Here is a 144,179-nt window from a genome sequence, read left to right as displayed (position 1 = left end):
TATGATAAACTCCCTGCTATGGACTGAATAGTTGTGTCCTCCCAAAATCCATATGCTGAAGCCCTAACTCCCAAGTAGGGTTATATTTGGAGATGGGGCTTCTAAGGAAGTAATGAAGGTTAAACAAAGTCATAAGGTAGGGCCATGATTCAATAGGATTGGTGTCCTTAGAAGAAGAGAGACTAAGGAGCTTGTTCTCCCCTGAGCACAAAAGCAGAGGTCATGTGAGCACACAGCCAGAAGGTAGCTGTCAACCCCAGGGCAGAGCCTTCCCAGGCACCAACCCTGCTGGTAACTTGACCTTGGACTTCTGGTCTCTAAAACTGTAAGTAAATAAATTTCTGTTGCTTGAGCCACCCAGGCTGTGGTATTTTGTTTATGGTAGCCCTAGAAAACTAATACACTCCCAAAATAAAGAAATTTGGTTTATCCTTCTTTGCATCTCCAAGAGTATTTAAAGTATTCAATAACTGCTAGTTGAATTAAATTAAAGGCTGAGTTAGTCCTTCCCCTCCTCTCTTTGTGTTTCCATTACACCACATTTCAACTATTATCAATCTATCAATATTATTACATCTTTTCATAATAATTTCCTTCCATGTCTTTCTCCCTTATTAGACTGTTGAAAAGGAAGAATATTTGTTGTCCCAGTGTTAAGCACAACATAGGTATGACAAATATAACCCCAAATCCATTTTTCTGGGGTTTGTTCCTGCTTAAATAGTCACTTTCTTAGGCTGCCTTGCAGGTAAAGGGGCAATGTGACTCGGACTCGGTTCTGAACACTATATCTAAAAATAACTTCTATTGTCCTCGTTTAATGCTGCCCATTATTTTTCTCCTTATTTATTGCACTTCACCTGCAATTTGCATGTGAGGCTAGAGTAGTGCTATATCTTGCTATCATGAGATGACAGGCATGAAGAAAAGACCACATGTTATGAAGTGTGAAATAGAAAGAGTATAAAGCTGGGAAACTGATGAAATGGAGGCACCACATTAGTCCTGGCATGCTTCTCTCTGGACTTCTTGTTTTGAAGGGCAGGAGGGGGAGGGGGTAAAATAAAACCTATTTCATCAAGTACAATATTGAGGTATTTGTTACCTGCAGGTGAATGAAATACAAAATGATACAGTAGGGGATCAATAATTGTTTTTTAATTGAACTGAGAAGATATGGACAGTATTGTCAAAGTTGATGGGGAAACTATCCAAATTAAGTAAGTCCACCATATGCAAAATTTTCAGCTCCAAGTGGGTCATGCTATAGAGCTCAGAATAAAAAGCAGATGACTTATGGACCACTTAAGATTAGATATATTGAGGAGAAACTAAGATGGCGGCATAGGTAAACACCAGGAAATTGCTGCCTCCCACAACAACTTCAAAAATACAATGAAAAGACAAAACGGACATCATCCAGAACTACAGGAAGGCTGGCTGAGTGGAAATTCTACAACTAGAAGGAAAGAGAAAAGCACACTGAGAGCCAGAGGAGCTGCGGAAGTAAAGTGCAGAGGTATGGAGGCTTGCGCGCGCAGAAAGGGGCTGGTACCTGAGGACACGGCTGTCTTTTTGAGTCGGGAGGGAGTCACAAGCTCCCGACTGCTCTGAACTCTGGTTCCGGGAAGTCTCTGGGGACCCAGGACTCATACGGGGAGAAACTGGACTGTCTGGCAGCAGGCAGAACTCTGAACTTGAGGGCGGCTTTCCCTCAGAGGTGCTTGCAGCAATTATCGGGACACTGAGACTCACGGCCCCTTAGGGCAGGGCTGAGGATCCATCATAGCTGCTTGCTCCGCCTTTTGATTCCCTGAGACCCCGCCCCACCCAGGCTGTGGCAGAGGCTTTTGCATATGAATGCCCCGGCCCTTTGCAACCTGAAAATTACCTAAAATATTGCAGCTGGGCCAGACAGACCCAGAACTTCCAAGAGAAGGCCCAAGGCCCCACAGCAGCTTGCATTGCTTCACAGCTGGGCCTCATCAGCAAACCTCCAAACTCCAAAAAAGGAAGGGGAATCTGCAGTTCTCTTCATAGCTCCTGCCAGGCAACCTCAGGCAGAGGCTAAATTAGCACCTCCTTAGATCCAAGAGCCAGTGTACCCAGTGGTCAGAGTGGACCATCCAGATTACAACTCCTCAGATCCATAAGGGACACACTCAGGGGGCAGACTCAGTGAGCACCAAAGTTGCACTGAAGCAAGTCTTGCCCCAGAGGGGTGTCTTCAGCACAGAAGTTCTCCCACTGCAGACACAGCTGATTTTCACTGCCAATTGGCCTGGAGGTCAATTCCTCCCAGTGAACCTACAACAATCAAGGCATAACTACAACAAGACTGTGCACAAAGCCCACAAGGGGGTGCACCAAGAGTGTCCACCTCAGGTAACGGGGGAGGCTGAGCCACTGGGCCCTACAGGACACCTAGCACACAAAACCACTCTACCAACACGGAAGCATAAAAAATGTGGAGACAAATAAACAGGTCACAAATGGCAGAAACGGAGGAAAGCAAACGACTGGATATAGAGTTCAAAACCACGTTTATAAGGTTTTTCAAGAATTTTATGGAAACCGCTGATAAATTTAGTGAGACCCTGGAGGATATGAAAAAAGACCAACTAGAAATTAAGCATACACTGACGGAAATAAAGAATAATATACAGAGATCCAACAGCAGACAAGAGGATCCCAAGAATCAAGTCAAAGATTTGAAATACAAAGAAACAAAAAATACCCAACCGAAAAAGAAAAAAGAAAAAAGATTCCAAAAACATGAAGATAGTGTAAGGAGCCTCTGGGACAACTTCAAGTGTACCAACATCAGAATTATAGGGGTACCAGAAGAAGAGAGAGGGCAAGATATTGAAAACCTATTTGAAGAAATAATGACAGAAAACTTCCCCTACGCAGTGAAAGAAATAGACTTGCCCTGACCGGTTCAGCTCAGTGGATAAAGTGTCGGCCTGCAGACTGAAAGAAATAGACTTACAAGTCCAGGAAGTGCAGAGAACCCCAAACAAAAGGAACCCAAAGAGGACCACACCAAGACACATCATAATTAAAATGCCAAGAGCAAAAGACAAAGAGAGAATCTTAAGAGCAGCAAGAGAAAGAAACTCAGTTACCTACAAGGGAGTACCCATACGACTGTCAGCTGATTTCTCAACAGAAACCATGCAGGCCAGAAGAGAGTGGCAAGAAATATTCAAAGTGATGAATAGCAAGAACCTACAACCAAGATTACTTTATCCAGCAAAGCTATCATTCAGAATTGAGGGTCAGATAAAGAGCTTCACAGATAAGAAAAAGCTAAAGGAGTTCATTACCACCAAACCAGCATTATATGAAATGCTGAAAGGTATTCTTCAAGAAGAGGAAGAAGAAAAAAGAACTCTTACCATTTGCCACAGCATGGATGGAACTGGAGAGCGGATAAATACCACATGATCTCACTCATTTGTGGAATATAATGAACAACATAAACTGATGAACAAGGACTGATCCAGAGACAGAGAGGCATTGATTGGACTGTTGGGCCTTGGAGGGAAGGTAGGGGAGGGTGGGGGTACGGGGGAAAAATCAACCAAAGGACTTATATGCAAGCATATAGGCCTAACCAACGGGGGGGTGAGGGCATGAGCGGGGGGTGGGGGGGTGCGTAGGGGGTAACGTGGGGATAAGGACACATATGTAATATCTTAATCAATAAAAAATATATTTAAAAAAAGATTAGATATATTATTTGTTTCAGGAACCTCATACTACATTAATCAATCAATAACTGCAAACAGATAAAAGTAAATAAATAAAAATTCAGTCAGGGGAAAAGTAGTCAATACTGCGTTTTTCTTGAATATCCCTCAGAATTTTGAAGCGTTAACAGATAATGTCTATGGAAATAGAAAGAATCAGTGGATACACAGTATATTAATATACCATGCAAGGTTAAGGAGCGATAAAAGGAAAATAGAAATGAGTAATGTGTGGGGCAGATCAAATAGACACATATATATATACATACATATACATATATACATATATATGCATATATATATACAGAGAGAGAGAGAGAGAGAGAGAGAGAGAGAGAGAGAGAGAGACCCAGATATTGGTATTGAGTGCATGAGAGAAACAGCACCAGGATGACAATGGAGAGAACTTGAGCACATAATAATAGCAGGTACAATTATCTTCTTGGTACTTACTCTAAGGCAAGCACCATACTATGTATTTAATATACCATCTTATTCAATTCTCACAATAAACTTTTGAGATTTTAGAGTTTAGATTTGTACCTAAAGGAAACTGAGTCTCAGAGAAGTGGACAAAATAGCTTATTAAAGAATTCTATGTCCGGCTGGCATGGCTCAGTAGTTGAGCGTAGACCTATAACCAGGAGGTCACAGTTCAATTCACATGCCCTTGTTAGGGCATATGCCCCAGTTGTGGGCTCAATGCCCAGTGTGGGTCATGCAGGAGGCAGATGATCAGTGATTCTCTCTCATCATTGATGTTTCTATCTCTCTCTTCCTCTTCCTTCCTCTCTGAAATAAATAACATATTTTTAAAAGAATTCGAAGAATAGAATTCAAACCTCTGTCCTCTGCTATATCATCACCCTGAGTATGTCACAGCTCTCTGTGCCAATACAAAGCACTTAGTCTTAGACGCTGATGCAACTACCACTGCTACAACAGGCTGAGAGGCAGAATTGTTTAGCTGAATAAGCTATAGACTCAATTTAAATCCTGGCATCGCCGCTTACTACTTCTGTGAGCTAGGGCAAGTTATTTATTCTTATCTCAGATCTTTCTTAGTAAAATAATGATTAATAATGCCTTCCCTGACTACCTTGTGCAATTGTGAAATATTCGGACATGCTAAGCAATTTTTTTAAAAGGTAAAGGATTATTATCAGGAGGTCACAAAACCAGAGTGATAATTTGCAGTTCTTGCAGCATTTGCACAATAAAGTTCCTCTGGATGAAAAAAAGATTTGTTCTGCTGAATATCTAAAAATTAATCTCAATGAGTCATAATATTGTGGTAAGCTCATAAGCATAAAAGGGTAACTCTCCCTCAATCCCAAAAAGTGATTTACACTGGCACCAAGATACAGCAACCAGTATTCATTGTAGCATTTCTGTGACACCGAAAAAGCAAAGCAAAGCATGTCACATCCATCCATTGCTTCATTCCTACAGTCATCATTCACTTAAAATACATACACACATATACATCATACATACACACATATACATCGTACATACACACATATACATCATATATACAGAGAGAGAGAGAGTGACAGATACAGGCAGACAGAGAGACAGAGATAGGCTGCATTATGTACAGTGGTGAACAAAACGGTCTCTGCCTTCCTAGAGCTTATATTGAGTTATTAAAAGCATATTGATGGTACAAGATCTTGTGTTCATGCACATTCTTTTAAAACCTTAGATTCACTTTTCTCTCATTACTTCACCCAACACACATTTACTGAGTGTACATACGCATCCCACATCAATTCTTCCAGTTGGGAACAACAAGAACCATGAAATCATTATAACTCTTCTCTTTTTCTCATGTTCAATCCATCAGCAAATACTATCAGCTCATCCTTCAAAATATAGCTCAAGTCTGATTGCTTCTTACCACCTCTGCCCCACCATCTTGGTCAAAGAAGCCATCGTCTCTCACTTGGGTAATTTCAATAGCTACGTTATTGGTCTCCCTGATCCTACCCATACGCCACCCCTATGCTACCCTCCAGCCCCTTGTCATGAAAACAAGAGCAAATAATCAGACACCGGGCCTTCTGGAACAGGTTTTATTCAGGGAATTCTATAGTGAAAAGAGTGTGTGTGAGAGTTCCCGTTTGCTCAATTAAATCCTGAGATAATGAACAAGGATCTAAAGGGACTGGACATCAAACTCCAGCCACTGGGTTATAGGGCTTTTAAGCTACCTAACTAGGGAAGCACCAATCTCTATCTTGGTATGATCACAGAGGGATCAAATGATAGCAATTATGTCGTGGCAGAAACTTGGCTGTCACTCCTCCGCCACCACATTGGTATTCTTCAGTTAGGAGCACATCAGCCTCTCCCCCAGGACTTGGGGATATAAGGCTTCTAGTTGTTATTATTTAATGTGGCAGACGAGTGATCTATTCTACCAGAGCTGATTGCCTTAAGTATTTGGTTTCCATGGAGCTGTAAAAAAAGTCATTCATCTTCTCTCTGGGAGGCCAGGTTGAAGGGAGTTTTGAATTAAATCTTGAATTGAACATGATAATCCGACCAGTTATCCATCTATACAACCCATTCTTAATACAACAGTGAAAAGGACCCATTTAAATCAAATGTCAGATCATGCCCCTCCTCTATAACAAGCTCCCCAAGGGTTTCCATATCACTTGGAGTGAAACCCAAAGCCTTTACTGTAGCCTATGAAGCTCCACAGGGTGTGCCTACCCTCCCACTACCTCTCTAAGGTCATGCTTGCCATCCTGCCCATCACTTGCTCCCCCTCTAGCCACACTGTCACTCTAATATTCTCATCAAGTTTTGCATTTACTATTCCTTCTGCTCAAAATGTTTTCTCCCACAAGGTAACAAAAGTGTCTTCGATGAGAAATCATAAAGGTATGAAAAATATATATACTACCTGTTTTTTTATAGAAATCCCCAATCTAATAATTTAACATAAAAAAAATATTCTTTGCCCAGTAATATCCCTGAGGCACTTGGAAGAAGCAAAAGCAAAACAATTTCAGGTAAAAATTCTTACAAGCGAGGCCACATGGGCTTCCCACGGGAGGAGGGGAGAAAAAGTTCCACTGAAGATGTTACCATCAGGAAATGAGTACTTTCATGTTTCTGCCTGGTTAGGGCTTTCTAAACAAATTTTACTGAACACCGAGATGACATGCTGCCTTAGAAGTTAAATGATGACTGAATAGATAATGAGAGAACTCCTGAGAGATTTACCTTTCTAAAAGTATATGTTTAGATTTCAAAGGTGGATGAGACACGGAGGCATTCCAAGCATTGTAAACCCGGGGACAGTAAGCAGTCTTATCTTCTCCCTGCAGGCATGTTATTTACATTCCAAAGGGTAAGAACCCAGAAGCTTTCCCATTCTCTTCCCTTTCTTCTGGTTTACACTAGAGAGATTAGGCTTCTCTCCCTCTCTGGAGGGGAGGGTGACAGCTCTTTAAACCATTCTAGGGCTTCCGGTCAAGATGGTGGTGTAGGTAAATGCATTACTCACATCCTCTCACAACCACATTAAAATTACAACTACTACAGAACCATCAATCAGAACTGCCTGAAATCTAGCTGAACAGACGTCCTATATTAAAGATATAAAGAAGAAGCCAGCTGGAAGACTAGTAGGAAGGGTGAGAGAGAAACAAGCATGCGTATCAGATAAAAATCAGTAGGGAAATCTCAGCTGCAGGGGTCCCCCTGAGAAGAAGGGGATCACAGCCCCACACCAGCCCACCCACCTCAGTGTTTCAATGCCAGGAAGAGAAGTCCACATAACATCTGGCTGTGAAAACCAGCAGGGAGTGCGGCTCAGTGAGATGGGAGGCAGCTGAAGTCCCAGGTGTTGCTATTAAAGGGCACGCACACAGACTGACACAGTCTCACTCACTATGACGTCCAGTGCTAGAGTAGCAGTTTGAAAGGCACCAGGGACATATGGGGAGGAAATGAATTGTCTGGCATCAGAGCACAAGCTGTAGAGGCAGCTTTTTCCCAGACAGAAGTACTGGCAGAGGCCACTGATCCTTTTCTAAGGCCTCCACCTCACAGAGCCAGCAGGCAGTGGTCATATATGAATCTCCATTAACCTATCTATCACTGTTTCCCCTGCCCTGGTTACTCCAACCAACTTGTGGGCCCACTCAACAGTTTCCAGTGGCTTTTCCATAAAAACAGCTTGTCTTGGCTCATGCTTCAGACTTCCCTAAAATTTCTCAAACAAGCAACATCTGGCCTCAGTGTGCCCCAAACCTCTCACTATGTGGTTTAGACCCAACACTAGCAACAGTTGACTTTGATTTGCAGCTTGGCCTCTCCTGAGCACCCTCAAGCCAAGCACAAGCAGCAGCCATCTGAAGATCACGTTGTAGCTCAGTGGTTCTCAACCTTGGCTGCACATTAGAATCACCTGGGAATCTTTTTAAATTCCTGATTTCTGGGCCTCATCCTCTGGAAATTCTGTTTCTTTGTTATGGGGTGGGGCCACAACATTAGTAACAAAGAAACAGAATTTCTGGAGGATGAGGCCCAGAAATCGGGATTTTTAAAAAATATATATTTTATTGATTTTTTACAGAGAGGAAGGAAGAGAGATAGAGAGTTAGAAACATCGATGGGAGAGAAACATCGATCAGCTGCCTCCTGCACATCTCCCACTGGGGATGTGCCCGCAACGCAGGCACATGCCCTTGACCGGAATCGAACCTGGGACCTTTCAGTCCGCAGGCCGATGCTCCATCCACTGAGCCAAACCGGTTTCAGCCAGAAATCAGGATTTTAAAAAGATTCCCAGATGATTCTAATGTGCAGCCAAGGTTGAGAACCGCTGTTGTAGCTCATGTTGGGTGGCTGTGAGCATAACACCAGTGGAAGGTGACCTTGGCCGGCACCTCCCAAGAGGCTCCAGAGCCAGTGCACCCAGTGGACAGCTTTATACCACACTGAAGTGTAACTGGACAAATAATGGATCTGTGTTGCCTGTCTCTACTTGAGCCAATTAAGCAGAGACAGGGGTGAATCATATATGAGCATTTATTCCAATACTGCCGGCAGTATGGGACAGAAGCAGGTTATGCACAAAAATCTGCACTCCACCATAAACCAGTTGCTTATATTGGGTAGAAGAACAAAGATTATGTGGGAAAGTAGGCAAAAGGGCAAATGGGCAGTTTATAGATATGCAAAAGGGCTGGGGTCTTCAAAGGGCTTAGTGATATGCAAGCACTGGGGTCTTCAAAGGGCTTGTGGCTCTGGTTTCTGCAACAAAGTTGCAAATCTTTCCATGATAATAGGCAGCTCCAAATGGGGAGGATGCACTACAGTTCCCAGGTCCCACAGGCAACTGCCAGCAAGGTTAGAATGTGGCTTCTTTAATCAGAATAAAACAATCACAGTTAACAGAGCATGATTAATATTTCTTACAGTTCTAGCTGATTCCCCAACATTCTATTTCTGCCCCTATCAAAGGCACCACCCACCCACTTCCACAAGCAACATACTCAAGGGGTGGACTCAGCGGACACCAGAGCCTCACTGAAGTAAGTTCTGCTCTGTTCCATGGTGGTTGCAGACAATCCTTGCAGCATATCAACCTGGGAGTCAATCCCTTCCAATCAAGGTTTCACTGCAACTGGGGAGTATACACAGCCCACATGGGGTGGGGGGGAGGACCTTCAGTGCCCACCTTGGAAGATCAGGGAAGCTGTGCCAATGGACCCTTCAGGATACCTACTACATTAGGCCACTCTACCAAGCCTGGGAGACATAGCATCTCTACCTAATACATAGAAGCAAACACAGGAAGGCTGAAAAAATGAGGAGACAAAGAAACATGTCCCAAACGAAAGAACAAAACTCCAGAAAAAGAACTAAACAAGATGGAGACAGCTATCTACTCTATGCAGAGTTCAAAATACTGGTTATAAGGATGCTCAATGAACTTAGGGGAAAAATAGATTAACTTAGTGATAACTTCAACAAAAAGATAGGAAACATGAAAATGGAGATAGAAAATATGTTTTCAAAAACTCTCAGAAATGAAAAATACATGAACTGAAATGAAAAATACATTATAGGGAATCAACAGTGGAGTAAATGAAGCATAGGGTCAAATCAGAGATTTGGTAGATACAGAAGCAGAAAACACCCAATCAGAACGGCAAAAAAGAAAAAAAAAATCCAAAAAATAAGGATAGTATAAGGAACTCTGGGACAATTTCCAGTATAATAACATTCACATCATGGGGGTGCCAGAAGGAGAAAAGCCGAGAGCAAGAAATTGAAAACCTGTGTAAAAAATAATGACAAAAAATGTCCCTATTCTGCTTAAGAAAATAGACATATAAGCCCAGGAAGCATAGAGAGTCCCCAATTAAGATGAACCCAAAGAGTTCCACACTAAGACATATCATAATTAAAATGCTAAAGGTTAAAGACATAGAGATAATCTTAAAAGCAGCAAGAAAAAAGCAGTTACCAAAAAGGGAGCTCTCATGACTGTCAACTGATTTCTCAAACGAAATATTGCAGGTCAGAAGGAATTGGTAAGAAATATTGAAAGTATTAAAAAGCAAGGACCTATAAAACCAAGACTACTGTACCCACCAAGGCTCTCATTTAAAATTAAAGGAGATCCAACAGACTGTCCAATCTCAGAGGGAAGGCAGGGTGGATGGGTGCATGGGAAGAGATTAACCAAAAAACTTTTATGCACATATGCATAACCCATGGACACAGACAATAGGGTGGTGAAGGCCTGGGGTTGGGGCGGGGGGAGGCGGAGGAGGGCGTGTAGGCTAGAAGGGGTCAAATGCGAAAAAAGGGGACATCTGTAATACTTTAAACAATAAAGATTTAAAAAGAAATTGAAGGAGAAATCAAGACCTTCCCAGGCAAGGAAAAACTAAAGGAGTTTATAAACACCAAACCAGTAGTACAAGAAATGTTAAAGGGGCTTCATGAAGAAGAAAAAGAAAAAGATTAAAAATATGAATACTAAATGGAAATAAATACATACCTATTAACAATTGCATTTAAAAAACAAACAAGCAGAACAGAAACGGACTAAAGAAAACGTAGCTATTCTTTTCAAATGCACATAGGAATAAAAACATAATTTGTAAGCTATAGTAAAGAATGCCACATGCATACTTAAGTTAAACTTCTTTGAAACAGGTAAAACAGGATGAGATAGTAGAAAGAGACTTTAAATTTACTCCGATCTCCACTAAAATCTGGACTTTACCTCACTGGCTGTGTGGGCCTTTGCACATCATTCAGCCTATCTGAACCTCATTGTCTTCGTCTGAAAAATCCTATAAATTCATTTCCTCATTTATACAATTCCTACTGAGTCATATTCTTAAAGGTTTGTGTTTGTGTTTGATGTGTGACATAGTAGGTGCTCAATAAATAGTAGCTGTATCAGTCAAGTGGTGTCTGATCAACACAGTAGAAATTAAGGTGAAAAATGCTGAGTAAGCTATTGATTAGGTGGCTTAACTACATTTTTATAACTACTAAACCATCTAAATAGGTGAATATGTCTAGACAAACTGTGGTGTTATGAACGTACTGTAGTGTAGACTTTTATGTTCAAATCAGGTAGTCAGACTGAAGTAACCCTCACTCATTAGTATTCCCATTTTCCTTTAATATTGATATTCTATTTATGATTTTTAATTTTGTTCTGATTTTCATTATCTCAACTTCCTTTTAGAAAAGTATTGGAAATAAATATATAAGTAAAATTAAGTTTCTGTTTGCTTTTTTTCCATGTCATGGAAAAGCAGTTGATATATTTTTACCAAATTTGAAGGATATGTTTGGGATTCTTCTACTTGGCACACTAGAAATCAGTGAGTGGCCCTGAGGAGGTACCTCACAAAAATAAATAGTCACTTTCTTTTAACAGCTGGGCCTGAGGTACAATAAGTGGCTCAAACAATGGTTGGTAGGAAGTAACATGCAGTACTGTTAAGGTGTAGAAAGAAAAAACAAGTGGCTCCAAATATGTGTCCAAAATTAAACGTCTCGAGGTCAGGTATTCCAAACTGAAGATGTGGATTTTTGATGCAGTGGCTCCTCAAGGAGAAGACTCTAAGTATCATACCCCAGTTCGACAACGACAGGGATTAATTTCATTCATCATGGCGAATGATTTCCATAGTCACACTGACAGGCCAACTATAAATAAAGGCAGCAATAAATAATCTAAACAAGTAGTAAACAGGAGGCTTATGAACAGGCGACTGATGAGTTGGTAAAAGTCCTTGAGAAAGATTACATGGGCAGCAATATATAAGGTGCATCATACTGAATTAAAACCAGCAGATACAGAACTGGCTTTGAAAACATTTTCAGTTATAACTAGAACCTGAATAAATTCACAACTGCACTCCACTCCATCCACATTACCTTTGCTCATTTCTATCTTAAGACATTTGAAGTTGCTGCTCCCTCTGCTTCGAATTCCCTTCTCCATGATCTTCTCAGGCCTCACTCCTCATTTCATTCAGTTTCTGCTTAAATGTCACCTCCTCAAAGTCGCCTTCTTTAACCTCATCCAAAGTAATCCTATCAGCCTCTTGTATCTTACCCTGATTTATTTTCCTTTATAACATTTATGATTTTTTGATATATTATCCATACTTCAAATGAGAGGAAATACAAACATTTTTAAGAAGTCATTTTTCTTGAAATAATAACTTTCAAAGCAAAACAGCTCACTCTGTGTGGTTATGCCATAAATTTACAGTCCACCAAAGTCTAAGTTGATGTGGGCACTGAACACAACCGAAACACAATTTTTTATTTCACTCACTCATTGCTTTAGGTTAAAAAGCATATGCAAGCAAGAATAAAAAATAAAAGTAAGCAGAGCTTGAATTTAGAAGTTTTGTGTGGTTTGGTTTTTTTTTTGTAATTTTAAAAATGAGACAATGTCCTGGATTAGACTGCTGACATATTTTTTCTATATTACATAACCTTATAACAAACTCTTAGAAAATACCTTCAATGTATTTTATCTTTAGAGAGTCCAAAGATTAATGAACCTCATAAAAATGATAAATTAGGTATTTCAGAAGCACATTTTCAAAATAAACCATTAAAGAGTTTGAGCATAAGAAAAAGTCAAGGCTAAATGTAAAAGAACATTATGAAGCTCTCAATGATATATAGGAGAATATATTTATGACCTTAGGTTGTAAAAGACCTTTTTTTTTTTTTTAACAAAACACAAAAAACACCAACCATAAAGTAAAAGTGATACCATAAAAAGTAAAAAATATGCCAAAGAATAGGATACCTATATTGTGTATAAATAACAACAAAGAGCTTACTTGTGGATTTAAATAACCAACTTCAACAAAAAAAATAAGAAAAATACAGCTCTGTACAAAATAATCAAGATGCTTAAACAGGCATTTTACCCTCCCCCAAAAAAATAAACAACAACCATGAATATACAAATCAAATCTTATACTCATTAGTAATCAAAGCAGTGCAAATTAAAACTATAATGAACAAACGAAATTGAAACAGACTCATAGACACAGAGAGAGAAAGGGTGGTTGCCAGAGAGGAAGGGGTTGGGGGATGGTAAAAGAGGTGAAGGGATTAAGAAGTACATATTAGTAGTTACAAAATAATCATGGGGACATAAATAAAGCATAGGAAATATAGTCAACTAGAGGCCTGGTGCACAAAATTCATGCAGGCCTGGCTGGTGATCAGGGACAATCTGTGGGGCGACTGGCAGAGTGATTGGGGGGCACATGCCTTGGCCGGCCTGGCACCACCCAATCGCCAGCCCTGCCCCCCCCCACCACCACCAGTTGCCTCCCTCTGCAGGGCAACTGGCAGGGTGATCAGAGGACCCCCACTGGCACCCGCCTTGGCTGGCCTGGGATCTGCAAGCTGGGGGCAGCTCCTATGTTGAACGTCTGCCCTCTGGTGGTCAGTGTGCATCATAGCGAACAGTCATTCCACCGTTTGGTCGATTTGCATATTAGGCTTTTATTATATAGAACTAGAGGCCCATTGCACGAAGAGATTCGTGCAATAGGCCTTCCCTTCCCCTGGCTGCCAGCACCAGTTTTCCTCCGGCACCCAGGACCCAGGCCTTTGCTCCGGCCAGAGCCTTCAGTCTTCACTCCACCACTTCACCCCTATGTATGCAAATTAACCGCCATCTTTGTTGGATTAATTTGCATACTCTCCTGATTGGCCAGTGAGCATAGCGGAGGGATGGTCAATTTACATGTTTGTCTATTATTAGGTAAGATAATATTGTAATAAGTATGTACAGTGTAAGTTCGGGTGCTGGAAATATCAAGGGAAACACTATGTGAAGTATATGATTGTTTAACCACTAAAGTGTACATCTGAAACCAGGCGTACAAAATAAAATTAAAAGAAAAACAAAAGAGAAATGAGACTTTAGGCGGAATATTACTCTTCCATTTCTTAATCTCCATTGAGCGTCTGACCTCTGGTGGTCAGTGCGCGTCATAGCAACCTGTCGTTCCGCCAGTCGTTCTGAAGTTTGGTCGATTTGCATATTAGGTTTTCATTATATAGGATATGCCATTCATACTCCTGTCTTGGGGCCTTTCCATTTGCTATTCTGTCTGCATGATCCATTCTAGAACTAGGTATTTGCTCTGATTCTTTTAGCTCTCTGCTCCAATGCCACTTTTCATTCAGAAACATCTTCTCTTTCCACCCTATATAACACTCTTTATCTCCCTACTCTGCTTTATATATTTACTAGTGGCCCGGTGCACAAAATTCATGCGGGGGGGGGGGGGGGGTCCCTCAGCCTGGCCTGCACCCTCTCCAATCTGGGACCCTTCAAGGGATGTCCTACTGCTGGTTTACAGGGATCGGGCCTAAACCAGCAGTCGGACATCCCTCTTACAATCCGGGACTGCTGGCTCCTAACCACTCACCTGCCTACCTGTCTGCCTGATTGCCCCTAACCACTATGCCTGCCAGCCAGCTCACCCCCAAATGCCCCCCCCACCAGCCTGATCACCCACAACTGCCCTCCCCTCCTGGCCTCTAACTGCCTCTACCTCGGCCCCGCCACCATGGCTTTGTCCAGAAGAACGTCTGGAAGGTCTCCTGGAAGGTCTCCCAGTCTAATTAGCATATTACCCTTTTATTAGTATAGATGGTACATCAGTTGACATTTAATATTTTATTTGTTTATTTTATATCTCCCCTTACTAGGTTATAAACTCTATGAGAATAAAAATGTCATCTGTTTTGTGAACTAATCTATCTTCTGTCTTCTAGAATAATAAATAGCAAATAGTATGCACTCAGTGTTTACTGAATTAATTAAGAATGAACACAAATGTACGAAGGCTTTAACAGCAGTTGTATCTGGGTAGAGGATAAACATCTTTGTGTTTTCTGTATTTCCCAAATTTCTACTTTCTATTTGTAATGACTTTATAATCATAAAAATGAGTTATTGTTCTCAGACAGAAAAACTTAATAAACATTTAATTAACACTTAATTAACTTAATAATTAATCTGGAAAAAAAGAAAGTTAACAATAACTTACTAACTTTGTTGATGGTGAAACATACAAAAAGCATTATAGTTTATTTAAGGTCTTTGATTTGTATTTCCAATTATTTGCATTGTTTTCTCCTAAAACACCAAAAGGGGTGAAAGTGAGTTTTTATTGTAAAACGCTGCCCAGGAAATGTTTCCTCCATATCATGATTTTGAAGCTCCTGGTTTCACTTACACACATACAAAAAAAAACTCACATGATTTACAGAGATTACAGAGGTGGATTTCTTACACTTATGGTTCAAGGAATCCAATGCCAACCTGCACCTGAGTCCTGGGAAGAAACAAGTCTGACAGAAACCAAGAACTACAGCGTTTCTTCAAAAGACAACCTATATGGAAATTAAACCAGCACATGTAAAGTGAACCAAAATCTAAAATATCACATTCAGAGACCAATTCATCTCACAAAAGCTATTTCTAATTCTAATATGAATTTCTAAAACCTAAAGGCATTCTCACAATTTGGAAGCACTATTTTCAGAACTAGCTGCCTCAGTGCACAAAGCACCTGCTATGGACCAATCTGAATGCATGCAGAAGACAGAAGGCAACCAGGATGGTGACAGGCTCTGATTTGTCATAGGAAAGACACATTTAAGGACAGTTTATGTGTAACCTTTTCTTCAAAGACAAACATTCCAAAATTTCTTGCTTAGAAGTGAAATGTTCCCATGTATCTAAAAGGCAGACCTATAATCATTTCATTCATTTCCTTCACCAAATATTTACTACACACCCACCATGTGTCAGGCTCTGTGTTAAGTGCTAATAATGATCATGAACAAAATCACTGGGGGGAGGGGTTAAAAAGACATTCATCTACTAATCATTGATTAGTTTAAACCATAATTGTGATAGAAGCTACAAAGATGAGAGTCAGAGCACATGAGTGCATATAACAGGAGAATTTGACCTAAATCAGGCAGGTCATGAAGAATTAATTTAAGAAATGATCATGCTGAAATCTAAAAGATAAAGGTTAATTTGGTGAAAGATGAGAAGGGCTTGGAAGGAGAGTGTTCTAGGCTGAAGGGACAAATGGCATACGCAAACTCCCTCTGGAAAAATGAAACATGAAAAGAGAAAAATGAAAAGGTCAGTGTGGCTGGAACTAATTGGTTAAGGAAAAAAATCATACAATATGAAGCTTAAGATGCAGGCAGGGGCCAGACATGAAGAGCTGGTAGGCCATGATAAGGAACTTGTCTTTATCCTAAGAACAATAAGAAGCCAAGAGGTTGGAGTTACTAACTTCAATAATTCAAAGACACCTATTCTAAAAAAGATTATAAGAATTTTGTTGGGAAGCATGAGACTTGGTTGGAAAGTTTGTAAGGACATTCTAATAAAAGGGAAGTGTGTGGAATGCTGCCTGCCCTGTTTATTGGAATTCTGACTTAGGGGAGACTTAGGGGAGTGTCAAAGGCGGCGTCCCTAATAATGAAGGGGAAATAAGATATTTTGGGGGCTAGCTATCTGAACCTGTGCCAGTGACCTGCCTTCTGCCTTCTAATGCACACTCTTGCTTGCCAATAAACTCCATTCTTATCTGTGATGCCTGTCCTGCCTGTTTCCCAGAATACTCCCATTTTACAGAGGCTATAAACCATGAACCATATACAATTCCAGGAAGGGCTGGCCCCAGTGCTGGCAGGCCTCTGGGTCTGGTCTCACTTCCCCCATCCCAACTCACAGGGGGCTGCAAAGCCCATGAAGGGCCTGGAGCCTGATCCATATTTGGGGAACAAAGGAACTAAAGGGTAAAAAGGGAAAGTGTCGTCCATATTCATCACTCAGGATTTAGAGACTGACTCCCCTGAGTCATGGCACTAGTGCAATCTGCAATAAAGGCAACTTTTCTGAATATTCTCTGAGTGCCTAGCTGATTAATTCTTCCACACCGCCTGGCAGCTTATCTGCAACAATTATTCCTTGACCTTTCCAAACAAGTCTGTGCATGTACAGACCCCTGGGTGTTTACTGGAATCCTTATGCTTAATCCCTGGATGCCTTTGCCTAGAGTAGAATGTAAACATGTGTCCTCCCAGGATTACTCACCCTACTGATTGTACCTAAAGATAAAAATTCCAATAAAAGCCTAACAAGGCAGGCAAAGATGCTGCTCGGGCTACTAAAGCCAGGGGCCCCTTAGCCCTCTCTTGCACAGTCAAACTGTGTCTGAGTAATCTGTTCGTTCATTGCTCAGGGGCTGCTGGCCAGGCCCAGCAGAATTTAACCACTAAAGCCGTCCAACAATAAAATGAGCTGCCTCCAAGACTGAACATATCATTATAGCCAGTAATCAAGTAAAACCTACATGACCATTTTTCAAGAATGCCATGTAAGGGATTGTGCACATCTTGAAAAGTTATCCCTAAGGTTTCCTCCCTAAGATTCAATGATTCAATCATTTAAACACCAAACAAGGATTTTGTAAAAACACTCTTTAAGTTGAAGTTGCAAAATGGAGTATCTATTGTTCATACCAACATGCAGAATTCAAATATGCAACTGATGTTTCCTGGTATTTTCTCAAAAAAGAGTATAACGTTATGCAATGGGTGATCCCCTTTCACTTTAGTTGCAGTCAGGGAATGGCTCTGTCCATGGCCAATGCGCAGACAGAGTAAGTCAGAGGGAAAAGTGCTCAAGTGAAAGAAAGGGATCAGAGAAACAGAGATAACGAAGAACTCCATCCTGGAGCATAACAAAGATTATTTTCTGGTGAAGGGTTCTCGTCCTTAGTAAAGTAAACAGGATGCACTGGGTAGGGATTTTACTAGTAGTTGAAGTGATATGTATGATGAAATCAAATATAAAATAAAATACATAGAGTTCTTATTCTATAGCACAGGTTGAGATATTAAAAACGAATATTCTATTAACTTCAAGTACAGAGTTAAATGTCTATAGATAGTGTATCTATAAACAATATAATCTGGACTATTTTCTATAGGTAACATAGAAATATCTATAGACAACATACCTTAAATTAAACAGTGCCTGCTTTACTATCATCTTCAAAAGTGGAAAAAATTATCACTTAATAAAGCACTATCTTCGCTAGGCTCATTTTTGCTGAATGCTAGTATCAACTTCTCCATAGCATACTCTTCAAGTAGGCACATGACCATTGGTATGCTTTGCTAGTGGTTCTCCAATTGGAATATTGCCATCTCCCAGTCCCTTAGCCCTCAGCCTCTTTCCATTTCAATGTCTAAGTTTTTTTTTTATCATATAGCATAAAGAATCAGACATATTCCATCAAAATTTGAATTTGTTCCTTTTTGGACTCTCTTTTCCATTTCGCCAGAATCACTTTGAATTCTAACTTGGTGTTTAAAATGACAACCTAGTGCCATCTATAAGTTTGATTTTCATGATCTCTGTTCCATCATATAATTCACTGAGGAAAATTACAAAGAATCAGGCTTAGCAACAGCTTCTTGCTGTAGAAGGCCATGTATGAAAGATTGAATCACTCACAAACCTGAATCGATGCAATATCAGTGCCGTGAATATAATACATATGAGTCAGAAGTATTTGTTCTGCACATGCAGAGAGGTAACAGAAATGTGGCAGGAAATAAACACTCACCAGCTCAATTATAGGTCTTGTTCAGGAATAAGCTCATTTTTGTTATTGGTTATTCATGTGGATAATGTTAGAAATACTTTTGTTCTAAAACACCCACACACTACAACCACAGTGAACCTCTTGGCTTGTAGATTTAACATGTCTATAGAAAACAGTATTCAAATGCAATGTCTTCTTCCTCTTACGTGAATCTAACATTTTATAGGAGCACTAGTGGCCCAGTGCACAAAATTTGTGCATGGGGGTTGTCCCTCAGCCCGGCCTGCAACTTCTCCAATCTGGGATCCCTTGGGGGATGTCCTAAACTGGTAGTTGGACATCCCTCTTGCAATCCAGACCCACTGGCTCCTAACCACTCGCCTGCCAGCCTGCCTGATCTCTCCTAACCACTCTGCCTGCTGGCCTGATCACCCCCAGCTGCCCCCACCCTGTCGGCCTGCGCGCCCAAAACTGCCCCCCCTGCTGGCCTGCTCACCCCCAACTGCTCTCCCCTCCTGCCCTGATCACCCCTAACTGCCTCTGCCTCAGCCCCACCACCATGGCTTTGTCCGGAAGGACGTCCGGAAGGTCTCCCGGTCTAATTAGCATATTAGCCTTTTATTAGTATAGATAACTAAAGAGAGTAGCAGTGACATAGGTCAATGGTCCTTGAAGTTAACAGGAAATAACTTTAAAAGAGTAAAGTCTAAAACTTGCTGTGGGTAAAATGAAAATTATTGTTTTATCACTAACTATAGCACAACGTGACCCCAAACCTCACATTGGTTAAGAAATAATAATGACTTGCTTACACAGTTCTTTCTTCTTTCCCAATTTCCATTTCCATTTCCATTTCCTTCCTCTTTGTCTATCCCAGAAGGAAAAATCCCATAAGGAGAAACAGTGGCCAAAGATGAAGAGCTGAACTTGATGCAACACTAGGCTGAGCTAGAATCAATTTTGGGTAAAAATCTATCCATCCACCAAGGCCTGCCCTTTTCAAAGCTCTAAAATATACATTTCTTTTCTTCCCATCTCCCTCAACTCCTCACACATCCTCACATCAAACATATCCCATTGACAGAGCAATTTCAGTAAGGAATCCTCAACCTGTCCACTTCTCTGCACAACCACCAACTTAGAAAAAAAACACACCTCACCATTAATTCTTCTTTGCGCTACTCCATAGCCTCATACTGGTTTCCATAATTCCTTTTAATCTTAGCTCACTGAAATTCATTGTACATATTCCGGCCAAACTAACTTTTTAAAAAATATACATTGATGACATCTCTCTCTTGCTTTAAACCTAACAATTTTTTAATGTATTTAGAATAAAATTTAAACTACTTAACATCATAAGCAAAATCCTGCATGATCCTTCACTTGCATCCTTCTCCAACCACATTCTAGGCCACTGTCCTTCATCATTTCCCTCTACTCTGGCCTTTAGTCACTTCCTAGAAAATTCACTGTAAGCCTTCCAACTGCAGAACCTGTGTATTTACTGTTCCCTCTGCCTGAAGCATATTTACTCCCCTTCACCTGGCTGCTTTTATGTTTTCCTTTTAATAGACCCAAAGTGGATTCATTATCATTTGTGGCCCATGTCATATTCTCATTATTGGTCCATACAAAGCCATCTTGACTCACTTGATTTTTAGTTTATTTGTCTATAATACAACAAATACCCATGAAAGCATCATTTAAAATGAAAACTAGAGAACTGACAGTAACTCCCATAGGCCTGAATCTTGCCCCATTCTATTCCCTGCTTGCTCCACTGAGAGATGACCATTCTCCTAAATCTCTTTTCGTCGTCTCTTGCTTTTCTGTGTGTGTGTGTGTGTGTGTGTGTGTGTGTGTGTGTGGTGTCTGAGTATGTGTATGTATTATTACAAAGTATATTTTGACTTTAAATATACTTTTATTTAAAATTAGAGGCCGAAATTCATGCAAGAGTAGGCCTTCGCAGCCCCAGCTCCTTTGCAGCCCTGTGGCCCTGCCCCCCACATGCTGGTCATTCTGGAAGGTCATTCCACTATCCGGTCTAATTAGCATATTAGCTCTTTATTATATAGGATATACTCTTATTTATCATGCTGTATTTTTAAAACTTTTTTAATTCAAAGTTATATTGCATTGATTCACCCATATTCACACATATATATAAACACTAACATATAATTTTGTAGTTATAAATAAAATATTTTGAGTCCTGAATAATATTGCACTGTGTGATTTGAACAAATTGTCCTTTTCTTATCAATATGTAAGAATTCTTTATATATTATTGACACTCATTATTAGTTATATGTATCATAAATAACTTCTCCAAATTTATAACTTACATTTTCACTTTAAGATTTATTTTGATAAAAGGAAGGTCATAATTCAAAACATTTTATTTTTAACTAGAGGCCCGGTGCACAAAAATTTGTGTACTCGGAGGGGGTCCCTCAGCTCAGCCTATGCCCTCTTGCAGTCTGGGACCCCTTGGAGGATGTCCACCTGCTGGCTTAGGCCTACTCCCTGGGGGATCGGGCCCAAGCTGGCAGTCAGACATCCCTCTGGCAGCCCGGTAGCCCTCGGGGGATGTCCACTTACCATCAGGGAGCAGACCTAAGCTGCAGTTGGACATCCTTAGTGCTGCTGAGGAAGCAGGAGAGGCTCCCACCACCACTGCTGTACTGGCAGCCATCATCCTGTCTTGTGGCTGAGCAGAGCTCCCCCTGTGGGAGTGCACTGACCACCAGGGGACAGCTCCTGCATTGAGCATCTGCCCCCTGGTGGTAAGTGTGTGTCATAGTAACCAGTCATTCCCAGTTGTTCTGCTGTTAGGGTCAATTTGCATATTACCCTTTTATTATATAGGATAGAGGCCTGGTGCATGGGTGGGGGCCAGCTGTTTTGCCCTGAAGGGTGTCACGGATCAGGATGGGGTCCCGCTTGGGTGCCTGGCCAGCCTGGGTGAGGGGCTGATGGCTGTTTGCAGGTTGGTCACACCCCCTTCAGGGTGGGGGTCCCCACTGGGGTGCCTAGCCAGCTTGGGTGAGGGGCTGATGGCTGTTTACAGGCTGGTCAAGCCCTCACCAGTGGGGACCCTCACCCCATGGAGGTTTGGCCATCCTGGGTGAGGTGCTGATGGCTGTTTCCAGGCTGACCACACCCCCTTTAGGGTGGGGGGTCCCCACTGGGGTGCCTCGCCAGTCTGGGTGAGGGGCTGAGGGCAGTTTTCAGGCTGGCCAAGCCCCCGGCGACGGAAGCGCCCAGCCTCTCCTTTTTTTCTTTTTGTTTTTATTCTGGGATTTATTTACCCTATAATTGAAACTTTGTTGCCTTGAGTGGAGCTCAGAGCCTGCCGTGGCAGGCGGGAAGCTTGGCTTCCTCCATCAGTGGGGCAACCAAGCCTCCTGCTTGCTCCAGCTCCGTGGCTGCCAGCCGCCATCTTGGTTGGGTTAATTTGCATATAGTTGCTCTGATTGGCTGGTGGGTGTGGCTTAAGGCATAGCGAAGGTACGGTCAATTTGCATTTTTGTCTTTTATTAGTGTAGATAAGCATTCCTTATACTTTGCTTAAGATAGCCTCTTATATTCTAAGCTTTAAACATCCCCCAGTATTGTATACTAAATATTTTAAATGTTGAGCTTGACATTTCAATCCTTGACAAAGCTGAAGTTTATTTGTGTTATAAGGTAAATATTCAATTTTTTCCAGTTTTTTTCTTAGTTAGATTTATTGAATAGTCCTTTTTTCCCCCATTAATTTGCCATACTATTTCTGTTACACAGGTGGATGAATTTGTTCTGGGGTCTCTATCTCATTGGTCACTTTGTCTATCTCTCCATTAGCACCACACTACCTTAGTTATTTATACTGGCTTCATAATAAATTATTATATATATGAGAAAGAAGCAAATCTTCTTTCCTTACTCTTCTTCTTCAGCAGTGACTTAGCTGTTCTTAGCCCTATAATTTCCCATATATATTTTAAAGTAAGCTAATCAAATTCAAATGAAAAAATCTTTAAAATTTTCATTGGAAATATGTTGAATCCATAGATAAATTTGGAATAACTGATGTTTTTAAGTTGACTCTGTACACATTAAAGCAATACATATCTCCACTTAGTTTTTCTTTAATGACATTTATTTTAATTTTTATGATTTTTCCTGTAAAACTGTTACACACATTTTCTTACACTTACGCCCAGATTCTTAATATCCTCTGGTACTACACAACATAAAACCTAACCCTAAAAAAGTTAGTAAAATAGATAATATGAGTATAATGAAGAATGCAATTCCAAGGTAAAGGGTATAGAAAATATAAAAGCAGAGTTATGAGTTATGAAAAATAAAAGGAGAAACCTAACATGTCTAATTGGAGTTCAAAAAAAAATGAGAGAAAAGTAATACTTGAAGAATAGAAGGTGCTAACTTTCCAAAATTGATTACAGACATGAACTGATACATTAAAACTGCAAAGAATACATATGTTAATAATAATCAAAGAAAAAAATCACCTATCTTCTCAACAAGTAAAAAAAAATTTAAATAGTTTTTAAAGTACTAAGAGAAAATAGATGCCAAGCTAGAATTATACACTTAGTTAAACTGTCATTCAAGATAGAGCAAAACAAAGAAATTTTCAGACAGCAAAATTTGAGATAACTTATGAAAGTTAGTCCCTCAATGAAAAAAAAAGTTAGAATTCCTCAAAAAGGAATAAACACAAAAAGAAGGCCTAAGATACAAGAAAAAAATATATAAGGAAAGATTGCACTCTGTGGATAAATCTAAACAAACACTAGTTGTATAAAATAACAACAATAATATTGATCACTTTGGTTCAAGATGGCAACACAGGAGGCTCCTGAACACACCCCTCCCATAGACACACCAAATCTATAGCTACACAAAGAACAGTTCCCTCTGAATGCAATCCAGAGACTGAGCAACTCCTGCCCATCAGGAAAAGAAGAAAACACAGAGATGCCCATCTCTATCTCCCATCTTCCATTCTGTTAGGTCGGAGAGAGCCCAGGATCAGAGACATGTGATGAGACAATGGACTTCCCCTGGGATTTCTCACAGATCAACATGCCAGACACAGATACCGGCTTCTTCTCCCTGAATCCACATACCCCCACACAGATAGGGACTTCTTCTGAATACCCCCGCCCATCCCCTGTGGCAGAGAATTCCTCAGCTCATGTCCCCGCCCCTCACCCAACTGCAGTATAAAAAAAGCGCCCCCCTCCCTGTTGGCGTGAATCCACGTGCCCTGTCCTGGGGGTACGTGGGTCTCCCGGGGACGGGGACGCAGAATAAACCTTTTCCTTTCCTTTCTTTTCTGATTCACTGGACTCTATTTCTTGCGCCGCCTCCTGAGCCACCTAACCTAACACATTCTTTCCCTGAAAGGACTCTGTGTATATCTTAAAGCTGCAGTCTGAGGGGTCAGGCTCTGATTTAGCACACAACTAAATTCAGAGCCTGTGACCTGCCCCAGAGACTGAGGAGACAGGCAGGAAATATCCCCTCCTCCCAACTGCCTCCCTCTGCCCAACTTCAGGTTGCCACTATCTCCCAGAAAGCAGTTTGTGCACTTACTTGTCTGAAGCCCCATCTTTTGCAACTGTGGCACAGAGGATACACCCCTCGATTGCTTGGCTCTGGTGGCCAGTGGATCTTGCACTTGCAGGTTCAACATGAGTCTACCAAATAAAGAAATAGTTCCTAACTGGCTATCCTCCTACTCTTGGAGCAGACACAAATGAGGAAAAATGACCTTCCAGTCTTCCCCAGAAATAGGGCAATTTGCATATCTTAAAAGCTTCAGCCTGAGGTAATTCTTCTCATTAACATCTAGGGGCCAAGGGCTATGCTCTCCAGAGTCCCAGGAGGCCTGCAGTAATATCATCTCCTTGTTCTCCAGGCCACCTCCAGGTTTCCAGGGTCTCCCCAGAGTAAGTGATACACATGTCTGGTGCCCCAGGCTTTGTGGTTGCCACCTACAACATGCACACCTTGATGGCCTGGCTCTGATGGCCAGTGGGGCTTTTGCTTGCAGGTCCCGGCGGACAGTAGCAAACAAAAGAACACTTCTCAACCTGCCACTACTCTGAGGCTCAGCAAAGAGGGAGCAAACAGAAATACCCAGCTCCCAGTCTTTCCCTGAAAGGGATCTACTTCTGTATTTTAAAAACTGTTGCCTAAGGGCATGGCTTCTAATGAGCCTGCATCTAGGTGCTGACTGAGACCCACCCCTTTGAAACACCCACAGGTGAGGCACCCCAACTACTTCAAAGCCACTAAGAACAAAGCAGGCAGCTTGGACATTCATAAAGGTTTGAGAGACAACAAAGAATTAGGGCCAGGATAAATGATAAGGTTCATTTCCTACTGGAGACCACTCCATCAAGACTGGGAGAGGTGGCTCTTTTAATCTAATGCACCTAAAACTACAGAGAGAGTCCCCCCAAAAAAATGAAAAAAAGAGAGAAATATGATCCAAACAAAAGAACAGGATAAAACTCCATTAACAGAACTTAATGAAAGGAAGATAAGTGATATACCTAAAAAAGAGTTCAAATAAACCACTATAAAGATGCTCACCACAGTCAGGAAAACAAGTTATGAACAAAGTGAGAATTTAAACAAAAGGATAGAAAATATTTGAGAAGTACCAAACAGAAATCACAGAGCTGAACACATAACAGAAATGAAAATTTCAATAGAACGATTCAACCTCAGACTCGATAAGGCATAAGAAAGAAAGAGCAAACTCAAAGAAAAGGGAATAGAATTCATCCAATCATAAGAGAAAAAAGAATGAAAAGGAATGAAGATAGCTTAAACAGATTGATTTTTGCATTATAGAGGTCCCAGAAAAAGAAGCGAAAGGAGGCAGAAAGCTTATTCAGAATTAATAGATGAAAATTTTCTTATCCTACTCAAAGAAACAGACATCCAGACCAAGAAGCTCAGAGAGTTACAAATAAGATGAATGCAAAGAAACCTCCACAGAAACACAATATAATTAATTTGTCAGAAGTTAGAGACAAAGAGAGAATCTTAAAGATTCTTCTCAGCCAAAGAAAAACAACTTGATACATACAAAGGAACTCCCACAAGACTATTAGTACGTTTTTTCAGCAGAAACTTTGCAAGCCAAATGGGAGAGGCATAATATATTCAAAGTGCTGAAAGAATACCCAGCAAAATGTCCTTCAGAATTAAAGAAAAAAATAGGATTTTCCAGACAAGCAAAGCTGATGGAGTCGTTTGCCATTAGATTGGTATTATAATAAATTTAAAGGGAGTTCTTTAGGCTGAAAAACAAGGACATTAATTGGTATCAGGAAAACATATGAAAGCATAAATTAGACTGGTAAATGCAAGTATATAATTAAATTCAGAATACTCTAAAGCTCTAATGGTGGTGGGTATATGACAAATTGAACACAACGGTTAAAAACAAATGCATTAAAAATAAATATAAATAATGCACAGCCCAAAGACACGGGCTATAGGGTAGTGAAGACTTGGGGAGAGGGGGCGTGGAGGAGGAGAGTAAAGAGGGGAGAAATGGGAGATATCTGTAATACTATCAACAGTAAAAAATATATATTTAACAAAATAAATATCAACATAATATTTCTCAATGGTTCCAAAGGTAAAAAGATATAAATTATGACATTAAAAATATAAAAACTAGAGTATAGAGTTTTAGTATGCATTTAAATATGGAATATAGAGCTTTAGTATGCATTTAGATATAAGACATTATTAGCTTTCAATAAGACTGCTATAAATATAAGGTGTTGTATATAAGCCTCATGGTAACCACAAAGCAAAAACCTATAATAGATACACAAAAGACAAAGAGAAAGGAATCTAAGCATACCCCTACAGAAAATCATCCAATCACAAAGAAAGAGATAAAGAGCAAAACAGCCAGAAAAAAAAATTAACAACAAGGCAACAGTAAGCCCATGAAAAGGGTAATATGCAAATTAACTGTCACTCCGCCACAAAGTTGGCAGTGCCTGTGGTGGCCAGGGCGGGACCCCGGTGATGAGGCCAGTGTCCTGCACCCTGGCCAAGGAGGGAAGGCGCCTGGGCAGACAGCATGCCCCCAGCCCAGCGGACACAACACAGGGGGGCCTCTGCGTATGAGCTGCAGAGGAAACACCTTTTCTGACCGCTCATTGGCTAAGCTCCCTGTACGCCACCACTAGCAGAGTTCTTGGTAACTTGGGTAATAAAAATCCATGAAGGTGATCTAGGGTTTTTCCACCACACTCCTGGAGGAAAAAACTAAGGTCCGCTGCTGGAGGGGCTAAGAAATTTCATATCCTGCCTTGCCAGTTTGGCTCAGTGGATAGAGTCTCGGCCTGCCGACCACAGGATCCAGGTTCAATTCTGATCAACGGTATGTACCTAGGTTGCAGGCTCCTCCCTGGCCAGAGGAGGCAACCAATCAAAGTGTCCCTCTCACATTGATGTTTCACTCTGTCTTTCCCTCTCTCTTCCAAGCTCTCTAAAAATCAATGGAAACATATCCTCAGGTGAGGATTAAAAAAAAAAAAAGAAAGAACTGTTATATCCTATGAAAGACACATCTTGAAAATGCCTAAAGAAAGTTGTCATTTTTTCATGGTAAAGAACTGGAGTCCGTGTTGATGAAAACACCTTGGCAGCTGCAGCGGCCGGCATGGCAGCAGCAGTGGGGTGATGGGGCTGGCACCTTCCCCTGATCAGCCCGGTCACCTCCTGCAGAGGGAGGCCAGACTACAGCTTAGGCCCACTCCCTAAGTCGTCCGTAGGACATCCCCGGAGGGCTCCCAGTCTGTGAGAGGGGGCAGGCTGGGCTGAGGGACACCTGCCCCCAGTGCACAAATTTCATGCACCAGGCCTCTAGTATATTAATAAAAAGGTCAATCCAACAAGAGTACATAACATTTGTAAATAATTATACAAGCAACCTAGAAGGCACCTAAAAATACCAGGTATAAAGTAAATATTAAGACATCTAAAGGAAGAAATAGACAGCAATACAATAATTGTAGGGGATTTCAATACCCCACTTTAAACAATGGTTAGATAATTCCAGAAATAAAGTCAACAAGGAAAAACTGGACTTAAACTACACATTAGACCAGATGGACTTAAAGATTTACACAGAACATTCATCCAAAAGCATCATACATATTCTTCTCAACTGCACATGGAACATTCTACAGAACAGATCATGTGTTAGGCTACAATTCTAGTCTTGATAAATTTAAGAAGACTCTACTTATATTAATCATCTTTGCTGACCACAATGGTATGAAAATAGAAATTAATTACAAGAAGAAAACTGAAGAATACACAAAAATGTGGAGATTAACCAATATGGTATGGAATAGCCAATAGGTTAAAGAAGAAAATATCATACTACACAGAGGAAAGCTGAATTTTCTTCTTCTAAATCATGAACAAAAAACAAAAAAAAATGCCCATTCTAACCATTTTTATTCAGCATCGTACTGGAATTCTTATCAGAGCAATTAGACAATCCCATATAATAAAGAGCTAATATGCTAATTAGACCAGACAGCAGAACAATCTCCTGGGATGACCTTCTGGGATGACCAGTGGGCGGGGGCAGGGCTGCTATGAGGGCCAAGACGGCAGTTGGGGCTGTGAGGGCCGAGCTCCTTGCACAACTTTTGTGCATCGGGCCTCTAGCAAAAAAATAAAGCACATCCATATCAGAAAGAAAAAAGTAAAACTGTAGCCATTTGCAAATTAAGTATTTTTAATTGTATATTTTAATTAAATTTTACATTCAATATTATTTTGTATTAGTTTCAGGTATACACAATAGTAGTTAAATAATCATATACTTTACAAAGTGAGACGACCATCTGGCACTATTCATAGTAATTACAATATTATTGACTATATTCCCTATGCTGTACCATACAAACCCATGACTATTTTGCAACTACCAAACTGTACTTCTCAATCCCTTTACCTTTTTCACCTAACCCCCCAACCCACATCCCCTCTGGCAATCATCAGTCTGTCCTTTGTATCTATGAGTCTGCTTCAATTTTGTTTGTTCATTATTTTTGTTCTTTAGATTCCACATGTAAGTGAAACCATGTGGTATTAGCCTTTCTCTGATTTATTTCACCGAGCATAATACTCTTTAGGTCTATCCACACTGTTGCAAATGGCAAGATTTCATTCTTTTTTATGGACAAGTACTATTCCACTGCATATATGTACCAATCATCTATTCATGGGCACTTGGTTGCTTCCAAATCTTGGCTATTGTAAATAATGCTGCAATGAACATAGGGGTCCATATATTCTTTCAAATTAGTACTTTGTGTTTCTTCAGCTATATACCCAGAGTTGAAATTGTTGGGTCATAAGGCAGTTCCATTTTTAATTTTTTGAGGAACCCCCATTCTGTTTTCCATAGTGGCTGCATCAATCTACATTCCCACCAACAGTGCACAAGGGTTCCCTTTGCTCCACATTCTCACCAACACTGTAATTTGTGGATTTCCTGATGACAGCCATTCTGGCATTGTGGTTTTAATTTGCATCTCTTTGATGATTAGTGACATTGAGCAAGCAGATGACAAGATTTTATATATAGAAAATGATAAAGACTCACCAAAAAAGAAAATGATAAAGTTGAGTTGCTGGCTACAAAATCAATATGCAAAAAAATCTGTTGCATTCCTATATGCTAGTAACAAACTATCAGAAAGAGAACATAATAAAACAATCCCATTTACAGCAGCATCAAAAACAATAAAATACCTAAGAATAAATTTAACCAAGGAGGTGAAAGACCTCTAGATTAAAAACTGTAAGACAATGATGATAGAAACTGAAAACATAAATAAAAAGAAGATAGTCTATACTTATGGATTGGGAGAAACAATATTTGTTAAAATTTCCATACTATCTAAAGCCATCTTCAGATTCAATACAATCCCTATCAAAATTCCAATGGTACTTTTCACAAAAATACAGCAAACAATCCTAAAATTTGTATGGAGCCACAAAAGACCCCAAATAGCCAAAGAACTTTTGAGAAGAAAGAACAAAGCTGGAGGCAAAATGCTCCTTGATCACAAACTATATTACAAAGCTATAATCATCAAAACAGTATGTTATTGGCATAAAAACAAATGCATCCTATGTAATAAAAGCCTATTATGCTAAGTGTCCAGTCGTCTGGTCATCTGTTCAACCAATCAAAGCATAATATGCTAATGATATGCTAAGGCCACTCAACAACTCGCTATGATGTGCACTAACCACCAGGGGGCAGACGCTCAATGCAGGAGCTGCCCCCTGGTGGTCAGTGCCCTCCCACTGAGGGAGCACCGCTCAGCCAGAAGCCAGGCTCATGGCTGATGAGAGCTACAGTGGTGACGGGAACCTCTCCTGCCTCTGCAGCAGTGTTAAGGATGTCCAACTGACGGCTTAGGCCTACTCTGGGGAGTGGGCCTAAGCCGTCAGTTGGACATCCTCCAAGGGCTCCCAGATTGCGAGAGGGCACAGGCCGGGCTGAGGGGCACCCCCCCCCCAAGTGCACAAAGTTTGTGCACTTGGGCCTCTAGTTGACCAATAAAACAGAATAGAGACTCTAGGAATAGATCCACTCATATATGGTCAATTAATTTATGACAAAGGAACCAAGATTATACACCAAGGAAAGAACAGTCTCTTCAATAAATGTTGTTGGGGAAAACTGAAACTCGATCACTATCTTACCCATATACAGTTACCAACTCAAAATGGATTAAAGACTTGAATGCAAGATCTGAAAGCATAAAACTCCTAAAAGAAAACATGTGGTAAGTTCCTTGACATCAGTCTTGGCAATATATTTTTTTCATTTGATACCTAAAATAAGGGTAAGAAAAGTTAAAATAAGCAGGTGGGATTATATCAAACTAAAAAGCTTCTGCATAGCAAAGAAAACCATCAACAAAATGAAGAAAAAAACTACAAAATAGGAAAAGTCATATGTTTGATAAGGGGTTGACATTCAAAATATATAAAGAATTCATACAATTCAACAACCAAGAAAACCCAATTTTAAAATGGGCAGAGAAACTGAATTGACATTTTTCCAAAGAAGACAGGTACATAAGAAGGTGCTCACCATCACTAATCACCAGGGAAATGCAAATCAAAACCACAATGATATACCACCTCACACCTGCTAAAATGGCTATCATAAAAAAGACAAAAAATAACAAGTGTTGGTGAGGATGTAGAAAAAAGTGCACCCTTGTTGGTGAGAGTGAAAATTGGTATACCACTCTGGAGAACAGCATTGAAGATTCCTCAAAAAATTAAAAACAGGACTACCATATGATCCAGCAAACCCATTTCTAGGTATATGGCTGAAGGAAATGAAAACAGAATATCAAAGAGATATCTGCACTCTCATGATCATAGTAGGATTATTCAAAATAGCCAAGACATAGAAAACAAACTAAGTATCATCAATGGGTGATTGGATAAAGAAGATGTGGTATACCTATACAATAGAATATTATTCAGCCATAAAAAAGAAATCAGCCCTGGCCAGTGTGACTCAGTTGGTTGGAGCATCATCCTGTACACCAAAAGGTGGAGGGCTCAAATCCCAGTCAGGACACATACCCAGGTTGCAGGTTCAAACCTCATTTGGGTGGCATGTGTGGGAGACAACCAATTGATGTTTCTCTTTCATATTGATGTCACTCTCTCTCCCTTCCTCTCTCTAAAACCAATTTTTTAAAATATATTTTTATTGATTTCAGAAAGGAAGGGGGAGAAGAGAGAGAGAGATAGAAATGGCAACGAGAGAGAATAATTATTGGCTGCCTCCTGCACGCATCCAAAGGGGGATGGAGCCAGCAATTCAGTCATGTGTCCTGACCAAAATCAAACCTTGATCTCCAACCATTGAGCCACACCAGCCAAACTAAAATCAAATTTTTTAAAAAAGAAAAAAATCATGTCATTTTCAACAACATGAATGGACCATGAGTGCCTTACACTAAGTGAAATATTCCAGACAAAGAAAGAAAAATAGTGCATGTTGTCATTTATATGTGCAATCTAACTTTTTAAAAAAAAACCTCAAATTCACAGAAACTAAGAATTAAAAAGTGGTTGCCAGGGGCTGGGAGGTAGGGGAACTAGGGAGAGGTTGGTAAAAGGTCTAAACTTTCAGCTATAAGATGACTATAGTTGATAACTCTACTATAATTAAAATTTGCTTAGTAAAATATAAATGTTCTCACACAAAAATTTAAAAATCAGTCAACCAATATATAATGATGATATGCTCACTAACTGGATGAGATCAATCTTCTCACAGGGTATACGAATAGCAAATCATCACAATGTACACTTTAAATATCTTTCTTTTAATTTTATTTTCAATGACAGTTTACATTCAATATTATCTTGTATTAATTTCAGGTGTACAGCATAGTGGTTAGACCAGTGGTTCTCAACCTTGGCTGCACATTAGAATCACCTGGGAATCTTGTAAAAATCCTGATTTCTGGGCCTCATCATCCGGAAATTCTGTTTCTTTGTTTCTAATGGTGAGGCCCAGAAATCAGGATTTTAACAAGATTCCCAGGTGATTCTAATGTGCAGCCAAGGTTGAGAACCACTGGGTTAGACAATGATATGCTTTATAAAGTGATTCCCCCCAATATTTCCAGTACCTAACTGACACCATACATAGTTATTATATTATTGGCTATCTTCCCTCTGCCATGCTTCACATCCTTATAACTATTTTGTAACTACCAATATGTTCTCCTTAATCCTTTCACTTTTTTTCCCCTTTCCCTCTTCCTTCTGGCAATTTTTCAATTATCCTATATAATAAAAGCCTAATATGCTAAGTGACTGGTCTTCTGGTCGTCCATTCAACCAATCAAAGCATAATATGCTAACGATATGCTAAGGCCACTCAACCGCTCGCTATGATGTGCACTGACCACCAGGGGGCAGATGCTCCAACCAGTAGATTAACTTGCTGCTGGGGTCCGGCTGATCGGGACTGAGTGAGACAGGCCGGACACTCCCTGGAGCCCTCCCGTGGCCCCTCCCGCAGTCCTCTCTGGCTGGCCAACCTCCCACGTCCCTCCCCAGCCCCGATCATGCACCAGTGGGGTCCCTCAGCCTAGCCTGTGCCCTCTCACAATCCAGGACCCCTCGGGGGATGTCGGAGAGTGGGTTTCGGCCTGATCTTGCAGGCCAGGCCAAGGAACCTCACTGGCACACAAATTCGTGCACCAGACCTCTAGTACCTTAGTAAAGCTGAAAAGAAAATAGAAGAAGTTACAAAAAATTGTCTCATATATGTGGGTCTGGGATAAAAAGAGACAGTATAAGATGAAACCAAAACTCAACAAAGTCCAAGAGATAAGGTGCCCAATGCTGGTAATGTATTTTGGTGTTTTCTCAAAGCATAATTGGAAGACATTGGCTGTTGTTTTCACTTTGCTCTGATTTTTTAAGTATGCATATATGGAAATACAGCAGGAAAGAAATGAGAGTCAGATTTGCATTAAAAAGATACTTCTGACTGCACTCGTGAAAGATGGATTAGAAGAGCTCATGCCAAGAACTATTTATAAAATTTAAGAAAAAGATGGTAATGTATGTGAAAATAGCCAGTAAATTGCCTTACATACAGTTTTTTCTTAGTTATAAAGTATACATGATTACCAAATCAACTCATCCGAAACAAAAGTATTGGGATAATACATTGAACCATTTTTGTGTCTTACATAAAATGCAATGTCACAGAAAGAAAAATAGCCAATATCTGTCATCTACCGATAAAATAAGACAGACATTAAGCCATGCATGTAAACCCTATTTAAGTGTCTACATTCATCTAACCCTGTTTTGCTATTGCTCGGTGATAACATTCTATATGAATCATCAATGTTATATCTATCATATGTCCTCTTAAGCAGGAGTTTTAAGACCAATAATTATGATAAATATGAATTTACCTTCTGCATACACTAGTTAGGAGCACATTTTCTTTAGTTCATCTCCTCTCCACCCTCCACTTCCATATGCACACCTGCCAAAAACTACATTCAATGTATATACACCAGGGGTGGGCAAACTTTTTGACTCGAGGGCCACAATGGGTTCTTAAACTGGACCGGAGGGCCGGAACAAAAGCATGGATGGAGTGTTTGTGTGAACTAATACATGTTAACACTGCTGCTGGTGAAGGAGCGGAGGGGAGAGCAAGAGAACCCTCAGCTCTTTCGGATAGAACAGCCGAATGGACCGGATCCGGCCCGCAGGCCGTAGTTTGCCCACGGCTGGTATACACCATTCACTCTATTATTATAAATGTGAATAACCTAAAATTCTGGATTGTAAGGTGCTTACAATGCTTAAGGTGCTTACAACTTTTGTTCAATTAAAATTTATTTTAAATTCACAATAATACAAAAAACTATACAGTGTAATCTAGATCTATAATATTCAAGAAATATAAAAGGAGAACACTAAGTTTGGATAGGAGTAGGAAATCTGTGAGTGAATAAATTAACATTCTTCCCATGCCAGAACAGAAAGGAAGAATAACATATTTAGGCTTTCTTCCTTGATTAAGTAGCTTTTTTTTCCTTTTTAATGTTCTCTAAAAGCCCAAATTATATTAAGATTTAGTAGGGAGAGTCAATGTATTTGATTAGGATAACTAAATGGAAAATAGATTTCAATCAGTAAAATTATTGGGATTTCACCCTACAAATTACAGAAAATTTAATGCTATTTTTAAACAAATTACATAACCTTATTCTGCAATCAAGCTGAGTTGATTCCATTTCTTTTTTGTCATCTTCTGTTAGACTGGACTATATCTAGACTATGATACTAATTTATTATCATGCTTTAATTTGTCACTAACCAGATTTCCCAAACCTAAATTCTTATTACCATTTGTGGACAGAAAACCCACAAAACCTCACGAACTTCCATATGAGTAGCAGCTTAACAAATAGGGGAGCTGAGTTATCATCACACAAAAACAAAAGTAACAACATTATAAAGCAGGAGCGGCAAACTTAAATATTCCATGTTCCTTTTTCTTTTTCTTCAGGTATTCCTCTTACCTTATTTCATTAACAAAATGTACACCAAGTCCTAGGTGGTTCTAGTAATACCATGTTTCTCTATCTCACTGAGGAGTCCACACATACCTGATACACAGTTCATTAATCATCATTATCATTTTCAGCACTTATATACTGAGGCACCATGAATCAAACATTAACATAGTACTGTTACTATCCCCACTTTACAGATGAGGAAACCAAGTCCTAGAGGCTAAGAAGTTCACAAAACTGAGGTGATGGTTTAGGGATTGCTGAAACTTACACGGGTAGTAAGTGGTAGAACTGGTGTTCAATTGGGCCTAACTCCAGAGCCCAAGTTCTTTTCTTTTTTTAAAATATATTTTTATTGATTTCAGAGAGGAAGGGAGAGGAAGAGAGAGACAGAAACATCAATGAACAGAATCATTGATCGGTTGCCTCCAGCATGCCCCCTACTGGGGGATCAAGCCCACAACCCCGGCATGTGCCCTTGACCGGAATCGAACCCGGGACCCTTCAGTCCACAGGCTGATGCTCTATCCACAGAGCCAAACCAGCTAGGGCAGAACCCAAGTTCTTTTTTTTTTATTATTGTTTAAAGTTTTACATATGTCTCCTTTTTCCCCAATTGACCCCACCCTCCCAGCCATTCCCACCCCGGGCAAGCCCCCACTGCCTCAGTGTCTGTATCCATTGGTTATGCTAATATGCATGCATACAAGTCCTTTAGTTGCTCTCTAACCCCCCCTCCCCTACCATTTGTCTCTAGATCGATCTATTCTTGTTCATCAAATTATGTTGGTTATTATATCCCACATATGAGTGAAATCATGTGATATTTATCTTTCTCCGACTGGCTTATTTCGCTTAGCATAATGCTCTCCAGCTCTATCCATGTTGTTGCAAATGGTAAAAGTTCCTTCCTTTTTATAGTGGCATAGTATTCCATTGTGTAGATGTACCAAAGATTTTTAATCCACTCATCTGCTGATGGGCACTTAGGCTGTTTCCAAATCTTAGCTACTATAAATTGTGCTGCTATGAAAAGAGGGGTACATATATCCTTTCTGATTGGTGTTTCTGGTTTCTTGGGATATAGTCCTAGGAGTGGGATTACTGGGTCAAATGGGAGCTCCATTTTTAACTCTTTGAGGAAACTCCATACTGTTTTTCCACAGTGGCTGTACCAGTCTGCATTCCCACCAGCAGTGAACGAGTGTTCCTTTTTCTCCGCCTCCTCTCCAGCACTTGTCGTTTGTGGATTTCTTGATGATAGCCATGCTGACAGGTCTGAGGTGGTACCTCATTGTTGTTTTAATTTGCATCTCTTGGATGATTAGTGACTGTGAGCATGTTTTCATATGTCTCTCGGCCTTCTGTCAGAGCCCAAGCACTTGACCATGTATTAATCATACCTGCCAGGTTCTTGTCACCATAAAATGTCTTGCTTCTCTGCCTAAAGAATTCATATTTTGTTAATTGACCACTTTTTTAAAGGATGTTGCTTTATATCAGAATTATCTAGGCGTACCTATAGAGAGAGTGACTCCTACCCAAAACTCAGGTACACTAAAACTAAGACAGGTGAAAATAAAGCTGAGCAACAAAAGAGACACTACCAAAGCTTTACACGTATTTGACAGCTCTATTTAAAATAAAATAACTAATACACAGGAAAAAAACTAATGCATAGCTCTATAAGAGATAAAGAAAAAATAACCATCCACTGCGAAAAGTGCTATAAGAAGAATATGTAAAGCATCTATATCCAAAGGTAAAAAGTACTTTCACAAGTAAATAAGGAAATGGCTTCAAAATATGAAAATGGAATTGTCTTGAAAAACAAGTAAAAGAATTCTGGGCATTCATAAGGGAGAAAGAGCAACCAGATGGATTTTTAAAAAAATACATGCCAAGGGAAAGGTCAAAATTAATGGATCTCTTAAAAAACTATAGGGCAACACAACCTATGAATAAAGAACACCGGTAAAATCAAGCTGGAAAGGCAGGTGCAGACCACATCACAGAAACTCAAAATACCACACTAAAAATTCTGCACTTATTTTTCAATTGTATTTATTGAAGTGACATTGGTCAATAAGACTGTTTAAGTTTCAGGTTTCATCTGTATATTGCATTGTGTGGCCACCACCTAAAGTCAAATCTTTCATCACCATATACTTGACCCCCTTTACCCTTTACTATCCCCTACCTACCTCCCCTCATAACTACCATACTGTTGTCTATGTCTATGAGTTTTTGTTTGTTCATTTGTTGCTTTCAGTTTTATATCTCACATATCAGTGAAATAACATGGTTCTTAACTTTGTATGTCTAACTTATCTCGCTTAGAAAAATATTCTCAAGATCCATCCATATTGTCATAAATGACAGTATTTCATTTTTTTATGGCTGTGTAGAATATATTCCATTGTATATATGTACCACACCTTCTTTATCCAGCAAAGGATACTTTTTTCCATGTCTTGCAACCGTGTATAATGCTGCAATGAACAGAGGGGTTTTATATCTTTGTGAATAAATGTTTTCAAACTTTTCAGGTAAATATCCAGAAGAAAGGTTGCTGGGTCATATTCTTAATTTTTTGAGGAGGCACCATACTGTTTCCATAGTGGCTGTGCATCTTTTCATATACCATATCTGTTGGCCATTTGTATGTCTTCTTGGGAGAAGTGTCTGTTCAGGTCCTCTGCCCATTTCTTAATTAGACTGTTCAGTGTTGAGTTGTTTGAGTTCTTTATATAGTTTCCATTTTTATCCCCTTGTTGGAGCTATTGTTTGCAAATATCTTCTCACATTTGGTTGGTTGCACTTTTGTCTTATAGGCAGTTTCTTTTGCTGTGCAGAAGCTTTTCAGTTTAATGAACTTACTATAGACCTTGGTCTTAGAGAGTATTTTATGAACTTGACCCCAAAGCCAAGGGAATGGAAGGCAAAAATAAACAGGACCAACATATATACTTTAATATATGTTAAAGTATATATTAAAGCATTCTGGCAAGGTTCTATTGGTACAGGGGATTTTTAAAATAAAGATTTTCCTTAAAATGATGAAAGGAGGAGGATGGTAAAGTTAATTTTTTTTTCATAAATTAAAATTTGGGCTGGAATGAGGTTGAGGTGGCTATAATTGTATTCAATGCATATGAAACATTAAAAACTAAATGAGACTAATGTGTTTGCAAATCCAGTATGACACTCATTTTCCGTAGCAATTTAGAATTACATACTAATTTAGACTCCACACTGAATACTTCAAAAATATGCTATTGAGATAATGCTTCACTGGACAAGCCTACATATTTTTTAAAATGAACGTCTAAAATTACTTTATATTCCATATGACACCGAAATTACAAAATAGTTCTTAAAACATGTACTCAGTGTTACAAATGACAAGGTTGTCTCTAAGTCTCCTGTCCTATTTGCATTATGGATGAACTATTTTGTAATACTTGCAGCGATGTTTTTATACAAAAATCCCCCCATGTAAATTTTCTTCATGGACTATTGCCAGTTGACATATTCCATAACTCTTTACCCGTTTCCTATTGCTCACAGAAATAGTTAAGAAAATAATAATAGCTCACAGTTTCTGCACATCAATTATGTGCCGAACAATGTGCTAAGCATTTTACATGCACTATCTTTTAGTCCTCAGAGCAACACCATAAAATAACTATTATTATTCTCCATTTTCTATTAAAGCTTAGAAGGATAAGTGACTTGCAGACGGCAAGTAGTAAAGCCAGAATCAGAACCCCCAAAGAGTAAATCCAGAGCCCATAATCTTAACCACTTGTTCCATGGATTTAAATAATTTCATCTACAAAACAGACTCTAAAGTACATCTCTATCAAACAGTCAATATGTAGACCCCAAGAGATCTTTAAAACACCCATGCGCATCACTTGACACCATCCATTCAACAATCATTTATTCAATAAGTATTTTGTGTATATCTATTCTATGTTAGACAGTATTCTAGGTACTAGAGAAACAGCAATGAACAAAACAGGCAAAACACTCACAGACAACATTCTAGTGGGAAATAAAAAAATGTACAATACAAAACCAAATATGTCATGAATGTTTGAGCAAAATAAAGTATGCTCAGGACTGTCATGCAAGTATTTTTCTCACCAGAACACACACCACTATCAGAATGGTAAGTGTCAATCATACATATTCTTATAATTGTAGGTACTATACTATGTTGTATTTATTGACTCACATCTCTTTCCTCTACTAGGCTGTCAGCTTATTCATCTTGTTACTCCGAGCACCCAAAACAATCCCTGGCCCTATTTCTAAGATGCACTCAGTAAAGTTTTAAAAAATGACATGCTTAATATTGCTGTGTGTGGCACAATAAAGAAAGTAGCAGAATTAGCAGAAGAGGCTGACAAGGTAGATAGGAATTTAATCATTAAACTCCTCATATGCTCAATCAAGGAGTAAATATTATTATCCTGTAGGTAATGAACTGCATGGACAGAAGAAAGTTTTAGATCCAGGGATACCTGAGGCCTATTTCACATCCACCAATCAGATGTACAAATTTGGAAAGCTTATTTTACCACCAGAGCCCTTCAATTTCTTCCTCTGGTAACAGGGACAATAGTAACTATCTTATAGATTTGGTACGAGAATTAAAGACGATGCTTATAATGCATGTAGAACAGTGCCTGACACACACAAAAAGACCCCTAATAAATGGTCTTTTTATCATTCCTATAACTGATAGAAGGACAGGAAGAACATGAACAAATCTGTTTTAAACATATTCCCCTGTGAGGGTATTAAGGATATATTTCCAAGAAAAAGAAAGAAAGGGAGAGGGAAAGAGAGGTACAAAGATCAATGATGAGAGAGAATCATTGATTGGCTGCCTCCTACACGGGCCCCACCAGGCAACCTGGGCATGTTCCCTTGACCGGAATTGAACCAAGGACCCTCCAGTCCACAGGTTGATGCTCTATCCACTGAGCCAAACCAGCTAGGCGCAAGCATGTCAAACTCACAGCCGGTGGGCTGCATGCCTTGTTTAAATAAACATGCTGCCAGCCACCAGTTTGACATGCTTGAATTGCTAAGGCAACAACGGGCTATTTTTAACTTCTCCAGAAGAAAATGGAGGAATCACCTCAACTAAGGAAGGAACAATGAGGATGGGGACCTGGGGATAAACATGAAGGTATTTAGAAAAATAATTGATAGGGCTTGGTAACTAATCCCATATGGGAGATTGTTAAATAACAATGAAGAGTAGTTAGAAATATAAATAGGTTAAAGATCAGATGTGTCAAATAAATGGTGGATTTTTTTAATAATAAAAAGATACTTCTAAGAGCATGACAGCAAGATCAGTAGGTTGAGAAAGGTGAATGGGATGAGCCCGGACCAAGGTGTGACAGATCTAGTTAGACAGCAAACCATGGAAAGAGATATTGCAAAGCAGGAGTTTGTACCTTATAGGAAATTAGATGAAAAGGCAAAAAGACTTACTCATGAAAGATATGTGCTCATTGAAGGCATTTCCAGTAATAAAGAGCTTGGAGAACCAATCAGCTCAGAAATTCCAATTAAGTTTATGTGAAATACTATTGATTTGATCAAGTTTTGAGGTCTCAAACTTGACTTCTCAAGTAAAAAATATGGTCTGATTTTTTTTTAATCCATGTTTATCTTCTTTTACTTTGGGTTCATATTCAAGACAACATTTCACACAATTCAAGCCACTTGGGTTTTATGTGGCATAGAAAGTAGATACACAAATAACAAAGAAAGGGATAAATCTAAGTCATGAGTGAATTTTTTTGTTTAAATTTTATTAGTTCAAGCGATTGCCTACATTAAGAGTTGAAATAACTTACTTTCTGTTTAGGAATCAATGTTTTTTACAAGAAAAAGATAAAGGTCAAATAGAACTTGTAAAGAAATATGTAAAGGTATACAAATGTATTTCACTCATTATTATTGGTCAAAAATTGGGGATCTATCCAAGGACTTAAAACTGTCTGTGCCTTAATAAAATTGAAAAACCATTATTATTATGTCTAACAATAGCTTTAATTACATTGTTAGCTGCTTCAGAATTAATGGTTACTGATGTTCACTTCAAATTTTCAAAGAATAAAAGTGATGACTTCAATAAACCATTAAACAACCTTATAGTTTATCAACAAACAATAGAAAAACTATTTCATAGTGTATGACCTTGAACAAGTTATTTGACCTCTCTGTGCCTCAGTTTCCTCACCTGAAATTAAGGGAATTAATACTGTAGACCTTTAAGATTCCTTATAGCACTAACATTCTATGAATCTATAAAATAATAAATGATGACACTATAAGTACTTTCTGAACACATAGTTTTTTCTTACACAGAAACTATTCTCTTATTAAAGTGATAGAAGGGTGCTCAGATCATTGTGTAATAAAAGCTATAACTGAATACAAATTATTATGGAAGCACATCAGGTTCCATGGGTGGGCAAACTTTTTGACTCGAGGGCCACAATGGGTTCTTAAACTGGACCGGAGGGCCGGAACAAAAGCATGGATGGAGTGTTTGTGTGAACTAATATAAATTCAAAGTAAACATCATTACATAAAAGGGTACGGTCTTTTTTTTTTTTTTTTTTTTTTTTTATTCATTTCAAACGGGCCGGATCCTGCCCACGGACCGTAGTTTGCCCACGGCTGGTTAGCCCTACAGGACAGGAACTAGGCTTCAGTGAGTTTATGGGTCTCCTCATCAATTGGGAAAACACTTCTATCTAAGACACAAAACACCTTCCACTCTTTGTTGACATGGGAATTTTAGAAGCCCTTTTCTAAACCACTTAAAACTGGCTTCTTCAGGGTCACACATACAACTATGCATTTTATACTATACACAAAGGCATCAAGACAAGGAGATAGGTTGGTCTTTGTCTATTAGTCAAGTCATGCATCCTCCCATGAGGCTCTGGTAGGAGGATTTTGATCTATTTTCTTTACACAAAGTTACCACTTCTCTTCAAGACAACTACCCTTAGGGATAGATCTGCCCAGAAAGGGTATTCTCCTCATGAATGCACTTATGCTAGCAGAGTGCTTGAGTTTTCCTCTTTAAAGGTATTATATACATCCAGTACTAATATACCAAAGTTTGCTTTGGTTCTGCTTTGCTTCAGCAACCATTCTTATACTTCTTTCGGGAGCCCTGATAGTTCACCACCAAGATCACTTTCCTAAGTCAATTTGCCCGAGGCTGTATATTAGAAGCCAACTTGGACTATTTTGTCCCTATGTGCATTACTGCCACTCTCACACACTACTACTTTTTTAAAAAATTAAATCTTTATTGTTGAAAGACTTACACATGTCCCCTTTTTTCCCCCATTGACCCCTTGTAGCCTGCCCCTGTCCCCCACCCCAGATCTTCACCACCCTAAAGTCTATGTCCATGGGTTATGCATATATGCATACAAGTTCTTTGGTTGATCTCTTCCCACCCACCCACCTCCGCCTTCCTCTGAGATTCCTCAGTCTCTTCTATGCTTCTTTGTCTCTGGATCTATTTTGTTCATTATTTTGTGCATTTGTCTCCACATGAGTGAGATCATGTGATACTTGTCTTTCTCTGACAGGCTTATTTTGCTTAGCATAATACTCTTCAGGTCCCTCCATGCTGTCTCAAAGGGTAAGAGATCCTTCTTTTGTATGCTGCATAGTATTCCATGGTGTAAATGTACCACACTACTACTTTTACTGGTAAAGCCATTCACTTAGACTTACTTGTATTATAATTTCCTGAATTTGATCCCTTGAGTGGGAAAGGGTAGTAGACAACTCAGGACTTCTTTATTTTCAGAGACTTCCTGCCCTTCCCTTACTCCACTCATATATAGAATGAACTTTAGAAATTAGACTGAGATTTTCAAAAAAAGTGAAATCATAAAAATAAAAACTCTTAAAATAAGGTGTTCTCTCCTTACTACTCATTAAAATCATTTATAAAAACTAATGCTGAGAATGTCTACATCCAAATCCTGATCCCACCATATGTAGTGACATGGACTTGGAGAAATTAACCTCTCAGCCAGTTTCTGTATTTGTAAAATCAGGTAATAATTCCTCCTTGGAGGGACAGTTGTGAAGGTTAAGAGCAGCTGGCACACAGTAAACATTAGCTCAATGGCCACTCTTCTCCTTATTAAGAAAGATATCAAAATAACTGGCTGTGTGGTCTTGCCAATAAACTATATATGAAAATAAAATTTCCTTGGGGCATTACTTATATTTGGATTTTAGTTTTTTATTGTTATTATTTTATTTTTATCAATTAATATAAATGAAAATCCTCCCCATCATTTCATGTCATGTAAATGAAATATCTGTTTAAAAAAAAAAGTCTGTGTCTCTTAAAAACAACACTAATGCAATTATTTTTAAATGCCAAGAATATAACTCATATGGCTGTTATAAATATAAGAAGTAATCCCAACGTTTGGCCCAAATTTTAAAACAAGAATTATAAAATGATGATGATGCTATTACTCCATTATCCTGGGCTCCAAAATAGGCAGCACACTGCTGACCTGCTGGTGGAGAGTTTCTCCGAAGTGTTGTAGCAAGCAAGTCATCAGCAGACTCCTAGCCCAGGAGCACAAGGCAATGCTACATCAAACAAGGTGAACTGAGAACAATAGGAACTGTCGCCCCTGATTTCTATAACCCAAGCCAGTACTTGACTTTTTATTTTTAATATCTGCCTTGTGCCAGCACTTCAGGGCATTCAAAAATGAATCACACCTGAAAAATTAGTCTCTCACCCAAGAGCTCACAATTCAATAGAGCAAAGAAAGTAGACTGTATTGCTGTTACACACAAGGGGCTTTTAAAGAGCAATGAAAATACATGAGAAGGCTAGAACACAAAGATCTGATGGGCGGAGGCAGCATGCTATGAGATTGTCTTTGATGAGGAGAAGTGGGAGTGGGCATCTGTGAAGGTTTGGAAGTACAATGAAGTCAGCCTGTGACTAAGTCAGGTCTCATGGAGGCAGAGCGGTGGGGTGAGATGCTTAGTGAGAGATAAAATGGAAGAGGAAGACTTTTTAGCTCACCCTGGAGTAGATAACAATGACATACTAAACAATTCATGAATGGGTTTTGTTAAATCTCACGACACCCCCCCCCATTTTTTTTAATTGATTTCAGAGAGGAAGGGAGAGGGAGAGAGAGATAGAAACATCAGTGATGCGAGAAAATCATTGATTGGCTGCCTCCTGCACGCCCCACACTGGGGATTGAGCCCGCAACCCGGGCACGTGCCCTTGACTGGAATCAAACGCGAGACCCTTCAGTCCACAGGCCAACGCTCTATCCACTGAGCCAAATCATCTAGGGCTCACAACAACGCTTTGAGGAAGATGCTAATATAGTACCTCTTTTATAGATGAATAAACTAAAAACAGAAATGTTAATCAACTTTTTCCAAAGCCATGTAGGTAGGATTCTGAAAACCTGGGATAACCAACTTGGGGCATCTGACTGTAGAATCTGGGTATTTAACCACAGTATTCCACGCACTGCTATCCAAATAGAGATCAATATAAAGGAAGAAAAAAATTGTTTTTAATGTATTGATAAAATTTATACAAATAAGAGAAGACTTTAATAATCCCTACCTATTCTAGCTTCTCACTTACATGGTCCTCTACATTATACAGTATAGGAAAGAAAATATGCTTTTAAGTATGAAATAAAAGCATAACTAATGTTTAGTATATCTTTTCATTATTATTCATTTAGAGATTAAAACTCCCAGAAAAGAAGACAGCAGAGGGATAGAAGGGGTCAATGGGAGGGAAAGGGGGACATATGTGATACTTTCAACAATAAAGATTTAAAGAAAAATAAATAAAATCAATAAATACATATTAAAAAAAAACTAAAAGAGAAGAAGAAGAAAAAGGAGGGGGAGGAGAAGAGAGCAGAAAGTTAGAAGGAGCTAGCTTTACAGAGCTTCCTGGAAGATTTTCCAAGACTAGTTTTTCTGCTCTTTCTTTCCCATTGGAAGCAGGCTAGATTTAGGCCTAATGATTCAGCCACAGATCACATGCTGCTATTCTCTGTACCTCCTTGTAGAAATTCTCTCTCAGAAATACTATGCATTCATTTGCCTTTAAATCCCTTTCCTCCACCTTTGAGCAGAAACAGTTATAGGCTTAATTTACGAGAGTGTCACAGAGAACACTAGCCATCAATACCTATAAGGAATGCTCTCCAAATAGAACAGAAGAAAATTTTCAGGGCAGTGGTATTCATATAGGCATTGCTACCATACCTCCACCCTTTTCTTCTTAACCTGGTCTGTCAATACCACTTTTGGAAGAGAACACTCTCCTAACTTAGAGAGCACAAACATAAGTATTCTTTTATTTACCAACAGCCTTATTAAGGAGGCCCTATATAGATAACTGGCCCCAGTTATTAATTTCTGTCAGAAAAGATTACAAATTATCCTGAAATCAAAGTCATCATCTTAATGTCCCACTCCTCTCCCCAACTTTATCTTATGCTAAAAGTTCCATGAAACAAAAACAAATTCTTTTTTATTTATAATATACACTAGAGGCCTGGTGCATGAATTCATGCACGGGTGGGGTCATGAGGGGGCAGGGGGAGGGCGCAATCAGCACTCCAGGTGGGCAGTGGGACGCCTTTGCGGCCCGGGATCCGGATCTGTGCCGCTGACATTCACGCCGGTTGTTGGGAGCCACCGGGTGGCCGCTTTTATATCCTTTCTTCCTTGCCGAGCATCTAGGGAGAGGAGTGGCCACAGTGCCCAAGACTGACTTCCAGGAGGCCGGCAGCACTGTCCAGATTGTGCTGGCGATGCTGGTCTGTCAATGCCTCACCCATTCTCTGGAGATTAGACCTGCAGGACTACTGAAGGAGGAAATGGCTGCCGCTGGGCTGGTGGGCTGCTGGGACTGGTCAATGAGCTGAGCAGTGCTCCCACTGTGGGAGCACACTGACCACCAGGGGGCAGCTCCTGTGTTGAGCGTCTGCCCCATGGTGGTCAGTGCACGTCATAGCGACTGGTCAACCAGTCGTTCTGATCATTCCAGGCATTCAGTCGTAATGGTCACTTAGGCTTTTATATATATAGACTAGAGGCCCGGTGCAAAAAATTTGTGCACTGGGAGGGGGATGTCCCTCAGCCCGGAACCCTTCGGGTAGGGTCCCTAGGCCTGGCTGTCAATCAGGGCCTATAAGGGCTTTCCTTCCCACGGCTGCCGGCAGCTGCGCCCCCCCACCCCCGTACCCTGCTGCTGCCACTGCTTGCCATCTGTGCAGTGCTGCCCCCCCGACCCCCGCCATCAGTCACCTCTCTCTGTGGACAACAGGCATGGGGTGCAATCACTTGGCTTGTCTGGGCTTCCCTCTGTGGGTGATTGCTGGCCGGCCCCACACACCTGCCACAGAGTCACTGGCCAGTGGCCTGGGCCTCCCTCTGTGAGGCAATCAATCGTGGGACGCCACGATCAAGCGCCCAGCAGAGGGAGGCCCCACCCATCTAGCCAGGGCTCTGCAATGAATTGCCCTGCAGGCCGGTGGCCTGGGTCTCCCTCTTTGGGACAATTGTGGGGCCATGGTGGAACCCCCCCCCCCCCAGTCAATTACATCGCACCTTCCTTGGCTGGCCTGGCGCCAATGCATGTCATAGCGTGGTCATCAGACGGTCGTTCTGCTGTTCAGTGATTTGGTCAATTTGCATATTATGCTTTTATTATTATAGATTGGGTTATTTCACTCATTTTTAGTGACCTCGTGGGGTTTAGAACTAAAAAGTGTATTAAAAGTAATTTAGGCCAATTTCCTCATTCAACAGGTAAGGAAACTAGCCTAGAAAAGTAACTTACTTGCCCAGTATCATACAGATAATGGGCATCAGTGTTTATAAATATCTGTATTATCTTTAATGAATATCTATTATTATAATACTAGAGGCCCAGTGCACGAAATTCATGCAAAGGGAGGGTCCCTAACGGCTGCCAGCTGCCGATTGGGGCCTCCCTTCCCCCAGCTGTCTACCACTGCCATTGGCCAGGGCCTCCCTTCACACCTGCCTTGGCCTGGCACCGCCCACTCACCTGCTCCACCATCCCACCATGGTCCCGCTCTCGTCAGGGCCCATCAGGGCTGGCAGCGCCTCCACTGCCACCCGCTGCCAGCACCATGTTGCCGACACCCGCCACGTTCCACGCCACCCATGGTGGTCAGTGCACGTCTAACTCCCAGTTGGTAAAACTCCTGCCTGTGGGGGCAATTTGCATATTAGCCTTTTATTATATAGGATACACTAATGGGCTATATAAAAATTGGATCAGTAAATGACTTAGAAAATGTCTCTCAAATCCCTTGAGATGGCTGACAAAACTACTACTGATTTGACATTTGCAAAGGAACAATTAGTAGAGTAAGTGTAAAAAAAAATATTTGATGCCATGGAAAATTACTTTGAAAGATTAAAATTTGATCCACTGCCCTCTAATCACACAAAAAAATTTACCACTTGGGCCAAATTTTGCATTATGAATTCAGTGCTCCTTTACTTCTATCACTCCTATTCTGTAATTATTTCACATCTTGAGATTCTAGGCTTCTTGTTGAATTGCTAATAAAATCCAGGAAATGCTCAAGGAATTTAATTCAGATATAAATGGAATTATTTGGGTTGTTTCTGTCTGTGCTTTTAAAAAATCATAATATGAAACAGTGAGCTGTTACCTAAAGCCCCACAGACTTCTCAGCTTGACACCCGAAGTAATTTAGAGGACTAAGAAAAAAAAAATCTATGGCTGCCTTACAGCTAATTTATTGACAACAATTTCAGAAGCAAGAAAATCCACCCACACATGTATACAGCATACAGCAGCTTTTGTTTTTTGTTGTTGTTTTTTTTTGTTTGTTTTGTTTTTGTCCAGCTGGTGCTGTCTTCTCATTTCTTTTTTCTTGCTGTCCTCCTCACTTTAGGTTTTCAACAAGATTTTATTTACAACTAGAGGCCTGGTGCACGGGATTCGTGCACTGGTGGGGGGCGTGACCTGCGGCGATCGGCCTGCTGGGGGAGCACTGCTCATCCAGGGAGCGGCTGCTCCCTGGTCCAGCATCTTCCGTGGAGCTGGAGCACTCGCCAATCCAAGGGACCTGGTCGAGGCTGGGCCCAGGGACAATAGTACTGAGAGGAGGCAGAGTAGGCCTCAGTCCCGCAGCAGCCACGAACTCGCCCCCAGCCTCTGGGGTCAGCTCTGTGAGCCCAGTGGCGGCACTGCGCAGACTGTAGGAGTCCAGAGGAGGCAGCAGGGAGCAAGGAGATGGAGCCTTGGATGAGGAGGCGAAGATCGCAGTCCAGGTTCCTGCCTGTAGGCCTGGGGTTTGCAGCGGGAGCAGCCACTCATCCCAGTCAGCCAAGCAGCGTTCCCACTGTGGTAGCGCACCGACCACCAGGGGACAGCTCCTGAGTTGAGCATCGTTCTGGTTGTTCCGCCATTCGGTTGCTGGGCTTTTATTATATAGGATTCTAAATTTACTTCTGAATTCAACCTAACTAGGAATTACACCAAAAGAAATGGGAGACTGCCTCCATTGCTAAGCCATCTCCTGGAAATACATTATGTTAAAAAAACACCTCACATCCCTGGCCAGTGTTGTCAGTGGTTGGAACATCAGCCCACACACCGAAGGGTCACGGGTTCACTTCTCAGTCAAGGGCAAGTACTGGCTTGCAGGTTCAAACCCTGGCCCCAGTGGGGGTGCATGTGGGAGGCAACCAATTGATGGTTCTCACATTGATATTTCTCTCTCTCTCTTTCTCTCCCCTTCCCTTCCTTACTCCCTCCCTTCCACTCTCTCTAAAAAATCAATGGAAGAAATATCCTCAACTGAGAATTAACAAACAAACATACAAAAAGAACACCCCCCACAGACCTGAACAAAATTATATACAAATTGACTTGCAAACAAATGGAATGATACCTATGTATTTAACTAGTAGATGAACTGTGCAAGGCCCTTTAAAGCTAAAATTGAATAAAATGAGAAATTTTAGTTTATGTGTAAAGGATATTTATGAGTGAAGCTTAATCTTTCAAAGTAAATACTCATATCTTCAGTATCAGCTTTATTTTTTCTTTGTAAAAACTTGCATAACATATAATAACATGGACAGTGAAAGGAAAGCTGACTTGTCAGCTCTGGGTTTCAGAGTAGGATTTAAATTTCTCAGTGGTCTCTTTTAAATCTTAAATTCCATAATTCTATTATTCATTAGTTTTCCTTTTTGTGTCATAGCACAAATCATTTGGCATGACATTTCATAGCCAAAAATGTCAAAGTAAACAATTTCAACACTGAATTAATGTTTTAAAGACTGAAAGTCAGTCCCAGCCTAAGGACATTTACAAAGTAATGAAAATAGTCAAATATATCAATCAGATACATATAATTTATATGTGTACATATATGTTTGTGCAAGTATAAATTTAAATGTTTGGAAGAATATCCATCAAAACATTACTATCTCTAGGTGATATTATTATTAGGTGTAGCTATAGGTGATTAACTCCTATGCTTTTCTATGTTTGAATATCTCATAATAAAAATATCCCATCTAATAATAGGCAAACATGGTAATTGACCGTACCTTCGCTATGCCTCCCATTGGCTAATCAGCACGATATGCAAATTAACCACCAACAAAGATGGCGGCTAATTTGCATACTGCAGGAAGATCCCGCTGCACCGCCCCAGCGCGAGATCTTGGCCTACCATTTGCAGGGCGGGGCAGGCGGCAGCGCGATCCCGAGCCGCCACCTGCCCCACAACAGGGAGAGGCTGGCAGCCCCTCCCCCCCATGGGGGTAGGATCCCTGGGCGCAGGCAGCTCCTCAGAAGTGACACCGGAGCTGCAAGCCCCAGGTGCACAGCCAGGAGACCTGAACCTGCCTACTCCAGCATCAGACTTATGCTTATTGGAACTAGGCACCAATACATTAGAGAAGTTATTTTAAAACAAACAACAAAGAAGAAAATAGGTGTCGACCCCAGAACTATGTCCCCACAGGGAGTGGGTGACAGCAAAGAAGAGTGTAGGGTTGACTCGCTGCGGGCGGCAAGGACGAACACAGAGCAGCAGCCGGTGCAAAGGCCCCAGCTGTCTGACTCCATTTACCTGAAATGCCGGGAGCAGGAAGCGCACGGGCACAGGAAGCGACCAGTGCTTTCCAGGGGGGTTTGAGGGGCTGGGGCCTAAGGGAGAAATGATTTTAGAGGAAGCGCAGCAGCTTGCAGGTGCAAGAGGCCTGGTTCCCAGGTCCAAAATCAGAAAAACAGCTCAGAAAGGAAACCTGAAGAAAGCCCCGGAAGTACCCAAAGGAAAGAAAGGTCTGGGCGTCTCCACGGAAGAGCGGAAGAGCGGAACGGAGCAGGACACAGCAAGACGGGCAGCTCTGGAAGCAAAAAGGAGCATCAGGAAAGCAGCGAGCACAGGGGAGGGCGGGAGACTCTGCTGTGAGGCAGCCGGTGCGGGGGGGGGGGGGGGGGTCTGAGGAAGGGGAGGCCCAGGGCCAGGACCAGGATGGCTCCTCAGGAAGAAACACGCCTCCCCCCCCCCCCCCCACACACACACACACATCGGCCAGAGGCGGACAGAGACCAGGAGTGACCGGCAAGTCCGGGACGAAAAGTGAAGGAGGACAGCGGGGCACCTGGCAGCAGCTGTGCATGCGGTTTGCGGGAAGGAGACAGAGCCGTGCCAGGGTCCCATCTCCCGGGGGCACTCCAGCGCTGCGAGCTTAGACTCGGGCAACACAAGGAAGCACCCCAGGCTTTAAGGCCTCACTGGGCGCTTGAGCTATTCTTTTAAAAAAATATTTTTAACACATTTCAATTTCAAGAAGTAAAAACAAAACCAAGAAAGAAAAACTACGCTTTCGGAGCCTGAACATCCACAGGGACCTCAGCGCGATCCTGAGCCACTGCCCGACCCTGCACAGGATCCGGGCCTGCCATCTGCGAACGGGGGAGACGGGGCAGACACCGTGGGATTGGGCGTGCCATCTGCCACCAGGGGAGCGGGCCTAAGCCAGCAGGTGGTTATCTCCCAAGGGGTCCCAGACTGTGAGAGGGCACAGGTTGGGCTGAGGGATCCCTCCCCCCGCCCCACCAGTGTACAAATTTTTGTGCACGGGGCTTCTAGTAAATTTTATAAGTATGGAGAAAAAGCATTTCCATTCTAAAATATAAAAAGACATAAAGAAGGTGGTACAGGGGGAAAGGGTGTGTCTTTGATGAGCATGTCCACCACCACCAAGATGCATCTTTATCATGAGACAGAGATGATGGATGAGGTTAATCTTGACAGAGTCTCATGGGTACTGGACAGGTTGGAGGTAGAGGGCGAAAGCAATTGAGTTTTCCCTTTGACTTTCTAGGCACTGCCATGTTGTCTGGCATGCTGCCAAATGCAGGAACAACAGAAACCCCTGACAGTCATGTCTTGGGAGGATCCACTCAATGGTTTATAGAGGTGGCATTGAATCAGAGCTGAAATATTTGCATGGAGATTTTCCAGAAAAAGTAGCAACTGGCTCATTTGAGTAAGATAATTCTCATCCCTGCTATTCTGCATCATAACAGGCCTCCTCTGGGTAATTATCAAGTTCAAGGTTGGTTCCTCTTTATTAAACCACTAAAAAACCCTTTCCTTAGGCCCTACCTCCCTGTTATATTTAAGACTGTAGCCTCTGACATGGTGGACATTAGGTTCTTGAAGGGCACGTATATAAACTGAGAAGAAACACATTAAATTGCCTGTATCCTGAGAAAAAACTTTTCAGAGATAATTGTGTCTTATAGTCATGGAAGAAAAAAAAATACAGAAATACAATTGGTACACAATATTGCTTAAAGCCTTCAGTAGCTCCTCATTAGTTTCATGATAAAATTCTAAGAGCATTATCAGAATATCTGGGGGAGGTAAACTATAACTGTGTTTTAAAAAACTTTGTCAAATGATTCCAATATATCAGTGCCCATTCCCTGTGGAGAATCACTGAAGTGGATAATATTTGTACATACTAGGTATACTATAAATACCAGAGACTGTATACCTTAACAATGTATTTGCTTTAGGTGTAGAAATATGAAGAGTATTGAACAATAATAGATACAGAGGCAGAGCTGCCTCAAACAGATTGTCAAACTGCAGCAGGAAGGCCGGGGAGGGTTGGGGGGCAGGAGGTAGGGAGGTAAGAGATCAACTAAAGGACTTGTATGCATGCATATAAGCATAACCAATGGACATAAGACACTGGGGAATAGGGGAGGCTAGGGGACTGTCTAGGGCGGGGGGATAAAATGGACACATATGTAATACCCTTTGTAATACTTTAAGCAATAAAAAATAAAAAAATTAAAAAAAAATTTTAAAAAAAATTTAAAAAAAAAAGAAATATGAAGAGTAATGATGAAGCCATTATGTTACCCAAAAAGATGAACAAATATCTATAATAATACAAGTGTAATATGCAAATCGACCAAATGGCCTAACAGCGGAATGACTGTCCAGACAACCTTCTGGACAACCTTCCAGACAAAGCCAGGGCTGCGAGGGCCTACCCTTGCATGAATTTCATGCATCAGGCCTCTAATGAATACATAAGCAGCAGGAAATATTAGGAGAAAAACCTAAGTTTAATGTAGTACAATCACTCTAAATATAATTCTTTCTAGTCATGATTAGGTCAGTGTATCTCAGAGTTGAGCTCATTTAATGAAAAATAATTATAATGGACCCCCAATGTTGCTTTAAATATTCATATTATAACTCAGTCTAAATACCAAAAGAATTGGATATAAAATATTATGCATAGTTTCTTTATATAGGGGGTATTGGACCCAGTTATATGGAATCCTAATGCCTTGGGATCACAATTATAGTGCCTAGACAAGGACTAAAGGAGGATCTAGAAATAAAACTCTCTTTACTAGAAACTGAAAGTTTCCTATTCATGAAATGGGGCTTTAAAAAAAAAAAAAAAAAGCCTCCACCTTCTAGAACAAGGTAATGCCAAGAACAAGAATGTTCATCACTGCTGAGTGCTGTCAGTGGAGGGGGAAAGTGGGACTCCTAAAATGCACAACAAAAGTAAATGCAAAACTAACCCATGGACACAGACAATAGTGCAGCGAAGGCCAAAGAGGGGGTGTGAGTGGGGGATGTGTCAAAGGGGCACATCGGTAATACTTTCAACAATAAAGATAAATTTTTTAAAACGTAAACGCAAAACTCTTCTTTAGGGATGCTTCTACAACATATATGAGTCTTGTGGGGAAAAAAACAATCTGAGATTTTAAAAATAAATGTCCTTGGAATTATTCTAAAGGTAAAAGAAGAATTAGAAACATTTAAGAAACATCATGGAAGTGATTTTTGTAAAATAGAACTTATAGAAATAAAAAATATTAACGGCCCTGGCCTGTTTGGCTCAGTTGGTTGAGCATGGTCCCATGCACTGAAGGTCGCCAGTTTGATTCCTGGTCCGGCACAGGCCTGGGTTGCAGGCTCGCTCCCCAATAGGGGGCATGCAGGAGGCAGCTGATAGTAGTTTCTCTTTCTCCTTCTCCCTCCCCCTCTATCTAAAAATCAATAAAAACATATTAAAATATATTATCAAAAATTTTAATCGCAATGTATGTATTAACAGATTAGGAATAGTTTAAGAAAAAATATTATATGGGAAGATGAACTTGAGAAAATTCTCCAGAATGCAACATAACAAAGAAATAGAAAATACAAATAAAAAGAGGAGAGGCATGAAAAATAGCATAAGAAAGGCATTAGTGTCTATTTAAATAGGTGTTCCAAGAAAGAAAGAAAAAATATTGAAAAAGCTAACAGCTAAGAATTTGCCATAATTCATTTAAAACAAAAAAAGATCAGATTCAGGAAGCAAATGAATCCCATGAAAAAATTTATAAAACAGAAATTGAGAAACTGCAGATATCAAAGACAGAAAGAAAATGCTAAAAGCAACTTCAGAGAAAAGACACATTGAATGCAACATAAAAACAATTAGATGGAGAGTAGCCTAACTATTACCTTATTTATTCACAAATATTTACTGAATGCCAGGCACTGTTCCAGGCTTTGGTGATATAGCAGTGAACAAAACCAACAAAATATTCTTGCCTTTTTGGAGCTTACATCCTGGTGATAAGAATAGAATAATGTCTACAATGTACAAACAAAGTAAATATAAACCTAGAATTCTAAACTTACTTTTTCTTTTATTCATTAAACTAATGGCTCGGTGCACAAATTCATGCATATTGAAAGGAAATTAATTAGAAGAAATATTTTAATGTCGCTATTCACCCTTTCTCTACAATAGAAGTGTCAGATGAAAGAAAATTAGTAAAATGGCCCTAACTGCTTTGGCTCAGTGGATAGAGCATCAGCCTGCGGACTAAAGGATCCCAGGTTCGATTCCAGTCAAGGGCATATACTTTGGTTGTGGGGACATCCCCAGTAGGGGGTGTGCAGGAAGCAGCTGATTGAGGTTTCTCTCTCTTTGATGTTTCTAATTCTCTATCCCTCTTCCTTCCACTCTGTAAAAAAATCACTAAAATATATTTTTTTTAAAAAAGAAAATTAATAAAATGTACATAAAAATAATATATAAATTGCTTAATAAAAAACAATAACAACATGATATAACAATGAATATTTTACATGAAATTTTTACTGTCAGAATCTTCGTTTACCATTAATTTTTTTAAATATGCTGGGTATTCTGGAAAATTTATATCATTTGGACAAACTTTGCCTTTGCTACATCAAGTAAATTTTCCATCAGATGGTTTTTCATCGGAGAACTTTAGGGATAGGCAAAATTGACAAGTAACAGTCATTCCACCATTTTCGCTATGAAGGCAGATCCCACCAGTATTGGTAGTACTTGTCAATGACTGTTCTTCAGACATATTCTGTCAATGATGCCACTTTCTTTCAGCTTAAGAGGTACATTGTGCCAATAGTTGGTCTTCAGATACATTCTGTTGACAATTTCAACTTCAGAATGTCAACAAAAACGTGACGTCATTACCCGGCACCCACAGCCACCATTTGTGGGCTGAGCTGGGCTGTGGGCCACATTTTGTGCCAGTGCAGCGCTGGCTGCAATATGGTGGGCTGTTGCTCCAGGGTGGTGGTGGGGCCTGTGTCCCACTTGGGGGAAACCGAGTGTTGCTTTGTTGGCACCAGGACCATGGTGCCATTTCTCTGTGTGCGTCACATGAAGTGCATTTTCGACTTAAGATGGATTTATCAGGATGTAACCCCACCATAAGTCAAGGAGCATCTATACCAGTGATGGTGAACCTTTTGAGCTCGGTGTGTCAGCATTTTGAAAAACCCTAACTTAACTCTGGTGCCGTGTCACATATAGAAATTTTTTGATATTTGCAACCATAGTAAAACAAAGATTTATATTTTTGATATTTATTTTATATATTAAATGCCATTTAACAAAGAAAAATCAACCAAAAAAATGAGTTCGCGTGTCACCTCTGACACGCGTGTCATAGGTTCACCATCACTGATCTATACTCTTAAATGTACAGATCAATGGTATTAATAACTTCACCTTTTTCCTGTTACTTATTTGTGTACTTTAATAATAATATCCAGCAAGCAATTCTTTAAACGATGAGTTGTCACATAGTAATTTTGTAAAAACTTTGTTGATCACTTATGTGAAATGGACATTCTATGGATACCTAATGCAATGTTCTAGGAATCAAATACAAAAGTCTCTCCACTATGTGCTTACTATTTATTGCATTTACATGCAATCTCATCATGTAAAATCTTGCAGATCTATTCCAGCTGAAACTCAGATGGAGAACCAAGCACCTCACTGGTTTAGATCCTCCCCACCTTCTGTCCACTCTCACGCACTGATTCCAGGACTCTGCAAAATTCACTTTGAAAGCCACTGTAATTGATAAAAATTACTTTTAAACAAGATTATATCATGGTTTCTTCATAATTTATAACTTCCCCTCAAATAACCAGGACTATCATAAAAGCATATTATATCAGTTATCGTTCTTTACAAAGTCAGGTTGGTTATTATTTTGCATGTGTTTGCAAATTAATTTTATTTAATTTTATAAATTTATCATAAAGCCATTTGATCTTAACGCATTTCTTCAGACTAATAGGCATTTGCTACTTTTTGTATAACTGATGTTCTTACTAAGATAGAATCGTTTCTCTAAAATCCAAAAGCCTAAGGGAATCTGGAGCACAGATGTGATAGCAGATGTGATGAGTTAGACAACTGATCAGATTTAGCAACTCAGGAAATATAAACTCACCCATGTGCACCAGGTAATCAGAATGACGGCAAAATAGCAGAACAACCCTCACAATATCACAGTAAAACCTTCAGACTGTTTCTTAAATGACTAACTTCAATCAAAACTTCACTGAAAAGTTCATTCTCTCTTGTAATCTCAACATGGACAGTCTAGTAAAGAAAATTCATTTTATCAGATGATTAAATTTGTGTGGTGCCTGACCTCTGGAAAGGAAGTTTGATATGATTGAAATTCAAAACTTGGGCAAACTGTTTAAAATAGTTAAATAACATGTGAAATGTTTCTTACTCACTGAAGTTTCTGTTTGTGTAGAAAACCAACATGAATTTAAAAAAAAGAAGAAAGAAAAGAAAAGAGCTAGCTTTCTCAAATTTCAAAATCTCAAATCTTCCAAAAAATGTGTGCTGTGGTTGTGAGGAGAAGTAATTTTTCAATCATCCCAAATACCTGGTATTAAAAATAGAATGAACCAGAACATGTTTAAGAAACAAAAGAATGTCGAAACCGGTTTGGCTCAGTTGATAGAGCGTCGGCCTGTGGACTGAAAGGTCCCAGGTTCGATTCCGGTCAAGGACATGTACCTGGGTTGCGGGCACATCCCCAGTGGGGGATGTGCAGGAGGCGGCTGATCGATGTTTCTCTCTCATCGATGTTTCTGACTCTCTATCTCTCTCCCTTCCTCTCTGTAAAAAATCAATAAAATATATTTTAAAAAAAAAAAGAAACAAAAGAATAAAATTATAGATAAGGTACTACAAGTGAGTAGTAACATAAGCAATGAAAGAACCAATGTATAAGAAATAAATAGTGATGAAAGGAGACTTGGCTTTGGGTGGTGAAAACACAATACAATATACAGATGATATATATAGAATTGTACACCTGAAACCTTTATAATTTTATTGACCAAGGTCACCCCAATAAATGCAATAAAAATAAAAAGTAATTTTTTAAAAAATGTAAAGAAAAAAATGGAGCTGTTCTCATAAATGTAGCACATAGTGTCTCAAGTTTACAGATCAGAAACTGAATCTTAAAAAGTACACATAGAAGTTATTGTCTACCTGAAAGGCAAACAGCCATGTCAAGTGGGTGCATATATATTCATGCAGTAGTACTACTCCCAACCGCGATTGAATTATTCCTTTGAGTAAATATGGTTAGGTTTGCTTTGCTTTTAAACAATATCTTTTTAATACAGGGTTTTTAGAGCCTAGATTCTTGTTACTAAGTCAAAAAATAGAACTATTATTTCCAAATAGTTAACAAGTTCATTTAAATACTCATGTGATTGCTATTTTCTGCAGTGTATTTCCTAGAGACACCATAATTTGGATTGTGAAAGATTGATTTTCTTGGAAATGGAAATGCTTTTGAAATTTAAATTGCAGAATTATTTGTCAAGGTCTAGAAAAGACTATAAAATATTCTTATTCTTCAAGGTATTAAAATAGTTGTCTAGTCCACAAGATGCCAAGACAATTGAATATGGAAAGGATAGTCCTTTTAACAGATGGGCTGTGACTATTGGAAATCCATAGCAAAAAAAAAAGGCCTTATCTCCTTACTTCACACAATACACAAAACTTAACTCAAAATCGATCTAAATGTAAAAGCTAAAAAGTAAGTATAAAATGTCTCAAACAAAGCAGGTTACCATATAGCCTATCAAGTCCACATCTAGGAATCTACCCAAGAGAAATTAATACTTATGTCTACATCAAGACATTTATACAAATGTTCACAGCAACATGATTTATAATAGCCAAAACTCAAAATTCTCCAAATGTCCATTTAGTAGTGAATGAATTTTTAAAAATGTAATATATCCATATTGGGGAATATAGGCTGCTGATACAACATGGTTGAATCTCAAAAAATACGCTACATGAGACACTACATGTGGAAGATTACATGTTGTAAGATTGAATTTATATGAAATGTGCAGAAAAGGCTAATTTATAAGAGACAGAAAGCAGACCACTTGTACCCTGTGGTTGGGAGTAAGCAACTTTTTATGGTGACAGAACTGTTCTAAAACTGGATTGTGGTAATGGTTTCACAACTCTATAAATGTACTAAAAACTGAATTGTATAATTATGATGAGTAAATTGAAGGTATATAAATTAAATCTCCATAAAGCTGCTTTTTAAAAAATCTGTGCAAGTTTCTAACTTTTCCTTTCCTTTTTCTGACAGTGAGTAACCAAAACCCTGAAATTCCTGTCAATATTACAATAGCGAAACTACACATATGATTTTCAAATTCAGGCTTAAGCCACTGTTCACCACTTTCCAACATTTCCCTTGCATTTGGCAGTCAGAAATCTAAAGGAATAGCATAATGAAGGCAAGAAGTATATCTGGCAGTAAATAATTATTTGAATGGATAGAGCTCAGAAGACTTGTCAAATCAACTCTATAAGAAATGGTACTATTAGGGGGACGGGAGCAACCGCCGCTCCGGCGGCGCCCGGCCCACACCCGGAAAAAAAAAAAAGAAATGTTACTACCTGTGGTTCTACACTGGTAGACAAAATTACCTACTAACCTTGCTATACTGTTAACCTTGTAAATGTCCCAGTCTCTGGTGCAGCTATCTTAGGTCTGTAAATTATCTAATTGAGATTTCTTTCCTAAATAATTTAATAATGATGTTTATAGCAACTGTTTTATTAAGCACTTAGCATATGCGAGTTACTATGCTAGGTATTTCACATTTAAAAATCTCATTTAATCTTTACAACAATCTTGTTATGTATTAGCTTCCTTTTACAGAAACAGAAATTGAAGCTCAAAGAGACTGAGTAAAGGCTCAAGGTTTCACAGTTAGTGACTTATTTCCAAGTCGATTCAGTAAGCCCTTTGCTTAAGCACAAAACTATGCTTTTTGCTCTTCCAAAAAGCAAAACCACACCTTTTTTAAAAATATATATTTTATTGATTTTTTACAGAGAGGAAGGGAGAAGGATAGAGAGTCAGAAATATCGATGAGAGAGAAACATCGATCAGCTGCTTCCTGCACACCCCCAACTGGGGATGTGCCCGCAACCAAGGTACATGCCCTTGACCAGAACCGAACCCGGGACCCTTCAGTCCGCAGGCCGACACTCCATCCACTGAGCCAAACTGGCCAGGCCAAAACCATACCTTTGCTTTAAAGAACTATACTACCAGAACATGTCACTGTAGGATCCTACTTACAAGCTAGAATGGCCACTGTTGTTGACATCATTCTACCATGAATTTTGGAAATATAAAAGACAGTCATTGGTGGTGTGTAAAAAAGTTGATCCAGGCAATTTTAAATGACTTTGAACTATTTATAGCCTAGAGTCCCTGTAACCTGAAAAGACCAGGTTTAAGACTGATGTCCAATTTAGAGCTAAGAATTCCTGAATACTAATGAGAAGAGAAAAATGAGAAAAATAACCGTTTACCATTTATATTGACCATCTGGTTTTTGCCAAAGAATATGCTACATTTTTTATATACCTTATTTCACATATCCTTAAACCAACTCCATAAGTATTATTATCTTCAATTTGCAGATTAAAACTATAGAACTCTGAGAGGTTAAGTAACTTGCCCCTAAATCACACAATAAGTGGCAAAGCCAGGATCTAATCTGAAAGTCTGTTTTATTTTCACTATGTCCCGCTCAAAGCCTTCGCCTCCCCCCTCCCCCCCCCCCCCACCCCTTGTTGGCCCACCTGCATTTGTTGTAGCTTGGCTTTTCATTGCAGTAGTGGCTGGTTGGTATAATGTTCATTCCAAGGCAAGTACAGATCTTCTATGACCTTTCGGTCCTCATTCTCACTATCTTCTTCCCATGGGTTCCAGGTGTTGGCATTCCATTCTGGCTTCATGACTACTGCCCTTAACCTGCGCAGCTGTAGCTTTTCCCTCCAAATTTTACAAAGCGGCAAGCTATGGTTTCTATTTTGGTATGATGTTCCTCAACCTTCTAGGCCAGTGGTCGGCAAACTCATTAGTCAACAGAGCCAAATATCAACAGTACAACGATTGAAATTTCTTTTGAGAGCCAATTTTTTTAAACTTAAACTATATAGGTAGGTACATTGTTAGTAATTTAATTAGGGTACTCCTAAGGCTTAGGAAGAGCCACACTCGCGAGCTGCAGTTTGCCGACCACAGTGAATCTAGGCTAAGTCAGTAGCCAAGAGGGAGATGGATAGACTTCTTTTCCAGTTGGAATTCCCCTTCTACTTCCAAACTTTTGCCATAGCCTTTAAAAGGGTGTCAGTAGCCAGCTAAACTGCCCATAAAAGTGGCCAGTCCACTGTAGCAGCCATTAACCACCCTTCCTTACCACCCATGTGGGCAAGATGACACTGAGCAAACAAATGCTCCAGTCCACCAGTATTTCAGGGTATCCTGTACTCACGAGGTGGGCTACAAGCATCCAACTTTCAGACCGCCTCATCTCACAGAGCGGTTGATGGCCCACCTAGGACTTCCCCAAGAAGCTTCCCGCCCGCCCCCCCCCCGCCCCCCCGCCCCCCCCCCCCCCGGGCCATTTCTCCCGCCTGTGAAAACTTCCTGGGGCCAAGAGACCAAAGAAAGAGGCTGACAACTCCAGAATTACATCAGAATTGCATCTCGGACAGTAAAGACAATGGAGTTCCACACCCCAAAGGGGATGGGGTTTGTTACATATAGCCAAGTGGGAAGTGCTTGTTAAAAGCTGTAAAATCTAAAGCAGCAAACAACTCAATGGGCCCACTTACCTCACAAGAATATTTCTTTCAGGTGACAGACATTCCGGGGGTGAACCGGAGGTCAGCCTGCTTCATCACATGATATTGGTCACGTTAAGTCCCAGGAAGCATAGCACCTAACCATCTACCTGTGAGACAGGGGACGTGGCACAACAGCTGCAATCGATCAAAGATGCAGGCGCTGTCAACAAGAAGGAAGACCGCCCGCCCTGGCGCCCTGGGTCTGGCAGGGTCAGTCCGTGAGCGGTGGAGCGCTCATGCTGGACCAGGAGGGCTTCAAAGGGCTGCCCCTATCAGAGTTCCTGCGAGCGGCTGAGGCCACCTGGCTGGTGCTGTACGGGTCATCCCGCCACGGGACAAGCTGCTGGGGTCATGAAGATTGTCCGCTCGGTCATTGCACCGCTGGCCGAGCACCACGTGTCTGTGCTGATGCTGTCCACTTACCAGACGGACTTCATCCTGGTGCGGAGCGGGACCTGTCCATGTGATCCGCACTCTGGCCCAGGTGTTCGACATTTATCGAGAGGTGGGCGGGGAGCCCCTGCCTGTTGCTGGGGATGATTCCTGCAATGGCTTTCCCCGTGCTCAGCATGGGCCCAACCCCACGGTGCATCCTCTCCAGAGTCCTGACGCTGGACCCTGAGACACTGCCAGCCATCGCCACCACCCTCAATGACGTCCTCTTCCACTCCCACGGTGTCCCCAAAGAGCCGCTCCTGGCCATCCTGGGCCCGGCTCCGTCGCGTTCTTTGCCTTCTCCCTCATCGAGGGCTACGTGTCCATCGTCATGGATGCGGAGGCTCAGAAGTTCCCCAGGGACCTCCTGCTGACCAGCTGCTCGAGAGAGCTGCGGAGGGTGGTGCGCATCGGAGGACAGCCCTCCGGTTTTGATGAATGCGGGATCGTGGCCCAAATCGCTGGTCCCCTGGCTGCTGCCGATGTTTCTGCCTACTGCATCAGCACCTTCAACTTTGCCCACGCCCTGGTGCCTGAGGACGGCATTGGCATTGGCAGCTTCATCGAAGTCTTCCAGCGGCCGCAGGAGGACCTGGGCTCCAGAGGCCAGCGGGTAGCATCAGCCTCTGTGCTCGCCCCTCACTCCCAGAGACTTCTCTAAGCTATTTCCTCAACTCAGGATGAGCCCACTTCCCTCTCCTTCCCTCCCTTACCCCCATTCGTGCAGGGGGACACCCCTCTCTATGTAAGCTGAGTGCAGGAACCAGCTCTGAGGTGGACGGGCCCTGTCTGCCCACACAGGGGAACAAGTGCTCTGGGCTTCCACAAGGAAACCCTCAATCCGTCACTCCCTGCCCAGCCTTGGCATTTGCACATCCCCTGCCTGAGGCCAAGCCATCCTGGTCTCTGCACCCAGGCTGCTCCCTGGGCTGGCCCTAAGCTCTGTTCTGCCTCTGGTTGGGTTGCCTTCCCTGATCAGGTGAGTTCTGACAGGGCCCACCCCTCATGGGGCCTCCAAGAACAGTACTTTTACATCTCTCTGGTATTTTTTTTTTAATCAACTTGTTAATAAAGGGCTTGTAGTAACAATAAATAATAAGAAGGAAGATCATCCCTTCACAGGCAGAGAACAGCTCCATTCAACATGGCAACTAATTTCACCTAAAGGCAATAACCCCTAGCCTCATTAAACACTCATTGAAACACATTAGCATACTAAACAACACACCCGGAGCTGCCATGATTGGAAAGGGAAGCATATAAAAGGTCACAAAATGGTGACTGGTGACAGGGGCTCTACTGAGAAGTCTCCACTCCTTTCCCTGGAAAAATCCTCTGCCCGGGTTCTTGTCCCAGCATCTAGAAGGGTTCAGGAATCTGGAGAAGCCTGTGCGTAGATGTTAAATAAGAATCCAGAGACTAATAAAGAGTCCGGAGACGAAATATAATTTTGAAAGGCATTGGGGGTCAGAGGAGCTTAGCTAAAGGAGTTAAGATCTAAAGTCTTAAGTCTAAGGCCTTAGGTTCTCCTCGTCCCAGGACCCCATGCTTTTTATTAACACAACTTGTCCTGAGGGGAGGCAGAGATATACACTTCAAAGGGTATACAGAAACATTGTCAGAATGGGGGAATTAGCCTACGGCTGTTTAGGTGTTTGGCCAGTAGGAGGCAATAACATGTAGATTAAGATGCCTTTTAGCTGTCTGGCAGCCAAGAAATCAATTTAATGTATCCTATTCAGGTTTGGGGAAATGCCTTCAGCCATTCCCAGATGCAGCCCTGCTGTCATGCTGGAACTGGTCTCCAGCAATGCTCCCCCTTATTGAATGCCCTACCCCTCAAATGAGCCTGAATAAAAGAAATAAACCCCACAGGGAGGGGCTTCTCTGTTTCCCTGCTTCACTAATACTAGTAAACTCACTTTCACTTCAAACTCTAATCTGGCTGGCATTTGAATTCTTTCCTGGGCAAAGCCAAGAATCTACAGTGGGTCACGAACCCTCAGGTCCCCAGATACCCCCAACCCATGCATCACCTGGAGTTAGCATCAGAACCCACAGGTTAAGGGCTCAGTCCCACAATACTGCCCATCACCCACTCCAGGTGTCAATCACAAATCTAGGCTGTCACCTGTGCTTCTGACCAATCAGTTATTAATTGGAGGTTCTAAAACCCGCTCCTCAGGTTCAATAACTTGACTATGATAGAATCATGAGTGAAGACACAGTGAAAAGTGTTAAGGACCCAGAGTCTAGCAGTGTGGTGACTAATAGCTAGTGGTAATGGCAAAACAGCCAGTCTCCTTAGAACACTCTTTCTGTGGGAAATCTTGACTGTGCTTTGTCTTTCTTGGTTCTTGACTATTTTTTGAGTCCAGTCTAGCCTTCCTGCAGTTCCTGTAAGGTATCTTATATCCTTCCAATAAATTCCTTTCCTACTTAAATCATACCCTACTGTTCTGTTCTTTTCAATCAAGAACTCTAAGAGTCATCTGTTTCTGTCACATTAGAAGTGATCTTGATTAATCAATTCCAGAAGGTTTAAAAGTTAAATTTATGTATTTAATAAATCAGGTAGATTCTTAAAATGCTTAAATAAGTATGACCTCTTTTTTTTTTTTTTTTTTTTGTATAACAATGAACATTTACTTTTGTCCATGAATTTAGGATTGGCTGGGTGGTTTTGCTGGTCTGGGCTGGGCTCACTCATGCATTTGCAGCCAGTTGGGGGGTCAGATGAGGGCTCACTGGTTAAAGATATCTTTAGCTGAGGTGATGGTTCTCTGCTCCACATGGCCTTTCATTCTCCAGCAAGCTTGGCTTCTCATGGCAAAGACAAAGTTCATAGAATGAAAGCACAAAACCTCTTGAGGCCTGGGCTCAGAAGTGACTCACTGTAACCTTCATTATATGCTATTGGCCAAAGCAAGTTACAAGGCCAGCCCTGTTTTAAGTACGGGGGGTGGGTACCACATTTGGAGGGAGGACCTGCAAAGTCATATTGCAAAGGCTGTAGAGGGAGGTCATTACTTGGGGTCCACAACACAGTCTACCACAGTACTCATGCCGTAATCTGCTGGGGTCCAAACCCAGCAGGTCCAGGGGTCCCCAAAGGTGTGGACGGAGTCGGTGAAGAAGGAATGACACGGAGACAGCGTTTAGTTGATCAGCAGCCTAGCCAGGTTCTGTAGCCACAATCTCCAGCCAGGTTCTGGTCTGGATCTCCAGAGAGGTTCTGCTTCGGATCTCCAGCCAGGTTCAGTAGCCATGTTCCCTCGCTAGGTTCTCCAGCCAGGTTCTGTCCAGGATCTCCAGCCAAGTTCTGGTCTGGATCTCCAGAGAGGTTCTGCTCAGGTTCTCCAGTCAGGTTCAGTCACCAGGTTCTAGTCAGGCTCTCCTGCCAATCTCCGCAGTCAGGTTCAGTCCAGGATCCCCTGCCATGCTCTCTCGCCAGGCTCCACCTCCAGGCTCCGAGGCCAGTCCCTGTCCAGGATCCTCCGGCATGCTCTCGCCAGCGAAGTTCTTCTGTCTCTAGAGAACGTTCTGTGTAGATTCTGTGCCTAGGCTCTGTCTCTCTTGGTCCTGTCTTCCAAGCCCTGTGTTCTAAGTTCTGTGTTCTGAATTCTGTCTTGTTACATCTGTATTTATACCAGTTGATTCAATCCTATCAATCTCTATTACAAAGGTTAGGGCGTTTCTTATCTCCATTCCAGGGAGTAAAGATTATGTAGCTTAAGCATGATTGTTTGTAGTGATTAACTACCCGCCTGGCACTTAGTTAAGGAGTTTCATCCCCTTCCTGACTTCAGGGAAAAATTCCTACCTGGGGAAACAACCTTTCTAGGAGAGGCATCCCCTCCCTGACTTCAGGGAAAAATTCCTACCTGGGGAAACAACCTTTCTCGGAGAGGTGACCTTGGTTAAAACACACAGCGCTAAGGGGAGCAAACATATTAAGAACCGTATGCTATATATGCCAGGTCCCTTGAAACAGCAAGGATGGACCGGCTCCCGGCAAATTCCCCCTTTTTTATTTTTTAAAGGCAGGCATTAAAAAGAAAAACCTCAAATGCTCTCTTATATCCATTTTAAGAGTAGGATTGGCGCTTTCCGCTATTACCTGAGTCCTGATCTATCATCCCAGGGAGAGCTTGCCAATCCTGCACTTTCCCAGGGTAGAAAGGCTGCAGTGGGGTTAAGGATAAGGCTCCTTGGGCCTACCTTCTCCCATGCCATTACATTTACCTTTCCTTCCTCAGAAAAGCATGGACATATTTGTTGTACAAAACGTTCTGTCTGACTGGGAGTAACCTTAATTCCTCTGCTAGCAAGCATATGTGTTAAAAGATCAATACAGAGTCTTTTTTCTTTAGACTCAGTATGGCACATCTTCTTAATCTAAAGATCAATACAGAGTCTTTTTTCTTTAGACTCAGTATGGCACATCTTCTTAATCTAAGGATCAATACAGAGTCTTCTTTCTTTGGACTCAGTATGGCACATCTTCTCAATCTAAGTTCTGTACTATCCACCTTCTTACCCTACTTATCCTTTATAGGGGGGTCTGTAGCACCCTGGTGGAGTCCTATCCGTCCCGAGTGTGGGGGTTCTCAATGGGGAGGGGGCTTACCTAGGGGAATCCTATACCAGGGGTTCCTAAAGGTGTGGACGGAGTCAGCGAAGACTATCCACCCTCTTCCTACGGTGGAGTCCGATCCGTCCCAAGTGTGGGGTGCTTACCTAGGGGCCCCTGTTCGGGCGCCATATGCCGGGGTCCAACCCCAGCGGGTCCAGGGGTCCCCAAAGGTGTGGACGGAGTCGGCGAAGAAGGAATGACACGGAGACAGCGTTTAGTTGATCAGCAGCCTAGCCAGGTTCTGTAGCCACAATCTCCAGCCAGGTTCTGGTCTGGATCTCCAGAGAGGTTCTGCTTCGGATCTCCAGCCAGGTTCAGTAGCCATGTTCCCTCGCTAGGTTCTCCAGCCAGGTTCTGTCCAGGATCTCCAGCCAAGTTCTGGTCTGGATCTCCAGAGAGGTTCTGCTCAGGTTCTCCAGTCAGGTTCAGTCACCAGGTTCTAGTCAGGCTCTCCTGCCAATCTCCGCAGTCAGGTTCAGTCCAGGATCCCCTGCCATGCTCTCTCGCCAGGCTCCACCTCCAGGCTCCGAGGCCAGTCCCTGTCCAGGATCCTCCGGCATGCTCTCGCCAGCGAAGTTCTTCTGTCTCTAGAGAACGTTCTGTGTAGATTCTGTGCCTAGGCTCTGTCTCTCTTGGTCCTGTCTTCCAAGCCCTGTGTTCTAAGTTCTGTGTTCTCAGTATGACCTCTTTTAAATTTGAAATTGAACCCCATAATGCTACTATTTATGCAAATTAGAACTCAGGTTGGTTAGAATAAATTTTTTATCTAGTAATCAACACTTTCCAGAAGTTAAGAGATAATATTTTTTTAAAATATATTTTATTGATTTTTTACAGAGCGGAAGGGAGAGAGATAGAGAGTTAGAAACATCGATGAGAGAGAAACATTGATCAGCCGCCTCCTGCACATCTCCCACTAGGGATGTGCCCGCAACCCAGGTACATGCCCTTGACCAGAATCAAACCTGGGACCTTTCAGTCTGCAGGCCGATGCTCTATCCACTGAGCCAAACCGGTTTTGGCAAGAGATAATATTTTTAATCTAAAAAGGGTAAAAGCTAACAAAAAGCTGTGCCATATGCAGCTAACTAACTAGTTTCTATATAAAAATTTAATGAATATTTTGCATAAAATTTGGCAAGAAAATTTAACACCTCAATTATGAACATTATCTGCTTCAGAGAATTTAATAAAATTTTTCATAATATTGTACATGTCATGACCTCTCACTTCTCCCTTCAGTCACATGGTTTTATAAAAAACACTAATGCCTTGGTGCAGGGATTCCTGCACATTGAAAGGAAATTAATTAGGAGGTGGCTGGCGGTGCAGGACTGGGCGAGATGGACCAGACTCACCCTGGAGCCAACCTGAGGTGCGCCACGGCTTGAAGGGCGTCTGCAGAGAGAGCAGGGTCCCTCTAGCAGGTGGCGTCCCTCAGCCTGGCCTGCAGGGATGGGGCAGGAACCAGCTCTCCAACATCCCCTGAGGGGTCCTAGATTGAGAGAGGGCGGTTCTCTGGTGATGCACCCCAGAATCAGGCTCCCTCCTCTCTGGTTCTGGGTCACGTCACCCAAGAACCACCCACTGCCAAGTCACCACAGCTTGGCAGCTCCTGCGTTGAGCATCTGCCCACTGGTGGTCAGTGCGTGTCATACCTACCGGCCAGTCGAATGGTCAGTCACTTAGCCTTTTATATATATAGATTAATATTCTGACCTCCCAAATTTAAATTTCAATCCTGATATCTTCCTGGTACCCTAGATTTCTGTAGCCAATTGTATACTTAACATATCTACATGGGTGCCTCAAACTTCACACCTCCAAAACCAAACTCCTGATCTTCCACTCCACCCCCTAAATATTCTGCCTTCCTAGACTTCTCCAGCTTTGAAAATGGGAATGCCATACTTCCAGAGCCTCAGGCAAAAAAAAAAAAAAAAGAGTCTGCCTTAACTCTTCTAGTTTTCCCATCCCTAACAAAAAATCTATTAACACATTGTTTGCGTGTAGTTTTTATCGCGCGCTAACAGGTGGCACGGGCCATTTTTGCTAATTTTTTGCACAAATGGCAACGTTCAGTAAAATTATGATAACTTTAATTTACGTATTTATACGTTACCCGCATTCTACCGCTAGTCTATAAAAAACGTATTAATACGTGTCCCGCGCTCTACTACACTGGTAGAACGTATAAATACGTAAAACGTATAAATACGTTTCCCGCATACAATGTGTTAACAAAACCCAGGACTCTACCTTCAAAATCTAGACTCTGCCACTTCTCACCACTCTCACTGCTACCACACCCTAATCTAAGGCACAATCATGTCTACATACTTGGAATCATAAAATAAACTCCTAACTCATCTCCATTTCTTTCCTTGCTTCCTTTCAGTATATTCTCAACATGCAACACAGAGTTGATCATTTTAAACATATGGCAGATCAGATCACTCTTCTCAAAACCTTTCAAAAGATTCCTAGCTCATTCACAATAAAAATCAAAATCTTTATAATAGCTAAAAATTCTATGTAACCTGTTGTCCTACCACAACCAAACTCATTTCCTACTATCTCTCAATCAAGAGTGACTAAGTCTATAACAAACCTACTATTCCTGGAATCTCCAGCTATGCTTCTATCTCAGAGCCTTTCCTTGAAAGTCAAGTGCTTTTCCCCTTGCAAATAGCCATATGACCCAGTCCCTCAGCTCCAAGGGTTTACTCAAATATTTCCTTAGATAGGTCTTTAATAACTACTTTATTTAAAACTACCGGCCTGGTACACAGATTCATGCACTGGTGGGGTCCCTCGGCCTGGCCTGCAGGGATGGGGCTGAAACTGATCTCTGGGTCAGGGGTGCAGGAGAAGCACATTCGGGGCCGACAGTGCCCCAGCAGCAACCCAACCCATAGCAGATTCTGCCAGGAATTGGGCTCCCTCCTCTACTGGTTGGAGCGTCTGCCCCCTTGTGGTCATTGGGCATCATAGCTACTGAGCAAATGGGCAAACGGGCAGATGATCGCTTAGGCTTTTATATATATAAAGACTAGAGGCCCAGTGCACAAAATTCGTGCACGGGGGGAAGGGATCCCTCAGCCCGGCCTGCACCCTCACACAATCCAGGACCCCTCGGGGGATGTCCAACTGCCAGTTTAAGCCCAATCCCGCAGAGATCAGGCCTAAACCGGCAGTCGAACATCCCTCTCACAATCCAGGACCGCTGGCTCCTAACCGCTGGCCTGCCTGCCCCCCTGATCGCCGCTAACCACTCTGCCTGCCTGTCTGATGCCCCCAACCACTTGCCTGCCTGCCTCATCGCCCCTAACCACTTACTCACCTGCCTGCCTGATTGCCCCTAACTGCTCGCCTGCCTGCCTGATCACCCCTAATGACTCTGCCTGCCTTTCTGATGCCCCTACCCACTCACTTGCCTGCCTGATCACCCCTAACCGCTTGCCTGCCTGCCTGATTGCCCCTAAATGCTCACCTGCCTGCCTGATTACCCCTAACCACCTCTGCCTTGGCCCCCGCTGCTGCGGCTTCGTCCAGAAGGATGTCCAGAATGATGTCTGGAAGGTCGTTTGGCTATCTGGTCTAATTAGCATATTACGCTTTGATTATTATAGATAGCAGACTTGCCCTAGCTGGTTTGGCTCAGTGGATAGAGTGTCAGCCTGAAGACAAAAGGGTCCCAGGTTCGATTCTGGTCAAGGGCACATACCTCAGTTACAGGCTCCTCCTGGGCCCGGGCCTGGGCCCCAGGAGGCAACCAGTCAATGTATCTCTCTCACATTGATATTTCTGTCTTTTCTTCTCTCTTCCACTCTCTCTAAAAGTCAATGGAAAAATATCCTCAGGTGAAGATTAAAAAATAAAATAAAATAGCAGCCTTTCTCCCTGCTCCATAGTACTGCCTGTTCTCTTTCCCTGCCCCATACTCTAAGTATGAATATTGCTGATATCCACCAATTAACTATGAATTCCATGAGCTCAGGATTATCTGTCTTGTTCACTGATATATACATCTATATCAGCTTTTGACACATGGGAACTCCATAAATATTTGTTCAGATAACAGATTAATTAATGAAAAGCTTAGGTAAATACATCATAAGGAATAACTGTATCAACATGAATATATTTTTAAGTGGTTGTTTTAAATTTCTCAAAACAGCTGAGATGCAATGAAGAATTCTAAGAGAAAAGTTCAACTATGTAAAAGAAGAAAGGTATCTGAGAAGTCCTCTACATGAAATACTAGAAGCTAAGTCATATTATTAATAGAGATTCACATTTTTAACCTGTTAATTTTTCATAGTGTTGCAAATATCATAAATTTCTGTCATATTATCAGTAGTAACCTCCAAAAGGAGCAGGACATGTAAACAAGTAGAATTTGCATGTTTTAATAGTTCTAGCAATTTTAAATGCTGCTGTTTTGATTGCTGCATACCAGCAAACTCCAAGAAAGTGCCTGGCAATGCAGTAGCATAATTAACCTAATGTACTTTCCTGACCTCATAAATCACATACTTCGATGCCCTGAGTTCTTGGCACAGAGACCCTGAAAACAAACACAAAATTCCCACTGTACTGACAATAAAATATTGCAAAGACAGAAATCCTTTTTAAATGAATATTTTTTCAACACAGTACTTTTCATCTAAAAATCTAATTCAAATGTTTAAGAAAAAGAAAATGTTAATGCAGTTATACTGCCAAAATTTTAAAGTTAACCATCAATAGTAAATTTGCTTTTCCCTCATTCACCAAGTTATATAAACTTCTATTATATTCAGTGGGCTCTACTAAACATTAGGATTAGAGGAGTAAACAGGGCAACCAAGTCCCTTCCCTCAAGATTACATTATAGTTGGGAGGAAAAGACCACAGATACATATATGTTGATAAGTACAATAAAGAAAAATAGAGTAAGGGGGGGAAAAAGAGTAATGGGAGAAGGGTGACTATTTTAGACCGAGTGGTCAGAAAGGCATGAAAAGATGGCAACTGAAGGAGTGAGAAAGTGGGCAAACATCTGCAGGCAGAGGAAACAGCAAGCACAAATTACTGCCCTGAAGTAGAAAGCTCGTCCAGGAAAGCTCAAGGCCAGCATGATTGGAGGGGAACTGGCAGTGCTGAGAATGTTACAGAAGGGGTGGGAGAAGTAGCCAGGGGTCAGATTATATAAGGCCTTACACTCAGGACAAAGGCTTTGAATTTTGTTTGGATAGTGACAGAAAGCCAATGGAAAGTGTTTTAAATGGTGAGATAAATTATCTTTTTATTCAAAAGATCACTCTGGATGCTGTCCAGAGAATAGATTAGGGCAAGATTGAAAACAAAGGGTTATCAATTAGGAAGCCATTGCAGTAGACCAGATAAGAGACTATGGTGACTTAGAACAGGATGATATGATATAGATGGTAAGAAGTAGTAGAATTCTGAACTTAGACAATTTGGCAACAGGACTCGAAAAAGGATTGGATTAGGATGTGAAAGAGAAGAATCAATGATGACTTCTGGCCTAGGTAAATGATGATAGCATTTACTGAGATGGTGAAGACTCAGAGAGGGACAAGGGATGGAGGAGTCAAAACTCCATTCCATGTAAAGTTTTAAAATGCTTGATAGATATCCATGTGAAAGATACTTACATAGGTGATAGGATAGTAGGATAGAAGTTAGACATAAATTTGGGAGTCATCAGCCTGTAGATAATATTTAAAACCATGGGATTGAATAAGTCTATCTAGGTATCAAGTATAGGTAGAAAATAGAAATTTAAAAAAAAAAAAGAGGCCTGAGGACTTCACTAGGGTACTTCAACATTTAAGTCAGAAAAGGTTAAAAAAAAATGCAGTACAAGAAGACAGAAGTGACTGTGTCAAATGTTGCTGAGAAGGGATAAATCCTGGTAATTAACCAATGAAATTGCCAACATGGCAGTTTCTTTAACTATTTGGGGTTCTTGGGGGTAGGGGGTTTCTCATGCAATACCAAGCAACTCTTGGACACCCCAGGGTGTTGGAGAATCTATTTTAATCCTTACACTATCTACCAAGAGATAGTGTCAGAATCCACAGGTTGAGGGCTCACTCTTATTAACACTGCACACCCCCAGCCCCAACTTAGAGGCCAGTAGCAAGCCCAGGCTGTTGTCTGTGCTTCTGATCAACTAGCTACAAATTGGAGGTTCCATCAACCCCCTCCAACTCAGGATGTCAATTTCAAGGCCAGATATTACCTGTACTTCTGGCTATAAATGAGAGGTTCCCTGTCCTCCTCCTCAGATTTGATTAATTTGCTAGAGAGTCTTATAGAACACAGAGAAACATTTTATTCATGGGAATACTAGTTTAATAAAACAGGACATAATGCAGGAAACACCATATAGAAGAGATGCTCAGGGCAAGATATGGGGGAAGGGTGTGGAGCTCCCATGCCCTCTCTAGGAGCACTTCTCTCCTCAAATCTCAGCGTGTTTGCCAACCAAAGCTCTCCAAACCCCATCCTTTAGGGTTGTTATGGAGGCTTCATTACATAGACATGATTGATTAAAACACTGGCCATTGGCAAGTGAACTCAATCTCCAACCCCTCTGCCCTCCTCAAGTTTCTACCTCTAATTACGAGGTTAGTTGCCCTAACAACAAGCCCCTCATGTGTAGGTTACCTAAAGGTTTTCCAAAAGTTACCTCATTAACATAACAAAAGAATCTATTGCTCTTATCCAGTGGTTCTCAACCTTCCTAATGCCTCGACCCTTTAATACAGTTCCTCATGTTGTGGTGACCCCCAAACATAAAATTATTTTCGTTGCTACTTCATAACTGTAATTTTGCTATTGCTATGAATCGTAATGTAAATATCTGATATGCAGGATGTATTTTCATTGTTACAAGTTGAACATAATTAAAGCATAGTGATTAATCACAAAAACAATATGTAATTATATATGTGTTTTCCGATGGTCTTAGGCGACCCCTGTGAAAGGGTCATTTGACCCCCAAAGGGGTTGCAACCCACAGGTTGAAAACCGCTGCTCTTATCACAAGAAATCCCAAGGGTTTTAGGAACTGTAAGTCAGGAACAGGAACAAAACCAAATATATATGAAAAATATATTTTCATCATCTGAATAACCAAATGTATATTTCTTACAAATCACAATATCACAATAAACTTGACAAGTACAATCTCATTAGGATGGAGAAGACAAGAGTCTAATTTGGAGTCGCTTCAAGAGAAAAATGGGAGATGAAGAAGCATAAACTGGGAGTATAAACAACTCGTGATAATTTTTGCTCTAAAGGAAATTAGAGGAATGGAAGTGGGGCTACAGGGCAGGAACTGTGGCCTTAAGTAGAAGACACAGGCATTGCTAAATCATGGACTAGAACAGCGGTTCTCAACCTGTGGGTCGCGACCCCTTTGGGGGTCAAACGACCCTTTCACAGGGTTTGCCTAAGACCATCGGAAAACACATATATAATTACATATTGTTTTTGTGATTAATCACTATGCTTTAATTATGTTCAATTTGTAACAACGAAATTGGAGGTCACCACAACATGAGGAACTGCATTAGGAAGATTGAGAACCACTGGACTAGAAGAAAGGGGGCCAGAAGAATAAATGTCCCAACCTCTCTTTCCTCCTCATCTTCTGATCTGTTAATACCTTCCATTGGCCAACTCAGACAGAAGCCAGAAGACAAGGGCAGACAAAGTAAAGGGAGATAATAGATTAAGAGATGTTTGTGTGATAATAAGACTAATTGAATACAAAGGTAAATAAACTCCAAAGAGAAAAAGAATAATTATAGACTATTCTTTGAGTAAATGAGGAAGGATCGGGACATAACCCGTCATGGATCTTCTACATATGCCCTTCCAGATCATCTTTCTTTGATTATCACCCTGCTCTGTGCCCTGGGAAGACTATGTCACCTCAATAGACTATGTCACCCAGCTCTCTTGTCCTCTGGTTTTCAATTGGGGTCCACTATTGGGAAGCACCAGCAGAAGATCAGGGAAGGGAGGAAAGAGAGGTTGGGATGTTTATTCCCCCAGCTCTCTCCTTTCTGGGCCATGGTTTGGCAGTGACTGTGTGCCTCTTCCTAAAGCCATAGTTTCTGTCAGGCAGCCCCTCCAAGGGTTATAGCTCTCTCTGTCTTATAGTAACAGCTCACTCAGAATCCTCACTGTTCCTAGTCCCCAAGTGCTTTGATCCCTGGTCAGTCCCCTTACTAGTAACTCTGCCCTTACCTTTGTAAACAGGTCCTCATTAAACTCTCTTTGAGAAGGCCTTCTCTTACCTTCCAGGACCCTGACCCTCTCCAAGAAGAGGATGTGGCCTTAGATAAGAGGAGAGACAGTTTATCCACTTCAATAAAAGGGAAGGCAGAGTATATGGATACAGATGTAGGTGGGTTGGTAGATTAAATGGTAAAAAGATGAGAAAGTTCTCTGTTGATTGTTTTTATTGTCTCAATAAAATAAGAAAGGTTACCAGTTAATGTTGAAAAAGGTGAGGTGTATTGAATTTGAGAAGAAAGTAAATGTGAAACGTTCCCTGTGAGAACAAGAAAGTGAATTGTCCAAGGAAATATAATAGGCTTTTTGTTCCTAGGTTTAAAGTAAAACCAGTTAACAAGGTTGTGTGTATTTCTCCAGCTACATTTGGCTCTATTGGGGCATGAAATAGAGATGGGTTTAACCAGAGGTTGTTTTTTGCCAGCAGATGGAGGGAACAACAATGAAATTGCAGATGTATGCAAATGAGTAATTATAGCAATGAATCATGTATTCTAAGCTGGGTAAGGAGGGACGTGAAGATTTATGATAGCTAACAGATCACAAAAATGTATAGGGCTGATAAGTTAGCAGTGCTTATGGGATCAAAGAATAATTGGACATAGGAAATATATAAATAAACTGGATAATAGGTGATGAGTGGTAGTCAGAGTGGAATTTTAGAGGGGTATGGTTTTTAATAATTAGTTATAGAGTAAAAGATAAGAGTAGGTACATGACGACAGGAAACCATAAAAATTCTAGAAGAATCCAAAGGCAACAAAATCTCAGACATATGCCGAGACAATTTCTTCACTGATACAGCTCCTAGGGCACTTGAAACTAAAGAGAAAATAAACAAATGGGACTACATCAAAATAAAAAGCTTCTGCACAGCAAAAGAAACCATCAACAAAACAACGAGAAAACCCACTGTGTGGGAAAACATATTTGCCAATGTCATATCTGATAAGGGCCTAATCTCCAAAATTTCTAGGGAACTCATACAACTTAACAAAAGGAAGATAAACAATCCAATCAAAAAATGGGCAAAGGACCTAAATAGACACCTTTCAAAAGAGGACATTCAGAAAGCCAAGAGACATATGAAAACATGCTCAAAGTCACTAATCATCTGAGAGATGCAAATCAAAACAACAATGAGGTACTGCCGGGAGCCGGTCCATGCTTGCTGTTTCAAGGGACCTGGCATATATGGCATACTGTTCTTAATATGTTTGCTCACCTTCTTGGCACTATGTGTTTTAACCAAGGTCTCTGAGAAAGGTTGTTTTCCCCAGGTAGGGATTTTCCCCTGAAGTTAGGGAGGGAATAAAACCCCTCAACTAAGTGCCAGGCGGGTAATTAATCCCTTTAACTACAAACAATCATGCTTAAACTACATAATCTTTTCTCCCTGGAATGGAGATAAGAAATGCCCTAACCTTTGTAATAGAGATTGATAGGATTGAATCAACTGGTATAAATACAGTTGTAACAAGACAGAAACACTCAGAACTTAGAACAGAATCAAGAAGACAGAACCTACACGGAGCCTAGAGACAGAAGAACTTCGCTGGAGAGAGCATGCCGGAGGATCCTGGAGAGGGACTGGCCTCGGAGCCTAGAGACAGAGCCTAGCGGGAGAACATGGCAAGGGATCCTGGACTGAACCTGACTACAGAGATTGGCAGGAGAACCTGACTGGAACCTGGACACTGAACCTGACTGGAGAGCCTGGACAGAACCTGGCTGGAGAACCTAGCGAGGGAACATGGCTACAGAACCTCGCTGGAGATCCGAAGCAGAACATCTCTGGAGATCCAGACCAGAACTTGGCTGGAGATCCTGGCTAGAGATCCTGGCTAGGCTGCTGATCAACTGAACGCTGTCACTGTGTCATTCCTTCTTCGCCGACTCCGTCCACACCTTTGGGGACCCCTGGACCCGCTGGGGCAGGACCCCGGCAAGGTACCATCTCACACCTGTCAGACTGGCTATCATCAACAAATCAACAAACGACAAGTGCTGGAGAGGATGTGGAGAAAAAGGAACACTTGTGCACTGCTGGTGGGAATGCAGACTGGTGCAGCCACTATGGAAGACAGTATGGAGTTTCCTTAAAAAACTGAAAATGGAACTCCCATTTGACCCTGTGATCCCACTTCTAGGAATATATCCCAAGAAAACAGAAACACCAATCAGAAAGGATATATGCACCCCTATGTTCATAGCAGCACAATTCACCATAGCTAAGATCTGGAAACAGCCTAAATGCCCATCAGTAGATGAATGGATTAGAAAACTGTGGTACATCTACACGATGGAATACTATGCTGCTCTAAAAAGGAAGGAACTCTTACCATTTGCAACGCCATGGATGGAACTGGAGAGCATTATGCTAATTGAAATAAGCCAGTCAATGAAGGAAAAATACCACATGATCTCACTCATTCATGGATAATAGAGACCATTATAAACTTTTGAACAATAATAAATACAGAGGCAGAGCTGCCTCAAACAGATTGTCAAACTGCAGCGGGAAGGCCGGGGAGGGTTGGGGGGCAGGAGGTAGGGGGTTAAGTGATCAACTAAAGGACTTGTATGCATGCATATAAGCATAACCAATGGACATAAGACACTGGGGGATAGGGGAGGCTAGGGGACTGTCTAGGGCGGGGGGAAAAAATGGACACATATGTAATACCCTTTGTAATACTTTAAGCAATAAAAAAAAAAAGAGTAGGTACATGAGATGTGGTAAAGAAAGAGATCATTGCTAGAAAGCAGATCAAGAAACTGATCCAATGAATAAATTGTCCACAAAGACAAAATGACAATAATTCAAATTTGCGGGTATAAAATTATCATGTAGAATATAACTGTGCATTTTCCCATAACTTTTGCCCCATATGCAGTCACCATTCCTCTCCACAGTCTTTCATGTTTAAAGAAAGTCATTGCATCAGCTCTTCACATATTCCATGTTACAAGTAGAAATACTCAAATTCAGAAAATGAAAGTATCCTGCATAAAAATTTGTTCAATATTTGCAGAGATCCCTGTTAAATATGATAATTTTTCTATATTTCAAGGAGCTCCATTTCTAGAAAAAGATATAGTTAAGAAATTAACCCTGGCGGGGGTGGCTCAGTTGGTTGGGTATTGTCCGATGCACCTAAGGGGTTGCCAATTCAATTCCCAGTCAGGGCACATGCCCAATTCTGACCTAGATCCCCGGCAGGGGGCATGGAGGAGGCAGGCGATGCTTCACTCTCACATCAATGTTTCTCTCTCCTCTCTCTTCCTCTCCCTCTAAAAATCCATTGTAAAAAAATATTTAAAAAATAAATAGATTTGTATGAGAAAAATCACAAAAAGAATGTGAACATGTATCCTGAAAAAATGGCAAAAAGAATGTGAACACATATCCTGAAAAAGAAAAATGTAGCCCTGTACCTATAATAAACAGGCTTTGTTAATAATATTATCTCAATTAGTGAAATTTTAAACTCATCTTCATAACCATTGTCTTATTTTGATCAATTCAAGAGCTCTTAAACTCTTCTTCAGAAAACACTTGCAGGTTCTATTTCTAAAGCACAAAGCTTACTTCTGAAGTAATTGTTTATTTTCAAATGGCTTATTTTCAAAACTTGAGATTTTTCTGAAAGAATTATTTAATATTCAGTATAATTTGTGCCTGTGAGTTTAAAAATATCTTAAACTTGTGGGGATTCACAATTAAAGCATTTATTAAGAGCTGGCATGCCCAACGGAATTTTGTGACTCTAGGTACATTTGATGACTCATTTGCATACATACAGTCCTGCAAAGAAAATTCTAATCTTATGGTTTCAGAAAGGTTTACTATTTTGACAGCAACCTGGAAACTGAATGTAAGGTAGAATCCAGGGACTCAGAAACTAGAAATCGGGGACATTTATTCTACCTGGTATATCTGTAGGCTACTATTGGTATGTTTGCAATTCCTAACATACATAATCTAAGAAGTTCCATAGCTTCTGAGCAACAAATAAGGTTGAGGATAAATGTTTTCTTAGGCAACTCTTAGAACCGACTCATGTAAACAAACTAAGGTAGACCAATACCTCTCATTCTCACCCACTTCTATCTTTTACCAAGATCCAGAGCTAACAGAATGAAGGGAAGCCTTTCCTATGAGATATGTGTGGGGTACTTCTTTCTTCATTGCTCCATTTTGTGGTGAATTCTTTTCAACACTCCATATCAAATTTGAAAGGAGTATGAAGAGGTAAGAGTCAACAGCGAGATCTATGCTTCAGTACAGTGGGCTCATACAACTTACACCACACCATGGATCCGCACACAAACTGTCTAGCTCTTTTTTTTCCCCGTAAGTTTATAATGGTCTTTATTATCCATAAATGAGTGATATCATGTGGTATTTTTCCTTCATTGACTGGCTTATTTCACTTAGCATAATGCTCTCCAGTTCCATCCATGACGTTGCAAATGGTAAGAGTTCCTTCTTTTTTACAGCAGCATAGTATTCCACCCTGTAGATGTACCACAGTTTTCTAATCCATTCATCTACTGATGGGCACTTAGGCTGTTTCCAGATCTTAGCTATGGTGAATTGTGCTGCTATGAACATAGGGGTGCATATATCCTTTCTGATTGCTTGGGTGTTTCTGTTTTCTTGGGATATATTCCTAGAAGTGGGATCACAGGGTCAAATGGGAGTTCCATTTTCAGTTTTTTGAGGAAACTCCATACTGTCTTCCATAGTGGCTGCACCAGTCTGCATTCCCACCAGCAGTGCATTTTTCTCCACATCCTCACCAGCACTTGTCGTTTTGGATTTATTGATGATAGCCATTCTGACAGGTGTGAGATGGTACCTCATTGTTGTTTTGATTTGCATCTCTCTGATGATTAGTGACTTTGAGCATGTTTTCATATGTCTCTTGGCTTTCTGAATGTCCTCTTTTGAAAGGTGTCTATTCAGGTCCTTTGCCCATTTTTTGATTGGATTGTTTATCTTCCTTTTGTTAAGTTGTATGAGTTCCCTATAAATTTTGGAGATTAACCCTTATCGGTGATAACATTGGCAATTATGTTCTCCCATGCAGTGGGCTTTCTTGTTGTTTTGTTGATGGTTTCTTTTGCTGTGCAGAAGCTTTTTATTTTGATGTAGTCCCATTTGTTTATTTTCTCTTTAGTTTCAAGTGCCCTAGGAGCTGTATCAGTGAAGAAATTGCTTCGGCATATGTCTGAGATTTTGTTGCCTTTGGATTCTTCTAGTATTTTTATGGTTTCCCGTCGTACATTTAAGTCCTTTATCCATTTTGAGTTTATTTTTGTGTATGGTGTAAGTTGGTGGTCTAGTTTCATTTTTTTGCATGTATCCGTCCAATTTTCCCAACACCATTTATTGAAGAGACTATCTTGGCTCCATTGTATGTTCTTGCCTCCTTTGTCAAATATTAATTGAGCGTATTGGTTGGGGCAAACTGTCTAGCTCTTTACTGTGCCTGTGCTTTATCCAGCTTCTTCAGAAGCCCTCGAGCCCTGGTGAAGGGGGAAGAGTAGCCACCCAATCCAGTTTAAAGTACAGTCTGATTCAATAACTTAACGAGTCTCCCTCAGCTAAAACTGCTCATTCATATAGCTTTCCCCCTCTCTTGCTTATTTCTGTCTTTGAAATAATGCCCAGTTGTATGGGAGTGGACAACTTGGGGAGGAATGGTGGATAATAAGGTTTATCCATCATCACAGTCTTGGGGATAGAAACAGATTGGGTTTATTGGATCTCCATGCTGTCCTTTGGATCCTCTGGTCAATGTCCCTGTCCATCTGGTCACTGAACATGCTGCTGGCCTCCGATGCAGAAGTCTATTTGAGGAGACCTGGTGTCCTTTCTTTTCGCTCAAGCGAAAACTCCCAGGTGCTCGGCCTGGCTGACAACACTTGCTTTGGGCCCCGCATTCCTCCCTGAAGTCGTGTTCTCATTCCCACTGAGCAGACATTGACCAGAACTTCCCTGAAATGATGCCCTAATGCCAGCAACTGCCTACCTTCAGACTTCTCCTTATGTAGTAAAAGTAAAACACTCGTTGCATAAGCTTTCTGCTCCTTTCAAATGAATAGATTTCTAACTACAACTAGAATCTAACACAGTCCCAGGCATGCAGCAACACTCATTCATCCATTTATTTAAGAAATATGTATTTGGTAGCTATTAAGTGCTAGACACTAAGTTAATATAAAAGATACAGCAATGAATAAGACTGGCAAAATAGCTGCGCTTATGAAATTTACATTCTAGTGGAGAAAGTCATCCAAAACATATAAATAAAAGTTCTCGTAGTGATACAAACAGTGACAAAATAAAACAAGTAGTGTGATAGTAGGGTGTAGGTGGGGAGTAAAGTGGAAAGAGAAACAAAGGCACTTTACAGGCACTAAGACCTAAATGATGAGATAAGCCAATAAGGCAAATATCTTGGTAGAAGTCTACTCCAAACAAACAAAAAAGCAAGTGAAAATGTCCTGGGCAACATTTTGAAGGACCGCATTTTGGAGGGCTAGTGTGGCTGGAATATAGTGAGTAGGGAAGAGTGGTAAGAAATGAGATGAGAGGTAGGCAGAGGTGATGGGGAATCTTACAGGTGAGGAATTTGAATTTGATTCCAAGAATAATGATTACTAAAAGGTTTCAATTAATAAATACTATCTAAACAAACATGATACAATGATATGAATTTGACTGGTTCAAATAAATGTTATGATTTTACTGTTTAATCTACATAACTATCTATTTCAAAGTACATATCACAATTGTATTTATCTGTTTAATGTCTGTCTCCCCTGGTGGGCCATGAGCTCCATAAAAATAGTGTCCACATCTCTCCTGTCATGAAATCCCAGAGCCTAACACAGTGGCTCCTAGACAGTAGGGGTTCAAGATATATTTTGTCCAACAAAACACATTTAATGATGGAATGAGTGTTCTATGGTAGACACTGTGCCCCATACCGAATTAGAACCAGTTCTGTATTCAAAATGCTCACAGTCTACTGAAGGGGACCAAAATGTAATCCATCCTATATAATAAAAGGCTAATATGCAAACTGTCCACTCAGGAGTTCAACCTACAGGGAGTTTGATCGCTTGCTATGACATGTGCTGACCACCAGCGGGTGGTGCGGAATTGTTGGGGTCCAACCCCAGCAGGTCCAGGGGTTCCCAAAGGTGTGGACAGAGTTGGCAAAGAAGGAATGACACGGAGACAGCGTTCAGTTGATCTGCAGCCTAGCCAGGTTCTCCTGCCAGGTTCTGCCTTTATTCTCCTGTTACATCTGTATTTATACCAGTTGATTTTAATCCTACCCATTCTATTCTAAAGGTTAGGGGGTTTGTTATCTCCATTCCAAGGTCACTACTCTATTGTTCTGTTAAGCCACAAGTGCCTATTAAGTGCACTTAATAGCTACCAAATAGCTATTAACTAAAGGAGATTATCCTAAGTAAAGATTATATAGCTTAAGCGTGATTGTTTGTAGGTAAAGTGATTAATTACCCGCCTGGTACTTAGTTAAGAGGTTTTATTCCCTTCCTTAGTCCTGTTAATCCCTAACTCCAGGGAAAAATCCCCACCTGGGGAAACAACCTTTCTCAGAGAGGTGACCTTGGTAAACACATAGTGCTAAGAAGGGGAGCAAACATATTAAGAACAGTATGCCATATACGCCAGATCCCTTGAAACATATGCTGTGCAGATGTTTCTTCCCTGCAGCGACTGTGTCAAGCAGCAAGGATGGACCGGCTTCTGGCATGGAATGAAGGAAGGCCCCAGCCAGCAGCCCGTAGCTGGGGAAGGAGGGCCCCGGCTGGCAGCCAGAAGGCCCCAATTGGCCCTGATCACCAGGCCTCTAGTTACCAATAATACAAAATAAATGCTGCACCAGAAATATACACAAATATTATGGGAACATAAGGGATAAAGTGACTAAGTCCACTTAAAGGTAGAGAAAAAATTAAGGAAGTTGTTAACCAAGAAATAATAAATATTCATTTTGGGGGAATGAATGCTTATATTAAGAAAGAACATCTATATCATGTTCTATTAATTTTATTAGCTCTACAGTTCAATACAACATATACTCCTTTGACAAAGAAATTAACATATGATTACCATAATATTTCAAGACATCTTGAAAGGATTTACTCCTAAAATCTTTTAGAACCTTCTATTTTTATTATTATGTACATCAATCCCTCCACCTGAGAGTTAAATCAAGGCTAAAATAGTCATAATATTACTATGCTAGTGGTAGGAAAAACTAGATGAAGAAACCTAGTATACGCTGCTTTCTTGCTAGATACCATATACAGGAGTGGGCAAAAGTAGGATTACAGTTGTGTGTGTGGAAAATAATACAATAATCACTAAGTAATAATTCAAGAAAAAAATTCTGTTTTGCATACTCACAACTTTAACCTACTGTTGTCAACTCTGTGCTAGTGATAGAGATAACCACCACATTTTCATTTATTATGTACTTAGCAGAAATCACCGGATCCTTTCCTGCTCTCAACAAACTTTTGGGATTTCCTTACCTTATTCTGTATAGAGGTCTCATATGCCATCAAAATAAAATAATTCTTCCTATTTCAGGAACTGTGCTGATAAAAGCATCCTCCATTGAAAAACAACCAGCCTTAAACATGAAGTACATAAATTTAGTTAAATGGTGCCATCTGGTGACATAAATCCTGCAGCAAATACATAAAGTCCAAAACCAAAAATGGCAATTTCTCCTCTTCATGGCATCCAATCTAAAGTGTCAAATTTAAACGTGAGAAATACTAGATCCCTCCTGACATGAAAAACACAACTAATCACACTCAGTATATGACAGTCTAACTTTGGAAATAACAAGGATTGCTCGGGTCACATTTTATGCCGACCACTCTTGTTTCTCAAGTCTACCCTCAAACTTAAGTCTTTGGAAGAGATTTAAGTCTAATGTGATGCTTTAGCCGACTCCTAGAGGACATTTTAAAAGCATACATATCAAACACATCTTGAACCCCTGTTGCAGTCAAATCCATTTCTTCCCTTTCTTTCTGACCTCTATGAATCTGTATAATGTCCGCACCTCAAATACCACTTCCCTGAGAAAGCCCCTGATTCCACTGCTAAGGTAAGCTTCTCGCTCATAGTACCCTCTGCTTCTCCTCTATCGCATTTATCACAATTGTATATACTATTTATACAATTCTGTTTAATGCCCGTGTTCCCAGTGACTATATCAATAAATATCCTTTGGATGGATGGATGGATAGATGGATGGATGGGATGGACAAACACACGGACAGATAGGAAAAAATGTCTTTCTCTATCCTTTCTTCTTACCCAAATCCTATCAGTTACAAGACCCAGCGTAAGTTCGCATTTTATATAAAAGCTTCCCTAGAAACACCAATTACAATGATCCCTACTTTTCTGAACTCCTGCAGCATTTTGGTCTAGTCTCCAGAGTTTAGTCCTTAATTATATCCTGTCTTGTACTTGTCTGTATATGTAAACTAGAGGACCAGTGCAGCGGGGTCCCTTGGCCTTGCCTGTGGGGATTGGGCCAAAACTGGCTCTGGGACATCCCCCGAGGGGTCCCGGATTGCGAGAGGAGAGGGTGGGTCTCGGGTGACACACCCCAGAATCAGGCTCCCTCATCTCTGGTTCTGGGTAGGTCACCTGAGAACCGCAGCTGCCAAGTCACCACAGCTCTGCAGCTTCTGTGTTGAGCATCTGCCCCCTTGTGATCAGTGAGCATCATAGCTACCAGTTGGAGTGTCTGCCCCCTTGTGGTCATTGTGTGTCATACCTACCAGTCTGACAGTCGAACAGTTGGATGGTCACTTAGGCTTTAATATATAGAGATATTACCTTCACAATTGACCTTAACCTCCTTAAGGGTAAGGATTTGGTCTTTAATAATATCCATCTGCACATTCCATGTAAATAGGTAAGCACTTCACAATAACTAGACTATCAGCACTCTTTTTACTTAAACGGAAATATTGTAAACAAATAAATAGGAACATACCTTGGTATTTAAGAATTTAACATTCACCACTTTGGCCAGTCAAGACTTATTTAAAGGTCCATGACATGTAGTCGTTTATTTGTTTCACGAGAGCACATGCTTCCAGGAGTGAGTGGCAGCAGGCACTTACCTAAGTGAGTCAGCCTCATACAATGTAGCTTTGCTGTTCTCTATTTACAGGTAGAAACTACCATTAGGTATCCAAAGGGTGCGGGGGAGAATCACTTAAATGTTTCAGATACACTATTGTATTTTTAAATTAGATTTCATAATATCATTAATTTATGGATTCTTGAAATACTTGAGATATACCCCAGAATTTGATCTTGTTAAAGATTAAATCAGATCTTTATAAAACCCAAGAATGAAGAAATGCCATTGTTATAGTTTCCCAAGCTTATTAATAAGAACACGTGTTCTCAAACTTTAGCATGCCTCAGAATCACGAGAAGGCTTCTTAAAACACTATTTGCTGACCCCTACTTCCAGAGTTTCTTATTCAGCATGTCTGGGGTAAGGCCCAAATTTGCAACGCTAACCACATTTCCAGGTGCTGCTGGTGCTGCTGCTTCAAGAACCACACTTTGAGAACCTCTGTTTGGAGGATTAAAGCCCAGTTATTCCAAATCCACATAACTGTATGGGCCTTCACACTCACTATCATCTACATGAAATCCTTTGACTTTCTTATGATCAAATGGCAAAATTATACATTATGATGAATAATTAAAACCAAACTAGCCATGATGTTTTCAAATGGTTGTCATTTTGAAGTAAAAATGTGATGTTAGAATTACTACACTGGGAAAATATGTAGTGGTTTTATTTTATTCTAACTTAAATGCAATACAACTGTTATAGAGATTGATTTTGTAGCACTTGCCACCATTATATTTAAATAACTACCCAAATATCTAATGTCTCTTTCCTCCGACTTGATTGTTCTCACCCCTGAAAGCAAGGACTATCCTTTCCTCTGTAGTTTACTATTGTATCTCTGTGGACTACCACAATGTCTAATACTAACAGGCCTCTTAAAAAATAACTGTTGACATATGTAAAACTTTAGACAATAAAAATAAAAAAGTCCAATCTGCATCTGCTTACCTACCAAAAAATAAAAAAGAAATAACTGTTGAGTAAATGAATAAACAAAGTTTATTGACAATCTATTGTTATTTAAGGTGCACATACTGGTGGTACAAACGTAAATTAGATATAACTTCAACTCTCAAGCTACTCACAGTCTATTGAGGGGCAGCAATATATTCAGTTTATCAGAAGGCAATGTAATAAGTGCTTTATAAGCAATATGCACAAAGTGCTGAGGGACATCATTAAAGGGCTGCTTAAAGCCACTAGCAAGTAGGGACATGGTAGAAGGCTTCCACAAGGAAGTGATAAATCCCAATATGTGGTATATTTAATGTCTCGTCCACATTGCTAGTAATCTCAAGTATCCACAGGGTTCCATGCTAAGCTTTATGGAACTAGCAAAGTATTCTATTCTAACACAAAATCGAACATGCAAGTCTCCGTAGAACAGGATAGCACTTTTCTAAGATGTTGCTACTAGTAGGGTTTTAAGAAAAGTATCACTTTACTGTCCAAATATTTCCCCCCAAAAAAATCCCCTTCAAACACTCTACAGTGAAATTTAAAACTTCCAAGTATCTGGAAGAGAAGTATAAAAGGATTTTAGCCCTGACCGGTTTGGCTCAGTGGATAGAGCGTTGGCCCTATCTGAAGGGTCCCAGGTTCGATTCTAGTCAAGGGCATGTACCTTGGTTGCGGGCACATCCCAGTTGGGGGTGTACAGGAGGCAGCTGATCGATGATTCTCTCTCATCGATGTTTCTAACTCTCTATCTTTCTCCCTTCCTCTCTGTAAAAAAAAAAATCAATTATATATATATATTAAAAGGATTTTAAAAAACATTTCATCTCTCTCCTTCAGCATCTAAATGAAAAATAACCTGAGTGCCTTGAAAATCGAAAAGTTTTCGCAATACTAAACAAAAGAAACCTAAATCAATTGGTAAAATATTATGGAATTTCAATTCACTTCTATTCAAATTCTGTAAGGTATTAATGCAATCACCATAGAACTATAATTATCCTTTAGACAAAACTTTTTCCTTAGTTTTACCACAAGATGGCCCCCTAAGCCTAACATCTAAATGTGCAGCTTCTAGCACATCGCTGTTTTAGGCATTTTTCTTTTTTATGTATTAATAAACACTAATGACTAACTTTTAAGAGCTTAAAGTGTCTTTTTCCACTGTTTATTATTAGTGAATTGAAAATGAAAAGAAAATACAGGGACTCTAGAAGAGGAAGAAAATTAAACAGTTCATCATTCTCCACGTGTATCATATATCCAGCTATTTACCATAAGAGCAATGTATCTCACCACTAGATTTCATTTTCTTCTTTTACTTTATTTTAAAAATTTTTCAGAATAAGCATATATTGCTTTTATAATCAGATAAAATTATACTTTAAAAATAAAAAACAATACTTTTGCAATCACCTTCTACCCTATTATCAGAGAACCCATTTATAAAATGTTTTTATGCACTATAATACTATCAAAGTTATAAAAACAGAATTCCATCCTCAAAGATTGATACCATCTAAGACATACTAGCTTTTGTTGTGTGTTTAAAGCATATGATGAAGGACCACAAAAGAAAGAGCGAATTTATTTTCAATGTGATATTTTTCATCTGTAGAGAGGCTTGGTTTCCTGGTCCCATCTAAGTGTTATAGCACATTCTTCAATAACAGTACTCCCCTTTACTATTCTTTTCTGTTGGGTTTTATGCATTATGATTCTCTTCTACTTCTTCAGTTAATTAAGAGTCATGAAGTTGCCGAAACCGGTTTGGCTCAGTGGATAGAGCGTCGGCCTGCGGACTGAGGGGTCCCGGGTTCGGTTCCGGTCAGGGGCATGTACCTGGGTTGCGGGCATATCTCTAGTGGGGGATGTGCAGGAGGCAGCTGATCGATGTTTCTCTCTCATCGATGTTTCTAACTCTCTATCTCTCTCCCTTCCTCTCTGTAAAAAATCAATAAAATATATTTTAAAAAAAAAAAAAAAAGAGTCATGAAGTTATTATTTTAATGTACTGACTATTTAAGTATTAGAACAATGGGTGAAGCCACTGTTTTCCCTGCTTGTAACAAGAACGACAACAAGAGGGTGGGGAAAGGAGTTGGTTCAAACAGAAAGCAGGTTATAGGCCGTAAACAATGCTCTATTTATCAGTGGCATCCTACTTATCCTTTTATAAAGCTTTAATTCCCTTCAGGCTGCACAGGGCTACAGGGTTTTTCTGCTTTTGTGTTCTTAAAGAGGATACACAGTAAGACCACTCAAACATTCAATAGCAATAAATTTGTAATCAGTGTTTAGCAATCCACAAAGAATGGAATAGAAAATTATATTTTGTTGTATAATGTTGCTCCATTTATTATTATTACTTTTGCAGGCTAGTTTATCCCAAAATGAATTTTTAAAAAACCAGCCAAAGCAAATCTATCCATTCAAAGCTGGACACAGGATTACTTACATAACAGCTTTTTACAGATTATTGTTGTCTCTTATTTTTTAGAGCCATTCAAGCTACACTGTAGGCTTTTTGCCAAGATGTTTATCACTCACTCAAAACAATTACAAAATGCAATTCTTTGTCATTAATTTGTCCTTTTATTACCCACATAATAAGGTTGCGATACCAAATGGTTACAGTGCCAAAGTATAATAGAACTAGAGGCCAATGCACGAAATTCGTGCAAGAGTAGGTCTTCCTTCCCTCGGCTGCCGGCAGCGGCTTCCCTCAGGCTCCCAGGACTTGGGCTTCCCTTGCAGCCCCGGCTTTGTCCAGAAAATCGTCCAGAAGGACGTCCGGTCTAATTAGCATATTACACTTTTATTATTATAGATTATCTAACACATCCAAGAGTAATCTTTCTAAATCAAGTTCAAAAACTGTAACTCTCAAAAGACTTAGCTAGTCTTAACTAAACATATCATACAAATCTATTTCAAGATATTGCCATTCACAGTTAATGGCCTTTATTAATGATCAATTAGATGAAACTATTAATTTGTAACTGAGAAATGTGTGGCTTAAAAATGTTCTCAACTACTATTCTCTAATGACAGGATTTATTTAAATTCTGCAAGAGTCCAGTTAGAGTTGTTTTTATTTAATTCCAACTAAGATGATTACAGTTATTTGCGTCATTAATTCTTACCAGCCACAAGAGAATATTTTAAAGAACTTGATCCACAGGCCAAATAATCTTACAAAGATTTTTTCTCCTGTTTTTATTCACTAGACTGATTCTCAAATTTTCAAAATATAATAGTCTTTAAGATTATATTCAGAACAAGTTGGAGTTTTTGTCTGTAAGTGTACACATATATAATAGAAACATAGATAAAATATTTTCAAGATTCTCATAATCCTATTTTTAGATTTTGTTTCAATAACTCCTAGACTTTAAAAAGTAATAATAATGTCAAGGAGACTAAGTTGTTACTTTAAAATGTACTACTTAAGCCCCAGCTGGTTTAGCTCAGTGGATAGAGCATCAGTCTGCAGACTGAAGGGTCCCAGGTTTGATTCCAGTCAAGGGCACATGCCTGTGTTGTGGGCTCCATCTCCAGTGTGGGGCGTGCAGGAGGCAGGCAATCAGTGATACTCTCTCATCAATGATGTTTCTATCTCTTACTCCTCCTCCCTTCCTCTCTGACATCAATAAAAATATATTTTAAAAAAGATAATGCAGAATTTTAATACATACCTAGCAGAGCTTGAAATAAGCTGCTCCTAAAGATGCCCATCACCTTTTTAACAGCGTTTTTCAGCTGCTGCTCCTCTGGTTTCCTTAATTTGTTGCAGTATTCCTCCAGCAATGATAAAGCTCGGTCAGTATCTGAAAAACATGGTTTAAAAATTATATCTTTTGGTCTTAGAAAAATAATAAGTTACATTACACAATTCTATAGTTGTATTCCTAATTTCATGATACAGACTAATTTAATAAGATAATCACAAATTCCATAAAGTACCACATGAAATTGAGAATTACACTCAACTCCTAATTTTAAGAACCCACTTTTATTTCTATAGTCCTGTCTCCCAAAAGGATCTATAACCATGAAACAACACAACACAAAGGTCCTGAATGCCATGTGGGCCAGGAGATGTTCACACAGCAGATGTGATTCTCTCTTGCCAGAAAAATTATCTCAAAATTGATAACTTCCTATAAAACAATGCCCCAATTCCTTAGTTCAAGGAATTAAGGAATTCAAGGCCTCCCTGTCATGTATATTTTCAGCTATATTTCTTAGCACACATTCCGCCCTCTTTTATACACACACACAATGCCCAAGCTACATTGGATTTCTCTCTCTCTCTCTCTCTCTCCCTCCCTCCCTCCCTCCCTCAAGTACACATGGATCATTCACAAAGATAGACCACATGTTAGGAGACAAAAAAAAATCTCTACAAGTTCAAGAAGACTGAAATCATATCAAGCATCTTCTCAGATCACAATGGAATGAAATTAGAAATCAACTACAGTAAAACACACACACACACACACACACACACACTCAAAAACATCCAAAAAAATAGAGGCTAAATAACATGTTACTAAACAATGAATGGGTTACCAATGAGATCAACAAAGAAATAAAAAAACTTTCTGAAAACAAATGAAAATGAACACACAACAACCCAAAGCCTCTGAGACAGCAAAAGCAGTCCTGAGAAGGAAGTTCATAGCACTATAGCCCTACCTCAAAAAACAAGAAAAATTAATAATAAACTATTTAACCCTACAACTTAAAGAATTAGAAAGAGAACAACAAGAAAAGCCCAGAGTAAGTAGAAGGAAGGAAATAATAAAGATTAGAGCAGAAATAAATGACATAGAAATTTTTTTAAAAAATCAATGAAACCAAGAGCTGGTTCTTTGAAAAAATAAACAAGATTGATGAACCTTTAGTCAGATTCATCAAGAAACAAAGAAAGAGACCCAAATAATTAAAATCAGAAAGGAAAGTGGTGAAGTAACAACTGATACAACAGAAATACAAAGGATTGTAAGAACATACTATTAACAACTATATGCCAACAAGCTGGATAATGTGGAGGAAAAGGACAAATTCCTAGAAAAGTACAATCTTTCAAAACTGAATCAGGAAGGATCAGAAAACCTGAATAGGCCAATAACAACTGATTAAATTGAAGCACTAATCAAAAAACTCCCAGCAAAAAAAAACCCTGACCCGGATGGCTTCAGAAAAGAGTTTTACCAAATATTCAAAGAACTAAAACCTATCCTCCTCAAAGTATTCCAAAAAATCCAAGAGGAAGGAATACTTCCAACTTCTTTTTATGAGGCCAACGTTACCCTAATTCCAAAACCAGATAATGATACTACAAAGAAAGATAATTACAGGCCAATATCCCTGATGAACTTAGCTGCTAAAATCCTCAACAAAATATTAGTAAATCATACCCAGCAATACATTTAAAAGATCATACAGTGTGACCAAGTGGGATTTACTCCAGGGATGCAAGGTTGGTACAATATTCACAAATCAATTAACATGATACATCACATAAACATATTGAAAGACAAAAATCAGGTGATTATATCAATAGATGTAGAAAAAGCATTCAACAAAGTCCAACACCCATTTTTGATAAAAACTCTCAGCAAAATGGGAAGAGAGGGACCACATCTCAACATAATAAAGGCCATATATGACAAACCTATAGCCAACATGATGTTCTCAATGGGCATCAACAGTATGATACTCAATGGGCAAAAACTAAAACCATTGCCCCTAAGAACAGGAATAAGACAGGGATGTGTGCTTTCACCACTCTTATTCAACACAGTACTGGAAGTCCTAACCACAGTGTAAGACAAGAATAAACATAAAAGACATCCCAACTGTCATTATTTGCAGATGACATGATATTGTACAAAGAAAATCCTAAAGACTCCACCAAAAAAATTACTAGATTTAATAAAAGAATTCGACAATGTACCAGGATACAAAATTAACACCCAGAAATCCATGGCATTTTTATAGACCAATAATGAATTCTCAGAAAGAGAAACTAAACAAACAATCCCATTTACCATGGCAACAAAAACATTAAGATACTTAGGAATAAACTTAAAGAAGGAGATAAAAGACTTGTACTTGGAAAACTACAGAACAATGAAAAAAGAGATAGAAGAAGATATACACAAGTGAAAGAATATACTGTGTTCATGGACTGGTAGAATTAACATCATTAAAATCTCCGTACTACCCAAAGCAATTTATAGATTCCATGCAATCCCTATCAAATTACCAACAGCATATTTCACAAATCTAGGATAAGTACTCCAAAAATTTATATGGAACCAAAAAAGACCCTAAATTGCAAATCAACAAATGACAAGTGTTGGTGATGATGTAGAGAAAAGGGAACCCTAGTACACTGCTGGTGGGAATGCAGACTGGTGCAACCATTATGGAAAACAGCATGGGGTTTCCTCAGAAAATTAAATATGGAACTGCCATTTGACCCAGTGATCCCAATTCTGGGAATATATCCTAAGAAACCCGAAACACAAACCATAAAGAAATGTATGCACCCCTATGTTCATAGAAGCACAATTTACAATAGCTAATATCTGGAAACAGCCCAAATGCCCATCAGTAGATGAGTGGATAAAAAGGCTGTGGTACATTTACACCAAGGAATACTATGCAGCAGTAAAAAAGAAGGATCTCCTACACTTTGAGACAACAAGGAAGCTACTTGGAGAGTATTATATTAAGTGAAATATACCAGTTAGAGAAAGACAAGTATCACATGATCTCACTCATATGTGGAATCTAATTAACAAAATAAATTATTGAACAAAATAGATCCAGAGACACAGAAGCATGGAACAGACTGTAGGATCTCAGAGGGAAGGCGGGGGTGGGTGGGTGGAAGAGAAGAGGTCAACCAAAGAACTTTTATGCATATATGCATAACACATGGACACAGACAATAGGGTGCTGAAGGCTTGGGGGAGGGGGTGGGATGTTATAGAAGGGGGTCAATGGGGGAAAATGAGAACATATGTAATACTTTCGACAATAAAGATCTAAATTTTTTTCTAAAAAACACACAAAAAAACCCTAGGAAGTAATGAGTTTAGAATATTGTTTTTAATATAATTTATTTAATGTAAGTTTATATAATTTAATTTTTAAATGGCTGTGCTTGAAAGCAGCTTGAAAATTTGTTGAAAATGTAACAATAGGTTCTTGCAAGCTGATATGAGCCCATTCTAGCACAGCAGGGCATCAACTGCCCTTCTTGGTTCCCTCCCTATATCATGGATGTCCCTTCTCAATCACTTGTACTAGTCCTCCTCCATCCTCAAGCCTCTAAACTTCTAGAGACTTTCAATTCTTACTCCTTAGGTAACCTATCCAGTATCCTGGCTTTAAATACTGACAGTAATCTCAAGACTCCCACATTTATATCTACACTAAGGCCCAGTGCACAAAATTCGTGCATGGGTAGGGTCCCTAGAGGCTGCCAGACAGGGCCTTCCTTCATTTCAGTACGCCCCCTGGTGGTCAGCGCACATCATAGTGAGTGATTGAACTCCCAGTCGGTTGAACTCCTGAGGGGACACTTTGCATATTAGGCTTTTATATAAATAGACTAGAGGCCCGGTGCACAAAAATTTGTGCACTCGGGGGCCCGGCCTGTGCCCTCTCACAGTCTGGGACCACTCGGGAGATAACGACCTGCTGGCTTAGGCCTGCTCCCGGGTGGCAGAGGGCAGGCCCAATCCCTAGGTGCAGCCCCTGGTCGGGCTCAGAGCAGGGCCGATTGGGGAGTTGGGGCGCTGCCCCCTGTCATGCACAGAGCAGGGCGGATTGGGAGGTTGTGATGCCACCCTCAGTCATGCTCAGGGTAGGGCCAATTGGGGGGTTGGGGCACCGCCCCCGTCACACTCAAGGCAGGGTCGATGGGGAGGTTGCGGCGCCACCCCGTCACGCACAGAGCAGGGCCAATCAGGGGGTTGGGGCGCTGCCCCCTGTCACACACAGAGCAGGGACCATCAGGGGGGTTGGGGCTCCGTACCGTCATGCACAGAGCAGGGCCCATCAGGGGGTTGGGAGCTCCCCCCTGTCACACACAGAGCAGGGCCCATCAGGGGGTTGGGGAGCTCCCCCCTGTCACTCACAGAGTAGGGCAGTTAGGGGAGTTGGGGCACCGCCCCCTGTCACACACAGAGCAGGGCAGATCAGGGGGTTGGGGCACCGCCCTCTATCACCCACAGAGCAGGGCCAATCAGGGGGTTGGGGCGCCACCACTGTCACACTCAGGGCAGGGCCGATGGGGAGGTTATGGCTCTACCCCATCACACACAGAGCAGGGCCCGTGGGGGGTGGGGGCGCCGCCCTCTATCACCCACAGAGCAGGACCGATCAGGGGGTTGGGGCACCGCCACTCTCACACTCAGGGCAGGGCCGATGGGGAGGTTATGGCTCTACCCCGTCACACACAGAGCAGGGCCCGTGGGGAGGGAGGGTTGGGGCGCCGCACCCTGTCACACACAGAACAGGGCTGATCAGGGGGTTTGGGCGCTGCCCCCTGTCACGCTGATCCCAGTGCCAGGAGGCCTCGCGGCTCCGCTGATCCCGGTGCTGGGAGGCATATTACCCTTTTACTATATAGGATAGAGGCCTGGTGCACGGTTGGGGGCCGGCTGGTTTGCCCTGAAGGGTGTCCTGGATCAGGGTGGGGGTCCCCACTGGGGTGCCTGGCCAGCCTGGGTGAGGGGATGATGGCTGTTTGCAGCTGTCCACACACCCTTCAGGGTGGGGGTCCCCACTGGGGTGCCTGGCCAGTCTGGGTGAGGGGCTGAGGGCTTTTTTCAGGCTGTCGGGTGACTGAAGCTCCCAACCGCTCCTTTTTTTCTTTTTCTTTTTTTCATTCTGGGCCAGCTTTAGCTGTGGCTCCAGCTCTGAGGCCTCTGCTGCTGAAAGCAGGTATCTGGTTTGTTTGTGTTCTATAATCGAAACTCTGTAACAACTCCAGCTCTGAGATCCCGGCTCACTGAAAGCAGGTTTCTGGGGTTTTGTTTAGCTTCTATATTTGTTACAATGTTTCAAACTGCCAGCTCAGAGGCCGGCAAGGCAGGAGGGGAACGTTGGAGTCCACCATCACTGAAGCAAGCAAGCCTCATTCATGTTCGCTTTAAGCTGTCTGGCTGCCGGCCGCCATCTTGGCTGGCAGTTAATTTGCATATCTCACTGATTAGCCAATGGGAAGGGTAGCGGTTGTACGCCAATTACCATGTTTCTCTTTTATTAGATAGGATAGTTCCAACCTTTCTCCTGAATTATAGATTCATCTAACTGTATATTCAACATTTCCATTTTGATATCTAATAGGCATCTCAAACTCACCCTGTCAAAATTGAACTTCAGGTCTTATTCACCACTCCCAACCTACTTCTCCGGCAATGTTCTCCATCTCCGAGCCTTTCAATTGTTCAAGCCAATATCACTGGAGTCATCATTCATTCTTCTTCTCTAATTCTCTACACCTAATCCATCAGTAAATCTTGTTGGCTCTAACATCAAATTATATGCAGAATCCTATCACTTCTCACCGCCTCCAGTGCTACCAGCTGGGTCCAGGCCACTACCTTCTATCCCCTGCATTACTGCAATAACCTCCTACTAGTCTACATGCTGTCACCTTTGCCCTCCTACAGTCATTTTTTTCCCCTACAGCCATTTCTAAACACAGCAACCAGAAAGATCATAAGTCAGATAACATCACCCCTCAACTTAAATCCTCCAGTGAGATGGGGAGGGTTTAGCAAAAACCCACCTCTCTGATTTCAGTTCTTACACTTCTCCTCTTCCTCAGTCTTCTCCAACCATAGTGCTCTCTGCTTTTTCTCAATTTACCAAGAACTCTCCTACCTGAGAGAGATTCTTGCTCTTCTACCTAAACATTCTTCCCTCAAATGTCCATAAAGCTTACTCCTTGGCTTCTTTCATATCTCTATTCATAAGTCACCTTGTCAAGGAGGCCTTCCTTACTACTCCTATATGACATAGCAAACCTCAAGTTTACTCCCTTGAAAGAAGGGAGAATTTCAATAAGCAGTAATAAGTGGAAAACATCTTGTAATTATTCTTTTTTACCTGAGAAGGTTAGAAATACAAAAATGACTGTGGATACACAGGAAGCCCTCTCCAATTTTAAAATAAGAGGTATTCAAAGTTGCCTTTGAATCAAAAACAAATATTTGAAACCTCATTTTGTCGATAATTAAACCATCAGCAGTTTCCCAAAATGACAGTGGCTTATTGAACTCACTTTCTAAACCATTCCTTACCATTAATGTTAGCAATCAACAGTATAATAATTATGCTATGCCTCCCCCAAGTACTTAAATGTGTCTTTAGACTCTAATTATCTGATTATCTCTAGTGCCTCAAGCTTTAGTATTTTTTTATTCTTAATTTGTTAGTTTCTGAAATTTTACTAAGTATAAGGAAACTTTTTCTCTTTTCTTACAATTACAGTTTTTAAGCTCTTTTGTTTACTTCTGTGGCATTTTTGTAGGTATTCATTTATTCTGATCTCTTATTATTGTGAGCAACAATTCTCAAAAATGTATCAACAGCATTCCCATAATCACCGCTGCAAATATAATTTGCTAGGTAAGGGGACATTCACTAACCCATTCAGCACATATTGAGTAACTACTCAGGGAAGACACAGTATTGATTTAAGCAGTTCAATGGCCTTTAAACCAACAGAGCTTATTATGCCTCTCATCTCTGTATGAGAAAAATCTGATACGAAAACAAATAGCTAGAATATAAACACACACACACGCGCGCGCACACACACACACACACACATACACACACACAAATGGTCAAATATAGTCAACTTCGACAACTTAGGCTTTTGCATGCCAGCATCCAGTGCTGAAATTGTGGCTGCCCTTGTTACCACCTGAGGTTAATTCCATTATGTCCTTTATCTATCTTCACTTAGATTTTTGTTTCTGATTAATGAAAGATTGAGTTCCCAGGTAATATAAAACTAGATAGTTGTGCAAAATTGATAAATTAAGCAAAAAAAAATTGTAGATATACAAAATGACAAGGATCCTGTTGTAAAAGTCAAACACCCCTAGCCAGATATTGACAGTTGACAAGTCGAATAAAGTGGAAAGTTCAATAATTATCCAAGTAAGTCAAAACTAAGATTTTATTTGATGTTCAAATAACCAGGTACTCTAAGTGCAGAATTTTTCACATGAATTGCCAATATAATGGCGTCAATTCTTCTATTTTCTTTATTAAAGGAAATCTATCTTCTTATGAGTCCTGAATCTACTGAAAGAAGGAAACTAAATTTGGATTACAGGAGGAAATGGGAAAGGGAATCATTTTTTTAAATAAAATTTTTGCATGAAATATGCAATCCAAAAGATATAATGAATATTACATAATTGAAATTGTAGGTAATCATGTGTCTGTTAATTATGGTTCAACTCTTTTTGGCTTAAAAATAGAATTGCCCAAAGTTATAAATAACTTGGGACAGGTAATTTAAATTTGAAACAGCTAATGGAAATACTGCCAACAAATTAACTTTTAGAAAGAAGAAAAGGATGACACAAAATTATTTGCTACAACATAAGAAAAATAAGAATTCTAGAACATATATTAGGAAAACTATGATTGACTTATAGTACAGAAAGGGGTGAACTTAATACACAAATCTTGGAGAGCAAAGCATTTAGAATAATGAAATTATTTACATAAATTTATGCAACATTTTTTAAAGTTTAGAAGGAACTTTTACATGCATTATCTGATCTGATTCTGACCACTGTGAAGTCATATTATGCCTATTATACATGAAACTGAAATTCATAGTGGCTTGTCCAAGATCACAGAGCTACTAAATAACAGAGCTTAATCTTAAAGCTTTTGATTCCATGTATAGTGTTCTCTCCACAATACCATCCTTAATCCCCCAGAAAGAATTCAGCATATTTCTATAAAAAATAAAAAACTTGACCAATAAGACATAAATTATATCACTGAATTTTAGAATCTATGATTAAATGTTAAATCACTAATTTTCTTATGTGTTTGATATAAAAATGGTATTTGTAACAAAAAAAAATAAATTGTCCTACTTTAAAAAGTCTGGTAGATAGAAATACTAGTAATAATTTCTTTCATTCATTAATTAAATATTTATTAACTATCTTACTATGTTTCAGGTATCCGAAACTTGATAGCAAACAAGGCAGGCAATATTCTACTCTCTCAGAGATTTTGGTCTGAGAGTAAAGATAATTAAATAAAAAATTTCAGCAAAGTAAAACATTAAAATAGAGTGCAATAGTGCTATGTTGAGGTACCAGGTGCCATGGGAACAGGGAAGTTGATGCCATATAAACCATGTTGAGTTTGGCCTTATATCCAAGGAGGAGTAAAAAGCTATGGAAGATTTTTTTAAAAAATATATTTTATTGATTTTTTACAGAGAGGAAGGGATAGAAATAGAGAGTTAGAAACATCAATGAGAGAGAAACATCGATCAGCTGCCTCCTACACACCCCCTACTGGGGATGTGCCCGCAACCAAGGTGCATGCCCTTGACAGGAATCGAACCTCGGACCTTTCAGTCCGCAGGCTGACGCTCTATCCACTGAGCCAAACCAGCTAGGGCACCATGGAAGATTTTTAAATGAAGAGAAGCATGACCATTTTTTAAAAGTTTTAGAAATATCACTTTTAAAAATATATTTTTATTGATTTCAGAGAGGAAGGGAGAGGGAGAAAGAGATAGAAACATCAATGATGCCCAGCTGGCATCTCTCTCTCCCTCTCCCTTTCTCTCTGAAATCAATAGAAAAGTATTTTTAAGAGAGAGAGAGAGAGAGAGAGAGAGAGAGAGAGAGAGAGAGAGAGAGAGAGAGAGAGAAAGGAACATCCATGAAGAGAGAGAATCATCGATCAGCTACTGGGGATCAAACCCATAACCTGGGCATGTGTGCTGACTGGGAATCGATCCATGACCTCCTGGTTCATAGGTTGATGCTCAACCATTGAGCAACACTGGCTGGGCTAGAAATATTACTTTAGCTACAGTGTGATATATAGCAATTGAAACAAATAAGAGCCCTGATTGGCTCAGTGGATAGAGCATTGCCCGGCGGACTCAAGGGTCCCAGGTTTGATTCCGGCCAAGGGCATGTACCTTGGTTGCGGGCACATCCCTGGTGGGAGGTGTGCAGGGACACAGCTGATCGATGTTTCTAACTCTCTATCCCTCTCCCTTCCTTTCTATAAAAAAATTCAATAAAATATATTTTTTTTAAAAAAAGAAACAAGAACAATTAAGTTTTTCTTTCTTACCATTTTAAGTGAATATATGCAAAACTGAACACAATTTTGATATTTATATGACATTGTAACTAGCAAATAAAAATATTTTAATAGCAAGTACTTATATATGCTGAATTCTTATTATTGATGTTATTTTTGTTATTTTATAAATTGAGGGTATTTGAAAATAATAAAATGATGAATACCAATAGAAAAGTTACTCTTGTACCTGGTCTTTAGAAAAGAAGCTTTTTGGTGTTAAAACGTGATACAGTCCAAGGTGATACACCAAAGGTATCATTTTACTACTAAGAAGCTTAGCTAGCATCTGATGAGCAATTCTAAGCATTCTGCATAGATCACCTGATTCAATTTTTACAAGAACCCTAGGAAATACTATTTTGCAAATGAGAAAACAAGCTGAGAGAAGTAACTTGCCCAAGACTACACAATCATTAAGTGTTGGATCCAGGATTCAAACCCAGGTCTAGCTGTCACTAAAGCCTATTCTTTTAAGTATTATGCCACACAGGGAAAGGACCACAGTTTTCTTTTTTCTGTAATTGTCCTTAGCAATTATACTTTACTGCCTCGTCGGACCCCCCAAATGGATTTTCAATATACTTCAATAAACACCTGTTGATCAGGGTATTTCTCCTCTTGAAATAAAAAGATCTATCTATATAAAAGCCTAAGTAACTGTCTGACCATTCGACTGGCTGGTACCTATGATGTGCACTGACCAGCAGGGGGCAGACACTCAATGCAGGAGCTGCCAGGTTACAGTGACTTGGCAGCTGCGGTTCTCGAATGACGCACCTGGAACCAGAGAGGAGGGAGCCTGATTCCAGGGTGCGTCACCCGAGAACCGCCCTCTCGCAATCTGAGACCCCTCAGGAGATGTCGGGGAGCCAGTTTCAGCCCGATCCCTGCAGGCCAGGCAGAGGGACCCCACTAGTGCACGAATCTGTGCACTGGGCCTCTAGTATTAGTATAAAATGAGGTATTTATATTACTGCATTTCAGATAAACCATGTTTTCAGATTTTCTATAAAAATGTTGGAGAGAACAATGGGAAAAGTTCAAAATTAAGTAGCAATAAATAGAAAGGAACGCAAGAGCAAATTACGTCTTTAACTGAATATTGAAATGTACATACTAGAAAAATGAAAAAAAATACAGATACATCTTTTTTAAAATGGTATAATTTAAATTGTGGGGAAATGTCTGGCCAGGCTTAAAGCAGATCTAAAGATTGCACTTGCTCTGTAAATATTGGATGGCTTACAAATTACTTTAGTATATATAAAAAAAGAAAAAAATGCTCAAAAGAAATGTCATCATAATCTATAAAAAAGCACAGGATATGTAAGCAGAATTGTCCTTGTCATATCTGCATGGACTTTTATGACTCTGAACACAACTAACCTTCTTGATCCAGTTTTGTCTGTTTTTTAAGTATTCTGATGACAAGGATTTGTGTAGAGCTTTCCTACGGTATTCTTATTTGATAGACACAATAATCTCAAGAGGTTAAGAGGGTAGTCAGTTACTGACCATCCTAATAACACTGAATTTGAAGCTCAATCTGTTGATTTTTTTTTTTAGATAAGACAGCCAGCTGATGTAGACTGGATTCCATCGCTGGGCTCTCCATTGCACCATGATGCCGTTCACCTGTTCAAAGAACACCATACCCATCAAGTGAAAAGTGTTGGTCCTATCACTAACTGCAAAAGTGAAGCTCATACATATTATCTTCTTTGAACTGAAAATATATAGTGAGAGAAAATAGTATTAACCCTTTCAGAAAATGAAACTGAAGTTCAGAAAGACATGATTTTCACAAGGTCACCTGGTGGCATCATCATAAGAAGGCACATAAACTTGACTGCACATGTAGGAGACTGGCACTTTGGGAAAATCATTTTTTTCTCTCCCTAAATTTTGCCATTTTTCTTTCTTCGTATTCAAATTAGTAACTGGATGTTAGTGCCTCAGGGAGGTATGTGCTAGGACAGAAAACAGCGGGATTTTTTAAGTTATTCTACTGCTTTCCTAAAACCTAAGCCCTCAAAATAAAAACAGAGTTTATTACAGAGATAAAAGAGATTCTCAGGTACATGAAGAGAGAGAGAGAGAGAGAGAGAGAGAGAGAGAGAGAGAGAGAGAGAGAGAGAGAATATCCCCAATCTAGACAAAGATTTTTGCAGCTGAAGGAAAGAGAGAGAAGTCTTTGGATCCCAAGGGAGGACCACTGTCTGTTTCCTGGCACCACTGTCTGGAAGGCAGGAAGACCCCAGAGAGGAATGGCATCATGATGCATCTAAGTAAACAGAAACAAAGGAATTCTAGGGGGGAAATCCATGTCTTGGAAGTAGCAAATCTCTGAACTATCTAGACACAACTTATGTCTCAGAGGTAAGCTATTATATACAGACTAGAGGCCCAATGCATGAAAATTTGTGCAAGAGTAGGCCTTCCTTCCCCCGGCTGATGGCACCAGCTTCCCTCCGGCACCTAGGGCCCAGGCTTCCCTCCTTGAGCTGCCCGCAGGCACCCAGGACTGGGCTGGCTTCCCTCTGGCCCTGGCTTCATCAGGAAGGGTGTCCAGAATGACATCCGTCTAATTAGCATATTACCCTTTTATTATTATAGATTATCAGTGACCAGAGTATACTCCCATTCCAGGAACTCTACCATAACCCAGGGGAGTAGAGAAAACCTTACACAGAATGGAGTTATTTTTCCACCACTCAGTGACTAAGGATCAGAAATAAAGTTGAACTACTGAAGATGAATGGATATTTCTTACATTCCTACATTTACAGGCTGAGAATCTATAATGATTGTATGATCTTGTCTCTTCTAAAAGACATGTCTTCTGACTACTAGTTTAGGGTTTTTTCCTCATCTCTGATGATGATGATGATGATGATGATGATGACGACGACGACGACAACGACGACAGAGGTCATAGTGATATAGTTCAAGGCAAAGAAAATAAATAATGATCTGAAACAGTATTTTACCATCCCTCACATTGTTTGGTAACCTTCTACTTGTCTTGTATGTCTCATCCTAAATGTCATATCTCCCATAAAGAACTCCCTGATTCCCCTAGATGTGGCTGGGTGCTTCTCCTTTGTTTCCATGACAGTGTGTTAATGTCAACCACACAACATTGAAATTGTCTGTTCCCACATCTGCCTTCCTAATATATTTTAAGCATCATAAAGGCAGAGACCATCTCATTTCTCACAGTGCTTGGTACATAGTAGGCACTAAATAAATATTTGTTGAGTGAATAAGTTATTGAATAAGTAAATGGAAGTCATTCCTTAAATACATATATAATTTTACCTTTTAAAAATGTACATTTTATTACCTCTAAGGAACTTTAAATAAATAGAATCTAACAGGTTTATCTTATCACACTTTCAACAATAAAGATGTCACAGCTCTCCAAAATGATAGGCCGCCTATAGAGTTAAGGCCTCAGTAGCTAGCAAGATGGTGTCATCAGAAGAAATGGGCTACATAACCTTACCCGAAATCTTTGAAAGTTTTAGCACAGTAATTCATTTTTACAGGGCTTTCTACTTTATAATATCATTCCTCTTGGTCTTAAATTTTTAAAAATGGGGTCAAGAGAATTGTTTCATAATGGAGGTGATTTGGCCATAATTCTTGAAATAGCTTTGAGAAACTTACTAAAAAATGAACTTATGCAGAAAGCTTACTAGTTGGAATTCAGAATGACTGACTGGACAGAAGAAACTGGGTAAAACTCATGACCCTTTGCTGACAAAGCAACCTACATTAAGGATACAAAGCCCTCATGGCTTGACTGCTACAAATTCCTGAGCAGGAAGTACAGCTGGGGAACAGGTCCTCCTCCCCCAGTAAGAAGAAGATTTTATACGTCTCAGCCTTATACTAAAAATATTTTAAAATCACTAACAAGGTTAAACAGTAAATGTTAAGAGGTAAGAGTATATAAGGAGAGTATATAATTAAGAAAGAAGAGCAAGTATTCTTGTAGTTTAGTAAATATATTGTTATAGGAGGAATTGATTAATTGAATGATTGGCAAAGGCACAGAATGTCTTATGTGAATGTTTTAAAAATCCAATATTTTGTGCACATCGTCTCACTGACTAGACTCTCCTATCCAAAGGAAAAACCAATTTTGGTATCAAAATATCATTTGCACACTTTACCAAAACATAATAACTATAAAATAAATCAAATTAACATCATTTTAGTGCCATGCCTATTGTTCGCTCCATAACATACTCCTAATCAGTAGCTGAATACAGAAGTATTCTTCTGTGTCTCTCTCCAGATACTCTCTCTGTGTGCCTTCTGAATTAATGAGTATTTTCCAACATCAAGGGTCTTACAGCTTTATGATTTGCAGTAACCTTTTCAACCAAGGTCAAGATGACCTTTTGAGAGATTTTTAAATCTAAAAATTCTTTAATAAAAATTATCTAGCCCTAACTGGTTTGGCTCAGTGGACAGAGCGTCAGCCTGCGGACTGAAGGGTCCCAGGTTTGATTCCAGTCAGGGGCACGTGCAGGAGGCAGCCAATCAATGATTCTCTCTCATCATTGATGTTTCTATCTCTCTTTCCCTCTCCCTTCCTCTCTGAAATTAAAAAAGATATATATATATATATACATATGTATATATATATATATACATATGTATATATATATGTATTTTAATTATCTATTTTACTGTGACTTACAGAAATTCAAAAAGTTTGAAAACTATCTTTTTTTCATCCCTCTCTGGAAAGACTTAGTATGTAACTATTTTTTATTGGCTGGGAGGGAAAAAACTATGAAGTTTTGTGAAATGGAAAAGCATCTGGATATAAAACCGATATAACAAACATGAAAGTTTAAACACAAATTTGCAAAAAGGGGAGTCAATAAATTCAGGTACATATTTTCCCCTTTAAAGATCTGGAAAAAAAAGTTATTTTAAGAAGTTAAGAAAAACTAGATATAGAAAGAGACTATACCCAGATAATGAAAGACAAATATAAATTAGTAAGATACTACAAAAAAGAAATTAAGCCACAAAGAGCAGGAAACAGATCATGAATAAAGAAAACTTTAAATGAGGAAGGAATAAACAGAAGAGTTCTAAGGGGTCCCTTCCCCAGGTAGAGGAAGAAAAAAAAAGAAAAATAGAAGTGGCAGGAAAGACTGTGAACCCAGAAACAACAATCTCAATTTCAAAGACGCCCATGAGATATATGACATCATCTCTTTGAATTCTAGTTACACATATTTGTTAAATATTTGTTTTACTCATATTTCAGCTTTCTTTAAAAAGAACAATGTCAATGAATTGTGAAAATTATAGTATTTAACTTTCAGTACTTGGTGAAAATAAATTTATACGTACTCCATTATATAACTGAGAATAGTTGCAAAAAAATACTTCAAAGGAAATAAAGTGTCAGAAAAATGAAAAATGTTAGATAACTTCTTTACCAATTTAAAAGAAGTTCAGAAGATAATAGGACAATATTTTTAAAACACAGAAAGGAAATGAGCATCAACCTCCAGATATTAAAAGCATAGTTTCTCTCACATAGTTAATAAAAAGAGACTAAAAATTGTTCAAAAAAGAAACTGCAATGTACTAAAAAAATTCTGGTGAAGCATATTTTATCACTAAAATAGCAACTTTCCACTGAAAACACTGGTAAGGACACAATTATCATTAACTTTTATTTCTTATATTAATCCATCTTGAAAATAGATTGAAGTTCCATTGAAATAGCACTTTACCATGATCATATCAGATAATGCTACTATAACTGATCTTGGATTAGCCCTGAATTTTCACAAATTAAAATAGGTCAAAGTGTGCTACAGGTTCAGTTGGGAACAAATCAAGTTATTACTGTAGAAAAGAGAATCCTGAATGAAAAGCAACTCTCAGAGAAAAAAATCTTTAATAAAGAAATGAAAGGTTGATAAAACTTAGATCTATAAAAATATGAAGAGAGTGGGGTGGTAGAGGTAGGAAGTAATGTCATAAAGCAAAAAAAGCAGTGAATACAGGGATTGGAGGTACACCAATTTTAGCTTATCTAAGAACAGTCAAGAATAGTGCCTAAAAATGGACTCAGATGTCACACACCCATTCCCACTTCCCAATCATAGAATCTCCTCTCTACTTTTACAATAACATAAAATAGACAACAAATGAGGGCTTCTTATTTTAATAAGAATATATTAAATAATGAGTAAACACTTGGCTCAATGAAGATAGTTATTGCTAAAATTACATTAATCTAGCTCCCCTGTCATATCCATCAGATGTAACAATGAAAAAAAATGATTCAAGATGACAGAGGACAGTACTCCCCACAGAATAAAAATTCAGGTTATACTTTAAAAATATTTGTTTTACTCATATTTTAGAAATTGTACAAAAGTAAGGCTAGCCAATTAAAAAATATAATGCACATGTCATAATTGGTTGGCTAGTTGTTTATAAGATTTAAAAATATAACTTAATACTAATAGTTTTAAGAGATTAAAAATAAGATAAATTTTTCTAACTAGATCAGTTCACAAAGTAAATTAAATAATGCATATACTTTAGTATAACCCAAATATATACAGTTTTTGCTAACTAGAACTTGATTCCTTAAAATCTGATCCATTACAATCAATCCATTGTTAATGAAGGAAGGGGGAGGGGGGAGAATGAAGGAGAGAAGAAGGAAAGAGGGAGAAAGGAAGAAAGATGGAAAAAAGGAAATAAAATTTAAATTATTTCTCATTAAGTATGACTTTCAATCATGTACAAGCAATTCTTGTAACTTCCTTTAAAGTTCAGAACTCTTAAAAGGCTCGGCCCACTGGGTTTAGAAACCTGAAATTCGCCCTGCTCGAACATCAGTTACAGTTCCTCCTCCTTCCCAGTTATCTTTTCTCTCTGGAGAACAGTGAGTGGTAGAAAGAATAAAAACACACTACAAGTTAAATAAGTCAAGCACCTATATCCTTTATTGGCTACATTACTGAAACCATTTTGGTTCCAGATAAGCCAATTGTGTCAGGTACAGACAGGTGTGGCTCCAAAATCTCAGAGACAGTTCACTTCTCTCAGTGATACTATGGGGAAGAGACGGAGAAGGAAACCATGCCACTCCTAAATCCTAGCGTACAAAGGGATGTTTCTGGGTGTGTTTCAAAGGTTTTATACATCATTGCCCATCTCCACAGACACTGTTTCCTCAGTGCACCTTCCAACTCGACAGGTAGGAGGATGAATCACCGTGCACAGGCAGGTTCACTTTAACCTTCACCCCCAAACTTTAGTTTCCGATCGTAGCAACTCACACATCTGGTCAGCATTTAGATCTATTAGCCAGTATAATAGAGTTCAAGGGTGTTCACATAAATTTTGGTTCAAAACCCTTGAGAAAACTTTGTAGTTGATCTGATCTTCCATACCATGTCAAAAAAAATATCTGGTTTCACTACGATCCTTAGCAAGAAAGATAACGTGCAGCAAAGCTACGCTGAAATGAATCTCCCAAGGACTGAGATATAATAAACTATACTTTAGGAACCCACTGACTTTGATCAATTTAAGGGAGGGATAAGAGGTAGGGATTCAGGTGTTTGCTTCATTTGGGGAACTTGCCAATCATGCTATTGGATAAGACAGACATCTCGAAAAGCACAAGTTACCAAACTTGTACTTTAGCACTAAAGTAAACCCAAATATGAAATATATTTTTAATTAAAAGATAAATAATAAATCCATAATTTTGTTCAGTGCAAACAACTTTGCTATTTTTTACACTATGTAATTCACTTGATAAATATTAAATCTATGAGAAAGAACTCAACTGTACACGTTTCTTTTTTAAAGATTGTTTAAAACTAACCTTTAAAATACTAAAGTAGATCCCAAATCTATGCTGATTATGGTGATTTAGACCACCTGAGTGATGAAATCGTCCCATGTCTGCAATTAAATACTACAGTCCTACTTCATTTCACTTTAGCAAAATAAGATTACTGAATGATGTGCCACAGAAAATATGTTATTGTAATCAATATTTGCCCAAGCCAAATCTTACTTTCAAATGGAATACAATTTAAATTACAACTACCACAACCAAGAAATATATATTGCATAGGAAGCTTCATAGCCCACCTTTCTTCTTGACTGGCATTCTTGGTCTTTCCACTGCCACAGGATTCAAGCTCTCTTTTCAGGTCTCAACTTTATCCAACTGGATTGAGGCCAAGAGTCAGGTAACTGTTGCAAACCACTTCACCTACTTGGTTTTGAAGTCCAGGCTGTCTTCTCTTTCGGGTAAAGAAAAAATAATGTATTTTTTTCCACAATTAAACTTTTGAAACTGCCCACAGAGTTTAGAGAAATGTAACTTCAGTTTTTATAAAATAGTATTGGTGTTGTTGTTTTTTTTTAAAAAAAAAAAAAGCTGAGAAAATTATTGTAAGCATAAAAAACGTTATTAAAACTCCTCTTCGGGCAGCAACATTTTTGGAGTTCAATGACTAACTCAATTAAGGCACAAACCAAATTTACAAAGCAGTTTCACTGCTCAATACATGATCGGATTCAAAGATGATCTGGCTGATGATAAAGATCCTCCGTTCTTTAGAGAAAAATTAAAATACCCTCCACCCTCCCTCCGCCCCCCCCTCCCCCCCCCAAAAAAATACTTTTGAAAACCTCTTTGACTCTGATCTCTAAAAAGGTGGGTGAGTTAGAACAGTTTTTCCGGAGCAGAAACACAGACTGAAAGGCCCCTTTCCGTTCCCTGGACCACAAGTTCCAGATCTCACCCCTCAGTAAGGCAGGATCCAGCTTGCTGTCACTTTCATTTTTTCCCTTCCGTTCTCTCCGAGCCCCTCGGGCTTGATCCTTAATGCCCCCTCTGATTCTGATCCTCCCATGTATTAACCGAGAGGATTGAAAAGCAGGAAAGCAATCCCCTGGCACGGAGGCGTTACAGTGACAGTGCTACTTGGGGGGCACTTGATGCAGGATGAGTTGGCGAAGCAGGTCTCTTCACCCTGGAGTCATTCATTCACATCGTGCCATCTCTTCGCGTCCAGGCAGCTGCCTGCCCAGCGAGGAAAAGCGCCGGGACCGGTCCGGAGCCGCCAACCCTTCCCGCGAAGGTGTTTTCGGAGACGCTGTAGTATTAGGCATGTGAGCACCAGCTGTGCACAGGGCTGGCGATTTCCTAAAGGAGAGAGAGTTCGGCCGCTTGGCTTCCACCTCCACCCTGCCTCTCAATCTCTCTCTCCAAACGACCCACCTTCCTTTTGCAGAAAAGACAGGCAATCTCTGCCACCGCGGGCCACCCCTGCCCACACCCCGTCCTGATAGAGAAGAAGAGCTCAAAGGTGTCCTGCACCCTCCGCGCGATGAAGGGTTTCCTCAGGCAGGAGGAACAGCAGCACTAGAAATTATATAACTCTCGAATTTGGCTCCTCTAAGACATGGAGCCTGGAGGGTCGGGGGTTGCTGGTCTGGGAGACACTGCTGGGCACAGAACGTGCAGCAAAAGGGCGCCAGGCCTCCTCGCTGCGCCCCCCGCCCCGAAACACTGGCTGGCCAGGGGGTCTTCTCGGGAAGTGGGGAGCAACTGCCTCTCCGGTCCCTTTCTGCGCGGAGTGAGAGGATGGAATATGAGGGCACTAGAGACGGGGGAGAGGAGCCAGACCGCGGCGAGGGGAGGAGGCCAGTCGGAGATGCCCTGGCGGCCGGTGGGGGGCTCAGGGGAGGAAGAGCCCGAGAAGCGGGAGCCTTAGTACATGGTCCAGGCCAGAGGGGCGAGCTCCTTCCAGGAATGAGAGGGGCGGGCAGCTCGCCCCGGTTGCGGTGCCCAGAAGAGAGGAAAACGCGCAGCTACATCCCCGTGTTCGCCACGCCCCACGTTCCCCTCCAGGTGGGAGAGGGAGCGCGGCTGACGAATAGCCGCGCTGGGGAATGCGGGGCTGGCAGGAGGGGCGGGCCTACGGGCGGCCGGGCCTCCTCGGAGCCAATGAGCAGCCGTCATTTCGGGACGCCGCGCCCAATCACCGCCAGGATGGAGGGCGCGGCTTTTGACTGGGTCGGGGCGGGCTGGGACCGCCAGAGAGAGGCGTGAGCCGGCGACACCGCCCACCCCGGCGCCGGGGCCCCGCCCACCTGCCGGTCACGTGAGCTCCAAGATGGCGGCGCCCGGGCGCGAGGCGGGGTCTGCCCCGCGAGGGAAAGATGTGGTGCCGGTGGGAGCTGGGGAAATGCCCAAGGTAGGCGGAGACCCGGGGTGGGTGGGACCTTGGTTTCTGCAGCCTCACTGTGTTGGCGGGCCCTTCTGAAATGATGCAAGTACAAAGGGTTTGAAAATCTGAAGAACAGCTCCCAAGGGCAAGGGTCTTTCAGTGACGTCCCGTTGCCCTGGGAAGAGGCGGAGAGAAAGTAGGAGACCTCAAGTCTAGTCTTGACGGCTTGCCGCTTGTTTTCTCTTGCCCCTGAGCCTTTGCGCGGACCTCGCCTTCAACTTGGAATAACTCCCAGCACCTCTTCCTCCCACCCCAGCCCCTGCCAAGTCCTCCTCTTGCAGCTGTATTGTTTGATCGATTTTGTTATAGGCAGCGGCACTGGGTGTTGGACCAAAACCAGGGTGCAACAACCTCGGTACTTGGGTTCTGGCTAGGAAAGAATTCAGGGCAAGACCCAAACTGTGAGAACATGTATTTGGCAAATCACAGAGGTAGGGGAATCCATTCCTGGGAGAAATGGGCTTAGGAAACAAGCTATGGAGGGAAAGGAAGGGCCCTTGCAGCGTGGGGTGAGGAAGCTGAAGGGAAGGGAAAGGCTCTGCAGCTCCTGCAGGGAGAGCAGCCCGGTCCTGTCCCTGGGGTTTGAAGGGTGGAGAGTTGAGGGGCGGTCCGGTCCCGGGAGAAGATCTCAATAGGAGAGCCAGCGGCTTTCCCGGTGTGTCCTCTCAGGGTTGTGGACTCCACTGATCGATTGGCGGCACCAGGATAGGGGGTCTTTCCATGCAGCTGGTCCCAGCTTCAGCCTGGGCTGGTTTTGTAGCTGATGTGGGCCTGGAGCTGAAATACAACAAGCATAGATGTTATCTATAGGGAGGAAAGGTCAGGGGTCCAAACCATGTGACCATGCTAGGGCTGTGGTCCGCAAACTGCGGCTCGCGAGCCACATGTGTCTCTTTGGCCCCTTGAGTGTGGCTCTTCCTAAGCCTTAGGAGTACCCTAATTAAGTTAATAACAATGTACCTACCTATATAGTTTAAGTTTAAAAAATTGGGCTCTCAAAAGAAATTACAGTCGTACTATTGATGTTTGGCTCTGTTGACTAATGAGTTTGCCGACCACTGTGCCAGGGGAAGAAAAGTCACCCTGGGGCGAGGTCCCACCCTACAGTTGATTGTCCCTTGCTACCACCTAAGGCTTTCCACCCTAGTGACCTTCTGTACCTGGCCCATCATCCTTGCTCTGCTCATGTCTGTCTAACCACCTACCACAATTTTAGAGAGCGATTGGGGGTGAGAGAGAGAGAGAAACGTGGATTTGTCCCACTTATTTATGCATTCATTGGTTGATTTTTGTAAGTGCCCTGACCAGGATTGAACCATAACCTTGGCAATGGGACCACACTCTAACCAATGGAGCTACCCTACTGGGGCTCAGTATTTGTTTAAATGTCACTTACTATGGAAAACCTTCTTTACACTTTCCAAGCTAGGTTATATTTGGCCTTTCTTATGTTTTTTGTTTTGTTTTGTCTTTATGACACACTAGATCAGTGGTTCTCAACCTCCTGGCCCTTTAAATACAGTTCCTCATGTTGTGACCCAACCATAAAATTATTTTCGTTGCTACTTCATAACTGTAATGTTGCTACTGTTATGAATCGTAATGTAAATATCTGATATGCAGGATGGTCTTAGGCGACCCCTGTGAAAGGGTCGTTTGACTGCCAAAGGGGTCACGACCCACAGGTTGCAAACCACTGCACTAGAGGGCTGGTGCACGAAATTTGTGCACTGGGGGTGGGGGTGGGGGAGCCTTCTCAGCGCGGCCTGCACCCTCTTGCAGTCTGGGAGCCCTTGGGGGATATCCAACTGACAGGGAGTGGGCCTAAGTTGGACATCCTTAGACTGCCTTGGAGGTGAGAGAGGCTCCCGCCACCGCTGCTGTGCTCGCCAGCCATGAGCCCGGCTTCTGGCTGAGCGGCGTTCTCCCTGTGGGAGCGCACTGACCACCAGAAGGCAGCTCCTGAGTTGAGCATCTGCCCCCTGGTGATCAGTGTGTGTCATAGCGACTGGTCGTTCGCCCTTTGGTCAATTTGCATATTAGCCTTTTATTATATAGGATTCATTCTGTTTAAATTACCTTCCTGTTTGTCCTGACCTCCCTCTGGGTTGTAGATTCCTGAGGACATGACTACATCTTGATTATCTCAGGGGCTATCAAGTGAGGAATGAATGTGGTATAAAACTGAAGGTCAGGTGACATAGTACTATAAAAGCATTACATAACCATAAAATACTTTACAAACTATAAACCGTCATAAATTCACACTTTCTAGTATATTGAGTGGCCTTGGACTAATTTTGATATAAAATGTTGGTCATAGCAAAATCGTTACATTTCAGTACTTGTTAAAAGTCTATCAGAAAGCCCTGACCGGTTTGGCTCAGTGGATAGAGCGTCGGCCTGCAGACTGAAGGGTCCCAGGTTCGATTCCGGTCAAGGGCATGTACCTTGGTTGCTGGCACATCCCCAGTGGGAGTGTGCAGGAGGCAGCTGATCGATGTTTCTCTCTCATCGATGTTTCCAACTCTCTATCCCTCTCCCTTCCTCTGTGTAAAAAAATCAATAAAATATATATTTTTTTAAAAAGTCTATCAGAAAGTTACCCATCTATTTTTGCTTTAATAGCAGTGCCTTCCAAAGACTAGGCAGGCACTCAAATATTTGCTGAACTGTTTGAGTATTTTAGGATTATAATCCTGGGTGCCTGTGTTCCCTACATACTAAGAATGTAGACAAGGTAGAAGGATTATACGCGTCATTGCCTGAAAGTTTTCTTTGTGGAGAGTAAGGAATTTCAGTGAGTTAGATGATAGCAAAAACATCAATTTATCCAAGGTTCCTGATTATCATGTTACTGACATCTGCCTTCCTAGAACATTATAGACCTCCCTCAGATATTACTATCTCTTCTCTTCCATTTCCCATTTAGATATCAGAGGGAGGCAAAAGATTAAGTCTAGTCCCTGAGAAATTGTAATTTGTAATTTTTTCCCTGCCCTCCCCAGATATTTTTAAAAAGAAAATAGAACTACCTGACTACAGTCTGTAATGATGCAGGGAAGGAAACTGGCCCATTATCATTGTGTAATACCATACACCAAAGGTCAAAGGAACCCCTATCTTCAGGATGCTGATACCGGAGATGAAGTGGCCTGGCCTTTCATTCGTTAGGCTTAGTACTGCTGCATATCACTTAATCAGTAAGTGAATATTACAGTGATGTTCAACATGTGTCCATCGACTACCAACATAAAAAGAATAACTGGGCCCTAGCTGGTTTGGCCCATCGACTGAAAGGTCCCAGGTTCGATTCTGGTCAAGGGCATGCACCTCAGTTTCAGGCTCCATCCCCAACCCTGGTTGGGGCGTGTGTGGGAGGCAACCAGTCGACGTGTCTCTCTCACATCAGTGTTTCTCTCTGTCTCTCCCCATCCCTTCCACCCTCTCTAAAAGTCAATGGAATAATATCCTCAGGTGAGTTTTAACTACAACAGAAAAGAATCACTGGTGCTACTAAAATGAAGATTTCTAGGCTTCACTCTACTCCCACTGAATCCACATATCTCAGGAAGCTCAAAAGACTGCATTTGGAATAAATTTCCAATGTGATTCTTGTGCACACTAAATGTTGAGAATCACTGACTTAAGTATCCTGTGTTATTATACTCAATCCACTCTAATTCTCTTGCCCTGTACTCCTGAAATACGAGATTTAGTCTGTGCCCTTGACTAAGTTTAATGTTGCTAATGTGGAGGTTGGTATAAATTGTGAAGGGCCATGGATTTTTAATATCTATTCATTGGCTAACCTGGAGTCTCAATGCTTGTGTGACAAAAAGATTTAATAAATGTTTTTATTTAAAATTTTCATGGAGATCTGAGAGTCTTACCCAGAACACAACATTCAGAAAAGAACCTTTCTGAGGATCTAGTTTTTTGTTTTATTTTGTTTTCCCACTGGTTTCTGTTAAGATGCTATTGGCCAAATCCTCGTGGTCCCTTGACATTGACAGCCATCTCTTCATACATCACACTTGGGACACAGGAACCTTCCAGCCTAGAGCCGAGTGCCATGGGTCCTGCTCACTGGTATGCCACACAGCAGTTTCCAGTCAAGTCCCTGCTTCGCCCTGGGTACTACTAAGAAGCCGGACATATTACTTACATCTCTGGAGCCGTGATCCACTGTCTCTTCCTAGCCTGGAACACTGTCCCTCTTTCTGGAGTTCTCTCTCACTGTTCTCCAAGGCAATCCTGCTCTCTCCCATCTCTCCAGGAAACTCAACGTAAGCTCCAAAATGAGCGCAGGTTTTCAATCTCTTCCATAGGATAGAGATTGTTGTCAAGAAGTAGCTACTGTTTTCTTCCAGCTCTGATAAAGCTAGAGCAAGGAGAACTGCAAAGGGCCTGGCTACCTTTGGGAAAACTATAAGGAAAACAAAAATATTTCAGTAAGTTATCCTTCTATACTATGTCCTGAAGCAAGTCAACCTTTCTCAACCTTATTTTTCTCATCTGTAAAATTGGAGATGATTATTATCCTTACCTTTTGTCCTACCAACTTTTCAAAATTATTGTGTGAGTCAAAAAAGCCACTGTCTAGCAGAGAGTCAGAGTTCACTAAATGTTGATTGAATCATTAACGAAGTAGGTAAAAGCAGATGATACTACTTGACACATTACTAGAGTCTAAATGTTTTTTAATCAGAATCTGTAGAATTTATAAGGTTTAATATTAGTATCATTAGCTATTATGGTTCTCCAATTTTGTGTTTTCCAGGACATCAAGATGGCAACATACACACGTGGTCAACTCAGCCCCTCTCTAGGAGATAAAGAACTCGGACCGATGGTCATTGAGATCATAGAAAAAAAAATTGAGTATCTTAGAAAAGAAAAGTAAGAGACACGCGCAGGCTGAAAATCAATTACTTTTTTCTGCAGATCTGTATTTCTGTTGTTTCTGAATATCTAAGATTCTCTTAACTTTATTGAGTTGGTTATGAAGAAAACTTATTTTTTTAAAAAATGGAGAAGAACATGAGTAGATGAAAATAGTGGTCTGTTAGAATATTGGAACTGTGGATAATTACTTTTGCTTCTTAAAAAATGGCCAGAATTGTTATTAAAATGTTATTTGTGCAATAAACATTTAAAAATTAAAAGTAATTAGGAAAGCCTGGCCAGTGTGGCTCGGTTGGAGAGTCGTCCTGTACACCAAAAGATTGTGCGTTCGATTTCCAGTCAGAGCACGTACCTAGGTTGCAGGTTTGATCCCTGGTTGGGCACGTACAGGAGGCAATCGATTGATGTTTCTCTTTCCCCCTTCCTCTCTCTTTAAAATCAATTTAAAAAAACAACAACATATATTCTCAAATGAGGATTTAAAAAACTTTTTTTTAAGTAATTAGGAGAATACCATTTGGAGGCTACTTATATTTCATTGATGATCAGTTGTAATTAAATTCAGTTTAGAATTGATTACCTTAACCACAGTGCTGAGTTCAACAAACAGGAATATAGATTCTATGCTGTACATATAGTTTCACATTACCATTTTGACTTTTAGATTTTCAGCGCTCCAAAATAAAATCAAAGATGTTGTCCATATACCTTATACATTTCTGGATTCGGGTATGGGTCAGAATAAGTAAAACTAGATCTAGCAAATCTCATTGGATGAAGTTTTGGAAATCCTTGACAAATTACTTTAAATATATCTGGACTAATTAAAAACTAATTATTTTCTAGAAGGCCTAACCAAATATAAACAACTTTTTTATTCAAATGACCTTAAGAGCAGTATTCTTGGATTTACATATAAAATTTGGCTATATCGGAACATATTCATATTTCTTTGTGGCCAAAATGTATTCTCTTTAAAAGAGCTCCATTTTAGAACCACTGTAAATATTCTCAGAAAGAGAATTATATCCTCTGATTAGAATGAAAGTTCCATGAGGAGTAGGATTTTTTTCTTTATTCACTGCCCTGTCCTCAGCATGTAGAAAATATGTTTCATATAGTAAGTGTTCAGAAATATTTGATGCTGAGTAAATATGTAATAACAAATGACTACCCGAGAAAAGATATTTCCATTAGGAAAATATGTTAACCTTGATTATTGTTTTTCCATTAGTACTTTAAATATACGTGGGACACTGCTCGTTGGAACAGCAGCTGGTTTCTCTGGAATATTGGCAAACTTCCTTTTCAGACACTGCTTCAAGGTTAAACATGATGCTCTGAAGACATATGCATCATTGACTACACTTCCATTTTTGTCTACCTTAGTTACGTATAAGCTCCTTGTTACAGATGCTTTGTATTCAGGTAAATTTAAATTCATTAAAGTATAATGTGTTCATGTCTCAGTAAAATTACTCATTAACATATACTGTTGCTACTGCTAATAATAATCACTTACAAAGTACCTTCACATATATTGTCCTATTTCAGGAGGTCCCACAACAGACCTCCTCATCAGACAGGGCAAGTCTTTCTTACAGATAAGCAGCAAAAACAGAGACATGTTCAAATCTAAGAAGCAGCATAATATACTGAGAAAAAAAGCAGGCTTTGGCAGATTACACACAATTTCAGATCCTAACTCCTTGAATTTTGTGACATTGGGCAAGTCACTTAATCTGAGACTCAATTGAGTCTTATCTATGAATTAGGACTAATCATACTTACCTCACAGGATTGTGAGAATTAAGATTGTGTATGTTAAATGCCTAACATAGTATCTGGTATATTATGGGCTTCTAATGTTATTTCCTGCCTCCTCCCATTACCTTAAGTTTCACATCTAGTAATTGATGGAACCTCTCACCCCTGTTCATTAGATCCCTGCTTAAATCTCTCTTCCCCAGGGAAACCTTCTCTAATTCCCTCAAGGTTTTTAGATACATTCTCTATACATTTTACCTTCAAAGCATTGTGCACCCTTAAAATTATTTATAAATATTTTTCAAATGTCTTTCTTTCCTGATTGACTAGCCTGAAGGTTAGATATTGAGTCTCTTTTATGCAATACTGTACCCCTAGCACTTAGCATATGCCTGACACCTAGACAATAAAAATGTATTAACCTAGAATCCAGAGGTCTGGTGACCTAGTTTAACTCTTTAATACAAAGTTGTTTCTGCAGCAACCATATATCTAAGAGATAACTTTCCTAATGTAAAGTGTAATAAAAGCACTTTTAAGACATGGTGCATTTAGTCCAGAGGTGGGCAAACTTTTTGACTCGAGGGCCACAATGGGTTCTTAAACTGGACCAGAGGGCCGGAACAAAAGCATGGGTGGAGTGTTTGTGTGAACTAATATAAATTCAAAGTAAACATCATTACATAAAGGGTACAGTCTTTTTTTTTTTTTTTTTTTTTTAGTTTCATTCATTTCAAACGGGCCGGATCCGGCCCGCGGGCCGTAGTTTGCCCACGGCTGATTTAGTCAGTCGTATGCCATAGACTGAATTTCTAATATTATTCCTACTATTTCACTGTGGTTGAGGACAGTGCAGATAACTACTCTTTGAGGGCACACGACTTTCTTAATGTTTATCCTGAGTTTTAAAGGGAGATCAAATTTACTTTTGTTTTCCAGATAATATAAGCGTGGAAGAATGTGCTCTGAGAAGTTCACTGGTTGGCATAGTATGCGGTGTTTTATATCCAACTGGTTTGGCTTTTTCTAAAAATGGACGTCTGGCAGTAAAGTAAGTCTGTCTATTCCTTCTCTTCCCCACTTGTTTAAAAAAAAAAAATATATATATATATATATATATATATATATATATATATATATATATATATATTAGTAAAGTCTCCTTATTCTTTAGCTGCCACATTTTAATCATTTTAGATAGCTAACTTTTAACCTTTTTTGCTAGCTACATGAAAGACCTAGAATAGAAATTATCAGTGTAGGAAAAATCAAATGTTTCATAGAATATGCATCCAGAAGTACTTACCTATTTTTCCTTTTTAGGTACCATACTGTTCCACTGCCACCAAAAGGAAGGGTTTTACATCACTGGCTGATGCTTTGTCAAACAGATATAAAAGGAATGCTGATTCCTCTAGCCTTTCAGATAGTCTTTGGAATATACCAGGGTATACAACATTATGCAGTATTTCAGAGTACGTTAGAGAAAACTGTACATGAAGATTAACCAAATAGTGAATGGATTTTTTTATGGTGAGGACTCAGGTATTGCTGAAAGAGTTCAAAGTAACTCTGGACAATTAGTTTCTGTTCTTTTGCCTAGTGTATAGCAGGTTCTCAATAAATATTCAGAAACTCAATAAATAAATGTTAAGTTTTTTCTTTCTTCCTCATTGTATGTGGAAATGGGTTTAGGCTTCAAGTTCTGATCTGTATATTTATATACTGTCATTCATCAAACATTTATTGAGCAACAACTGCCTCTCAGGCACTGTGTTACATGTAATAAGAAATGGTCCTTATCCAGAAGGAACTCACAATTAGAAGATAAATTAAACATATGAACACACAGCATGAGAGAGTTTGAGAGGTATACACGTAATTCTATGGGCACATTGAGGATGTGAATCTTAACTATTTGGGCAGAAGGGGAAACTATAGAGAAGAAGTGACATTTGACCTACATTTTTAAGAAGTTGAAAGTTCATAAGAAAGCAAAATACAGAAATAGCATACAGCCCATTCCTTCACTCTAAACTCTGATTCAGCTAGCTTCTTATAGTTAACACATTCTTTTCACTGTGCTATTTAAAGAACATATATTGAGTGCCTACTGGCTATGCATTTATACAGGCACCAGGGGTAGTCCCTACCCGCAACAAGTTTAAAATCTGAAGGAAGAAATCAAAGCATGCATCTTTAAGTCTGCTAGAGCATTCCTGAGCTACACATTTATCTTACTTTAGGAATAAACACTGTCTGATGAAAAGAAAAGATACAGAATGGAACCCCACAGCCATTCTCCTTGTCTTAACCATATTCATAGTGAGATTAAAGATTTGATCATCTGAAGCTTCAAGCAACCCAAAGCAGAAATGGAAGTCTTCTTAAGGTAATTATGGCATCATCTATAACAAAGTAAAATACGTGTACTCCTTTGCTTATGAAAAAACAAAGACTAGCCATCTAGCTTCATATTCTCAGAATAATTTATGATACTTGAAACTCTAAGGAAAGGGCAAGTAATTGGGGGTGGGGCGAAGGAGGCGCAGGGGGAAATCAAGTCAAATAGATAACTAGATCAATAGTATTCATATTTTAACTCTTAAAAAATTAGTATATGACTACATGAATACTTTCTCATTGTGAGATACTCAAATGATCCAAAAATATATATACAAGGTGGGGCAAAAGTGGGTTTACAGTTGTGAGTATGTGAACACAGAGAATACTTGTATTATTATTTCTTAATTGCATTATTTTCCATACGAGCAACTATAAACCTACTTTTGTATATATATTTATATATATGTACATATATTTATATATATATATACATAAACCCACCCTGTATATATATTTGCTATATAGAACAAGACTTGAAAAGTCCTCCTGCTCTCCCACTTCATCCTATTTCTACTCTATTCTCAGGGTAACCACTATCAAGTTAGCATGCCTCTTGCAGTTTTCTTTCGTTACATATTTTTAAAATAAATTTTATTATCCATACATATTATGCTGAAAATTTTCACTTAACCATATGTCTTGGAGATCTTTCTAACTCATTACATATACCAACACATTCTTTTCAGTGGCAGTACATTCTTGATGATTCCAGTATTCACATAGGTGATCCTTCCAGCACCCTGATCTCTATACCACTTATTTCCATGGTCATACTTTAGACCTGTCTGAAATAATAGTCAGTAGCCACTAGTCAGTATTTGAAGTGTGAATAATCTAAATTGAAATGTGTAAAATACACATCAAATTTTAAAGATTTACTATGTAAAAAAATATAAAATATCTCATAAATAATTTATTGACTACATGTTGAAAGGTTACTCTTAGTAATATTGGGTTAAATAAAATTAATTTTACTTGTTTTTTTTAATGTGCCTACTAGGAAATTTCAAATTACATACATAACTCACATTATATTTTCATTTGTACTATGTTGCTCTAGACCTTGTCATTATCAATAAATTCAAATTCTTCACATTCTCAATTTTAAAATCCAATTTTATCACTAGCTCCTGTCCTTCGAGTTCATTTCATTCTCAGGCCACAACTCCAGCATTATTTCAGCCTCACAGGAACCTATAATCCATCAGTCCCACTAACTTTTCACTGTCCCTCATCTCCTCACATCCTTATTGCCCTTCTCCAGTTTCAGCCACATCAATCTTTTTTAAAGTTTCCCAATCTCGAGGTAAAAAGATAAAAACAAAAATGAGTCTAGCGAAAGTTGATATTTAAATAAAGATATTGGCATCTTGGTTTTCTTTTGTGAATTTTCTGTTCACGTCTTTTGACCATTTAAATTGTAGCTCTATAAATTGTTTTATTTCCTCATATGCTTACGTAGTAATCTGGGACTGTGAAAGCCGCGTCCTGCATGGCTTGGGTTCGGGACCTAGAGAAGGGCCACGCACAAATGAAGAGACTAGACAAGAAATATGAATTTGGAAATTACAGGGGGCCAGGCGGAGAGTCTTTCTCAAGAGGAAAGGCTTCACTGGTGCCCAGGCCCTGCCAGCTTTTTATTCAATTTTAGATACACGTATTGCCCTTATTCAGGCAGGCAATTCTGGTAGCAGACAGACTATCTTAAAGGTCAGTAAATATTAGTAAAGATTTACTTTGAGACTATTAGGTCAGGAAATTGCTTGAGCCACCATTGTCTCGACAGAACCATCGGTGCATAGCTTTTAGCCCTTGCCAAAGCTCAAGGTCAGTCAGCCTTCTGGGTTCCTTGTTTGCACTTTCCTGATAGTGTAGACCAGGTGTCCTCAAACTGCGGCCCGCCAAAAACATTTATCCGGCCCGCCGGGTGTTTTTGCCGCCGCCTCTGCCTGTCCTGCTTAGCAGCCGACTAGTCCTGGGCCCACAGTGCGCACGTGTGGAATGTCTGAGGGACAGTGAACTGGCCCCCTGTTTAAAAAGTTTGAGGACCTCTGGCGTAGACAATGGGTAGCTTCCAGCATGGGACATAAAAGCAAGGTTGACTTATGTTCATCTCCCCTGCCATATGAAAGCAGAAGAGACTTGTATTTCACTCCATGATTTCAATTTGCCTTTTCTACAATAGAAAAAGCTGGGAATTCTTGCCAAAGTGGTTGTAATAGGTCTGAAAGAAGAAATTAAGGAAACCTTCATCTGAGTGAACCACAATGAAGAAAAGCAGCAAGAGATGTTAGATACAGCCTGGTTCAAATCCTAGCTTCACTACCAACAAGCTATTTCACCTCTACATCTCAGTTCCCTCATCTGTAAAATAAGGAATAAAGCTTGTATTAAGTCATGATTAAATTAGTTCATATACATAAATAAAACAAGAAGTCTCTGTGTTGCAGCCATTATTGTCACTGTTGTTATTACTGCATACATAGCCTGTAGTTATGAGTTTAGCATTTTCCTAGAAACATTATAAAGAAGCACAACAAAGAAAATTCACAAGGTATATTTCATTTGAATAAATATGTACTCATTTATTCAGATGATATTGATTCAACAACTGATGTATGAAACACATTGTATACCACACATTGGGCAAGCTACCTAAACTTTCTGACTATGGTTTCCTCTGAAAACATACTAATAACTGCTTTGAAGTGAGGTTATAAAAACTAAAGGATATGGAACCATACCTGGTATGTAGGAGGTGCTCAATAAATGTGTTTACGTCGCCTATTTTCCCTAATGGGTGTATAACAATGACTAAGATGTTGTCCCTGCTATGAGAACTTCCTTTCTCTTTTGTCTTTTCCCCCATTTCCTCCAACTGTGTTAACCATATGATTTCCCCTGCTTTTGCATCATATTCCATCACCCTGCATAGCTTGCAGTGTATTATATTGATTTTTCTCCCAGCTTTTATACAACTGTATTGTCTTTTGTAAACTATCCAGTATTTGAATTTCCAAGTTTAAGCAGTAATATAATGAAAAAATGGCTTTCTACAGATGTGGCTGAACTTAATAGAATTTGTTCACTCACCTTCCTAAGGTGTCCATCTGATGTTGCTCAGTGGTTGAGTGCCGACCTATGAACCAGGAGGTCACGATTCCATTCCCTGTCAGGGCACAAGCCTGGGTTACAGGCTTGGTCCCCAGTAGGGGGTGTGCAGGGGCAGCTGATCAATGATTCTCTCTCATATTGATGTTTCTATACCTCCTCCTCCTCCGGTCCTCTCTCTGTAACCAATAAAAACGTATTTTTAAAAAAACATTTCTCCAAAGATATATAACCCATATTTTTCTACTTTTATCATCCTATCCCTACAAAGACAGTCACACTAACATTAATAAATATAAATAATTGAATCTTAGTAGCCCCTACCAGGTTCACTAAAGTAACAAAGCCCCCCTAAAGTCACCCTAAGATTAGGCATGGTAAAGAAAAGATTAGTGAACTTGAAGAAACAGCAATATAAACTTCAAAATGAAACTGGTAAAAAAGATCTCACTTATTTGTGGAATATAATGAACAACATAAACTGATGAACAAAAATATCCAGAGACAGAGAAGCATCAACCAGATGCTCAAACCTCAGAGGGAAGGTAGGAAGGGTGGGGATAACAGGGGAGAGATCGACCAAAGGACTTGTATGTATGCCTATAAGTGTAACCAATGGACACAGACACCGAGGGCGTGAGAGCATGAGTGGTCCTAGCTCTGAAAGCCAACAGTTTTGCTGTCCATGAGACTCACAAGACTACAGCAAACAAAAAAGCAGTTGTTAACGGGCAGAAACATTCCCTGCAGGTATCTCCCCAGTGCAGAGGGAGCAGGCAAAAAATGTCCATCTCCCAGTTTTGGCCAGTTTAAAGGATACTGCCTGAGGTCAGAATTCTAATTTAACACGTCTAGGAGCCAACTGCAAGTCTTCCTGGAGACTAAGGAAGCTGGCAGACACCTTTCTACCTTCTCTCCTGAGGCCACTCCAAGTCACCAGTATCTCCCTGGAAGGAGCTAATACACACATCTGTACAACAGCTTTTGTGCTGCCACCCAAGGGACATGTCCCCAGATCTGGCTCTGGTAACCAATGAGCTTCCATTCACGAGTCCCACAGGACCATAGCAAACAAAGAACCAGTTCTTTTATTTATTTATTTTTTTTTTCAGAGAGGAAAGGAGCGGGAGAGAGAGCAAGAAACATCAATGATGACAGAGAATCATTGACTGACTGCCTCCTGCACCCCCCCATCTCCCAGTGGCCCATCTCCCACAAACGAGGCCCAGGCATGTGCCCTGACAGGGAATCGAACTGAATCGAACCATGGACTCCTGGGTCATATGCTCAACCATTGAGCCACCACAGCCAGGCAAGAACCAGTTCTTAACCCAGCCATATCTCCAGGGCTCAGCAAAGAGGGAGCAGGAAAAAAAAAAATTTCCTAATATTTCTCTAAAAGGGACCTATTCACATATTTTAAAAGACACTGCCTGACCAGGTTTCTAACATAGCAAGCATCTAGGGGCTAGCTAGCTGCAATCTGCCCCAGAGAGCAGGGAAGCCTGCGGACACCCCTTACCTACTTCCTCCAGCCTGCTCCAAGTCACGGTATCTCCCTGGAAGAACTTTTCAGTTAGATGTAGTCCCACTTGTTTATTTTTGCTTTTGTTGCCTTGGCTTTTTGTGTCAGATCTAAAAAATCATTGTTAAGACCAATGTCAAGGAAGCAATGCATTCGTAAACAACCAATAGGTCAAAAAAATCTAAAGGAACTTAGAAAATATCTGGAAACAAACAAAAATAAAAGTACAACATCAAAACTTATGAAAGCAGTACTAAGAAGTTTGTAGCAGTAAACACATTAAAAAAGAAGGATCGCAACTAAAAAATCTAAACCTACACCTCAAGGAACTAAAGAACAAACTAAACCCTAAGCTAGCAGACAGAAAGACATAATAAAGATTAGAGCAGAAATGACTGAAATAGAAAATAATATAAAAAATAAATAGAACTCTCAGTTGGTCTTTTTTAAAGCAGATTTACAAATTTGACAAACCTTTAGCTAGACTAAATAAGAAGAAAGACTCAAATAAAACGAGAACTGAAAGCAGGGAGTTTACAACTGATGTCACAGAAATAAAAAGGAATATAGGAGACTCTATGAACAATTATATGCCAACAAACTAGATAACCTGGAAGAAATGAGCCAATTCCTAGAAACATGTAACCCACCGCGACTGAATCATGAAGAAATAAATTTGAACAGACATATAATTAGCAAGGAGACTGAAGCAGTAATTAAAACACTCCCAACAAAGAAAAGCCCAGGACCAGAAGAATTAACACCAATTTTCTCTAAACTCTTCTTAGGAATTGAAGAGGGAAAAAAAAATTGAAGAGAAGGGAACACAATCCTAGGAGTCCAACATTACTGATACCAAAACCAAATAAAGACATAAAAGAAATATTAATTAATGTTCTTGATTAATCCTATATAATAAAAGCCTAATATGCTAAGTGTCCAGTTGTCTGGTGACCAGTCGACCGTTCAACCAATCAAAGCATATATGCTAATGATATGCTAAGGCTGATCAACCACTCGCTATGATGTGCACTGACCACCAGGGGGCAGACGCTCCAACTGGTAGGTTAGCTTGCTGCTCGGGTCCTGTGGATAGGGACTGAGCAAGATGGGCCCGACACGCCCTCGAGCCTTCCTGTGGTCCCTCCCCGGCTGGCCAACCTACTGAATCCGAGTCCGAGTCCCTGATCGTGCACCAGGGGGTCCCTTGCCTGGCCTGTGCCCTCTCACAATCCGGGACCTCTGAGGGAGATGTCGGAGAGCCAGTTTTGGCCAGATCCCACAGGCCACTCCTCTCAGGAAGGCGCCAGGGCTCATGGCTGGCGAGCACTGCTGCAGTGGCATGAGCCTCTCCTGATTGGGACTGATTGGGCATGAGCTTGCGGCAGGCGCCGTGGGGCCTGGATGAGCGGAAGTGGCAGATTGGAGCTGCAGGTGGCCTTGGACTGTGGGTTTTGGCCCGATCCCCGAAGGCCATCCCAAGGGACCCCACCCATGCACAAATTGCAAACTGAATTCAACAGCACATTAAGAGGATCACACACCATGACCAAGTGGGATTTATACTTGGAATGCAAGAATAATTCAATATGCAAAAATAATCAATGTCATACACCACATTAACATAATCAAGGACAGCATGAGTATGGCAATCAATGCAGAAAAACTCAACGCTGTTTTATGATAATAGATACTCAACAAACTAGGAATAAAAAGAAACTACACCACAGAATATAAGCCTCATGAAAAGCCCACAGCTAATACTGTACTCAATGGTGGAAGACTGAAAGCTTATCCTCTATGATGAACAAGGCAATAACCACTCTTGCCAATACTATTCTACACAGCACTGAAAATTCTAGAAAAAGTTATCAGACAAGAAATTGGAAAAAAAAAAAAGTAAAATTATCCCTGCTCACAAATCACATCATCTTATATATAGAAAAAAAAATTCCAGAAAAAAAACTTACACCTAAAAACAATTTCATCAAAGTTGCAGAATACAAAATCAACACACAAAAATTGTGTTTCACTGCACTAACAACAACAAACCCAAAAGGGAAATTAAGAAAACAATCCCGCCAAAACCGGTTTGGCTCATGGGCCTGCTGACTGAAAGGTCCCAGGTTCGATTCCGGTCAAGGGCGTGTACCTGGGTTGCAGGCACATCCCCAGTGGGGGATGTGCAGGAGGCAACTGGTGGATGTTTCTCTCTCATCGATGTTTCTGGCTCTCTATCTCTCTCCCTTCCTCTCTGTAGAAAATCAATAAAATATATTTAAAAAAAAAAAAAGAAAACAATCCCATTTACTATAACATTAAAAAGGATAGAGTAATTAGGAATAAACTTAACCTAGGAGGTTAAGTTGGATTCCCTGTCAGGGCATGCCCAGGTTGTGGACTCCATCCCTAGTAGGGGGCATGCAGGAAGCAGCCAATCAATGATTCTCTCTCATCACTGATGTTTATCTCTCTCCCTCTCTGAAATCAATAAAAAATATATTAAAAAATAAAGGTGCTTTCATTTTCTGATTCATTGCCTAGAGAATATTTGACATCTGATAAATCCTTCGCCACGGAGTCTTGGGGATTCTTCTCACCCTGCTCCCCTTGCCTTATGAAGTTGTTCTTTATCTGGAATACCACTTTCTCCTTTGCTAGAGCTCAATTATTTTCAAAGCAACCCTGGTAAGCACTTTCACTGAACGCTCACGTATTCACAAAGTAATCAGAGAAAATGTTATTTCCCCTGTTTTATAGATGAGAAAGAGGCTGCCAGGATGAGAACTGGGACTATTCAGAGGCTTGGCCCAAGACTTTCATTCTCAATTGTCCTGACGAGTGGAGCCCCGGGCTCCCTCGCTCTCCAGTTTTTTCTTAGCCACATTCACCCACCCCAGCTTTTATCAGCAGCACGAGGCAGGGCACCAGGGAATCCTCAGAAAACAAGCTCCTTCTCTGGAGGTGCTGATTATCTTGAGGTGGGACAGACAACCAGATTGCAACGTGGCACAGGGAGCTCCAAGGGCAAAGAAAATCGAGGGTGCGAAGAACTCTCAGCTCCTTTTTACTATTATTATTATTTCAGAGAGGAAGGGAGCGGGAGAGAAAAACATCAACAATGAGAGAGGATCACTGATCAGCTGCATCCTGCATGCCCCGCACTGGGGATCAAGCCTGCAACCTGGGCATGTGCCCTTAGCCAGAATCGAACCCGGGACCCTTCAATCCGCAGGCCGACGCTCTACCCACTGAGCAAACCAGCTAGGGCTCAGCTCCTTTTTAATACCTTTTGAACCTAGCATCCACCGTACGCCAAGGGCTGTGCTGTTTTCTTATACGCCCCGTCCACATCAGGAGATATGGTCTATGGGTCTGGAAGTTAAGTAACGTGCCCAGGATAGGCGACCAGTGAAAAGGGCGGGTTTAGGGCCACTCGACTTTCCTCTGGGACTTTCCCGGTCTACAGGCTCTGCCCTCGGAGGCAGGGGAAGGTGGACCAATCCTCCCCAGGCTGGTCGGAGTCTCACCGCTCACACGCCCGGCACCTCGCTCGCTGGGAGCCCGCCCTGGGCAGGAAGTCGCTAAGCGTGCGGCCGGCGTCCCGGGGCCCAATCAGCGGCCGAGGCCCCGCCCCCCCAGTCACGTGTCGGCCAAAGATGGCTGCGCCCGCGCGAGCAGGGTGAAGGTTGCGGTGAGCCTTAGGGCGAGGGAGGCCGGAGCCAGCGCCGAGGGCTGCGGGGAGAGCACCAGGTACTGCGTCCCGCGGGGGAAGTGCAGGAGGAGCCTGGGGACCAGAAGCACAGCGGGAATGAGATCCCGGGACTGGGGCGGAAGGGGAGGAGAGGAGTCGGCCCTGCGGCGCCTGCCATCTCATTTTCCGCCTTAGAAGAAAAGACCTTATGTTTAAAGCAAGCCAGGAGGAAAACAAAACAAAACAAAAACCTGCACTTGAATTTAACCCCGGGCTGACTGCCAGTGCATAGGGTGCCCTGGGCCTAAATCTTCTGAGGCCCTACTTGCCTCATTGCCTGCCTCAGAGCCGTCCTGGGTGAGGAGCGATGGCCGAATATCCAGGGAAAAGGGATCGTTCACGGTTGCCCTGCTCTGACACGCACCCCAGCTCGTGCAGGGATCAACACTATGGCCTGGGGGCCCGATGAGGCCTATGGTGTCTGTAGCCAGCCAGCTAAGAATGATTTCTTATATTTTTAAAAAGTATCCAACAAAGACTATCTACAGGTGACCTGCAAACCTAGAATACTATTTGGCCCTTTAGAGAAAAGTTAGCTGACTTCTGCTGTAGTGAAATTGTTGGTTGTGTGTCTTCTACTTACTGAATAATACCAAATTCCTTTCCAAAGTGGTTCTCCCCAAACTGGATATAATTTATGCTTCCACCTGCAACACTACTTACCCTACATTCTTGCCAGTAATTGAAATGGTCAGGGTGGGTGTGTGTGTGTGTTTAGCTAACCTAAGCCCACATATTCGTATCACTCTGGTTTTAATTTCTATTTCCCTGATTATGAGGTTAAGCACATTTTTATGTTCATTGGCTCTTTAGCTTTCCTTTCAGCAACGTGCTTGTTCAAACCTGTTTTCAGTTTTCCTGTTGGGTTGCTGGCTCTGCTCTTGTTGCTTTGTACTTTACACATCCTGGGTACTAACTACTCTTGTCAATTATATTGCAAACATCACTCTCACACTAGCTTATCTTTATGGTGTCTATTGATGAACACAAGTTCTTAATGTTAGTTTAGTATTAATTTTGTGTTTTTTGGTGCTATTTGCAAATTAAGATTATTTTTTAAGGGTTATAAAAATAGTCTGTATTCCTAGAAGCTCTATCCACTGCTTTTCGTGTTCTGATTCTATTTCACTTAGAATTCATTTTGGGAAGGGGGGAGGTATGGTGTGCTGCATATTATGAATTCAATCTATATATCTAATTCTCTTGAAATTATTAATCATCTTCAAAAGGCTTTTTATAAGCCCTTTTGTTGTTTTCTCTAGATACACATTATTGAAAAATGATATTTTTATTTTTTTTAAGGCTCAAGATGGAAAATCATGAATCAGATGAGACTTTCCAGAAAGAACACATTTTGGACATCATAAACAGAAAAATTAACCAACTTCCAGAAGCAGAAAGGTAGGATCCCATCTTAATTTAAAAGATATCTTTCACTAGGTGAATATTATCTCAAATTTACTTGGTTTCTGTGTAAATAACATAGAATATCAGAAGAAAACTGAACGTTTTCTTGCCTTGAGAAAACTAAGGCCCAGCACAATTACCCATTTAGCTTGAAGTCAAGGCTAGGATTCATATCTTTGGACATATCTAATTATATGATGGCTCTCATTCTTCCTGTTTGGCTTAGAGTATAGTCAAATGTACATTTGTGGATCATTACAATATCAAAACTTTAAAATAGCTTTTAATGTCTTTAATTCATATGATCATTATGCAGACCATGATAGAGAAGGCCGATTACACACATAGCTAGACAAGGAATCTCAAGAGAATAGGATCATGGTTAAAAGATCTTTAAGGTGTTATTAAACAGGAAAAGGCTATGTAGGAAATGTACTGGTCTGTAAAGACAACAGAATGACCTACAGTAGTTTCTTTTTGGAAAACAGAGTTAAGGTAGAAAAGACCAAAAGGAAAACACATACTAATCCTGGTGCATGGTGATGGTAGGGTGGTGGCAGTTGAGATAAAAATTGGGTTTGAAGTACAAAGTAATTTTACACACCATGTATTTATTGCCACTTGTTAACTTTGGTCTTGTATTTTACGTGTTTAGTTCATATGTCTAGTTATTTTATGTACCTTATAAAATGTCATGAGTGGCTAGTTTTATAGGCACTTTTTTGGAAAATTGACTGGTAAAGGGTCTACTAGATAATTTTGTACTTACTGATTTATTAAAATGTAACTTAAAGCTATAGTAAATTAATACCTGGTTGGGAGATAACAAACTTTGCTATTCCGATTCCAGTTGTATTTGTTTTGTTTACATATGTTTATATTTTACAGTAATATATTAAAATATGTAAAAGTGTGTGGGCAAATTATTTACTTCTGAGCATTCACTCTTATGATTAAAATAGAGATGATAAATATTGAACAGGATTGTTATGAAGATAAAATAACATTTTAGAGGAAGTGTTGAAATTTCTAACTCCCACAAAAACATTCGTGTTTTTTGTTGTTTGGTGGGTTCTTCTCTAGGCTCTCATCACTCTTTAAAAATTATCTTATGTTAAGTTACTAAACTGCCTCTCTCCTATTGCTATTACCATTTATTCAGACATGTTTTATCTTGTTTACATGTCTTTCATCCTCTAATTATAAAACTGAAAACAGTGAAGGTTGATGGTAAATGTTTTTGCCTTGAGCAGCAAGTCTGTCTATAGGTAAGATGATTGCGTGAAAGGTTAAGAAAAGTAACACCTTTTAGAAGCTCCATTACTAATTAACTAGGAAAGCTGTGCTAAGAGTATTAAATAAACATAGAAGTCAGAGAGATCATTGTGTGGCTAGTTTGGCTAAGAATAATGGAATTAGAAAATAAATATATTAAAAAAGACTTTGCGTCAAGGGATGGGTGCACGATGCAGTGTGCAGATGGTGTTTGAAAGAATGCTCAGAACATGTTTTAAATTAGCCCATACCATAGCTTAAAAACCACTTCTTATCTCAGAACATCAATTTATTATTTCAATGGGTTGTTATAAGGTTATCCCTTACATGTTAGTCCTCTTCCAATCCCTGAATCCTGAAACTAATGCTTTAGGGATGAACTGAAACATTAACTTCACGTCTTTGAATGCCTTCTGTGTGTCAGGTGCTATTGAAACCAAGAGGAATTAGTATCCATTGTCCTCACTTGTTTACAGTGGGGAACACTAGTGGAGAACTCCTATAATGGGCTGTGTTAGAGAAGAAGTACTGGGTATTTTGGGAGCCTCGAGTAGAGGCATCCAAACCAGACTCTTCAAGCTCTTCCTGGCTATCTATAGTTGAGGGAAATTTCTATACTAATATCTTTTGCAAAATCACAAAGTATACTTAGTAAAATCTAGATGTATCATTGTACCCTTAAGTGTTACCAAATTCAAAAGCCTTTTTGAATAAAAATCTGTATGTAAAACATTTTAAAGGTTTTTTGTTTTATGGAGCTATAAGGGATAAATGTATCCTGTTAAGTCCTGGTTGGTTCTCTAACATATGCCAGAAATGTTGGGAGCTTCCTAACACACAGTAGAGCCAAAGAAATTACTATTTTCTTCTTCACCCACTCAGGAATCTACTTGAACATGGATCAACATATATTGGACTTAATGCTGCTCTCTGTGGCCTAATAGCAAACAGTCTTTTTCGACGCGTCTTAAATGTGACACAGGCTCGTATAGCTGCTGGTTTACCAATGGCAGTGATCCCATTTTTGACAGCGGACATATCTTACAGAAGTGTTGTAAGTTTACCATTGAATACAGGTAAATTCCATTTCACTATCCCCATAGTTTGATTTGGTATATATTATTTGCACCTTATATTATTAAAATGGCAATTAATTCATATTAGTATGGACTACCAAACAAGTGCACATACATGGCAGTTCTAAATACTTTCCTTTATCTAACTTATCTTTCCTACACTGCTTAGCATAAAGAATATTTTGAAACTTAATTTAAAAAAATGCTGACTGCCTTAGGTTTTTTTTTTAAAAAAAAATTTACGCCAGAACCGGTTTGGCTCAGTGGATAGAGCGTCGGCCTGAGGACTCAAGGGTCCCGGGTTCGATTCCGGTCAAGGGCATGTACCTTGGTTGTGGGCATGTCCCCAGTGGGGGGCGTGCAGGAGGCAGCTGATCAATGTTTCTCTCTCATTGATGTTTCTGGCTCTCTATCCCTCTCCCTTCCTCTCTGTAAAAAATCAATAAAATACATTTTAAAAAAAAAATTTACAGAGAATTCCTTAAAGGGAAAAAATGTTTTTATGGGAATTGTAAACCTCTCAAAGCACTTCATGTACATACCAGAATTATTAAATGTATGGAGATCTGATTTCCTTTTGACAGTTTACCATATGTGCCAAGTGCTTTGAGTATAGCTAATCATGAAAAAGGTTTTAATAATTTAAAATAAAGTATTACTACAAGTGGTGGTGGAGAGGGAAGCAACTCATTTAAATTCTCTTCTGCTAAGTGCTGCTCTCAATTTGTTTAAATTATATGACTGTTTTGCTTGAATCCCTATAATCACCGTGGAAAGAACATTTATGATCCAGGGAAACCTATTGCCTAATGAATTGAACAGACTGACTGAGGAAAACATTAAGTTACAACTTACCTTTCTGTTTTTAATGTACTTTATACTAATTTGGAAATGAATAAAGAATTTCATAAGTCACACTATGTAATGTAAAAATATAAGATGAAGTATAAATTGTAAAACAAAATTCCCATAGATTAAAAGTTTAATACATGTGCAGTAAGCAGAATGCAGCGCAAACCGAAATTAAATATTCAGTCAAGTTCAGAAAAAATTAGAGAATTTTTCCTAGGATGGTCATCAGTTACTCCTAGCTATTTTAGGTTATCTGTACATGTAATTATACCTTTTAACATGCCTTACAGAATTGCATTTGCTCTATCACTGCCTGAAAAATTGAGTCTTTGTGACACATATAAGGCAGCGGTTCTCAACCTGTGGGTCGAGACCCCTTTGGGGGTCGAACGACCCTTTCACAGGGGTTGCCTAAGACCATCGGAAAACACATAAACAGTGGTTCTCAACCTTCCTAATGCTGCAATCTTTTAATACAGTTCCTCATGTTGTGGTGACCCCCAACCATTAAATTATTTTCGTTGCTACTTCATAACTAATTTTGCTAGTTATGAATCGTAAATATCTGATATGCAGGATGTATTTTCATTGTTACAAATTGAACATAATTAAAGCATAGTGATAACCACAAAAACAGTATGTAATTATATATGTGTTTTCCGATGGTTTTAGGCAACCCCTGTGAAAGGGTTGTTCGACTCCCAAAGGGGTCGCGACCTACAGGTTGGCGACCCACAGGTTGAGAACCGCTGATATAAGGGGACCTTGCATTCATGTTTGCTTGACTATCATGATCTTCATCACCACAACTAATTTGTTTTCTAGGTGATTTGCATTGTGAAACCTGTACCATAATACGAGGTGGATTGGTTGGACTTGTTTTTGGTGGTCTGTACCCTGTTTTCTTGGCTATTCCTGTGAATGGTGGCCTAGCAGCCAGGTAGGATTCTTTGTTTTCTCATAATCATTGAAAACTTTAATATATAAATGAATACCTAGAAAATATGTAATTTAAAACAGCAAATACATTTTCTACAGCATTGTTACCTTTTGATTTGAAGGAGTTCAGACTTTTTCTTTTCCTTATAAATAACTATTAAGAATTTGAAAACAGTTCTTGAAACATATCACACTGTACCTCTTGGGTGTGTAGTTCAGGTTGGTAACCTTAATTTACAGTTAACGTTAATTTAGAACTTACAAAGCTACAAATAATATTTTTAGCTCTAAAACCATCCTATATAATAAAAGGCTTGCCGAAACCGGTTTGGCTCAGTGGATAGAGCGTCGACCTGCGGACTGAAAGGTCCCAGGTTCGATTCCGGTCAAGGGCATGTACCTGGGTTGCGGGCACATCCCCATTGGGAGATGTGCAGGAGGCAGCTGATCAATGTTTCTCTCTCATCGATGTTTCTAACTATCTCTCTCCCTTCCTCTCTGTAAAAAATCAATAAAATATATTTAAAAAAAATAAAAGGCTAATATGCAAATCAACTGAATAGCAGATCGACTGGTCACCATGACACACACTGACTACCAGGGGGCAGATGCTCAACCAGGAGCTGCCCCCGGGTAGTCAGTGTGCTCCCACAGAGGGAGCGCGGCTCAGCTAGAAGCCCTGAGCCGGGCTCATGGCTGGCAAGTGCAGCGGCGGAGGCAGGAGCCTCTCCCACCTCCGCAGCATCGCTAAGAATGTCCGACTGACGGCTTGGGCCCACTCCCCTGAGTCGGACATCCCCTGAGGACTCCCAGAATGTGAAAGGGTGCAGGCCAGGTTGAGGAACCCTTCTCCCCCCCACCCCCCCGCCCAAGTTCACAAATTTCTAGTGTCATATATACAATGTTCTTAAGAATTTGAGCACTTCCACTAAGAGCATTTCCACCAGAAAATGTCTAGCTAGCTATAAGCCTTCTACTCCAAAATAATCATTTTTCTCTGAACTCTTATATCAAGCAGTCTATGCTCTATGAGCCTCCATTGGTGAACTGAAGAGGCAAAAAAAAAAAAAAAAAGCCCCAAAGAGACAGTTTTGAGGACTAATAGTAGTTATGCCTTAATTTTTAAACTATTTAACTTCCGAGATTAATACATACATTGTATATTGGTTTGCCACTTGACACAACGATCTTTTCTAGTGAACTGTTCTTAATATTTTCTTACAGGTATTCCTCAGCCCTGCTACCAGAGAGAGGAAACATCTTAACCTACTGGATCAGAATTTCTCAACCTATCTTTAGAAAGATGTTATTTCCCATTTTGCTCCAGACTGGGTTTTCAGCATACCTTAGTTCTAGGCAATATAAACTACTTATAAAGGCTCTTCAATTACCTGAACCTGGCCTAAAAATTCAGTGAATTGTTAAGCAAATGTGTACACAAAAATAAAACTGTAAGAATAACCAATGTCTACTATATGAACATCTATATATATAAGCTGGAACAACTGGTCACTATGACGCTCACCACCCAGGGGCAGACAATGCAGGAGCTGCCCCGTGGTGGTCGGTGCGTTCCCACAGCCAACCTCTCTGGGCCAGCCAACCTCCCATGGTTCTTTCCCACTCCAGCCGGCAGGCCCCATGGTCCGATTGGGGACGGCCCCTGGGGCTGGGACAGGGAATTGGGGATGGGTGGCAGCGGATGTGGCCCCTTTCCCAGGAGGGCTAAGGGCTGGCTCCCTCCTTGGGGCCTGCAGCCAATCTCCTGAGCTCTGTCTCTCCCCACTGCCACAGGCCCTGATCGACCCATAGTGGCAAGGGAAGGAGGAGGGGGGAGGCAGGGAACTGTGGTGGTGGGGCGCCGACAACGGTGGCATCAGTGTGTTCCTTCTGTGCCCAGCAACCATCGCCTCCTCTCCGGCCTGGCCCTGGTAGCCTAGGGACCCCAACCGTGCATGAATTCCATGTACTGGGCCTCTAGTAGACTTATAATTTATCATGAGGTACAACTCTAATGAGACCTACTGAATACCACTAAAGGCTACCCACTTAAGAGCATAACTTCTCTAGTGTGCCCAGTAGTGTCTTCACACTTGCTCTATGCCTTTAAACTAGGCAGAGTTTGATCTTTAACAGAAAAAAAACAAAACACAACACAACCATAAAACAGTTTACAGTGAAGACTTCATAATGAATCCAGACAGGAATGAAAATGGGGGGTGGAGTGGGAATATCAGTATACCACCAAATGTTATTTACACTTGTTTCCTAATTCATTGTTTCCACTGGTATTAATCCAGACTCTTAGAACATTTTCATTAACCTTCCTCACAGAGAGATCAATTCCAGTATTCTTTACAGATGGTTATTCAGACTCAACTTGAGCTATAATTATATAGCTACATGCTTCAAAAGTCACCTATTTATATCCTTGGAAAGCTATAGTCTTAGAAGACAGGCTGACCCTACCTTTGAAGTTCCCATCTAGTATAGAATATTCTTTAGAATCACAGACTTTGAGCCTTTAAGCTCTATGATGCTAAGCAAGTTAGCCTCTCTGGCCCTCAATGCTTATCATTAACCTCACTCAATATTGGTATTACATAACATGTAATTTGCCTAACATAGCACCTACCTGATGCTATCAGGCACTCATATGGTAGCCATATTCCTATTGCTACTGGTTTTTTCTGAAATAACCTAGTCTTTACTTCCTAAGATAGATTATTTAAATATTAGACATGACCTATTGTGTTCCCCTCGCTAAAACTTTTATTATATTTTTTATTGATGTCAGAGAGAGGGAGAGGGAGAAACATCAATGATGAGAATCATTGATCAGCTGCTTCCTGTACACCCCCTATTGGAGATGCAGCTGGCAACCCAGGCTTATGCCCTGAACTGGAATCAAACCCTGACCTGGTTCATGGGTCGATGGGAACCACACCAGCTGGGCCCCTTCCTAAAACTTTTGATCTCAGTTCTTTAAACGATTTTCTTTTGTGACAGCATTTAAATCAGCACTGTCCAACAGAACTTTCTGTGATGTTTTATATCTGACTGACATGTTAGCTACGAGCCATTGAGCATCTGAAATATGACTAATGCAAATGAATAGCTTGTAAATTTTAAGGTTTTAGCCACATGTGGCTAAAGGTTACAGAATTTGGACAGCACCTATCTAGACCAATACTTTTCTGATGAAACAAGCCAATTGTGCCAAACAAAATATTAAGTGATATCACAGATCATATTCACAAGTATCTTAACTATTCCTTCCAAATACTGTATTAGTGACAACAGTTGTGATGTTATCCTACTTAAAATTATATATAAAAAAAGGAGAACATAGTCTATCATCTAGAAGGAGCACCTTCATGAAATAGGCTTTCAGTATCTCTAAAGAAAGCAATGCAGCTTAAGATTATTTAAGTGAAATTTTAAAATTACATTTTCAATTTTTCAGAAAGCAGATTTATCTTTAACAGGTATTTAAAAGGAAAAAAGTTACCTATTCTACAAGCTAAAATATCAAGATAAAGCTCTGACCCCAAATTATGTATTTCATCTGCATTCTGTCACTTTTATTTAAAGCAGAGTTCTACCTGTCACAGTGAAAACAAGGATTAAAAGTTATTGCTAACTTCAAAAACAAGAAAGCCACAATACTAATTAGACTTCTTAAAAAGCAGAGAAGGGTATAATCAATTTGGATAACTTAAAACCCACTGATGCAACTAAATTAGTGCAAACTGTTTCCTTACATATCCTTAAACATTCCCACAGTATTTATTCCCAGGCATACCATCTATAATAATAAAAGCGTAATATGCTAATTAGACCAGATGTTCTTCCGGACGAAGGCAGGGCTGCAAGGGAAACTTGGGTTCCAGGTGCCAGAGGGAAGACGGTGCCGGAGGCTGGGGGAAGGAAGGCCTACTCTTGCACGAATTTCGTGCATCGGGCCTCTAGTCTATAAATAAACAGAATTCACAACAGCTTCAGGATCTCTTTCTAATATGTCCTTTATATCATGTATTTCTTAAATCATCTTTTCAATTAATAAAATGGACAAGATAAGCCAAAGAGCATGTTATTTCAAATCTTGCTATAAATCTACCTTACCAAAATTTTTGGTCAGGGGGAATATGACATATATGAATCTGCATTATAATTTAAGGAAAGTCATTTGTAGCCAAGACCTAAAGAACACTGCCTCAGTCAGGAAAATCGTTTTCAATAGTTCAGTGACAGTGAAATATTTAAATCTGTCTTTTACAATTTACAGTTATTTGGCTCTAAAAAGAAAGGATTCATATATTATACTTAATATAAATTTGTAATATAAATTTAGTGTACTATAAGTACACTGAAATCCAGAGGGGGAGGTCTAGGAAGTTGACCTCAATGGGTATATAATAAGAAAGATACAGAATTTGGAGGCACATTCTAAAGGAAGTTGGCTCACCAATAAAAATCATCTGAATATTAGCAGAAGTACACAAATGCTCAAAACACCATTTGTGACTGCAACTATGCATACCAACACTTTTAGAACGTAAAATTAGCATAACTAAAAACTGAGCAAAATATTCTCATCAAAACAAGTAATTTTGGCTCAGTAAAATTTTAAAAATTATTAAAGCCTGTTGTGTACTGGCTTCTTTTAAAAAACTCGGGGAAACAGCTGAGTAAGAAATCCTGAATGCACAAATTGGGGAAAAGTAAAAAAATAGGAATAAAAACACTACTGTCAGTAACCAAAGCAATGAGAAAGGAGTTAGTGAGCAACTTTCTATAGCTTAAAAAAAAAGTTTTTCTCTAATTTTACATTATGTTCCTAATGATAAAGCTTCTTTCTGAATCAAATTTAAAATACCTCCAGATTAATTCTTCTTCACTTTAAAATAAATGACCATTTGTAGTCTAGATCAGAGCTCAGTCTGATTAAGACCACAGGGAGTAACTGGTGAAGAGAGTATTGAGGTATTAAAGTTCAAATGTGTGAAATATACTGTGCTTGCCAAACAAAACATTCTTCAAGTTTCTAATGAAAAACCTCCCCCTTTTCGATTCCTGGCTTAAGTGGTTAACTATCCAGGTTGTGAAGAAAAAACACAGTAAAATATAAAAATAAACACTTGGGAGGGTCTCAAAACTTTGTATTGATAATGTGTCTGGGAAAAAAAACTAAAAACTTAAAAATATATTACTACCTCGTTATCAGATTGTTTAACTTAAAAACCTAAGTTAGTAAGACCTTAAACTAAACCTTCAAAATGCTAAGCTTGGTAATCACATCTTTTAAAAAATAATTACTCATTAAAAGTGAATTATTCACTGTGTTCCATTAAAGCAGAATAGTTGATGCCTAATCATTGGTTGTAGAATTACAATCGGCTGTACTGTTGGTACTGTAAAAACACCTATTAGTCACTTTAGAAGCTACTGGGAATAGTCTGCTGCCAGGCGTAACAGACACTGAATACACTTAGAATACAAGAAACTGAGTGGATTTAATAGGTTTTGTATAATACTATATAATAAACTGTATAGTAGTTATAGTAAATTATTCTGGAAAGAAATAAAAGCTAATGTCCTGCCATTTCCCACGTCTATCATCTGCATACTTCCCAAATGTAAGATAAGATAGCATAGCTAGGTCTAGACCAGGTAAAAGAATGTATTAACACAATCCAACAAAAATGAAATAAAGCAATCCAGAGTTTTGAGTGTTTTTTTCACACTGTAATAAACTGGAGAAATGTTTCGATTAAATAAAACAACCCCATATTCCATGAAAAAAGCCACTCCCATCATCCAGAATACTAAAGCCCTTACATAACACTAGAGAAATTTTAATTAAATGAAACAGTAGAAACTAGTATACCATTCATTAGAAAACTCGAAATATTCAAAAAATTGTGTCAAGTACTCAGAGAAAGCGCAAGAAGCCAAAACCTCAGAATCCACACATCCTGATATTACCCTGAATTGCAATTAACTACCCAAACATTTTATCGTAAGTCAACTTTTTCAAAGATATACAGACAATGCTTCTATTTAAAAAAATTACTCTTTATAGTTAAGGACTTGACATTAACTTTCATATTCTACTTGGCAAGATCTGTCTGTACTTCAGATTATCTTTCATGTTCCAGGAAATACAAACTCATGATATGCCTGTGATCTCTGATGGCTTGTTTATCAATTCTACTCCACTAAACATAATTCCATAGAATGTGCTCTTGATTATGTAAAGAATCTAATACTCCTTGATGAAATACTATAATCTCTTCTCCAATAGTTACAATTTTTAAAAAGGTATTCGAAGAACTGAGTATCATTCCTTTGAAAGACCAAAAAAAAGTATAATTTTGTTCCAAAAATCAACTTAGTCTCATGTATTTCTATTAAGTCTTTCAAGGATTCCAGAGAATCTTTTCAAATCTCCATTTCTGGAAAGTGAAACCACTATAGCAGTAATTTGGGAACTTGAAAATGGCATTCATTTTTTTCAGCAGATGCCAAATTTTTGACAGACATGGCTCCCACAACTACTTTGTTACCATCAGTCCAGTCAGTTAACAGGTTGTAGGAAAAGATTCGCTTTTGCAGACACTGCTAAGCTGTTCAAAGAGAAGAGAGAGAGATTAATTTAGTGATTATAAAATGTACAAATATTTAAAATATTTTGAACACTTTTTGTCGGCTTCTATCAGAGGTGTGACTAGATTTTAACAAACACGGACATTTTAGTTAAGTCAGGTCAAGGAAGTACAGAAACAGTAGTCAATATGATAGAAATAGTAGGTCAATATGATGTTAGTTCAGTTAATGTATGAATTCCTGTCACCATCAGAAGACAAATATTAAAAAGCGACATCTGTAGTCTAGTTCTGTATCATTTTGCCATAGAGGCAAAATTCAGAGGGGAAAAAAAATTGCCCAAATGCTATTTTCATCCATTACAGTAAATAAAACCAAACCGGAAAATTTCAAAACAATCCATATATTCCAGAAATCTTTACACAACTATTATTCACCAGAACACAATTTTCTAAAAATAGTAAGACAACAGTTTCATATTAATCATAACTTTTTTAATCAACAAGTAGTGAATAGGACACTTTTAAGATATTGTTTACTACATACTGAAATAAACAGATCTGTTTAAATTCAGAAACTCAAGACATTTACAGTAAAATGTGTTTATACATAAACATGACCAAATTTATTTAAAGCCCCTATTAGACAGGTCCTAAATACATGCAATACCATGTAAAACAAGACTATGAAGTTGATGCAAAAAATGACAAAAATCACTGAGTCACCAAAATTAGAGGGAAAAAAAAATGAAATGGAAACTAAGAAAAGACAGTTAAAACATAAGTAACCTAACAAAGCAGCTTTAAAAATAGGTGATACTAATCTCCACTTTCAAAAGTTCTTAATCAAGTATTTTCAAAAACTGCCATTTATAAAATGACATTCTAAAAATCTACACTTGGAATTTCAAAACATCCCAATTCAGAAAGCTTTTGACTACTGTTTTCCCCAGCCCCAACTTCAAATAATGCAGGAAAAGCACTGATGTTAGGAAGAAAATATTCCAAGGAATGGTATAATTTTTAGAAAAACGCACTTACTGCTTCCAGAACCTTTAAGACCCACAGTCAGCATTAACAATCATTTTTCCTATTCTCATCCATTATTTTTCAATGTCATATTAGAGATGAAAAAATTCTTTGAGCCCATAACTGAAAGATCAACAAACCTGGTTTTATTATGACACCATATTTTTGTCATTGGTACTGCACAAAATTATATACAAAGAAATATATACAAAATGTTCAAGTATTAATTAAATTTCAATTCAAGACTTCTGTTTCAAAAATCTACATTTAACATATTTCATAATGATAGCACAAATTAGTCATTTTAAATAATTTTCCAGCTACTTTTGGTTTATATATATATATGTTTATGTATAATTCAGTAGGCACTAAAAATCCATGCAGCTGCATTGTGAGGGGCTTGCTCCTGCACTTGGATATAAGCAGATTCATAACTCCAGGCTGAGTTTGGCTACTACCCATTCATGCTCAAGTGCAGTAGATGGTTTTACAAAATTGCTGTGATGCACTGGAAACCAGAGACGGTTAAGTCTCAACTAGTATTATCTAGAAACAAAACATTTACAGTTGTGCAAGAACAAGAATTCCATTTTCATAACCAAATAACAACAAAATAAAACATTTTGTGTGTAAGATAACTTACATCTTTGGACTGCTGGAATAACTTTTAATTATGAACATTTTAAAAGAAAAGACAGCAGAAGCCCTGATATTACCTCTTTTCCTCATTTCTTATACTACCTTTTAAAATAAAGCAGGAAATGTGGCCAGCAGCTGGTCCCGTCTCTTCTGCCCCAACAGCTGTATCCACTTTAGCACAAAGAAAAACAAGGATGCTAAATAGGTATATACTTTATCAAACAGTGATGTTTCACAAAGAATTTTTCTTTCTTTCTTTTTTTTTTTTAAACAAAGAATTTCTTAATGCCTGTTACACTGAAGGCCACCATAACTCAATTTATACAACTGGACAATAGACAATAGAGAACTTCAAGGGAAGAATATATCCCATCTTTGGAAAAAGTGTCAGTCGTGTCATTAAGTAGTCAGCAACACTCAATTTTTAAAATACCTTTGAAATATGGAAAATAAGATTCTTTGTGAAGCCTCACTTTACATGTTTTCATTCACATTTCACAACCTTCAAAATCGAATCATACATAAATTTAACCTAAAATTTTAATACAACAAAAATAAAGGTGTTCAACAATTTATTCATACTCAGTGATAGGGTCATCACTGTGCTGGTCCTCAAAGAAGCATTTCATTAACCATTCTTAGTCCTCCTTCAATTAGCTAACACAGGAGTCTGATATGCATGTTAATTTCCAACTTCTCTAATAGTGAGATATTAAAATCTGTTAACCTGAATATTGTAGTTCTAGGTCTCCTACTTAAAACTGAAAGGCATTACTGAATATTAAAGAGTTATTTTGTTGTCACCTCCAGCAAAATAACTATCACCTTTGAGCATGCCCCCAACACTTATTGGTCAACCTCTGCAAAGTTGCTCTAATACTGGAATTCCAATTTGCACCTTGTACAACTCGGAACTTCAACTTCACCTGTTTCACTGTCTCCAAACTGTATCTCTATTAGCAGCTTTCAGTGTACAGTTGGAATCGATGTCATCCAAGGCCATGTCCACACTGGGGACAGAAGAGCTAGGTACACGCAAGTCTGAACAAGGGGACACAGTAACAGCTATTTCAACCATTAAGAAGCATCTTAAATACAGTACTGACCAGCACAAGTCTGTTTCCAGGGTGGACAGGGCCCAAATTACACTCCCCTCCCGCCTTCCAAAAAAGAAAAAAGATAAAGAAAAAATTTAAAAAAAACCACACGCACACACAAAATTGAGATGTTGCCCATTAAAGTAGACTAAGCAGCAGAGCATGAGCGGTACGTGAAGAGATGGAACCTTACCAGGTGGTGAGGCGGGAACCACTGTTCTGTAACCCCTACAACGGAGCCTGGCAGGAAGGAAATCACCTAAAAAAGAAACTGTCAGAGAGATTTAATAGTCACATGTTATCATTGGGAGTTGGTTACAGTGTCACATTCATGCTTTTAGCTAAACACTTAAAAGACTCAATATTACTTTTTTTTTTTTTTTCCTCTCCACCTGAAATGTGTCCAGTGACGATGTCCCACTAAGGAGTTTGACATGGTGTTAAGGGAGCTGAGAGGGGGGAACGCGGGTAAAGAGCAGATTACTTGACCCTACATTTTCAGAGAAGACGACGCCTTCCGGGCGCACGCCGAGCAGAACTCCACCGACACCTTATCCTTGTCCACATGGAGGCACACTCCTCCCGCCGCGTCGTCCTCTTCCAGCAGGTCCCGCGGCGGCTGCTTTCCCACCGGCAGCGCGTAGTCGTGGTCCCCGGCGGGCGCGTCCCTGAAGAGCGAGGTGGTCAGCCGCAGTCCCACGCCGCTCAGCCGGCTCAGCAGGCGAGCCAGGCCCGTCTCGTTGGCCAGGACGGCCCGTAGGTAGCGACTCTCCTCCTGCAGCGCCTGCACGCGCTGGCCCAGCTCCCGGTTCTCGGCCCGCAGCTCCTGGTTCTCGGCGGCCAGGCCCCGCACTCGACTCTCCAGCCCCATCACGTACTCCTTCTTCTTCAGCCGGTTCAGGCGCGCGGCCGCCGCCGCCGCCTTCCGGGGGCTCTTGGTCGCCGCCTGGGTGTCGCCGCCGCCGCCGCCGCCCCCGGGGGCCTTTCTCCGCCTCTTTTCGCCGCCGCCACTGTCACTGCCGCCGCCGCCGCCGATGCCGTTTAACAGCCGCTGCAGCAGGTCCGAGAAGCGCTGCATCTCGGCGGCCGCAGACTCGTCGTCGTCGTCCCCTCTCCACAGGCCGCCGCTCTCCGAGCCTCCGCCGGACGAGAGGGGCCCGGGCGAGCTGAGCCCGGGCTCCAGGTGCCAGTCCGGTTGCCGGGGGTCCAGCAGATCGGCCAGTTCCAGCCCGGACAGGAAGTCCATGTCCTCCGTCTCGTCCCCCGGGGCGCCGGCGATCGCCTCCTCCTCCATCTCCTCGGGCGAGGGCGCGCGCCCCGCCCCGCCGCCGCCGCCGCGGCCCCCCCTCCCGTCCTCCAGCTCGGCCTCGTCGCCGCGCGGCTGCTCGCGGCAGGGAGACCTGGAGGCCGCCGGCTCTTCCTCCGCCGCCGCTGCCGCGCGGGTCCGGTCCGGGGGCGGCGGGCGGGTGGCGGCCTGCGCCGGGCTCTCGCCGCGCGCTGGGGAGTCGGTGCCCGAGGCCGCCAGCAGCGTGGTCAGGCTGTGCCTCATGGGGCCCGGCGGCCGGCCCACGTAGGCCCCGGCCTCTCCGACCGGGCCTCGCGGGCCCCAGGGACCCCCGGCCCCAGCGCGGGTCAGCGGGGAGCCGACCACAACGAAACGCAGGGGAAGGTCCGAGGCGCCTCCCGCCCCCCTTGGCTGGCCGACCCCCCACGCCCAGGCGGGGGGAGGGAAGAAAGAGCCAGGCGGCGAGGCCCCGCGATGACTCGCCCTCGCCACCCAGACAACGGCCCGGCCGGAAAGCAGCGATCTCGCCCCAGCCCCGCCCACGGCGTTTCGCGCTCCGCGGCTCTAGTATCGCGAGATTACAGGGAGGGCTGGAGTGGGAGTCATTCCTGCGTTCTAGTGATGTCATGTTAACAGCTGCAAAAAATCAACAAAACCCCGAGTTTATGGGGGGGTGGGCGGGGGGGGGAGAAGAAATGTCTCTCTGTATTCTGGCTTCCACTTCCACTGAAACCACTCTGTCTCAGAATTGATCTTTTAGGTAACAACTTTTTAAAAATATATTTTTTTATTGATTTCATAGAGGAAGGGAGAGGGAGAGAGAAACATCAATGATGAGAGAGAATCATTGATCGGCTGCCT

At 40.4% G+C, this 144,179-nt stretch overlaps 3 protein-coding genes, 1 long non-coding RNA gene and 1 pseudogene across 23 annotated transcripts; 3 read left to right on the top strand and 2 right to left on the bottom strand.

The window, feature by feature from the left end:
- The first annotated feature begins 61,577 nt into the window (after positions 1-61,577).
- On the top strand, positions 61,578-62,437 carry LOC132241655 (cytosolic arginine sensor for mTORC1 subunit 1-like; annotated as a pseudogene).
- Positions 62,438-89,643: 27,206 nt separating this feature from the next.
- LOC132240721 (uncharacterized) lies at positions 89,644-109,155 on the bottom strand. The gene is made up of 3 exons (XR_009454392.1): positions 108,150-109,155; positions 107,491-107,645; positions 89,644-89,756 (listed from the first exon to the last, which is right to left on the bottom strand). It is a non-coding gene; the product is annotated as an uncharacterized LOC132240721 (long non-coding RNA).
- Positions 109,156-109,470: 315 nt separating this feature from the next.
- On the top strand, positions 109,471-118,386 carry TMEM126B (transmembrane protein 126B). Of its 2 annotated transcripts, none has more exons than XM_059708282.1 (5): positions 109,471-109,607; positions 114,424-114,542; positions 115,783-115,976; positions 117,255-117,366; positions 117,639-118,386. In XM_059708282.1, the coding sequence occupies exons 1-5, from the start codon at positions 109,527-109,529 to the stop codon at positions 117,820-117,822; spliced, it is 690 nt and encodes a 229-aa protein (XP_059564265.1). In that variant the 5' UTR covers positions 109,471-109,526; the 3' UTR covers positions 117,823-118,386. The 2 variants fall into 2 exon arrangements, with proteins under 2 accessions (XP_059564265.1, XP_059564266.1); XM_059708283.1 differs by lacking the exon at positions 109,471-109,607 and adding an exon at positions 113,721-114,094.
- CREBZF (CREB/ATF bZIP transcription factor) lies at positions 110,038-143,846 on the bottom strand. Of its 19 annotated transcripts, XM_059708269.1 has the most exons (6): positions 142,528-143,846; positions 142,227-142,304; positions 141,039-141,107; positions 123,355-123,467; positions 121,815-122,011; positions 110,038-110,417 (listed from the first exon to the last, which is right to left on the bottom strand). In XM_059708269.1, exons 1-2 carry the CDS (start codon positions 143,580-143,582, stop codon positions 142,289-142,291), a joined length of 1,071 nt encoding a protein of 356 aa, XP_059564252.1. In that variant the 5' UTR covers positions 143,583-143,846; the 3' UTR covers positions 110,038-110,417; positions 121,815-122,011; positions 123,355-123,467; positions 141,039-141,107; positions 142,227-142,288. The 19 variants fall into 19 exon arrangements, with proteins under 19 accessions (XP_059564252.1, XP_059564250.1, XP_059564251.1 ...); XM_059708267.1 differs by lacking the exon at positions 123,355-123,467 and having other exon boundaries at positions 141,863-142,304; XM_059708268.1 differs by lacking the exon at positions 123,355-123,467.
- TMEM126A (transmembrane protein 126A) lies at positions 126,955-134,121 on the top strand. The gene is made up of 5 exons (XM_059708284.1): positions 126,955-127,110; positions 128,414-128,512; positions 130,676-130,869; positions 132,547-132,661; positions 133,885-134,121. The coding sequence occupies exons 2-5, from the start codon at positions 128,421-128,423 to the stop codon at positions 134,075-134,077; spliced, it is 594 nt and encodes a 197-aa protein (XP_059564267.1). The 5' UTR covers positions 126,955-127,110; positions 128,414-128,420; the 3' UTR covers positions 134,078-134,121.
- Positions 143,847-144,179: the final 333 nt, after the last annotated feature.

The sequence above is a fragment of the Myotis daubentonii genome, chromosome 9, assembly GCF_963259705.1.
Source record: "Myotis daubentonii chromosome 9, mMyoDau2.1, whole genome shotgun sequence".
In the NCBI taxonomy this organism is placed as follows: domain Eukaryota; kingdom Metazoa; phylum Chordata; class Mammalia; order Chiroptera; family Vespertilionidae; genus Myotis; species Myotis daubentonii.
Note: the sequence above shows the minus strand (reverse complement) of the source record. Positions and strands in the feature narration are given on the sequence as shown.

Bases quoted from the DNA above. Each gene is read 5' to 3' on its own strand.
- TMEM126B (XM_059708282.1), top strand. From the start codon at position 109,527: ATGGCGGCGCCCGGGCGCGAGGCGGGGTCTGCCCCGCGAGGGAAAGAT. The intron at 114,543-115,782 runs GTAAGAGACACG...TTTTTCCATTAG, and splicing joins GAGTATCTTAGAAAAGAAAA to TACTTTAAATATACGTGGGA. The intron at 115,977-117,254 runs GTAAATTTAAAT...TTTGTTTTCCAG, and splicing joins TACAGATGCTTTGTATTCAG to ATAATATAAGCGTGGAAGAA.
- TMEM126A (XM_059708284.1), top strand. From the start codon at position 128,421: ATGGAAAATCATGAATCAGATGAGACTTTCCAGAAAGAACACATTTTG. The intron at 130,870-132,546 runs GTAAATTCCATT...TTTGTTTTCTAG, and splicing joins AAGTTTACCATTGAATACAG to GTGATTTGCATTGTGAAACC. The intron at 132,662-133,884 runs GTAGGATTCTTT...ATTTTCTTACAG, and splicing joins AATGGTGGCCTAGCAGCCAG to GTATTCCTCAGCCCTGCTAC.
- CREBZF (XM_059708267.1), bottom strand. From the start codon at position 143,582: ATGAGGCACAGCCTGACCACGCTGCTGGCGGCCTCGGGCACCGACTCC.